This window comes from Onychostruthus taczanowskii, unplaced genomic scaffold, assembly GCF_017590055.1.
Source record: "Onychostruthus taczanowskii isolate IOZ18803 unplaced genomic scaffold, ASM1759005v1 scaffold95, whole genome shotgun sequence".
Taxonomy (NCBI): domain Eukaryota; kingdom Metazoa; phylum Chordata; class Aves; order Passeriformes; family Passeridae; genus Onychostruthus; species Onychostruthus taczanowskii.
In genome coordinates, this window is record NW_024507546.1 from 1103871 (window position 1) to 1238372 (window position 134502).

The following is a 134502-nucleotide window of genomic DNA, read 5'->3' on the forward strand; positions in this document are numbered from 1 at the left end:
GATGAAGGCCTCTCCCAGCACTCCCCTTTTCCACAGCTCTCCAAGGTATGGTACTTGTCCTGCAGCCCTGGGCCACATGGACATCTTGGTCTGTGGCTCATGAAATCACTTTTGTCTTCTTAGGAGGGTGAAGAAATGTTACCATTACAGTTTAAAGAGTAGTTAAAGTGCTGGGAATCCTGATCCTTGCCCTCCTGTCCCCTTGCCTCCCTCCCCACCCTTTCCCTTGTTATTCCTTGTGTTCCCAATTTTAGAATGGATGGTATCTGTAAATAATTAATCTTTGCACTCTTTAACAAATGATTGTAGTTGTCAGGTGATGTTTTCATTTGTGTTGGGCCAGGTACTGAAGATTGTTATTTTCTTGCTCAGCAGTAGCACAGAACCACAGAAATGCTGAGTGTAGAGGAAATCTCTGGTGATTTCTAGTCCAACCTCTGTGCCCAAAGCAGGGTTTCCTGGAGCCAGCAGCAAAGGACCATGTGTTTTGAGTAACTCCAAGGATGGAGATTTCACAACCTCTCTGAGGTGCTCAATCATCTTCACAGCCAAAACCAGTGTTTTTCTGATATTTCTGTGGAATTTCTTGTCGTTCAGTTCGTGCCTTGGCCTGTCAGCGGGTACCACTGATAAGAGTCTGGCTCTGTCTTTACACCCTGCCTCATCAGGGATTTGCCCACATTGGTGGGGCCCTACTGAGTCTTCCCTTCTCCAGGAACAGTCCCAGCTCTCCCAGCCTCTCCTGGAGCATATGGCAGACTTTCTTAGTCCTTTGGTCATCTCTGTGGGATGTGTGATCACAAGTGGGGCAGTGTGATCATGCGGAACTGTGGATCCTGACAGAGGCATTCACAGACCCATCCCTGCACATCCATGCCAGATGAGGAGCTTGGAGTTTGTCCCATGCTGGTGTGACTGGCAGCCCTGTTGTCTGTCCTCTAGCACTGGATGCTACAGAAGGCACAGAAACCCTGGAGAATTTATATGTATGGTCATCTAAATCACCTTACAGATATATCCTCATGTGTAGCCTGGTTTCTGGTACATAGAGTTTGCTTTAAAACTTAAAAGGTGATGGTCAGCATCTCTTTCAAAAGTTAAAAAGTAGCTATAGAAATAAGAAATACCCTTGATATCTATATATAAATACACAAGATTCTTTCTTTTTCTCTCTTTCTCTCTCTCTTTCTTTCTCTCTCTCTTTCTCTCTCTCTCTGGTTAAAAGGCCTTGGTCAAGGCAGGTACCAAAATGCAGTACCTGGAAGCAAAATCTTTCATATTTCTTGTCCTTTAAGGAATTATTCACATTAAGGACACCTGTTTGAGCTGCTGCTGATTCAATTCACTTGAATGGAATCAGTTCTGTGCAGATTTACACACATAAAGATTAAAGCAGAGATTTAAATAAGATTCTGGGAAGAGAGGTTCTCAGGTCTGGACTTTTGGTAGACTACTGGTCAAATGAAACCTGCTTGGTTTATAATAGGGAATGATTAAGAGATCTTGGGCCATGGGAACTGCTGTAGGTCCACTGATATCCTGTAATCTCTGCCACTTTACAGCAGCTCCAAATGGGAATGGGTGATTTCAGCAGCAAAAATAAGCTGGAGAGAAGAGAGGGGAGCTGGGTGTGTAGGCTTTTCAGCAGGCATTCCCTCCCATTCAGCATGCTCTCAGATCCACTGATTATTCCTGGGAATTTGAGATAAGTACACTTGAATATGTAAGCGTGCTTATTTAGTACCCCTCTAATTGTAGCAAGAGGAAATATTACAAATTAGCAAAAATAAATCCCCCATGTCAAAGTCAAAGGAGCCCCTGGCTGCAGTGCATTACAGAAATGGAAGCTGGCTGAGGAGCCCAGACCTGAGCTCAGCCCAGGCTGAGAATCAATACAAGGGAGACTGAAATCTCTTGGGTTTGGACTGTATTTGGGAGAAATTGGGAGTGAGGGGATGAAGGACGCTGGTTGATCAGCCATAGCACCTATAATGATGTCAGACACTAAAGGTACCTGGTGCTGTTACATCCCCTGTTTGGGCTTCCCCATGTTTACAAGGATGATTACAGAACAGAGGGTGTCACTTTTAAGGCCCTTCTTCCTCTGAAAACAGAAAATCACTTGGATGCCTCATCCACACTGTTTTGCTTGAGTTGGGGTCAAGACCTGGAGATGAATCTGCCCTTCCCCTCAGGGTTTCTCCTGGGTGGTACAGATAACATTTTTGGCCATGACAGTGTGAGGCACACATCCCAGAGAAGACTATGCCTGCATGCTGTGGAAATATCTTAATTATTTGTGTTTGCTGCTTTTGATAATTGCTGATTAGTGCTGTGTGGGATTCAGGCAAACATTGGAAAATTACATTCATCATAGCCTGAGGAGAGAGTGGAAACATCACTGTGATTTGATGGCAGCGTGAAACAGATGCTGCCACTGTAACAATCCAGGCACAAAGGACAAACTCTGTGCTGGAATGCGCTGTTAAAAATCACTCATATACACATTCCAGTCAATCATTGTCTATGAAAAAGAACATGGACAAAGTTACAGGCTGGGGGGTCCTCATCTAGCACTAGCAGTTTCTGCAGAATCAAGGGACAAAAGAGGATGCTTAGATTCTTCTGGTTTAGGGAACCTTATGACCTGAAGTCTGATTTCCTGAGGAGTGAGAGGAGGGGTGATGGGTTTTGTCCAGTTACAGAAGTTTTGGGGTGAGTAAAGAGTCAGGGAAAATAAAGAGGTCTGGAGCCACACAAAGCAGTTGTGTCACAGAACAGAGCTCACTTCCCTGCTTGTCAGATGGAAGAGATGTGAAACTTTGTCCTGAAGGATATTCCATCAATATTCTGGAAATAGTGATGTTTTCACAAAACACCAGCTGAAGCAGAAGAGAGAGGAACTCTCCTCATTTTAGTTACTTTCAACAATATGAAGAGTCTCAGCTAGGAAAAAACTAGCTGAAAAGATTTTTCAAACACGCAAAAACATGATTTGAAGTAGAAGCTTTCTCTTTTCTCCATAATTTTTCAGCAACACATCCAAGAGTTCTCTTGTTGGCAGAAGAAAACATTTGGCTGGCCAAAGAGAAGGAAAAAACATCCCCTAACAAAAAGCTATTTTGTCTTCTAGTCTATGGATAAATACCTTTTTGGTTTTGGAGGGAAAAAGGGAACTGAAAAAACTGTTCACACACTTGGTAGGCTTCATTCTAGTGAGCTCCCTGATTTATTAAACCATTACCTGTGAAACTGACTGTTTTCCTGCCAGAAAGGGAATTGTGTAGAGCTGCTGCAGCACAGACTCAATTTTTCCAGAGGGTACCACCTCCCACAGCTCCAGTTGAGCTATATCTTTCTCTGCTTGGTGTGGGGGAGAGAGCAGAACTTGTGAAGTAGAGAGAACAGAACTCACTGGGGGGTCAACAGAAATTCCAGTCTTTACAGACTCTCTGAACATCAATGTTTTATAGACAAGATAACTCAATTTTTATCCCATTTTTTCTGGCTGAACAAGGCTTTGATGGATAATTTTCAGCCAGACAAAATGATTAATACTTTGATCCTTTTCAGGGTTTACATGGATTGTAACCATAAGTTTCGAGTAATGGGAATCCCATCAGCATAGTGATTAGGCCTAAAGAAATTCCCTGCTCAATGAACTCATTCTTGCTCATTCTAGAGAGCATTTTAATTTTATCTCAGAGTAACTCTTGATTAATACATCTGAAAGATACAAATCCAGTCCTTTGAGCATGGGACCTTTGAGTTGAGAGCTTTATGTAAGAGGCAAAAATCCTCAGCAATCCTTGTTGCCATTCAGACATCTTCAGAAAGGGTTTAATCACTGGAAAATGTGACATACTACATTTTCTTTTTCCTGTGACTTTTCCCTGTAGTGACCGTTAAATCCCCACTCTTCTTGGTTCTTCCCAAGTGCATGGCAGATGTCTGTCACTCCCCTTTGCTTTTTTACCTGAACTCAAAGTAACATTTTGTCTGGGAGAGACAGGGCAGATCTTTGAAAGCAAAAGGGGGAGTAAAATTAGGGCAGAAATAATTTCTTCATAAACAGAGCCCTTGAAGTCCTTTTTGTCACACTTGAATGGAGTTGTTCCAGGTTCCTTCTATGCTTGCAATAGAGATGATCCCAGAAATCAGTGCAATAATTTGAGGCATGGTCTCTCTCTCTCTCTCTCTCTGCGCAGTTTCTCTACATGGGGCCAGCTGGAGAATCCATAATGTGTGCTATTTAAGGCACTGTGTAGACATGGACCTTATGTCTGCAGAGGAGCTGTAGCTTAAATTAGTTCATTGACTTCTGGGCACTTCATTTGTGATGTGGCTGTAAAGCTGTTTCTGTAGCTCCCTGGCAAAGTGAGGCTCTCTACCCACTCTCTCATTTCCCCAAGTAGGGAAACCCTGAAGAGGATTTAGACAGCTTGGCCATGTCAGGTAACAGGGTTCATCCATGTTTTCATTGTCTGATTTTGCCAGATTGTTCTGGCAAAGCATGGCTCTCCTTTAGCGTTGATGTCCTGGTCAGTGATTAACACGATTTTGTCATTACTCTCTGGGTTTTCCAGGCTGCTCCTTTCCATTCTGATTTCTCTTGCTTCCCTCCATTGAAATCCAGGTGTTTACATGGATGTGATTAAAGAGCTCTTATCACCTCCAAGGCGTTGGTGCTCTCTAATACAATTCCATTTATTATGTCCAAATTATATTTCAAGCGTAATTTTCAAAGTGCTGTTAAATGCTGTGCTGAGCATCACCTACACTGCATCTCCTGCCTCCTTATGCCCATTCATCTTGTTCTTCTGTCAGAATGCACAGTCCAACATGGATTTTAGGGTTTGGGGCATTTTTTTCCCTCCAAAGCAAAGCAATGCTCCAAGAATCACTGCAACATCTCCGAAGTGTTTTCCCCTGTGGTCCTGCTGGCTTCAAAGGGAGCTGCACAGTGTGACCAAGGACAGTTAGAACATCACAGTTTTCAGACTGCCTTTGATTTTTTTGTCTTCTATTGAGAATGCAGAGGCAGGATTTGCCAGCTTGCTTCTTTCATACTTGGAAGGGCTGGCATTGCACTTGGTGCTCCTGGGACTCAGATCTCTTGACCTTTTTCATGATCTCTCTGTGATGCTTTTGAAATAATGCTGGAGGTGTCTGACAGCTCCATGGGGATTCTTGATGCAGGCAGGTCTGAAACAGAATCATTTGGCTGTGTGAAACAGCCAAATGGTGCTTGGTAACTTTTGGGACCATAGAAACCCTGGAAAACCGTGATCCCCTGTAAATACCCTCCTCTGGAATGCCTTTCTGAAAATGTTGCACTTGAATGCCATTTCATAAAATCACATGGCTGCACTGCCAAAAAGCCCGTGAAATTCCCATCCTTGAAAAATGTCCTGGTAATGCTAAACTTGGAACTAAATTAGGTCATATTTAACAGGAGCTTTACAGCTGTATGTCCTATATAAACCTTTGAAAATGTAAGGGCAAAGCAGCATGTGTTAGTGTGGGAGTTCAGTGGATAAGGCTGGGAGTTATCTGAAAGGGGAAACATTAAATTGGAGAGAAACCCCTGTGTGAAGTCTCCAGTGAGATTACTGAGGTTCAGAATGGACATGAGAAAAAAAAATAAGTCACCATGTGGGCAGTTTAGCAGTGGAATGAGTAATCTGAAGAGCTGTTGGGCAACTCCAGTCTTTGAAATGCCCACAATTTGGCTGGATGAAGCTGCAGGTGACCTGCTGGTCTAGCATTGATGGTGATGCTACTCTGAGCAAGAGGTCTAGATGACCTTTTGTCATGGTTTAGCCTCCGCTGGCATCTGAGCCCTACACAGCCACTCACTGCCCTGCAGTGAGAGATGGGGGAGAGAACTGGAAGGTGAAAGTGAGAAAACTCATGGGCTCCAAGCAAAGCAAAACATGGAATTCATTCACCACAGCCCATGGCTCAGCTGTCTGCAGGAAAGCAGGGCTCCATCACTTGTAACACGGACTTGGGAAAACAAACACCATCACTGCCAACATCCCACTTCCTCCTCCTCACATGTACTGTGGTATGACAAGTCCCTTTGGTCAATGGGGATCAGCTGTCCCAGCTGCGTCCTCTCCCAACTCCTGGTGCACCCCCCAGCTCCCTGAATGGAGAGAAGTAGAGAAGACCTTTGCTCTGTTCAAGCCCTTTTCAGCAAGAACTAAAGCATCCCAGGGTTATCCACACTGTTTCCAGCAAAAATCCAAGACATAGCCCCATACTAGCTCCTGTGAAGAAAATTATCCCAACGCAAACTCCCTCAAATCCAGCCAGCACTCCTGTGTTGAGAAAAGGTGCTACATGAGTAAAAAGGGGCAGGGGAGATAGCAAGGTATCACCGTTTGTTCTGAGAGCTGCAGGCTGGAGCTCAAAAATAATCACCTTTCCTGTCCTTCCCATGCCAGGAATGAAGCAGGAGAAAGGTCACACTGTGGGATCTGCCAGGGACAGTGGAATGCTGAGGACTTCAAGGCTGTGCATCATCCAGTCATGCTGGGGAGAGAGGCTGTGCCTTGACTTGTGCCAACTGCTTCAGCCCAGGGTTTGTAGTCCATGGCTCTCAGCCCTCTGGAGGTTGGGGTGTGCGAACACAAGGCAGGAATTTTGCCCACCTGTAGCAATTCTCTGTGTCTTCATTTACAATTTGCAGCTCTGCTCCCTTCTGCTCTTGGTGTCATCATCCTGAGAGCAGTAAGGGGACTAATTAACCTAATAACCTGATTACTACAACACACCTCATACGGACTGACAGCTCTCTGTCAGCTCCGGCTGGAGGCACCAGGCTCAGTCTGACTTGTGTTGCAGGTATGCTTGTGCCTTATCTTGTGTTTTGCTCTCCTGGGTGGATTTTGGATGTATGCTGTTAGTAGCTTTGGCTGTTTTGAGCACAGGAGTACTCCTAGAAATGGGGTATGGACAATTTTGTGCTTGTTAACTTATATCAAAATGCAGAAGGGGTACCTGTCATAAAATAAGAGCTAAACCTCAATGTCCTCCCTGCTTCATTCAGCCAAGTTGTTCTTTATGTTTTAGGAACTGGTAGGTGAGGAAGGATTTCCTGGTTGATGGTGCACAGCATTTAGGTTTCTAGCCAGCTCTCTGTTGTTGGAGAGAGGTGTTCAACACTTTGGGCTCTGCTCTAGAGCTCACTGAAGTCACCCAAAGCTCAGTTGCTGCCTTCATTGGAAATAAAATGCAAAGTCAGACAGGTTTGATTGCAGTTAGCAGGACTTCACAAACAGTGTGAGAAGTTTAGGCTGAACTTTAATTCACAAAACAATTTGTATTGTCACATAAACAGCACGTGAACAGGAGATTCCTAAGTGAAACTTGAAGTTGTAGTATTTGTAGCTCTGGTTCATCAGATGCACTATGACTGCATCTGGGCACTGCAGTGGTGCAGCAGTGTGATATTTGTGTTATCAATGAGGTTTTGAGACAAAAAAAACCCCAGAAGGTTTTGGCTCCTTGTGGTCAACAGACCTCTCAATACAGAGTAGCTGTTCATTGTGGGCACCTGTGTTTCCTTATTTAAATGTGCCTCTCCCTCCTCTCTGATGCTGCTTGCTCAGTGGTGTGTTCATCTTCCACATTTAATGTGGTTTTCCCCCCAATAGCCTGCCTCAGCAGATGTAAGCTTACCCTGTGAGGACCTGAGTTTCTGGGGTGGGTGATATGGCAGCAACTTGGAGTACATGAAGTGCAGTGAGCTACTTCAAGGTGAAAAGCTCTCCAGAAACAGCAGTTCCTGTGCTGCTGAGTGTTCTTCAGCCTGCAAAGGGTCCCTCTTCCTTGATTTCACCATCCCTTAAGACCCTTAAGACCTGGGAGCTTTGGGCTTTGGTGGGGGTGAAGAAGACAGCTTTTCGACCCATGTTGATCCTTGGAAAAGAGGGCAGTTCTCCTCTGCTGAGCAAGATGAGGTGCAGAAAATGTGTCCGTCCCCTCCCAGGCTGGGCTGGGGTTGCCTGCAGGATGCTGCCCACCACCAGGGAGCTTCCATGGCATTTTGGATTTGTAGCCATGGTGGCAAACACAGGTGAGCTGTGCTGCTCCAGAGCAGGGTACCGTCATGTGGGAGAAGGGTTTGCTACAGCTTTGGCAATGATCCTTTAAATCTCCAAAATATCACCCTCAGGAGATGTTGTCCCCTCCCTTCCCTGCTAAGCTTTGGAGGACTTGTGCTGAGGTGTCATCAGTCTTGGGAATACTTCAACATAAAAGATGTTTTTAGTTTACCTTGCTATATTTAGGATTCACTTACAATAGGAGCACTAAACTTGGAATGTTTGGAGCATACGGGGGTGTTGATATTTTATATTTAGCTTGATCTGTCAGTTATACAAGCATCTGTCACAGACATAGCAGATGGCAGAAAGCCCTGATAGGGTTCAGAGGGAAAAGAACCAAGATCTTGGTTATTAGGGGCAGGGTATGCTTAGGAGTGAAAAAAGCTCATAAAACATATGTCTGTTTTCTGCAGGGAAGCAAGAGCTGGACTCTGATGCGGCACGATCAGCGTGAATCTAGGAGAAGTGATTGCAATAAAGTTTGAAAGCTGAGCTAGCTCAAGAATGTCACTTGAGTTGGGGTGCCTTTTGGTTCTGGGGGCTATACAAAGACAAATGAAAATTCGGTCCTTAGGCCAGGGAGATTTGCAACCTGTTGGCTCTGTGGATTTTGCTCTGTGGCTGCAGCTGTTGGAGCTGAGGTAAAAGAAGTGTCTGACTGGGAATTTGGCTTCACAGCCAGCTCCCCCTGACTGAATTGCGTGTGATGTGCTGCCAAAAGGAGCAGCTCCCCTGCCTGCGCTCAGCTAACCCTCCCAACAGGCCCAAATCTACTTGGGTGTTCTGGAACCTGTGCTGTGACTCACATCAGTTCCCCGAGCTTGGCTCTTTGAGCACGTCCAGAGGAGGGTTGATGAGGGGCTTGGAACACAAGCCCTGTGAGAAACAACTGAGGGAGCTGGGGGTGTTTAGCCTGTAGAAAAGGAGACTCAGGGTGACCTTATCACTCTCTACAACTTCCTGAAAGGCGGGTGTAGTCAGGTGGGGGTCGGTCTCTTTCTCCAGGCAGCAACTGACAGAACCAGAGGCCATAGTCTCAAGCTGCATCAAGGGAAATATAGGTTGGATATTAGGAAAAAAAGTTTTTTAAAAGAGTGATAAAGTACTGGAATTTTCTGCCCAGAGAGGTGGTGGAGTCACCATCCCTGGATGAGTTTAAAAAACTGGATGTGGCACTCAGTGTCATGGTTTACTTGAGGTGTTAGGGCATGGATTGGACTTGATGGTCTTGAAGGTGTCTTTTAGCCTAGTGATTCTGTGAATTCTGTGAATTCAAAACTCAGCTTTCAGCTTCATCAGCCTGTGGATGCAGTCACTATGGAACTGGAAGATTGGTGGTGCTGGTGGAAAATGGGGGAGTGGGAGAAGAATGGGGTATCTGAAATTATGGGCTGGACAGAAAGTGAGGCCCAGTCCTTTAAGTGGTAACAGGGTTTCAGATGGGTCTCGCACAGCATTCTCCTGTGGCTGCTGGGGACAGCGGCTGAACACAAGCCCGCTGTGCCCAGGTGGCCCAGAGACCAATGGCACCTGGCTTGGATCAGCAATGGTGAGGCCAGCAGGACCAGGACAGTGATTGTCCCCTGGGCTGGCACTGCTGAGGCCCCATCTCAAATCCTGCCCAGTTCTGGGCCCTCACAGCAAGATGGACATTGAGGGGCTGGAGCGTGTCCAGAGAAGGGAATGGAGCTATGGAAGGGTCTGGAGCACCAGGAGGGGCTGAGGGAGCTGGGGGGGGCTCAGCCTGGAGAAAAGGAGGCTCAGGGGGGACCTTCTGGCTCTGCACAACTCCTTGACAGGAGGGGACAGCCAGGGAGGGGTCGGGCTCTGCTCCCAGGGAACAAGGGACAGGATGAGAGGAAACGACCTCAAGCTGTGCCAGGGGAGGGTCAGGTTGGACGTCAGGAAGGATTTCTTCACAGAAAGGGTGTTCAGGCATTGGAAGGGGCTACCCAAGGAAGTGGTGGAATCTCCATCCCTGGGGTGTCCAAGAAACAACTGGATGTGGCATTTAATGCTTTAGTTGACAAGGTGGGGATTATTCCAAAGGTTGTACTCAGTGATTGTGATCCTGTGGTTCCATTCAGTGATTCTAAAAGTGACTGAGATCTTGGCAGGGCGTGTTATGTGCTAGGATGAGGCTTGGGCTCACATTGCTTTAGCAAAAGATGAATAACTGTCCTAGGAATGCTTTCCCCACATCACACGAAGATGTGTTAAGTGGTTCATTGTGGTCATTTTACTTTTTCACTAACATGCACTTGCTTAGACAGATTCCTTGTACCATCAATTAGGATGAATTATGAATTAAGTTGAATTGGCTTAAAACTACCCATTTTTGTAGACCGTACCAAGTGGATTTTCTTCCTCACAAAAATGCTTTCATTCTTTTTGCTCAAAAAGCAGGCAAACAAAATCCCCATGATAAACTAATTGATGTAGCAGATGTGGTATGGAGTCACCAGGCAGGAAAATCAACCCCATCTGAAATGCTGATGCCAGGCAGTTCATGTCACCACTTCATTCTGATTTCAGTGCTGAACCAGAGCAGGGGCACCAAGATGATCAGAGGGATGGAGCAGCTCTGCTGTGAGGGAAGGCTGAGGGAATTTGGATTGTTCAGCCTGGAGAAGAGAAGGCTTTGGGTGACCTCAGTGGTAGGAGGAGGTACCATTTGCAAGCTGCTGAGAGAAGTTTAAGGACTGGGGGAGGTGGGAAGGAAATAGGGAGAGAGGGGAAAGGATGAAGTCCTAAAGCTTTCTGTGTACCTGTTTACTTCAAATGTGTGGTGGGAATGAAACGTTTTTATACAAACCACTTGGCAGCCAATAGAAAGGAATCAGTGACTACAATTTTCATGGAAGTGCTTAATTTTCTATCTGGCTTGTCTCCAGGACTTAAGGCTTTCTTGGAAATGTTGGGTTTGCAGTCAGTGTGAATGCATTCCAGAGGCAATTTTTGGTTTGCTGCTTGCTTTCTGTGCATCTGCAGGGATGTGTTTGAGTAGGATGCTGCTCTCTGTTCTGTTGATGGCACATAGCTTTTCCATATATAAGTTAGTGGGAACCTGCTGAATCTCAGGAGTAGTATTAGCCCCTCAGAGGTAATTGAGCTTTTGTGCAAGTCCCAACTGTTGGTTTTGAGAGCAACTTCTCTTCTGAAGAGGTGAATGAAGTTTTAGGTTCTTTAGCAGTAAAGACAAAAGTTGTTCTGGTATGCAAGATAGATTTGCAGTGAGTTATGCGACAGATGACACTTGATATTGATGAAGGTTCTGCCATGAAGAAGTAAGGTTTTCCACTGGAAGGACTTAATGCAGTGCCCTTTTCCATTTTAATGGTCTTTGGAATAAAAATGATTAATCAGCCTTTCTTGCTGCCAGTCTGGTGATAATACCAGTTAGATAATGCTGAGTGCCATTGTTCTGATGCAGACAAAAAAACAGAGCAACACTTCACTCTCCATACCCTGGTGCATGAAGCTGTCATTTCTGCTGGTGATAAATAATGCTGCAGAAGTAGCTGTGCCATTGCTTATAGCTGCACCTTGCAGATAATAAATATTTGCCCAGCAGCAACTGATTGTGTGCACATTTCCAGGTAGATTTGAAGAAATGCATCATTTAAGTTGATACCATCTGCTAATTCAGGTGCCTAAGAGAAGTATTTAAAATGTCATTTGATTTGAATTTGGTGTGGACTTATGACAAAAAGAAATCCCCCCATGAAACCCCCCACAAAAAACCAACCAAATGCCAAACCTGCCACATTCTGTAATTCTGGCTTGTTTACAGCAGCAATTAAAACACCAACTGATGATAATTAATTTTTCTTTGTTTTCTCTGGGTTTGCCTCCTCAACTGATAGAACACAGCTCCTTCTTCCAGAATATCTTCTTACCAAAGAAAACATTTTTGGCTGACCCCAAACAGTTCAGCCAAAGGAATGTTAATAAAAGGAGTTATTAAAATCCTTGCACTGAATAGACTTTAACTTCAACAGGAATACTATTTCAAGATGCAGCAGCTCAGCCTAAGGACAACAAGCCATGTTTATTTTGTAGCTGATTCAATGGTTGGAGTTCAGTTACCTCCAAATGCTTTGAGGAAAATTAATCAAGTAACGGGGGATGGAGGCAGTCAGGGGGAAGTCTGATTTTATTTCAGACTCCAGACCATCTGCTTTCAAAAACGGCATTGCTCTTAGATGGAAGATACCTTTTCTTAATTAATTAACTTTCTAGGTACTTTTTTTGTTTGTATGTTATCAGCATGTGCAGTTCCTTGTTTTCCTGAGGGCTGCTGGATGCCCGTGGCAGACATTTTTGGTCTCATGGAGGGAAAAAATAGTCACTTCTGGGGCAGTTCAAACTGAAGTAGGTTATTTAGATGGCACTGAAGTCCCCAAGTTACCAGAGGAATGCTGCTGAGGATATGGCTGGACCTAACAGTCTCTCCTTTGGAACACAGGGTGGATGCCACACACTTGTCAGCTTTCTTTTCTTGAAAAAAAAATATCCTCATACTCTTCCCACTCCATTCCATGAGCAGGCAAGAAGGAGGAGCCCAGGAAACTTCAGGGTGGTCATGCTCACCTTGATCTCTGGAGAAAGTGATGGAACAACTTGCCCTATTTCCAAGGCATTTCCAAGCACAGGAAGGTGACCAAGAGGAGGCAGCATGGGCTTACCAAAGAGATGTCATGCTTTACCAAGCTGGACAACCTTTTGTGATGAAATGAATAGGTTGGTAGATGAGGGGACAGCAGTGGACATTGCCCACCTGGGCTTTAGTACGGCTTTTGATACTGTGTCACTCACAGCAGAGCAAATGGAGGGTGGGGTAAATAAGACAGAGAACAGGCTGAAGGGGATGGTCAGTGGCACAAAATTTAAATGGAGTCCAATCCTGTCCAATGTCCTTATTAATGATGTGGATGATCGGCAGAGTATTCCCACAGCAGACAGAGAGAGAACTGGGAGTAGTGGCTGGTGTCCTTGGGGGGTGTGCTATCATCCAGGGACGCCTGGGCAGGCTGGAGAAATAGGTGGCAGGAACCTCCTGGGGCTCAGGAAGAAGGAGTGCAAAGTCCTATGGACCTGGGGAGGAAGAGGCTCCAGTATTTGCTGGGGACTGAGTGACTGGGAAGCAGCTTGGCAGGAAAGCACCTGGCAGGCACCAGGATGGATGTGAGCCAAGCGTACTCCAGTAGCAAATAAAGTTAAAAGTATCCTGAGCTGTGTTAGAAGGATCATTGTCAGTGAGTCAAGGAGGTGATTTTTCCCCTCTGTTTACAGCTGGTGAGGCCACACCTGGAGAATTGTCTGAAGTGCTCTTACTGAGAGCCCAGTAAGAGAAAGACATGGATGTGCTGGAGAGAATCTGATTAAGGGACTGGAGCATTTCTGCTGTGAGGAAAAGCTGGGAGCTCTGTAAAACTTGAGAGCTCTCAAGGGGATCTTACCAAGGTGTAGAAATATCTGATGGGACTAGGTAAATAAGGTGAAGCCAGGCTTTCTTTCCAAGATGCCCAGCCACAGAACCAAAGGAAATGAGCACAAACTAGAACACAAACTGGTTTTTTGGTTGTTGTTTGGTTGGGTTTTTGTTTGTTTGGGGTTTTTTTTCAAGTGACTTGAAACAGAGTAGAAATTTAACAGAGTAGAAATCTATTTCAGATTTAGGTTCCATTTTGAATTATTTCGTTTGTAGCTTGCTTGCATAGATGAAATATGCTGTTTTAACTTGTTTAGTCTGTTAACTCTGCTGTGCTCGAGACTACCCGTTCTCGCAAAAAGCCTGTGTTCGCAAAACTGCCTCAGCCAAGGAAAAAGAATGCAAACTTCTGAGCTAAAAGGAAGATAAAGGAGGCCCCTTGAACGTTAAAACAAAGACAAGAGACAAAGCTAAAACTGCAAGAGACGGACAGAGTAACCAGAAAGTTCTCTCTGTACAAAGACTGATAAGAACTAGTTGCAAATCGCAATATGAAAATGCATGTAAAATGAATATGCATGAACCTATTGTGAAACTCAATGCATACGTACAAGTAAGGGGGATAAAAAAGGTTCGAGAATTCTCAGGGGTGCACATGTCCTTTGAAGGGAACGATCCCCACCTGCACCCAGTGCTGGAATAAACATACCACCTTTACAACATTTACAAGTTGTGGAGTTAGGTTTTTTCCCACAAATCATTTTGGTAAGATCAGCCAGGAGACAGTCTCTGTCCTCGCAGGGGCAGGGAGGGGGGCGGATGTCCTAGGTGCGCCCCCGCCCCGGGATTTTCCCTAGAGGAGCTCCGCTTCGTCTCAGCTTGCCTCCTGCGGAGACAGACAAGGACCTGCTGGTGTGCAAATAAACAGTAAGTATCAAAGGGCCCTGGGGGCAGAGAGATAGGGCTGCTGGTACGCCGCTCAGACGTCTGATGCACAGCCTCGTCCCTGTGCCTGCAGGCGGCCATCGGCCGAGCACAGTCCGCCGCAAAGGTTCCCTAGCTGATAGCACAACTAGGGACAAGTTCCTTGTTCAGCAGAGCAACTGCTAGTGGCTCTGGGGGTGAGTCGAGTGAACCCGAACTTTGTGTGCTTGTGGTGTCCAGACATTGTAGTTAATGTGTTTATAATCGTGTGAGTGCGTGGTGTATGAAAGAGGGAGCGAGTGAGTGTGCCCACGCCACTGGGGGGTTCTAGCCGCGTCTGAAATGGCCAGGTGAAGCCCGGGATGCCAGCCTGGGCAGGCTGTGGGGACAGGGAGCGCCCCGCACAGAAGTAGAACAAGTGGAGAAATATGAGTGAAGACATTTATTGTGTTTAAAAGTAGGAATTTGTGTAGTTTGTACACATTTTAACTGTAGCTAGACAAACTCAAGAGGTTCCTCTGCCCCAGTAGTTTAGACTTGTTCCCTGAGGGTTTATGAATCCTGTGAGTTATTAGATAGATAGAGGAGAGGGCCGAGTTAATTTAGAGGAGCTTTATCAGACTTCAGCTAGTAATATAGTAAGTCTAAACTAAGAACAACCCACCATAGAGGATTTAGAAATCCCTGAAGTGATAAACAGAATAGCCTACCTCTGCGAGCAATTCCCGGGAACCTTTAGTGCATCAAGAGGCTGGCACCCTACATGGGTACTATTGCATTGCAGAGTTTGTAAGAGGCACTAGTATTGCTCTTCTAGTAAGTGTCAAAGCATATGCCCCAAGGGTAAATTGAAGTTTCCTAATCAAGCTGATTCAGAACCTAAGATCTTAAAGCTTGTTTGTAAAGGATCACATCTGATACCTATCACCTGGGGTGTATGTAAGAAGAAAACTGAAAAAATACTATGAGACTCTGTAAAGAGAGGTTTGGGTGAAAACGAGATAGAACAAGGAAAAGGAGATAATGAGAACTAACCAAAGCAAAGAAGTTCCCTGAGCTAGTTCCTTAGGGTGTATCTTACCCCACTAGAAAGAAGTCACCAGTAGGGTTGGCATCAACCTATTGTAAAACTCCATACATAGGTACAAGAGATAAAAAAAGTTCAAGAATTCTCAGAAGTACGCATATCCTTTAAAAGGAACAATTCCCACATGCTCCCAGCGCTGGAATAAACATACCAGCTTTACAACTTTTACAAGGTTTAGAGTTAGTTTTTTCCCACAAATCATCTGAACACTGGCACAGGTTGCCCAGGGAGGTTTTGGAGTTTTCATCCTTGGAGATATTCCAAAGCTGACTGATCATGGTTCTGGGCAGGCAGCTGTGGCTGGCCCTACCTGAGTAGGGAGTTGGACCAGGTGACCTCCAGAGGTCCCCTGACTGATAACTTCAGTCTTTCTGTGATCAATAGTGAAAATAACACCCTAAGTTTCTTCTCAGTGTATTGACAGAAGGTCTGATTTGGGAAAAGCTTCTGCGGACAGTGACTGCATTTAACTCTTGAACTTCTTCCTAATTTCTCTGTGCAGTTCTGCAGAACAGGAGCCTGAAGGGACTCTTGTACCATTCACTCTGCTGTTGTCACTGATGAAAGATAAAGTTCAGGAATACACTGGAAAAATGACAGGAATCACCATTTTATAAATAACAACATGACCTATATTCCTGCATTAGATATCTCTTTAAACATCTTTTCTTCCTTTTAAGAAAAGACTGCTTTGTAGAATGCTTTTTATATTACTTCATATGTCTCAAGAGGCTGTTTTCCACATCTTACTATTGGGACATTTTTATTGACATATGTGCCACTTTTTGCACTTAAATTCATCACTTTTAGCTGTAGATTCCCATTTAAATTCTCCATCCTGTGTCTGTCCTGTGAGAATCCCAAATGCCTGGAGATGGTCATTATTCTTCCTCACTTGAGAGTCTGCCTGTGTAATGCTGCATGATGTAGATAGTGGTGGGTATGGTTTAGGATCTTTGTGGTATTTCCAGTTTTCAGAGCTGATAAGGTACTTATACCCTCCTACACAACCTGGCTGAAGACTCATTTGGTGGCTGCATAATCAAACTGGTTGCTCTGTGTATTTCCCTTTTTGGCTTTCAGTACTGTTCTTCAGCAGCACCATGATCCACTTCTTCCTGCTGCCTATCTACCTTTTTAAGAATCCAGCTTGTTAAAACAATTTGTGAAAGCATTTGGTGACATTCACTGCCTTCTTGAAGTCTGAAAAAAAAAAAAAAAAAAAAGAAAAGGAAAATTCATAGTTACAGAAGCAGTCGAGCAGTCGGAGCTACAGTGCGGGTAGGAAGTTATTTGTGTATATATTTGTATTTATCTGGCTAATGGCTAATATACAATATCTGAAGATCTGAGTTGACCAGGGCAGCACAGTCATGTTAACTCTTTCGTTGGGAGAATAAATGACAGAGAAAGAATTAATCTTGCTTATATTTCTCTCAAAGACTCTCTGAAGTAATTTTTGTATCCCTCTCTGTAATACTTGGGTTTTGGGGGTCCCATTTTTGGGACTTGGGTGCCCTGTGAATGGTAATGGGGAGTCAGATACAAATTAGCACTCAACTATTACAGCAATTAACATTACTTAATAATAGAATCATGGAATGGCCTGGTTTGGAAGGGATCTTAAAGAGCATGTTGTTCCAGTGCCCCTGCCATGAGCAGGGACACCTCCCATTGGACCATCTTGCTCAGACCAAAGGATGATCTTCCTAGACCATGAGCACTGCATTTAACTCACTCTGGTTTTTCACAGTCAGTTGAGAAGAAAAGGAATTGCTGGGTGTGATTCATGGACAGCCTTAAATGTTGCCCAGACAGTAAGTAGGTTGTGCTGCAGAAATATCAGTTTGCCCTCAGTGACTGTAATGGGAGTTTAGACCACTGGTTGAGTAGTTCAGGGAGTCCAAAAATCACTGGAGATAACCAGGGTAAATCCAACCCCTAGTTTTGAAAATCTGTGAGAGATTAGGTACAGGTTTAATGCAGAGTTTCAGCCTTGTGAGGAATGCCAGTGCCTTTGAGCAGGCCCAGATGATCCATGAAGTACCTGGGAAGCTCTAGAGCAGAATATTTGAAATATCTGCAGAAGAGCCTGTGATTCAGTTGATGTAGTGGTATTTCAGAATCACCTTTTAGGTTTCAAGTATATTTTTCTTTTTTTTTTGGTCTCTGTATAAATATCAGCGTTCTGTTTGGCTTGTGCTTGATGGTTCATTGCTAACTTAAATAGATAAATTAATTCATTGCTTGCTGTATGGGGTTTTTTAGGGATAGATCCACCAAATGATGGGCACTGAAGTGCTCAGTTACTGCTTCAGCTGGGGCCACAGAAAGACCTGGGATGGAGTGGGTGGTGAGATGGAGAGGATGACATCGTTTTCTCTGTTCTCTAATTCCCTTCTCATGAATCGTGTTAATATTGGATCTCACATTTCGCATGAGTCAGGAGTGCTGTAGTGGTAAACATGAATTTCTAGTCAAGCACAACTGCAACAAGAGAGAGGATGAAAAGAAAATGTGGAAAAAAACACTGAAGACTCAAGTGAGGATGGCAGAAGGGGATAGTGTGATGGTTCTGTTCTCTGGCCTTCCAGAGAACTCCATGGAAATGAGTCTATCAAGTTAAAAAATAAGGCTGAGCTTTATTAAATGCTTTATTAAAAAATACACCAGTTTGAGGTGGAAGAGAACACTTCCCTAAAAAAAAAAAAAAATAAAATAATATTTTTGTCAAAGAGAGGGAGGTGGGAGGAAAGTCCACTGATGCTTTGCAACTTGGTAGTAACAAGCAACCACAGGAGCAAAATATATCTGAGTGCCACTGTGCCTGAGGAGGAATGAATATGTGAGCGTAGGTGTGGGCTAGCTTGTGTATGGAATGGACTGGTTATATCTTTGAGCAGTTGGATGGAAGGGGTTGTTCTGCTGCCTATGAATGAGCAAATTGGCTTTCTAACCTTCTGTAGGGTTATTTTTTCCTATTGCCCTTTGGAGCACCAAGCCTGATAATCACCAGTTTCTGCTGGTGGCTTCTGTGTGTAAGGTGGCCTTACATAGATGAAAGAATTAGAATAATTGCTGGCACTAATCTCCTAAAAAAGGATTGGGAGGGCATTAAGAAAATGTGTCTGGGGAGGTGTAGTCCATGTGCACCATCACAGCCATGAAGGTTAATCTGAAGTTCTTGTTGTGTAAGAGCTGGATGTGATTGGGCAACCAGAAGGACACCCCTGTATGTGACAAACAAAAACCTGCTGGGTTTTCTGGTGATGTAATATGATTTCACAGCAAGTAGATTTATGTGCAGTCAGTCCCTGTCTCCTAAAGCATGCAAAACAGATGGATGCGGACACCCACTTCCCCAGTATTTTCAATGCTCCTACAGAAAATCAGTATTTCTTCAACAGTCACAGAATCACAAAATGGCCTGGGTTGGAAGGGTCTGTAATGACCATCCAGTTCCAGCCCCCTGCCATGGGATGGGGCAGCCACAGCTGCTCTGGCCAACCTGTGCCAGGGCCTCACCACCCTCACAGGGAACAATTTCTTCCCAATATCCAATCTAAACCTGTTCTCTGTCACTGTGAAGCCATTCCCCCTTGTCCTGTGACTCCAGCCCTTGTCAAGAGTCTCTCTCCATCTTTTTTGGAGGTTCCCTTCAGGCACTGGAAGGCCACAATGAGGTCACCCCAAAGCCTTCTCTTCTCCAGGCTGAACAATTCCAATTCCCTCAGCCTTTCCTCCCAGCAGAGCTGCTCCATCCCTCTGATCCCCTTGGTGGCCCTGCTCTGGCCTGGCTCCAGCAACTCCCTGTCCTTCCTGTGCTGGGATCCCAGGGCTGGAGGCAATGCTGCAGGAGGGGCTGAGCAGATTCCCAGGCTCTGTCGCTCACGTACGTCCCACATATTTGCATCACTGGGTTTCCACTGTTCAGGGTTTTCCTTCTTATCTCATCAGTGAAAATAAACTTGATATTTATCCTCTAAGCTCACAGTGCTCAAGGTGTATCAATAACAGCTGTGAAGCTGCTTGAGTAGTTTCTGTTTGTTGGGTTTTTCTTTGTTGTGTTTTTTTTTTGGTTGGTTGGTTGTTTTTTGGGGTGTTTTTTTGTTCTTTCTGCCTTAAAGAAAAGGAGGGTGCTGTGTTATGGAATAACTAAAAGGGGCTTTTTTACCTAGCAAGGAATGCTGCTGTCCTCCACTGATGCAGAGAGGTAGGAAACAAGTGTGGAAGGAGAGGTACTGATGGTTGGTTAGAATGTTTTACCTGAGAAAGAGCCCGACTCTCTGTTCAGCTGTCCCTACTTCTGCATCACTCTGAAGTCTTAAGGATCTTAATGCCTACATTTTAAGGAGTGTTTTTCACTGACGTTTGCACTTGCTTTTGCCTAATGATGTAAACAGCATGGTATTGAAGTCCTCTGTGCTAACAGAGAGCCCAGCCCAGCAAATATTGATCCCAAGAGAAGCCTTTGTATGCTGCTGCACAGCAATACAGGAATATCAGCTCCTCTCATGTCTCTTCAATGGTTGGAGAAATGCATGTGGTATATTCCTTCTTGCTGTCTTTCCAACAGATGGAAAGCTCACAAAGAGAAAAGCATGAATTTTAGATCTGAATGGGGAGGGGGGGGAAGTAATAACTCGGAGGACAAGCCACAGTCATTGTCACTCCAGGACTTTACATTATTAATTGTCAGCTTCTGTCCCCTTTTTTTTTTTTTTTTTTTTCCATAATAAAGACTCCAGAAGGCTTTTCCACTTAGTGAACAACCTGTTCTACACAACAGGGAGTAAGGAAGATGAATTCATCTCTATCTCAAATTTGGATGAGGAAAGAGTGGAACATTTGGTCTGTAGTGAGGGGACACAAGCTGCCTTTTCAAAAATGATCTTCCACAAACTCCAATTAAGTGGAATGCTGGGTTTTGTGAAGTTGTCCCAAGGCTGGAAGTGTGTGTGTGCATTTTTTTTATTTTAAAGCTGTGAGGTTCATGCCCAAAAGCACAGAGTCTTAAAAGCAACACTTAAAAGGTTTGAAGCACTGTTTGAGACAAGGTCTTTGTTCAAGCTTCTCTTGTTCTTGCTGTCTAGGTTGTATATTTTGACCCTGCTTGAGCACAGAGGTGGGACCAGATGACTCACTGTGGTCTCTTCCAAATTTACCTATTCTGTGATATTTATCTATGCTGGTGACATGACTTCTATTTTTTCATAATTTTTTGATGGGTGACCTTAAGAAAATGTGCTGCTAATGTTTTTATCACTCATTTATCTTAGTCTTTAAACAGCAATTTCCTTCTCTACTACTTTTTCTGTCTGTCCATTCACATCCCTTGTGATGCCTGTTTGACTTGTGCACCTTTCAAGGAAGATGTGGTCCTGGGGCAAATTCAGCTGCTCCAATAATCCATTAATATTGTTGGTCCTTATAGTCTTTCTGTGGGCTATAGTGCCATGTCTTCATGAACAGAGGGGTGTTTTTTTTCCCTTCAAAAGGATCAGCTGTGTTTTCTGGTATATCAAATTAGCAATAATTTACTTAGGGAAAATATTGTGAGTTACAAAGAAGGATTGTGTCTAATTGCACTGGCCTTCTTCCATCTGGGATTTCACCAGCCTTTTGCCTGTGATCCTTGTTGGAGCAAAGCTTCCCTCTGAAGTGGGAAGGACTGAAAAATGGCAAGAGGGAGGACGATGCCATACAATTCCAGTACCCTGAACTAAAAGCACCCTGGTGGCACCACTCTGGTATCCTGAACCTGACAATCACAGGAGTCCTGTCAACTTAAAGGGCAGCATCAAATTCCAGATCTCTGGAAGGCCAGGCCAGGCACCCAAGTATTGTACCAGGGTTTAGAATAGGCATCCTCATACGTTAAATTTGTCTATAGAGTGATGAATGTCCTTCCACTGGTCTGTTTTGCACCATAAATATAACTGATTCTAGCAGTACCCAGAAAACAGCTGTTGGCTGCTCTTTAGACCCTATTTACGCTCTAAATACCATGGACAAGTGCTAGCCATTAACAGGAAAAATGTACTGTGGTTTCTCTGAGCCTTTAGAAGTGTGCCAGTGCTCCACCTGCACCCCCTTCCTCCCTATTTTTGAGTCTCTCAGCATTTGAACTTTTGTGTGCCCTGCTATAATTCATGTATCCTTTCTTAAAGGCTATGGACTCCTACATTTCCAGTCCAAAACAGTGGAGTCCTTCTTAAGAAAATCCAAAAGCATTGCTAAAAGTAGAGGTAGAAATGCACAGGAGTCCAATTCTAGTCCAGCCAATAATATTGCTGTAAATAAAATTTATCCAGTAACTATCAGGATATCCTTATCATAAGCTTTAGAGATCTCCTGAATTAGCTGTTTAAAAACCATCCAAACCAACCACTGTGGTTCCTTCTAACCTACCTATCCTGTGATTCTGTGAGCTGGTTTTATTTCCAATTCATCACAAAGCTCAGGATTTTGGGAGGAGGGTAGGTGAGTTAAGGTGAGTTGGGCTTGCCCGCCTGCCCCCTGTGGCACCTGCAAGCCCTGAGCCAGCTGACATTGTTTCAGTGCAGAATGCTGAGACAAAATCAGAGGATGAGCAAACCCTGGCCTGCAGCCTTTGTATATAATCCACCTGTCCAACAGCACTGACATCATCTCCTGGAGAAGGAACTGGGAGGAACTTCAGTGTAGAAACCTCAGAGTTTGATATAGATCTGTTGGATTGGGTCTCCTGTCCCTTGATGGGGGCTAAGATCAAGTTCTTTCACATATTTAATACCTTTTACATACACAGCAGAAATTATGCTTCTAGAGAGTCCGTTTTTGAAATGTGACATTGGCTTTTTCAGCGCTCAGTTCTATTTTAGTTCCTACACTGGTCCTGCCCTCTTCCCCACATTCTCTGGCAAGATGAAGGAGCTCAGTGCCTGGCAGTGAGTGTTTTATTGGCTCCAAAAAAGGTGGGCTGAGGGAATGCTGGGGAGTGACTGGGAGATGCTGGGAAGTACAATGGGAATGCTCAAGGAATGTGCAAGCACTGCAGAGCTATGTGTGTGGTGGTGGTGGTGATGCCTTGTGAAGGCTGACCTAGAACAGAGGCTAGATGGAGTTAAAGAATACAGTAGGTAATTTATTAGGAGGCCTCAACAGATCCACCTTGGGCAGCACAAGAGCCCAGCCAGGGCTACACCCCAGGTAAACCCAAAATGGTCACAAAAACGGACAACCAGTCACGGGGTCTCACACTTTTATAAGTTTTGGTCCATTAGCATATTGGAGTTAATTGTATAATTACAACTCTAGCCCATTAAGTCCCATCCTTCTTGTTTTCTTCAGTCCACCATTGTTTATGCTCTTGGGCCTGAGATCTGGATTGCCTGTCCTTGGGTCCCCAGCTAGAGAAGGAATTGTTTTGTCTACCTAGTCTGTGAAGAGAAGTTACTATCCTCTTATATGAAGCCCAGACCCACACACTAAAGCAGCACAGAATCTGAAAAATATAAAAGCTAATACCTGAGGCATCAGTGGGGCAGGAATTTCTGAGAGATCCCACCAAAAATGCTGCAGAATGAGAATGTTGGAAGTGGAAGTGAAGTGAAAGTGAAGTGATTTGTCCTGCAGACTGCAGACCGTGGAGATGGGTCCTACAAGGTCTTGTGGGACAGAAAATCTTGTTTTTAAAATAAACTTAGCATAGCTTGTTCTAAAAACGATCAAGATTCATGCTACAGAATCCAGCAGAAGGAAGAATTTAAAAGCAAATTAGTTAAGCTGGGAAGAAGAAAAGTGGGATGAGAAGGTGTAACAAACATAGAGAAGGGCTGCATGACAAATGTCTGCATCATCTGTCTTTTTGCTTTAAATTCTGTCATTTCTGTGTTTTCTCCTGAATACCAGCATTAGGAAAAAGAGAGTTATGGTGTAAGTTCTTGGGGTGGGTGAGTAATACTATATTGCAGAGCTCCACAGGGAAATTTTGCCTTTATTATTTGCATTACCATATTACCAAAAGGCCTTTGGGAATCAAAACATATTATTTTTTTAGGCCCTATGTGGCAGAAGTTTCTCCACTATAAGCAATAACTCTATAAAGAAAAAGTGCAGTGGTAGGGAAGATAAGAACTGGAAGCAATACTAGAAAAATCTGTTATGCATATTAATATTGCATAGAAATCTTGGTGGGAGATGAAATTGGATTTTAGATTTGGATTTTACTTCTGAAATAAAAAATGCTGTGCTGAATCTGTGGAGATAGCTTTAGATAATTAGGCTTTCTGAGCTCTCTTTTTCTTTAATGCAAGAAATATGCTATTAGTGCAGTTCCTGGGCTCTGTAGACTAGGGAATGCTGATGGCATCCTAGAGAAACTTCCTCATGTCACTGGAGAAAACCGGAATTGTGGAATATGCTGGTAAACAGATTTTTAAAAAAGCCAAACAGACTGGGAAAACATTATTGACTTACCATAGAGCCACCAGCATTTATATAAGTCAGATTCCAATAGGATACCTGGGCCATTGGTAAAGATTCCTGAAGGGAATGGATGGCAGGTTTTATAATCTTAATTTCAGCACAGCTGCTATCTCTGTGGAAAAGCTGCCTTCATAATAAAAGAGATTTGGATTTAAGCAGCCAAAATTACATACTGTTCCATCATGAAGTTCAACCTTCTCCCTCCCCAGGATTCAGGGGATGCTGGACTTCTGAAGGACAGAGCAAGAGAGACTCCTGAAGGGAATGTGTAGCTCCAGAAGTTGTGGTGGCCTGGCTCATGCCATGCACTACAGTACTTGCAGGGAGCACTGGGTGTGCAGCTCCTAGAATATGTTTTTTCACTTAAAAGTAGCTTTTTTTTTCCGTTCAAAAAAGTCAATTTCAGCCATGTCTGAAATGAATCTGAGAGATCTTGGTCACAGCAAAGCATAGACATTGTTCCACCATAACTGAGCCTGCCAGCTGCTGTATTTGGGTTAAAATTCAAGCAACCCAGAAATGACATTTATCCATTTTGTTGATGATATGGCTGTGCATTTGTCCCTGGGAAGAGAGGGAATTGTCTTTCCTGCTTATTTAGTTGAATACACACAGTTCTTTGACTATTTTCTTTAGAAACAGGGCAGGGCAGTTCCTGTAAATTTAAGTATGTCATTTAAAAATCATGAGGAAGTACAGGCAAGGCTTCATGGCCTGCACTGAGTGGAATTTGATCACTGTTTATTGTACTGGCATATTGGAAGAGGTTTTGTTATCTAATGTGGTTGCTGATTGATGCTGGCATTAGTATATGATTGCCTCTGAAGGTTTCATGTCTCCACAAGATCTCAGAACAGAAAATTATGGCAACAAATTTTAGAGAAGCTAAAGGGTTGGCTTAATGAAAAAAGTACAAAATAAGGCTGGGGTGGAGTTAGATGGTGATGAGAAAATCTTATGGACTCCAGTTTTCAGGAGCTCCTGCACCTATTTCTCTGGCCAGAAATGCACAAAATAACAGGGAATTGGGGAATCTATTCAAGACTCTCTGTTTAAACCCTTTCTGGGCATTGCTTCCATATCTGCTTCCCTTGTGAAATCAAGGCTTTTACTTTATTAGGGATTATACCTCGATAAGGCCATATCTGTGGAAGGACTTTTTTTTTCTCTTTCTTCACTGAGAGGTGTTCAAATCAGGAATCTCTCAACAGAGACGCAGGAATAGAGTCTGCTGGTAAACCATTCCTGCTGTAATGGGCTCATAGGCGAAACTTGTTGCCTTTCCCACTGTTGCTCAAGAAAGATTATTTGCCTTGTAACAAGGACTCTGAAAAAATTTAGAATGTAAAATTACCTTTATTATAATTTTCTGTTTTGTTTAGGTTTGCTTTTTTTTTTTTTTTATGCTACCTTAGTGTGTCTTCTCTTATAACCATAGAATATAGACAGACTATCTTATGGAAAATAACATCTGCTGCCTAGGGTTCACCCAAAAGATCATCTGTTTTCTCCTTAAATACAGTCTTCACAACTTGAAACATTTTGTATTTAAGTACCTAAATTTGTTGAGAGTTGCTTCAGCAATTGTCACATGAGAGCATTTGAAAAAAAAAATTGAGGGGAAATTTGACTTGCAAAAAAGTAGATTTGAGGTTAGAAAACAAAGAGACATTTCACCCTTTTTAACCTTTCCAAAATGCTTTCTATTTGGTTTGTGTCAGTTCCTGTCTCCAGTAGCTAGCACCTTGTCCTTAGAGCATTCTCACACATGGGACAGACTGTGAAATTGTACAGAAAGACAGCAAAAGGCTTTAAAACACTTTAAAATACCATTTTAAGTGGCTTTAGTAAAAATGTAGGATGCACTGTAGTGACTGGGTGCAGGCTTGTTCAGCCAAATACACTGATCAGTGAGGGGTTACATTTGACTGACCCTTCTTTGTACCCTTTCATGTCCTATTTTTAACTTCCCTCTTGTTTTGCCCTGACCCACTAAATGTTCCTTAAGTTCAGTCTCTCAGGCCCACCTCAAATATCCTCAGTTGTCCTGTTCCTCTTGTTTTCTCCTTCTCAGCAGTTACAAATTCTTCTCAAAAGCTGTGCCTGACGATCCTTGGTGGTTCCATCAATGAGTGCCTTTTGTTTTTTCCCAGTGCCCCTCTCTCTCCTCTGCACCTGGCTTGGGTCTCTGCATGTTCTTGTTTACAAATTCCTCCTTCATTAAATATTCTCTTGGAAGTGAAAGGGTTCTTGAGTTGATAAAGAAGCAGAGGCCCTCACCTTCCATATGCCCTTAGAGTGGTGGCTTCTGTCTTGTACTGAAACTCTTGATGTAGCTCTTGAGTGCTTCAGGGGCTGAACAGGGAGGCAGAATGTGTGCTTCTACTATTTCCCCTTCATCACAACTGATTAAATGGTTGTTTAATATGGCACTCACAGTACTGCGTACTTCAGCGTGTTGTTTGCTTGGCTATCTCAAAACCTATCATCATCCCTGAGACAGAATTAATTTCTGAAGCAATGCTCTGGGCAATGATTCTGGTGCTGTTGCCCTGAGAAACAACAGCCAAAGTCTAATTGTGGTGGGAGCAGACTTTCAAAAGAGAGCACCAGGAACTAGCCTGTTTTATAGTTATAATATTTTTATTTCACCTGGATAGAGAGAATCAAGTCCTTATTTTGTTCCCTATTTACACATTATTGTTTTCAGCAGAAAATGGCTGGAGATGGCCCTGTTGAGAACAGTGGTGCAAAGATATTTTCTCATCAGCACAAACAGAGCCTTACACTGGCTCTGAATGGGAGAGCACTCCTGAGATTGTTGTCTTTCTCTTCCACACAGATAATAAATCTGAGCTAGAACCGCCAGTGCAAATCAGAGATTAAAATCTGCCCTTTGCCCCCATGTGCCTGTTAGGGGCAGAAGGCAGTGTGTTCTCCCTGTGGAAAGAGAGGCAGAACTGTACTGCCAAGCTGTAACAGAAGAAGAGCTGTAATGAGCATAAAAGAAGTTGGAAGAGTATTAACTTACACAAGTGACCAGAATCTGTAACTGATATGGAACAAAACAGCATCTGTGTCCTCTCCCTGCTTCAGGGCCAGCAAATCTCTTCACACTCATAGCAACAGCCACACTGAATAGACCTGCAGGAGCTTTCATCACCTCTACCAATATGTGACCCTTGTCCTGCTGCTCTTGTTAGCAAGGACTCTATTTTTCATAACCTCTCTTCAGGCAGGTTGGACTGCCCTTCATTCTTTTGATGAACTAATCACACCCTTGGATGACAGGCCAATGAGAGGGGAAGAAATATGGGGAGCTCAATATCATCCTGTGAGCAGGATAAGCACATACAAGAGTTGGGAAACTGAAACTGACTTCTGAAAATGTCTCTGTTGGCAGGAAGGGGAAGGATTTGACATCCAGCTTTCAAAGTCACGTTTCAGAAGGGGGTCAGAAGGGGTCAGTCTTCTTTTCCTTCCAGGGAAGGCTTCTGGAGGCTGGGAAAGAAAACAAGATATGCTCTGCCTCTGGCTCCTCTTGTTGGTTTGGTAGGCTGTGACTGCCAGTACTTCTCCTGCACCAGAACTTCTCTGCCTTGCAGAAGCCGGGCTGGGAGTGTAATTTGTTATAAATAGTCTCTCCATTTTTCCTGCAGCCTCCCTTCAGGCCCTGAAAGGCCACAATCAGGTTCTTTAGTCTTGCCCATTCCCTTTCAGGATTGGGTCAGAGATCTTTATCTTGGACTAAAAGCATCTGGAAGAATCAGGGTTTATCATAGTCAAATCCACTGTTCCTGTATAATCTCTGTGTCTAATAATCATTCCTGTTCTTATCCCAGTCTGTGGGAACAGGACTTTACTGCTGCTGCCCTTGGTCTTTAGCTAGGCAACTCTTGCAAGAGTAAAGAAAATACGCATTTCTGAAAGTCCAGTGGCTCTGTTGCCCTTTGAGTCTTTAAAGGCATCAATTCCATCAGTAGGATTGGTCTTCAAAAGTGTTTCAAGCATCAAAGAACATAAAATCCACTGCAAGACAAATTGGTTTAAATTTCAAACAGTCCAAGTGTTATATGAAGACTCCAAAGTCTCTCAGATTGCTTAAAGATTGCTTGGAGCTAATTGGTTGAGAGTTAGGTGCCTTTGAGAATCTGAAAGTACTTTGACCTTATTTAAGACTGTATTCTGAACTGACACTTACATGTAAAGCCATTTTGGTCTTCACTAGATGGAATTCAAACAGAAAATAACAAAGCAAGCTGCCAAGGATGCTTTCAACATAAAAGACATGTTATTTCTTGTTCATTTTCTGAACTGATAAAAAATTGTAATGTTTTACCAGCTCAGCTACTATATTTTTTTCTTGGTGTATTACTGTCCAATCAGAAGTTTTTTGAAGAAGCAACAGTTCACCTGAGAAAAATCTGTTTCATTTTCAGGAAGAGTGGGACAAAGAATTGCTCTGCTTTTGAAGCCTTCCCCTTTTGTTAGTGAAGGGTGTATTTATATGCTATAATCTTTCTTAAATTATTAGATGCCTATGTATAGGGTTTTTTATATGGACATACCTAGGTCTTGCAGCACATTTGGGTGTAGTAATTAAAAAAAAAAAAAAAAGTTTTTTTTCAAGGGAGAGTATTAAATCTGCATTGTCTGACTTTTATTAGCATAGTACTCTATATCTGGCATCACCTTTTCAGTGATAAGACTTCATGCCTTTGTCTCATTGTGTGCAGCAGCGTGTCATGTGACTTTTGTCTTGCTTTAGAGAATCAGAGCTTGCTGGTGCTTCATTTGTACCCTGAGAGCTCTGGAAATCTTTTCCTCCCTTCTAGCTCAAGGTTGCTCCAAGTGCATTGCTGATTTTATTTTGCTCTGTTCAAAGAAATCAAAGGGAAAATTTTGCAAAGATTTCCTGGTGACTCTCATCCAAAGTTTATGCCCTGTTGTGCTCTGAGTGGGTAGATTCAAGTTTTTTCCTCTATAAATTGAACTGAATCACACCTGGCTGAGGTTATTCCACAAAGCTGAATCAGTGTTGCTTGTGTGGAATATTGATTCCAACAAGTGAAATGCTCTTATGGAGCTCTCGAAGGTGATCATCCCCAAACCTGAAGGGTTCAAACTTAATTTGAAATTGCTGAATAAGATTTGTGTGATATCACACAAATCCTGGGGACTAGCAGGAGACAAAGCAGCTGTACTTGCACAATAGTTCTGCAAGGAGGTTAATCTTTCCGGTTGATACATTCCAAGACTATAGAAAGACTGGATAGGATTGACTTCTAGAGTACCAGTAAACAAGACTGTCTCTTCTGATTTCCACGCTTATTTTCAACATTTTTTTCCTTATCAAAATTAGGTACCATCAAATAGAGTCTCTGGAGTGGAGAAGGGAAACAGATTTGTGAGGCATCATCATTATCTACTGTATTTTGCCATGCTAGGAGGGAAGAGTGATAAGAAATTTATGTCTTGTATTTTATTACTCATCCAAAGTCTTCAATTATTAGTGCTATGCTAATGAAGTCTTTTTGGATTGTCTGACAGATCTTATGATAATCTCCTTAACAAGACAATAAAACTGGGAGGATGGCAATTGGGTAATTAGCTGATAATCAATATCCAGCAGCTGTGATGAGATGGCAGGCAGATATCAGGCCCTGCTCCAGGCTCTGGGTACTTTGTCAGTTCAAGTTTCAGGGAAGATGTTGCCAAAACAATAATAATTGCATTGTGCAACAAGACTTGGGATAAAGGAACAGCAGCCTAATAGTGACAATAATTTAAACTGAATATGTAGAAATCCTTTCTCCTACACAAATCATTATGAAGTGATTTATCCTGGCAATTTGAGTTTTTTCTTGACATGGGCATTAGACAGGGAAGATCTGAAATGCCCTGAGTAAAACCTTAAACTCCTAAATCTCCAAAGAGCCAGGCATATCAGCCCGTGTTGCATTAAACATTTAATTATAACTTCATGGATGCAAAGCTGATTGGACCACTCCTTTACAGTCTCAGAGGCAACTTGAACAGGATTTACTTCATTTATGTGTAGACATCAACAGCAAAGACATAGACATAATTCTGAGCAAGGTAACTCCCATGATATCCAGAAAGAAGGAGCAGGGGTTACCTGGTGTAGGGAGCTGTCCCCATTCTGATGGAGATGTGGTGCATCCTGGAAGTCTCTGGTTCTGTTCATTACCTCTGGAGGTTAGGATGGCCACATCATATGCCTGAAGTTCAGAGAATTGAACCTCACTGTGATTAAACACATCACAGACACCAATGAGAATAAGAACTCTTTTGGAGAGAGTCTGTTTGTATGGCAGATCCAATGGCACAATGATGTTTTGTTTAATAATACAAAGCTGGGACATTGCTTTGTAAAATTCAGCTAATTCCAAGTATAACTTGGAGGTAGAAAAGGGAGAGCACAATTTGCCCATAGAATGGACATTTAAGATCATCCGTTCCAGCCCCCCTGCCATGGGCAGGGACACCTTCCACTAACCCAGCTTGCTCAAAGTCCCATCCAACCTGGCCTTGGACACTTCCAGGGATGGGGCAGCCACAGTTTCTCTGGGCAACCTGTGCCAGGGCCTCAGCACCCTCACAGGGAAGATTTTCTTCCTCATATCCAATCTAAACCTGTTCTCTGACAGTGTGAAGCCATTCCCTTGTGTCCTGTCACTCCTGGCCTGTGTAAAAAGTCCCTCTCCATCCTGCTTGTAGGCCATCTGTTACCTTTCATTGCCAATCCATGCAGATCCCAACATGGTTTCTCTGTATGATTTTCCATTGTGCTCCATTGACCTGGGTTGGTGAGATACATATGGTATTGTGGACAGGATATTTCCTGTGAAAATTAGGACTGAGCCCTATTCTTGATAAACCACCTAAAAATGCACGGGTTTTTGGTTTTTGGGTGGGGTTTTTTTGGCAAAATTCCTGAATGTCACAGAATTCCCTCCCTTCCTAGCTCAGGGAAGTTTGGGGGTTTCTGGACTTGTGTGAGGAAAAATCTGGCTGGAGGAGACAGGGTGGGCAGGCTGTGCTGGAAGCATTGCCCTCTCGTGTAATAGAGGGGGACTTTAAAAATGCCTCCTTCAAGTTTCTGCTCTTGCTAAAACCTCTTCTGAGGACTGTGCTATGCTGCAAAGCACCTCAGTAACTCCTTCCCTACAGCTTGTGTCAAGCCTAGCTTGCACTGGTCAGCTCAAAGCAGAAAAGGATGATCACTGCTTTCACAGAACGTCCCAGAGGCTGGGAGACCCTGGCTTGAGAATCAGCTCAAAAATAGGAAATAAGGATTGGGGGAAATAAAGAAAAACAGAAACAAAACAGAAAAACCCCCAAACAAACAACAACAACAACAACAAAAAAAAGACAACCTATCAGAAATAGTTGTCACAGCTTCTTGCATAATAAAGCAGGTTAGTGTTCCAGGGTTGTATTGCTGGAAGAGTTTGACAGGTTTACACTGAAAGACACTACTTAGAAGTGTTAACTTCTTTTAGCTTAGCCTTATGGAGCCTTTTCACTGGAGACTATAATGCTGGCTACAGCCTTCATCATTCATTCTTAAAATGTGAGGTTAATGTGTAGCTACATTGGATATTAAGGGAAACAGATGGAGCAAGGAACACAGTGAATCATAGGGAATCTGTTCAAGAATTTTTCTCACTAACAGATTTTTTCCTTACTGAGCCTGCCTTAAGCATCAGAGCAAGCTCAAATCATCACCTAAATGCCAGTTCCACTGCTCCCTGATTGGGATTCAAAGCTTCCACCTTAATGTTGGGGTTGTCTGTTTGGGTTGGGACCCACTAAGAAGAAGAAGAAGCAAATTCTTTCTCATTAACTTTAAGCTGGATCTTTGTTCCTAGTCTCTCCTGAAAGTCCCAGACTTGATTTCCCTGATGATCTGCAGTATTGTGCTTTGTAAACCTCATATTCAAGCCTGCTTATGTCAGCCATAAGAAGGCACTCCTGAGTCCTAACAGAAGCCATACCTCATATCTAAATTTACTGTAATTTCAGACTACCCATCAGCCTTCTGGCCAACTGCCCCAGGGCAGGGGATGGCTCTCTGGTTATATAAACAGGGTTGGAAGCACCAAGGGAGGTCAAACTGGCCTGATTCCCACAGTCAGAAAGCCCAGACAGGATTTCCATTGCTCTTTCATCAGATAGGATGGAGGAAGAATGTCTCTGATGCTCTCAGCTGGGAGCTGATAACCTTCCAGAGCTGGATAAATAATAAATGGCTCCAGTGATGGTTGTCTCTGAAATGTGCTAATAATTTTGGTACAATGTGCGGATGGCATAGGTGTATATCTGTGCCCTCCAGGTGATCTAGAGTTTGTCACTGGTGTGTAAGAGAACAGAAAATGAGGACCTGTTCTGAATCCAGTGGTTATTCCCTGGAGGACATGATCAAGGGAAGCATCACCACATCTTCATTTTCTTAAAACTGGATGGCTTTCAGAAAGTAGAAGCTTTATCTCAATATCTCTCATTGTGTTCAATGAAGAAGCGAATGGATGAAATTGGAGTCTGTGGAACACAAAGGGATGGCACCAAGAGATCAAATGGCTCCTTTGTGCTCACATCTTACAGAAAATCTTTTGCCTGTATTTTCTGTTAAGAGTTTGGAGCAAAACATTTCTAATCAGCTTCTGAACTGGTGAAAAAAAGAAAAGTGATATTTTTTTTTTCTTTCTATCATTACCCATTCTGAGAAAAAATGTTTTGGCTTGATTTGTTGTCAGCTGGTTTTCAAGTCTTTTTTTTTTTTTTTCTTTTTCTTTTTTTTTTTTTTTTTTTTTTTTTTTTTTTTAAATTTTCCCCATGGCTCATATTGCAGTAATCTGTACCCTTGGAACAAGATGATCAGAGCTTAGTATCTGCCCTTACTGCACTAATCCTCTTGGCTATGATGTGTGGCAAAGTGGTATCTCTGAAAGGCTTTGATATCTTCTGCCCTCACCCGCTGGGTGGGATGTGGTGAGGAGCTGTGCTGTTTTGCATGGAGTGAGAGCAGAATATTCCCTGCTGTTCCCTCTGCAGGAGTGAAGGACTTTGCACCACCCCTTCAGCTGGAACACCCTGCTTCTCTTGGCTTACCTCCACACAGGCTGGGGATGAGGGAGAGAGAATACGTCAGTTTTCCCATCCATCTTCAATTCCACCTACATTGTCTTTGGAGTGCAAGGTACACTCAACCAATTTTAGGACAGGAGATAAAAATCTAAGGCCTTTTTTCTTTCTCTGTAGCAAGGAAAGGAAACCCAGCTTCTATTAAGAGGGTACAGAAATCTGTGTTGGTGTCAAGGCTCCCACTTAGCTGACACAGGTAGTTTATTCTTCCAAAAGGCTCCATCTGGGCTGACACTTGGTGTCTCCTGAGGCAGGAAAAGGCAGAGTTAACAGATTGGCAAAGTCAGAGCGGGAATCCTGTTCCTGTTCTGCATAAGACCACAGGTCTGCAGTGTCAAGCGTCAGAAACAGACTGGGGGAGATGCAGGAAACCTCCTTCCCATTCTTTGCAAGGGGTTGGAATACTGTCCATTTACTGTGCTCAGGTGGTGGCACAGTGGAAAACTGCAGCTCCTGGGCTGGGCAGACAATCCCCTGTGTGATCCTGCATCAGGCTGTGTGTCTGTCTCTGCTTCTGTGGGGTCTTGGCTCTTGCAGTCATAGAATCATAGAATCCACTGAGTTGGAAGGGATCCACAAGCATCATCCAGCCCAATTCCTGGCCCTGCACAGACTCCCCCCCCCAACAATCCCCCCCTGTGCATCCCTGAGAGTGCTGTGCAAATGCTCTAGGAGCTCTGGCAGCCTTGGAGCCATGACCATCCCTGGGGAGCCTGTTCAGTGCCCCAGCACCCTCTGGGGGAAGAACCTTTTCCTGATATCCACCCTAACCCTCCCCTGACCCAGCTCCAGCCGTTCCCTGGGTCCTGTCCTTGGTCATACAGAGCAGAGATCAGGGCCTGCCCCTCCTCCTCATGAGGAAGCTGCAGAACTGCTGTGAGCTCTGGCCTCAGTCTCCTCTTCCCCAGCTGAACAGACCAAGTGACATCAGCCACTTCTTTTGTGTCTTCACCTCCAGGCCCTCACCATTTCCCGTAGCCTGACTGGATCCCTCAAAAGGAGTTGGTACTTACACAGGCCTGTGTTGTATGGCACTATTGTGTGGCACTGTTTGAGATCCGAAGTGTGCCAAGTAAACAGCAAAAATGAAAAAAAATGCCTTGTCCTCTCCCTGTTCTTGCTGCTTGTAGAATTGGCAGTGGCGTTATCCAGTGAGACAAAGAATCAGGTTTTTCTTCCCTTTTCTGTGTGGTGGGTTTTGATGATGGTGTTTCTGGGTCACTTGATATATCTCTGCCACCTTTGAGACCTTCCCTTAGGATTCATGTCACTCCCCAGTAAGACCCTCTGGGTGCTGGCAGGAAGCAGTGCAATGCCAGACCTGTTGGTGACCTGGACAGGTGGCCAAAGTCCTTTCTAGACCTGAGGTGGCAGGAACCCTGCTCCTGATATACACTGCTGGAATTTCTGTGGCTCGAGTAGAGGCTTTCCTCACCTGTGAAGTGATGGGAGAGCCAGGGTGAGCATTTCTCCCCTTCCCTGGCAGATGGGTGTTATGTGGCATGTGGCTTTGGTCCCCTGTGTCACCGTAGTAACAGCAAGGCATCGTTTCCTGGCAACTGTCAGGGTTGCTAAGAGAAGAGTCGGCAGCTTTGGTAGATGTGACATCTCTGACATCCTCCACTCCCATTACATTGGGAAGGGTTTGATGGAGAGAAGACAACCTGGTGACCAATTCTCATCTCCTTTGACCTGGCTGAATGCTGGATTTCAGAAATAATGGCAGTGTCCCTAAGGCAATGGAACAGCCTGTCTGGGAGATGGGGAGCATGGATCCTGTTGTTTGCCATGCTTGCCCCATTCAATAACTACAAGTGACACTTCCTGCCCTCTGCTAGGAGATCAAATGAGTTCTGGGAATAAAAATCGTTCTCAAGGTAATGAGTGTTATCACTGGTCTTTGATGCTCTGGTTCCCCAGTCCATTTCAGAAGTGGCTTCACTGAGAAAGAAACTTTCCTCAAGCTGTCTGCTCTGACAATGATTCATTCTTAAAAGAGTTTGCTTCCCAAACCAATCTGTCCATGGGGTGAAAGCTGTGGTTGGAGTGGGGCATGTGTGAGTGTGGGTGGGAGAAGGAGCAGCAGGTTCCCTGAGGTATTACTCCAGCTCAGCTTGGTGGAATTCAGTGCAGTTGTACTGAGGCAAAACTAAAAAGCAACACAGTGATGAATTGATAAATCCTATTTGCTCACATCTGCCCACTCGGAGCCAGAGCTGGGGACATTACTCGCTGCTGCTGCGTGCCAGAGCATGTGCAGAGGGAGTTGTTGTGCTCTCTGCAGTGCTCAGGAGACAGATGGTGGAGCCCACCCATTCTCTACAGAGAGGAGGATTTCTACAGTGCCATGGTGCTGGCAGAAGATGCAATAGCAATGTTCTTACATTTCACAGAACTGACGGGTCTCAGAAGTGATATTTTACCAGTGTTCTCTTCTGGAGCCTTTTTTTTTTTTTTTTGTTCCACAGCTGCCTGGACAGCTTTTGGCGCAGTACTGATGAAGAATAGGTACTGCTCTGGCTGGACCAGCTCTTCCATTTAGGGTGAGAGTTGGACTGCAGGGAAGAAATAATCTCAGCTGCTGGGGTGCTTTTAGGAGGGGAAAACAAATGTTCTTATCCCTTCTAAAATTCCAGCAAAGCCTCTGTCTTAGCACAGTATGGGAGAGCTTCTGTTGGTTGGGAGTTGGGGCAGATCAGATTAATGGAGATGTCTTCTCTTCCCTAAATGGAAAAAAAAAAATATTTAGCTGCATAAGTGGGACTTGTGACAAGAGAATGAAGCCCAGTGCAATTTTGCAGAGGCCATCAGAAATCCTGGGGACATTCAGAAATGCTCAGTTTCCCACCAATTTCCTGCAGCTGACAGCACATTTGCATTGACCTTGGTGACAGTGCCAGCCTGGCAAATGAAAAGGACATGTATCACTAAGAGGAGAATTAAATTTGCAAGGAATGCCTTGTATTTCATTTTCTGTTACTGACATTTTTATCTGTTCCGGCTAATCCTTGTGTCCCTAGAAAGCCTGCCCTAGCGTTCCACTTTCTACAGCAGGAATGGTGTCTGTGCTCACAGTAGGGGTAGCTTTCTCCAGCTCTTTTGTCAAATGCTGTCATGGACCCCCTGAGCTTCTCGTTCCTTTGCCAGCTGTGGGGAGTGTGCAGCTCACTGATGTGGAGCTTTCTGTCTCCTTCTTAGACCAAGGAATCAGCCCTGACCTGACTGCTGCCTGCAGGAGCAGCTTAAGTGGAAGATGTTCCCAGTTTAGCAGATTCCAACACAGGTTCCTCTGTGGTGGAATAAGGGGGAAAAGTAATCTCTTCTCTTGCAGTCACTTCAGAAATTTTCATCTGTCTTATGTAAGCATGAGAGCATCATAGGCACAAGAGGTGTGGGTTACAGGTGTGTGAAATGGCTTCACACAGTGATTGTGAGAAATGTGATATTAAAGATATGTGATATTAAAATGTGATATCAAAGAACCTATCATCTTCTTGATATTTAAAAAAAAATGTACAAGTTTGGCGTAATTACCAGTACAATAGTGACACTGTGGGTGCATCCAGATGTCATTAGTGTTTTCTTCTTCTCCTCCCTTCCTTTTTGGTTGTATAAAGCATCACCACAGCTCGTTTTTCAGGATTGTGTACTCATTATTTTAAAGTGAGTGACTCTGCTCAGAAGTTTCTACCTGAAATATCCTAGAAGGTTAAGTTTCTTAAAAAGAAAGAACAAGATGACCAAGAACAGTCATCTCTAAAGAAATGGTCCAGTAGTCTGAGCAACCTAGAGCTGTTTGGAGTTGCAGAGACTTAGTGCTCCTGAGTTGTAGGGGAAGTAAATGATTGGATAGCAGACCTGAGTCCTTGGCTTTTGGAGCTGGGCCAAGACAACTTTCTATAATTAAACCGCAGTCGTCATGGGCATGACGACAGCTGGACACGACCAGGTGATCCAGCAACCTCTCCTGTCCTCCCCCAGAGACGAGCAGGGAAAGGGGGCAGAGCGAGAGGGGAATTTAGAATGAACGATGTGACAGGTTGTGCCAGGGAGAGCCTGGGGTCCTCTGCCCCTCTCCTCTCCGGCGGACTTTGCAAGGTCACGGCGAGGCTGCCCGTGCTCCCGGAGCCTGTTCCTGCCGGCAGGAATGCGCAGTGCCCGCGGAGCTGGGCTCCGGCTCGGCACAGCACTCTGCAGCCAAGGCTCGATGACTTTGCAGATGCTTGTGCTGCGCACGGAATGACCTGACCTGAGCCGAGCCACGACGCAGTCCCAGCCCTGGAGAGCTCTGCCTGCAGGAACGAGCCAGCGGAGCTCAGAGCGGAGTTCCTCAAAAAGGATTTGCTTTACAAAAGGCTCGAGACTGATGCAGCTGGCTGAGGTGAGGATGTGTTTGTGTTGCAAAGGCAATGGGAACGTTCTTTTGTTCTCTGTGGAGACAGAGGAGCTTGGGAACCATGAGGAAAATGTTACCAAGAGCTCTGTGGGTAGGAGACATTTTGTAGCTGCAGCTCCATCTCTGTATCCCCAAACAGACCTAAGCCAGGGAAACCTGAGTACAGCAAAGTCCTTGTTTTGGCAGTATCCAGCAGCATTTTCTCTCTGGAGAAGTCCAGGTCTCTAGTTCTGTGCAGACAAAATGCCAGGGCTTCATCTGTCTCTCTCTCTCCCTCCTACCATCTGAGAAGGCAGAAAGTACCTCTGTAATGAGGGATTAACTGTCCAGTCAGATCTGTATGCCATCCCCACATCCAAGCACAGTCACACCCTGAGCATAGGAAACATGCTCACAGAATAAATCCAGATCAGGTTTCAGGCTGCTGGCTTAGCTGTGGCCCTGACTTCTTGAAGCTAGAGTTTTGACTTGCTTAGCAACAGTAAAGCTGTGCTGCAAGTCCAAAAAGCAGGACTGGAAAGTGCCTGGAAAGGCATCTGAAGGACATAGCTCCTGCCACCATCTGAAGGACATAGCTCCTGCCACCCTTTGTTTCTCAGTTATGATCCACAGAGAATCGTCATGGAATCCTAGAATGGCCTGGGTTGGAAGGGACCTTGAAGATTATCTCATTCTAACCCCTGCCATGGGCAGGGACACCTTCCACTAGCCCAGGTTGCTCAGAGCCCCATCCAGCCTGGTCTTGGACACTTCCAGGGATGGAGCAGCCACAGCTTCTCTGGGCAACCTGTGCCAGGGCTTCCCCACCCTCACAGGGAAGAATTCCTTCCTGATACCCAATCTAAACCTACACTCTTCCAATTTGAAGCCACATGCAGCCTCCAGCAAAAGCCCTCTGGCATTTCACCCCCTTAGTAAGACTGGGAATGTGATAATTGCTGTGGGGTGGAAGAAGAACCAGGGAGGCAGGACAATAGAAGCCTGTTTTGAATCTGTATTCTTGGATGCCAGGCCTAGGCCAAACCTAAGGAAGGGGACATGGTGGCTGGGCAACGTGGGAGCAGAAATGGAAATGAACTCTAGGCCTTTTTTTTTTTTACAACATATCACCCTAGCAGTAATCCTGTAAGGACTTGTGAGTTCCCTCATCCCAAAAACCAGCATTTCCAAGCCAGGCAGTGCTGAATATGTCCTTACTTTGATTGCCACAGGCACGGAGAAAAGAGCCTGAGAAAAACAGTAGCTCCTGCTGCCAGCTCTGGAAGGCAGCAGACATCTCAGATGTCAGGCAGATCTGAAACATCAAAGGGGCTTCTCCTGAACTAGCTGACCTTTTATTACCCATACCCATCCACTAATACCCAGCAGATTATCTTTGCCTTGTTTTTGCTGCTGTGTCCTTGACGTGTGGAAACCCCCATGCTTTGAACATGCTCTGTGATGGCAGAGAGGTGGCATTTGCAGTGATTGCTCTGTTTCAGGTGGCTCTTCTGTGAATTTTCTTTTGGATTTGTGTGACTGGAATTACCTCCAAGCATGTGTCACCACCCCCACACCTCCATCTGATCCTAAGCTACAGGTGAGCACAAGCTCAGCAGACAGACAGGGGGTTTAGCCCCAGGGGAATCGTGAATTGCTCTGAGTACAAAGTGGCTGTGCTTACACACAGGGTAAGCTGCACTCCCAGACTAGGAAGGATAATAATTTCCAGTGGTTTTCTTTATCTTTTCAGCAGTCTCTCTGAAATCCAGGGGAGTGCTGGTAGAAACAGGTACAAAAATGGTGGTTTTGGGGAAGATGTTGCTGGTAGCTTCTGGATGTAACCATGTTCATGAGATGAGGCAGTGAAGGAAAGCCAGCACCAAGGAGAGAGACCCTGTGCTTCCAAGCACTGCTCTGCTGTGTCTCAGATGTCAGTCACTGACCCTGTCGCACAACGCTGCCACACAGACTGCGTCTGGCTCTGCGCTCTGCGCTGTCTGCAGCTTTCTCCTTCCTGGGTCTGCTGCTCTGGTCCTAGGCTTTCTCCAAGCACTGCCTTCCACCAGCTTTGTGCTGCTCTCAGTGGTTCCTCTCTTGTGTTAGAATCTGCTGGAATAACTTGTACTGCATGAGCAATTCTTGAAATGTGCATTAAATTTATCCTTAAGGCAAAGGACAGGCACTAGCAGAGAATCACCAGATTAACACCAGTCCCTGTAGGGAACAAAGGGTAGAAACTGCAATGTGTGGCTCAGGCCATTAGGAAACCCTGATTTCTAGGGGAAGGGAGGAGTGAAAAATGTGGCTGTGTGAGCCTTGGCAGGCTGGACCAAACAGTGAGGATCAGCTCCAGTTTTCCAGATCCTGGAGGACTGTTGCATCCACTAGCTACCATGTCATGGTGTGGAAACCAGTGGCTTGAGGCTGTGCCTGCAAAATTACATGTCTGGTTGTCTCCTGCTGTCCTTTTGCAGCCCTCAACATCCACAGAACTTGCAGCCTTCCAGCACCCAAAGGGAGCCTACAGGAAAGATGAAAAGACTATTGACAAGGGCCTGGAATGACAGGACAAGGGGGAATGGTTTCACACTGACACAGAGGAGGTTTAGATTGAATATTAAGAGTGAATTTTCCCAGCTAGAGGTTAGTTTTTAATGCTGGACTAAATCCTTGAAGAATGAGGTGGAACACTTCTACAGCATCTTTGTTCCAGGGAGGATGGTCAGGTGCTCTATAGACAGCAAATCCATGATGATTTTTATTGTTAGCAGAAACACAGATAACAATGGGTTATAGTTACCTCAATTTTGCCATCTCGTAAAGAATCCGGGAGCTGCTGGATGAGACATAGAAATATCAGGCAAAGCTGTACTTGTAGACATGAACTGCATGAAAATTAGCCTGTTAATTTGGCCTAGTCCCTTAAATATTATTGAAACAAAACTGGAACAATCCAGTTGGGCCATGCAGTGAGATGTGTGATTTATGAGGGTGAAACTAACTCAACATCATCTTAATGACATACTATTAAATACACATTACTAAATTTGATATGTCCAGGAGCACACTGCCTGAGGGCCAGCATTCCCAGCTAATTCACTGGTTTCCACTCTTTTTCAAACATATCTCATCACCACAGAAAAAGAGAAGAAGCACTGTTTTGGAAGGTTTGTTTGCTGGCTACAGATAAAGGTAAAACTGAACAGTCATAGCTAATATAATGTCATCTCACAGAATCTCAGAATATCCTGAGTTAGAAGGGACCACCCACAAGTACCATCAAGTCCAACTCCTGGCCCTGCACAGGACCAGAGTCAGATACAAGCATAGAAATGTTTAGACTTCCCCTTCTGGAGCAAGAAAGGAAAGGAAATGGTGTATGACTTCCTGTCCTTCACTTACCTAAGTTTGTGTGAGATGACCTTTCCAATGCTAATTAAGTTGAGTCAGAGTCTGAGCTGTGATAGGAATAATTCTTGAATGAAAAAAAAAAAAAAAAAGGCAATAAATATGTAAATATGTAGACACATTTCTGAAAACTTAAATTGCTCTCCCTGATGCAGAGAAATATCTGTCCCTGAAGGTAAATGCCACCAAACAATGCTGGATTCCTGTCAAAATGGCAGCTGATGGCTATTCTGGGAGTGCAACTACCAATGGTTCAGCAGATGCCAGCTTGGCCAGTTTGTTTCTGCAGCATTCAGGCAGCAGTTCAAGTTGGCCTCTCTCAGCAGAGCTCAGACTGAGGGGTGGAAAATCCCTTGCCCATTACATATCTCCAGCTCCACAAACTGCCATTTCCTCCTGAAAAGGGAAAGATGTCTTGCATCTTAATTTCTGCATAGGAGGAGACAGCACTTTCCTGTGCCCATATGGTTTTGCCCCAAAGATCAAAAAGCTCATGGAATGGTTTGGGCTGGAAGGAACCTTAAAGATCATTTTGTCAATGCTGCTGCCATGAGCAGGGACACCTCTCACTCCAATTTCTCCCATGCTCTTTTCATGGGAATCATATAAGGACAGGAGCTTATAATTGCTTATAACTGTGGCATGCAGTTTTCATGCTTCTTAGGAACAACAGCCAGCAAGGGGAATGAGCAAGAGGTTTATTGGTATGGGAACTTGGAAAACCCATGGTGTGCACAGCACTCTGCATCCAAGCCAAGTGATATCGGGTAATGAATCAGATGACACCTGAAGTACAGGGGAATTTGTGAGGATCACCACAGCATCCTAGAAAGTGCCCTTGGGCCTGCACAGAGGACCTGCTCCATAACAAAGCCAATTGCAGTTTCTAGGTATGATCTAATCATGCAGAGGGAGACCAGGCTTAAACTACCAGGTCAGAAGCCATCATCTGGAGGAGGCAGCTGAGGTGTAAGTAGATAGCAGCAGCAGGGTGAGCCAGAGTTCACCTGGGTTACAGGGCTCTGTGCTTGGCATTAACTGGGTTTGATGCAGAGCAGGAGGGATGGGCAGCCAGCAATCCCCTGCAGAAGTGGGATGGCCAGGATGTTGTGTCTGAAGCATGGCAGGAGGTGGTCAGTCTCTAGGGACAAACTGTCAGAATTGCTGGGTTGGGTCCTAGAGAGATGCACAGCAAGGAGGATCCCTGCTTGCTACAGCAGAACTGGTTGTGATTCTGCTCTGGCAGAGAAACTACAGTAGGGTCCCAAAGTACTGCATTTGGAGGAAGGGGTGCCTTGGTAGGGGTGGGATTAGTGGGATGCTGCAGGGGATATCTGGAGATCATGGAAATACTGTCAGCATCAGCAGATCTCCGTCCCCTTCCTGTTCATTCTTGACAAACACACTCCATCCATATTCTCTCCTCATTCCCTGCCCCTAATGGTACAGAGAGAATTAAACAGCTCTTATTTTATATACCACCCTGCCCTATGACCCCTGAGGGGGAGGCAGTTTGTCTCTCACTAGAATTCTGGAAACATGGGGAAAATGACCCCAAATGTTTTGGGGTCATGTTCTCTGATGGTGCAAATCAGCACTGCCTCAATTAATTCAATTAGCAGTGCTGACTCTAGAGTCATAAATATTGGTGAGTCTCACTCTGAGCTTTGTGGCAGCAGTAGAAGATTTTTATAAGAGCAATTTTTGAGGCCCCCTGCCCTGAGTTTTCATAGAATTCAAAAAAATGCTAAAAAAAAAAAAAGTTGTCAGTCTTTGGGTCAAAGTTCTGGAACCAAATATCAGCTGTACTGACTGCCAGTCTACACCTTAGAGCAACCCTCACTGGATGCACTAGACTGTCTCATTCAAAGGACTTTTTTCACATTAAAAATCCCCTTGAGTTTGATTAACAAATGACAAATAAACTGCTCCAAGTCCTTACAGGAATCCTGAAGGATAGATCAGTGTAGGGGCATGCAAGGACTTTAATTTCTTCTTAGAGGAAATTCTGCCACCTCCTCTGTGTGGAGAACTGCAACAGAAGGATTCATATCCACGTATCCTATGCATTTGAGATGGCAACAACTAACAGGATTCCCTCTCAGTATGCACACATCCTCTACAAATGCATGGGAGTCCCAGAAGGTCTTGGTGTCCAGTATTTTGGGAGGTTTATTATTTTGGGGGAGGGACAGACTTAATTTTAGTTTGTAAGTGCAGCAGGTCTCCTCCCAGATGCTGATAGTCAAAATCCATGAGAACTGGATGTCATTTACCATCATTTTTCACAAGAATTTGAGGGCCAGCACAATCAGGGTCAGATACTGAAGCAATAGCAGCTTTCACAGTAACAACCAGCCTTTCATTTCTAAATCCTCATGCCTAGCTTACTCGAGCAGCTCCAGTTAAATCCTAATTATTATAGAAAAGAATTCCAAGTCAACGTAGCCAAGTGGCAGAAATCCCAGACTGGTAAAAGGGTTGAAAGGAAAGAAAACAGTCATTTCTATGCCATCTTCCCCTCAAATATGCACATAGGAAAAAAAAAAGAAAGGAAAGATAAGAAATTACTGGTCTTCATTCAGCCTTTACTTGGGAGTTTCCTTACTTAAATTTAATAGTTGATCACAACAACAAATGTCAGCATGAACGATGGCACAGTGGCAACTGTAGCTTAAATATCCAAGTCTGTTTTTCAGAGAAAGGTTTCTCAGGACATTTATCCTTCCTTTTCCCAGTTCTCTGTCTCTGCAGAAAATGCAGCAATATTACCCTGCCCTGTGTGATTTTTAGATTGGATGTTGGGAAGCATTTCTTTACCAAGAGAGTGATGAGACACTGGACCAGGCTTCCTGAAGGGGTGGTCAATACCCCAGGTCCATCTTGGTTTGAGAGGCATTTGGACAATGTCCTTAACCTTTGGTCAGCCCTGACGTGCTCCAGCTTTTGGACTGGATGATTATTGTGAGTCCTTTCCAACTGAAATATTTTGTTCTATTCTGTTCTATTCCATTCTCTTCTTGCAGTCATTGTATTCTCTGTGAATAGGGGAAAATGAGGGAATGAAGGTCCCAGGCTGTTCCCTGAAGCTGTGGGCAGCAGATTTCAAGTGAGGTGGATGGCAGAGCAGTCCCCACATACCAAGATGTTAAGGAACTGAAGATCAGCAGTGAAAGGCATTGACAGCACTGCAGAGGCTGCTGGCCCAGCACCTGCCTGCCTTGAACCTGGCTCAAAACAAACGCATAAGCTGCTCATGAGCTCCAAATCTGAAAGCCAGAAGGAACTTTCCTTTCTCCCTTCCTTCCCCTTCTCCTGCATCCAAGCCTTTTGCCTCAGTGACTTTGCTGTGTGGGCTGGGAGCAGGATGCTGGGAGTGGGAGGTCAGTCTCTGCTTCCCACCCTGCTCCAGGATGGGAACAGGAAGGGTGCCGCTGTGATGGGAGTGCCATCACTTCCCTGTGCAGGCTTCCACTTCCAGAAAAGACAGAAGCTGTGTTTGTGTGCAGGGCATCTCTGTTTTATATGTTCAGTAGCTGTACCCCATCTGAGTGTGTGTGCTGAACAGAATGCTGGTAAGTAGCAGAACTCCCATCAGCTTCAGGAGGGTTGTCCCTTATTATATCCGTAAGCTAAGAAATTGAAATGAGGGGGGGAAAAGAAGCTTGGCATTTTTTCCAGTGTCCATATGTTTTATTGCATGGACTCCAGCAGATCAAAGGATGGGATTCTGCCCCTCTGCCCTGCCCTGCTCAGCCTCCCCTGCAGCATTGCCTCCAGCCCTGGGATCCAGCACAGGAAGGACAGGGAACTTCTGGAGCCAGGCCAGAGCAGGGACACCAAGGGGATCAGAGGGATGGAGCAGCTCTGCTGGGAGGAACGGCTGAGGCAATTGGGATTGTTCAGCCTGGAGAAGCTTTGGGGTGACCTCATTGTGGCCTTCCAGTGCCTGAAGGGAGCCTCCAAAAAAGATGGAGAGAGACTCTTGACAAGGGTCTGGAGTGACAGGACAAGGGGGAATGGCTTAACAGTGTCAGGAGCAGGTTTAAACTGGATATTGGGAAGAAATTCTCCCCTGTGAAGGTGCTGAGGCCCTGGCACAGGCTGCCCAGAGCAGCTGTGGCTGCCCCATCCCTGGCAGTGCCCAAGGCCAGGCTGGATGGGGCTCCGAGCAACCTGGACTAGTGGAAGGTGTCCCTGCCCATGGCAGGGGCATGGAACCGGATGATCTTTAAGGCCCTTTCCAACCCACACCTCAGCCCTGGGTGTCCCTGTGTGCAGGGAGGGCTCCGAGCAGGACCCAGGCTCTGCTCCGGGGGCCCAGCAATGGCACCAGAGGAATGGGCAGGGACTGATCCCAGGAGGTTGCACCTGGACAGGAGGCAGAACTTCTTCCTTGGGCACTGACTGAGCCCTGAACAGATTGTCCAGAGTGGGTGTGGAGTCTCCTCATTGGGGATATTCCAGAACCAGCTGGGCACAATCCTGTGCCATGTGCTCTGGGATGGTCCTACTGGAGCAGGGAGGTGGGACCGGTGACCCACTGTGGTCCCTTCCAGCCTGACCCATCCTGGGATTTTGTGATCCTTTGAGTGCAGGTGTTCTCATCATCTGTGTTAAAATCCTAATTTAGAAGCCACTTATAAGCTCAATGTTAAATTCCTGGTGTGTTGTACAGAGACTGAGGAATGAGGGGAACTCTCCAGAGCACAAAAGCTTATATTTGCAGTCTCCAGTGAGACAGGAGGAACACCTCCCCTCTCAAAGAAGGTGTAACAGGATCAGAGAAGGCGATACTATATATATTTCGGTAGTGGTCTGAACTTGTCTAAAGGACATTGGTGTGAATAACCATCTTGCATGAGAAGGTAAGGACTTTCCAGAAGGGCTAAAGCAAGCTGCTCATTGGAGAGTTGGTGCTGAAAATGGAATTTGGGTGGTGTTTCTCATCCCTGGCCCTGGTTGCTGGATTGTTATCAGCTCCCTTTTTTCTGATGGTTCCCCATACTTTTTGAGGAGCAGAACAATTTGCAATGGAGTCACGCTGAGGTGTTCCATGTCCATTGCCAGAAGGCTCATTTTTGCTTTTTATTAAATACAGGAGTTGAGTGACTGCTTCAAGTGCAACAGTATAGCCCTGGTGTCCTGTGAAACATATGGGCCCAGGAGAAAGGCCTGACCTGAGCCTCAGCTGGTGTCTCCTGACATCAGACCAACCACACCTGCTCAGGGCAGCTGAGGGAGCCTGTCTCTGTGTGCAAAGCTAAGCTGTTTGCCTCAAGGGCAGCTTCAGCCAGGCTGAAGGACTTGTTTTAGGATGAGATGGATGCTTCTGTGCTTCCCATGTAGTTTTTTGAAATGTTTGCATCAGCCTACTGATGTAGCCTTGAGAAAGAGGAGGGAAGCCTTCCCTGATGACTCCAGGGGTGTGTGTATCCTTTAACAGCCCCAGGAAGGGAATGCTGGCTTCCCATGCTGAGAGTTTCCTGGAGGGAGAAGCTGATCAGCTTCCCAGGGTCACCGAGTCCTCTGGCACTTTTGCTTTGTTAGGATGAGTGTGCCAGGGACACCGAGGCTCGGATGATCTCTGTTCCAGAGAGTTACAGCCCCAATTCTACAGCAGGGGAGAGGCAGCATAATTCTGCTTTACTGCCTTCCCCTGTTTGAAGGCTCAGCCCCGAGAATTTGTTTATCAGCTCTTCCACATGCCACATTTCAGCACGAAAATTCAGCATATTACAATGCCAGCGAGAATGACGTTTAATTTTAGCAGACACCTCCTTGCTGTGTGTGGGAAGATGGACTTTGCTGGGCACTGAAGCGCACAATAAGGCTGTTATCGAACATTCCCATGCTGGTGGGAATTAGAAGCAGCACAGTTTTAAAAATCAGCAAAGCTGTGCCCAGTTTAAACCAGTCTGCTTTCCAAGTCTTCACCAGGGACATTTTGCATTTGCTGTTCCAAGAGACAAGGGAGGACTGAGGGTCATATTTTCTCTGGAGTCACATCAGTTTATATCTGCTGAGACCGTGACTTGGAATGCTTATTCCACCAAGTGTGTCAGATTTGCTGCCCTGTTCTGCAGTAACTCGTCCAGTGCCTGAAGCAATGCATAAAACCAGGGCTGCATACACCAGTGACCAAGCAAAAAAAGGCTCAGTTTCTGGGGAAAGAAGGACTTTTTGGATTGCCTCTACAGGGAGGGAGAGGAAGGGGAAGGAAGGGAAGAACAGCGCGTGAAGGAGCTGTGCCGAGAGCGGGTGCAGAGGAGGATGAGTCACGTCCAGGCTTCAGCTTGGGTGGCAAGGGAAGCACTTCCACCTCCAAAATGCCTCCTACCCTCGCTTTTTCACTGCCTTACTGCGCTTAGGCTCTGCAGTGACCCCAGATGTGGGCTCAGGAAAGGACAGTGGCATTGCCCCAGCATGCGAAGGTCAGGGCAGGAAAGCACAGCACCTCCTGTGGGGATGTCACAGCCCTGTGCCATCAGTGGCTGGCACAGGACTGGCCACTGGGCTCTGGGTAAGTCTGACTCCCTCATGTTTTATGTAGTCACTTAGCACTCAGCACTGGGGGAGGCAGCACCAGCAAATCAAAGCATTGCCAGGTCTTTACACTCCATTTTGCTTGCTTGATGTCCTACACAGAGAAATTACCTCACAGAGCCCTCAGCCAAGAGCTTCTCAGCTGCATACTGCCAGTACTGCCATCGATACCCAGCACTGAGGGCAGCAAAAGGCATATTTCCCCTTATTTGAACAATGACACTCAGGCATAAAGTCTCAGTTAATTGTCTGGGCTCTTCTGGGTGCTTTATTTTGTTACAAAACCACAGCACTGCTAACTGGTGATTCCTGGCAGAGCTGACAGGCACGGTGACTCACCTCCCAATACTACTGGTTTGTCTCCAGAGTCTGTAGGGTTGCTGAAGACATCCAACTTTCAGGTGGGTAAACTTAGGTGAGATGAATCTTATCCCAGGAAGCAATTTTTGCTGTCATCTCTTGCCTTCCTCTGCAAACATCTCCAGTGAGAGTTGTGCGGTGACTTGTGAAGAGATGTTCTCTTCAGGATGAAACAGCAGCTCTGAAATGAATATTGTGAAATGTCAGTGCCTCTGCCCTTGGAGCGATGGCCAGCTAGTAAGAGAGTAATTATTAGAGCTGGACTGGGGGATGTCAGGAGTAGAAGACCACCAGTCTGAATGCTCAGCTTGTTTTTACCCACAGAAATTCACTTACAGACAGATCTCAGGGGTTCCTCTGAAATCCACAGAAAAGTTGTCTCTATATGAACAGAAAATTTGCCTATCAGAGCAAAGCAGAGTGATCAGGTGGCCAAATCAACATGAAAAATAACCAAACCAAAACAACCCCCCCAACACAATATAAACAGCACTATTGTTTTGGAAATACCCATCTTTTATGACTACTTTAGAATGAAAAAGTATTTATCTGATAGCATTAATCCTTCATGCATAGGTGAGGTACTTTTTCCAGATCACCAACACCAGTTAAGATGTCAGATATGCTATACTATCAAAACAAATGCACAAACACAATAGATGTAAATCTTTATTCCTAAATTTCTATTTATTCCTAACTTGAAACCAGCTGGCTGGGTGTCTGTTCAGTAAATCCCAATCTAAGCAATATTACACAAGAGATCAGGCCATGGGTTTTAAAGAGAGCTGAAGAAAATTGCTCATACTCATAAATATTAAATGTTTTGCTTATTGTTTTCTGTTATTAAACTGCTGAAAAGTTGCTTATTTGAACTTATTCTGCCATTGGCAGAAAGTTGTCTTCAGAAGCTGAAACTGAATACTAGAAACTTCTTTACAATCGTGGTGCAGATTTGTACTTATGTTACTCTTGTGCCACTGACATAATGTGGAGTTTTCTAAATGTGCAGCACATTACAGGCCTCTAGTGGTGGAAATAAAAAAGAACAAAAAAAAACAAAAAAAACCTAGCTTAGGATCCATCCTAACTGTAACATTCCTGATGATACTTAATTCCACTCTTAATAAATTACATAATGCTTTCTGTTTATAGATTTGGCCTTGTAGTTTGCTCACCTGAGGGAAATGGAAATTCAGCAGAGGTCAGAGATGTCAGTGACAATTCTCTGCTAATCTGAAAAAAAAAAAACCAAACCAAACAAACAAAAAACAATGAGAAAGTAAACCACGTTTAAAAAAAAAAAAAGAGAGAAAAGCATATGGTGCATAGTCCTAGTCTTGCTCAACTAATTAATTAATTGCCGTAGTCAAAAGAGGCAGGATGCTGCGAGTCTGACAGGTTACAGTCATGCCACCACACCTGCCTAGGCTCCAGCCTTACCACCCTTTTTTCTGCAGGTCTGTGTGGGCACAGGACTCTGCCAGTCCATCTCAAAGCCTGGTTGCTATCACCTCCCTATCAGATTCAGGTGACAGTTGTCCAGGAGCATCCTCCTTTCAGCCCTTGCAAAAGGAGCATATCCTCCTGCCAGGGCTGATCTCGCAGCATTTAACATTTGATTTACTCAATTTTTTTTATTTTACACAAAGTACAAGGCAGTGACTAAGTAAATCCCACAGGGTTGTTTGGTGATTTGGTTTTGGTTTTCTGGTTTTTTTTTTGGTTTGGTTTGGTTTTTTAATTACAATTTTTCACTAAGTTTACTAATAATATTCTCAAACTCTTAATTTCTGAGATAAATATAATCAAACTTACACTACTCAAAACTCTCAGCATTTTACTACATTTTTAAGGAAGTTAGCACTGTGGAGAGGAGAACTATATGTAAAAAACCAAAAAGGTGAGAAGTGTCAGAAGTGATTGAAGGTTTTTTTCCCCCTTGGGTGTTCTTTATTGGAAAATGGGATTTGGTGACTGGTCACTGCATTTTGATGGAGGAGCAGGCAAATTTGAAAGGCTTCAGAAGAAGTCAATTGAAATGCTGTATATCTGGGGACTAAAGAGCTGTGGAGGAAAAGCTTAAGGTCATAAAAATCTCTGTATGAACAAAGACCATGGAAGAAGTGATGGCAGAAGAGGGTGAAATTCTGTTGAGGGTGGCATTCAAATCAGAACATCATATTTGGCAGTGAATGCATTCCTTTAAGATGCATCGTCTCGGGCTTAAGCATCTTTAGGCCCTCTCTTGGACCTGTGGAAAAGACCTGGTCTAGTGGAAGGTGTCCCTGCCAATGGCAGGAATGTTGGAACAGGGTGATCTTTAAGCTGCCCTCCAGCCCAGGCTATTCTATGATTTTCACTTGCCAGTCCTGTCCAGGGGATGTGTGAGTTGAACCATTTTGGTACAAATAGTGCCAACATATCTCAAACATTCCCTCTCATGACCCACGGTGAAAAAAATATCTTTAATTTAGCACAATAGTCCAGCTGCAGGGCATCCTGAGTGACATCTCACAGCAGTTCTGCAGCTTCCTCAGGAGAGGAAGAGGAGGAGCAGGCCCTGATCTCTGCTCTGTGTGACCAGGGACAGGACCCAGGGAATGGCTGGAGCTGTGTCAGGGGTGGGTTAGGTTGGGTATCAGGCAAAGGTTCTTCCCTCACAGGGTCATGGGGCACTGAACAGGCTCCCCAGGGAATGGTCATGGCTCCAAGGCTCCCAGAGCTCCAGAAGCATTTGAACAATGCTCTCAGGCACAGGGTGGGATTGTTGCAGTGTTTGTACAGGGCCAGGAGTTGGACCCAATGATCCTGGAATCCAAGAGAGTCTATGATTCTATTGCTAAATCTACTTTTAGAACAGATTTTTTGCAGCTATTAAATGTTCCCAAGTATAGAAGAAGAGACTGTGATGCCTGACTAAAGACTAAATGGCTACATGGCAAAAAAAAAACCAAAATCAGGTAATAAAATAACTGGCATATGTCCCTAGTCCACAGCTGAGCCCTGGCATCTATAGCTGATTTCCAGGTAGCTCAGAGAGAATGAACACTTGCCTGGGATCTACATGATATTCTGATAATCCATTTAATTGAGGTCTAAGGGCCCCAACAGAAGTGACTTCCTCATAGTGCTGAAGGATGTGTTATTCTATTAATTTAGGGACTCAGCTGGTCTGTCCTCTCTATGAGAAATTGCTGCCATTCATGGGGTGGAAACCTTGCTGCAGTGCTGAAGGAGTGTCACCAGCTCCCCAGGATAGCCCTGCAAGCTCTCAGATGTGACATGAGGCCCTTCCCTCATTGTCTCTTACTGCTAGCAGCTGTTTTTTGGCTAAGACATTGTTCCTGGGGAGGGGGCTGGGCAGGTGAGGTCATGAAATGCTGAAGTGAATACTTTTGTAAGCAGATGGGAGGGATCTGTTGGTGACTTGTGTGGAGGGCAATTCTGGCACTGCACAAACCAGCCGGGTGACTGCCTGTGCTGGGACTTAGCAGAGTCCTAATTGCATGCCTTTGGAGATGCTTTTCCAAGGGGCAGCAGGAAACCTCCAAATCTCTCTTTAAATCTTCTTCCTTAGCACAGAGATGGAACTATCATCCTGGAGCTCAGCAAATTATCCTAATTTCAGTGCACAATCCTGTAGTCTTAAGGAAGCCCATGAGCCATGTAGACATTCTTTTGCAAAAGGAGGCCCGTTTTTCTTATGCCTGCTTTCTTTATATCATTAGTGTAGGCCTTGCTAGCTACAGAGTCATTATGTTATATTCTAATTGTCTAGATCTCCTCCTGACAGAAAATCATTAAAAGGATTCCTTCATCTGCTGTAAAACAGATGAAGACAAATTGTACACGCTCCATTTTTCTAACAGATAAGACAGGAGTGTGTGACCTGCATAGTCAGAACCAGGCTTTCTTTCCAAGGTCAGTGCCTGCTCTGTACTTCATCACGTCTCCCGTGGCAGATATCAGTGTTTTCCTCTCAGAGGGGTGGTTTGTTGCCTTCAAGCTAGGAGAATCCTCTACCATTGTGTTTTTCCCACACTGGTGTGTAGAAGATTGTGTCTTAAAGCACTGTAGGGCAAGAAGGACTAACCCACAAACCAAAGCAGCATGTGCAATCCCAAATGGATCAGTTCCAAACTTCTCACAGTGGTCAAGATAAAAAGGAAGGATGAAGTCTACTGATGTACCTTGAGCTAGCCCACATCATCCCTCAGAATTTGGCCTGTAGCCTGGAATTATGACAAGACCAGTGCCTGTAGGCCAGGTTAACTTTCCCTATGACTTCATGCAGTTACAGGGAAATGGAAAAAAGGAGGAGAGGAAATTCCTGAGTGTTACTCTGGCTCATTTGTTGCCACCTTTACCAGGACTGTACTTGCCAGCAGCAGCGATGATATTTACAGTTCTTGTCATGAACAGATTGCCTTTCTGTAAGGATCCCTAAGAATAAAACAGTAATTAAACCTCATAATGCCTCGGGGAGCTGCAAGGGAGTCATGTCACTTTTATGGTGCAGCTCTGCAGCTGTTTGACTGTGTATGGCCCTTCTATTATTTACTGATTAACCACAGGCTCAAGGAATCTGAACTGGAGGAGTCCCAACCACGTCCTTTTTCTGCAATAAATGGAAGGGGAATGGCAGTTTTTCTCCAGTTAATCACCAATGCTGTTTTCAGAGAATCACAAAATTGTTTGGGTTGGAAGGAACCTTAAAGATCATTCAGTTCCAACCCCCTGGTTGGGCAGGACACATTCCACTAGCCCAGGTTGCTCAGAGCCCCATCCAACCTGGCCTTGAACAGTGTTCATCAGTTTGAGTGCAATACATAAAATCCAGCCAAGATCCTGCCCAGTAGATATGTTGCCATTTTTTTCTGTGTGGAGGAGTTTGTTGCCTCAGTAAGGATTTCATGGCACTGTCTTTTGTCACGAGTTACTTTAACTCAAGGTGAAATTTTCTGTTTTACACATAGATAGAGATTCAGGATAGACCATGACAAAATTGAATCTTTTTTGATATTGTAAATATAAGGCAATTTCAGGAAGGTGTCTGCTGTTCTCCACACAATAATTGCTTTAGAGGACAGAGATCAGAACACTCTGTGCTGCCTATTGGCTCCAAAATCCACCATTGAAAGTTGGAAAGTTGAACTGCTCATTTTCTGGCTCCTATAAATATCTGCTCTATTTGGCTTCCAGATCACTGGGAGCAGATGTACCAGATCATTAGAGGAGGAAAGAGGATTTTGCATCCTCAGTTTTTATTGCTGCCATAAATTGGTAGTCACTGCACAGGGAATCAGACTCTGCAGAGCTTGCAATCTGCATGTTAGACACGATCCAGTGCTTTGCAGTCATGGGCAGGAGAAAGACAGGAGCAGACAAAATGGCAATAAAAAGTGAAGTGGAAAGAGTTGGGGATACATGGTCTAGTTGACCACCAGCGATTTGCAGGCATAATTCGGGATAAAGGTTTGATGATAAAAAGGAGCCATACTAATTTCTCCGGGGAGGTTTCTCCAGGTGTAGGGCAGGAACAGAAGGGGATGAAAGCACAGTACCATCTCAGAGGGATCCAGATAAGTTTAATTTGGTGGACACATCTTTGCAGAGGGAGGATGATGTGGGTATCTGCCAGGCAAACAAAATATAAAAGGAGAAGTTGTCCTAGACTTCCAGAATCCCCATGAGGCTAACAGATGTTGATGTGGTAATTCAGAACATCTGATGTTAAAAACAGAATACACATTATTTTCTTTCAGCAGCAGCATTACAATTACAAGAGCATCTTCTTTCCTACAGTGTGAACCTCAGACATTTGCAGGTGGCCTGCACAACATTTGTGCACCATTTAATGTCTCTCTTCAGCTTCTCAAGCAGCATCTGTTATGACTGGCATGTTTGATCAGCTGAGTGCACATACTGGAGGAATATCAGAAACTAGAGGGAAAAAAAGAAAAAAAAAGGAAAAATAATCCCTTCTCCAATGGCAATAGATGTTCAGTGGCAAGTTCTATTATGTGCTTTCCCTGCAATAGGAACAGCTGGTCAGAATTAATTTCTCAGCTCAGTGCTGTTGGTGGGTTTGTGTGGGAGTGAAATGGAAGAGGAAAGCTCTCAGAAGCACTGAAACATTCAAGTATTACCAAGAGACAGGTACATGGAGATTCTGCATTCCCTTGATTAGATGGGAAAACAAGAGACAACAGTCATCAGCACTGTACTCTCATTACATGGGTACTGCACTAACTATAGCAGGAATTCAATCTGTCCTCTACCCGTGGCTCCAGCATATTGGAAATGCCATGAGGTCTGGGTTTGGAGATCCACAGGCTGCTTCTATTGGACAATCAAGTTTGTTCTGTATTCTTTGTAGAGCTCCAGAACTAGAACAATATTCCTGGCATCCCTTGGATGTCTAAATGAAGGCTCATCACCTTCTCTTTCTTTTGGCTTCTCACTCCTTTTATGCCAACATCTTGGCATAAAAACCTTGTTGCTACAATGATGCCTAAGGTTTCATTTTTGGTTTGGTTGGTTTTTTGTTTTTATTTTTGGAAGAAGTTTCTATTAGCCAATTGATCAATACGTAATTTTAAGCTCATTTCTGGGAGGTTTTTGGATGATGCTTGGGATCAGCATTAAGTCCCTTCTCCGTGCCAGTCACAGTGCAATTTTGAAATAACAATGATTCAAGACATGCTGAAAAGACAGCAGATTTTGAGACGAAAGCTGAAAGTTTTTGAGTTCTCTAGGCCTAGGAGCTACTTGGGAAGGCATTTTTGGAGACAGGGATGTTTCAGGCTCCCATAACCAAGACTAATGCTTGGTCATAAAAGCACATCATGAGAGAAGGTTCTTATCTCAAAGAACTGATCAAGTAAGTAGGCAAGGCTGGAAAAAGGTGGGTCTAGAAGCAAAGAGGACTCAATTCAGATGCCTGTACATGGATAGGTGTCCAGTGCCACTGGAGATGCCTTAAGATAGCTCTGATATCCACATGGATCTCACAGATACGACACAGAACTTGCAGGAATCCTTTGCCTACCAGAACAGCGGGAGCTCAGGTGAGATACCTTGGGGCACGCTGAACGTCAGCACATTCCTCTGTGTGGACAGCTGGATCAGCCTTTAAAACTCCCTTAAGCCTTGCAGAAGTTCATTAGGTGTAGACACCTACGTTTAGGGCTTTTATTAGATGGTTCACACTTGAAATTAATGGCCCAAGGTCACACATCAGCCCAAGAGCCAGAAGTACCCTAGTTTGTACCCAGATGGATGGAACATGGCAGATTTGGCTCTCCACTCACTGCAAGTCACCTTCACCACACTCCTGTTGGAGAGACAAGGTTTCCTTCTCCTTCACAGCTCTGGGAACTGAGGCATGGAGAGGCTGAAATGACTCTTCTGAGACCCCCATGGGTTAATTAAACTGAAAAATCTGTGCAGGTAAAATTAAAATACTGGGGTTTGAGACTGTAATTTACACGAGAGTTGATGCAATCTCCCAGTCCTATGCACAGAGACAGTCTGCTCAGTACCTCTGCCAAAAATCCCTTCCTGTAATCTCTTCTAAACCTTTCAAGGTCTGTGCAGTTGATTGCATGGTGCGTAAGTGAGGCAATCAAGAAACAGAATCCCTGTGCCAGAAGCATCTTCAGTTGCTTCACTGGGCCTCTTAAGGGCTTCTTTCTGCTATGAGTTTGGATTTTTTCATGCACAAGAGCTTTGTGGACTAGACCCAGATGAACTGGAAAGTTTGGTGAGGTCTTCCAAGTGTTTTAGTGGTGGCTGATTGTCACCTGAAACCACTGTATTTCCCCAGAAACATATATAATCTGGTAATTGCATATTAGCAAAACTAACTCAGCCATTCAATTATTATTCTGTGGGAAATTCTACTGCTGTGAAAACATATATTATTGTGTTCCTCATTGTTGAGAGAGTACTCATAAAACCAGCTGTCATTTATTTCTGTTGCGAGCAATTGAGAGCTGAGGTGGTTGTTAAAAGGCATGAATTAGGGAAGATGACATGAACCTCCCTTGGCAATATATTCACAAACATACCATTTCAGGAGTTCAGAGCTTGCTCTGGAGCACATTTGCCAAGGACCAAGGTAGTGCTTCATTTGCTGGAAGTGTTAACAATACGATGCTTGAACTTCTCCTGACTTGTAAATGTGTTATCCCATAAGCAGCTTGTTTAGCAAGAGTGCAGATGTAGATATGAGCTGAGTAAGAGATCTGTGGGTTTGTCACCTTCCTTCCTGTTCTGTGGCATCCTCAGCCCTGATATTTACCTCTCAATGAAGCCAGTTCCATACGTAAGTTACCAGTATTTTTTATTATACACTACATCTGAATATCTGCATGCATCAAACACTTGAGCAGTTTGATGATCCACTTGAATTGCATAGGAAGTGAATTTGATGCCATTCAGGAGTTCCAAGGGCCAGGTATGTGCAAGTTTTGAGAAGGTATCTGGCCATATAAAATCTTTAAGTGTGTGCTGGTAGCTAAGGTTGTGGTGCCTTAAATGGTTAGATGTTCTTTGACCCAGCTTGAAATTCCTGCTGCTATTATTTGGTGTTTTGTTGATTTGACCAGGTTGGTGATATCACTTGAAAATGTGTTCTGCTGCAGAAGGGATCAGAGAATCACAGAATGGTTTTGGGATAGAAGGGACTTTAATCATCTTCTACTTGGAGAAGAGAAGGCTTTGGCTCTCCCTTTTTGTCCCTGAAGGGAGCCTACAGGGAAGATGGAGAGAGACTCTAGACAGGGGCCCGAAGTGACAGGACAAGGGGCAATGGCTTCACACTGGCAGAAAGCAGGTTTAGATTGGATATTGGAAAGAAATTCTTCCCTGTGAGGATGGTGAGACCCTGGCACAGGTTGGCCAGAGCAGCTCTGGCTGCCCCATCCCTGGAAGTGTCCAAGGCTAGGCTGGATGAGGCTCTGAGCAAGTTGGGCTAGTGGAAGGTGTCCATGCCCATAGTAGGGGGTGGAACTAGATGATCTTAAAGGTCTCTTCCAACCCAAACCATTCTGTGGTTCTGTAATGTGCCAAGTCTCTGCTGTGGGGTTCAGAGCAGCACCATGACGTAGCCTGTGTATCCAGATGAGAATGGTCCCCTGCTCCTTGCCTTTCTCAAGCATTAGAACAGGTGTCCTTTGGTAATTTGTGATTTTAGTACAGCTCTGGTTGGAAGCAACAGCAATCACAGGACCAAAAAGCTAAAAGCTGCAGAGTCTAGAAGCCCTCAGGATTGTTTTACTGCTGGTACTTGCTATTGATAATGATTTTGTGGCAATCACCTCTAAACTATGCTGGAGATAGCCAGGGTTTTCACTGGTTAATATATTTTTTAATCTCTGATGGAGTTGTCTGAGCTGTCACACATTCTACATAACTGAGTTCCTTATTACTGTGCCTGTCACTCATGTCCCTGCAATCCCCTTTTTTCTTGCCAAATCACTGAATGAAAAACCCAATTCATTCTGGCACTAAGAGCTCCCCCAATACTATTTCAGTGAAGGAGCAAGGTCGGGGGTTATTTTTCTACTGAGTTCTTGCTGGAAGTGAAAGCCCTGAAGCTTTTGTGTGCAGTCCCTGCGGAGCTGCCCTCACAGTTGTGCTGACATTCATCAAAGGACATCCATTCCTGGAGTGTAAAAGTACCACGTTGCTGAGGACATCTCTCCATCTGCCAGCCATGCCAGTGAACATCTGCAACAGTACCACAGGGAATACTTCAGGAAGAGGGAAGGTTTCAAAAAATAAAAAAAAGTTTCATGATATTAAAAAAAAAAAATCCAGTTTATGTGAACAATGAAATAGTTTGCCCCAAATTAAATTTGTGAAAATTCACTGCAGGTGATTATTTTTTCACTAGGGTAAAAAACATTTGATGCAAAAGTTGTGTGTCTGTCATTCTGAGTCTTATACATCAATATAAATAACTCAACAAACATTACTTAAACTACCAGATGGATATAATAAAATCTAGTCCCATCTACATGTGATAGATAGAAAGGACTGGTCTGATTTATCACTTCCATTGATTCACACAGATAAATCACTGAACCCTTTTTAGGACTGGGGCACCAAAAATATAGAAATAAAACATACTGGTTCATGAGCAATTAGAAAACTTCAAGGAAAGGTCTTTATAGAAAGCTCTGCAAGAAAGAAGAAAAAAAAAACCCAACAACAACAAAAAGTGTGTAAAGTTCACTGTGATTGTGAAATTCATTATAATCGTAAAGTCCACAATAATTGTCTCCCTGACCCTGGGTCAGCAAAAACTCAGTATGCTACCAAAGGTCAGTCAAACACTCTTCTAGACTGGATTGCCCTTCTAACCCCCTGACCCCCCAGATTCAAAACCTTCATCCTAAAATATTTTTTCCCAAAAATATTTGTTTAAATTTTTCCATGGTTTCCATAAATCATAGAAATGCAGTAGCTGTCCAGCAGCATCCGCACATGATGTCTTTCAATGAAAAACTTCCAGCACATGATCTGCCTAATTCCTAAAGCTGCTTTGAAAAGCTAATCTTTGGTGCTTTGCCCTTCAAAAAGGTTTGTCATGGATCTGGTGACAGACACAACGCAGTGGTATGAGAAATGGTGCTACCCTCTAGTTTATTTGGAGTTTGCTAATAACCTATGCCCACTGGGAAAAGAAGAGGATGTATCCACACCCCAGCTGGCCCCAGGTGACCAAGCTGAACCCTATCACTTGGCTTTGGGCTGTTTCTTGGAGGGTGGGGGTCCAGGGTCCTGGTTCTGTACTGGTCCCCCCACATGGGACAGAATCACTGCAGCTCTCTGCATTTTCCCTTGATGCAGTTGCTGGAGATCACTCGGTATCTCTGTCACACCCCTCCAGATATTCTCCTGTCATTATAAACAGTGACTCCCCCAGGGACACAGGCTGGATATGAGGCGATGACTCCAGCTGAGTTTTCCCTGTCTTGAGTGAGTGCAAGTGAGTGAGTGTGAGTGTGAATGAGAGTGAATGTGAGTGTGTGTGTGTGAGTGAGTGTGAGTGTGAGTGTGAGTGTGTGAGTGTGAGTGTGTGAGTGTGAGTGACTGTGAGTGTGAGTGAGTGAGTGTGTGTGAGTGTGAGTGTGAGTGAGTGAGTGTTCTCTGCCCCCTCATTTGGTGGTCTGGGCCTATTTTGAGCACACAAAAGGCTTGCTGTCAGCCCCTTGTGCTGGTCTGAAGGAGTGCTCCAAACAGACTGCTTTCCAGCTGTGATCCCTCGTCTTTTACTGTCTGCAAAGCTGTCATGGCATCCTGAAGAAACCTGCAGAAGAAATACTGGCCCGGTTCCCACTTGGCACTGGCCAAGTTCCCACTCCCCGAGCCTGGCACTAAAGGTCAGTGGTTCACTCCTGTGGAATGCCAGGAATCTTCTGTATTCGTTTCCCTCTTCTTTCCAGTCCCCTAATCTGATAAACCGTGTGGGGAGAGGCAAGGGAGGGCGGGGAGGAGTATGTGATGTAACCTCTATTCCGGCAAAGTTGCGTGACAACCCCACGGTGCCTGCGGCTCGCGGTGGGGTTTTGGTGGCTGCCGCTGGGAGACTGAAGAAGAAGGCCTGGAGATCCACCACGGCTGTGGGAGACCTCGCAGGGGATGCACTCACCTCCCTTGTGGAGAGGACGGCTGAGCGCAGCCTGCAGCTCCTTGTCTTGCCGGCTCCACCTGCGCCGCGACCGGCTGGGGACAGCCCTGGAAAAAGGGATGCTCGGAGACGGCTGCGCTGCTGCGGTGAGTCTGATCCTCCTTCCTGCCTTTTCCCGACGGTTTTGGGGGGAAGGAAGGGAAATGGAGCGAGCTGGAGTGCGTGTGGATTTTTTGGGGACTTGTAACCGTGTGGAATCCCTGTGGGATTGACTCTGAGCCCGTGGATAATCGCCGACTAATCTGGGCGCTGGCAGAGTCCATCCGGATTACAAGGGCATGTGGCTCCGGGTCAGGATGGGTGTGACACCTCCCAGGGGTCTCCGGCTTCGTGTCAGAGGAACACCCCAAAAATGAGGTTGGCTGCAAGGATTAACTGCAAAAGAGAAAGCTGGGGGTGTCTGTCACCGACACGATGTTGGGCATGGGTGTCACAGTCTGTGAGGAGGGGGGTCAAAGGAGAAAATGTGCTTTTCTCAGTGCCAGCAGGAGATGTAACTGGGAGGAAGCTGGTCCTGTGTATTTGCTAATGGAGAGAATTGGATCAGGTAGTTCAAGCTGTTGAAACTAACTGCAGAAAAGTGTTTTCTAGGAGAACTTCCAAGTGCCTTTGAAAACATCTCCCTGCTAAAGGAAAGAAGGGAAGAGGAGGATCATCATAATATGTATGAATATTCTATTTTATATACTATATTACAGAATCTATACAAGATGAAACAAAATTAATGTATAAACTGGGGCCTCATAAAACCAAACAATCTGTTAACACCTCTGGAGCTGCAGCAGTGCTGAATGAATCCCTAGCTGCCTTCCAGCACTAGAATATCCAATACTACCTGCGTAAGGATGCAATTAAGACACTTGGTGTATGTCCTCACATGAATATTGTGCCTACACTGCTTTAGGACAGAATGCCATGTGACTGATTTCTCAGTGGTACCGGCAGTTACCTCCTGGATCTGGCAGATCACATGCAGCTGCTCAGAGCATTTTTTAGAAGTGAAAACTCCATGAAATATCAAAATCTGGAAATTAAATAATAAGTCATTTAAATTTATAAATAAATAAAATCTGGAAGTTAAATAGCTAATAATTATGGCCTGGAGGGGGTTCTCTTTCTTCCTTTTTTAAAGGGGACTTTAATCCTAGTCTAAAAGTTAAATTTTTGGAAAACAAACTATTGTCCTTTCATTAGCTGTAGTTCTGAGCCTTTGTCTAAAGAGCCTCCTCATTCCTGACTCAGTCAAGTAAATTTCTTTCCAGAACTTGGGATGACTTCAACTTGGCAGAAAGCTCAGGAATTCTACAACTGGATTCTTGAAAGTGGAGGTAGGTAGGGATGCTGTCTAAAATGGGAATTTCTGCATAAACAGCATGATCATGAAAACCAAACCTAGAAGGAATGCAATCCTTACACTAGTCCACATTTTCTTCACTAAGCAGATTTCCACTTTTCCTTCTCCATGATCACAAACATTCCTGAAGTCTTGAAATATATCTCATTCACCCTTCAGTTGGATCACAGTAAGGAACGAAAGGATGGGGAATTTCCCAGTGGGCTCTGACAAGACGAGAAGCAATAAATGTTTGGGATTGCCTGTTGAGTCTGGAGTACTAAAGGAAGTGATTTTTTTAAATGCATATTCATAGGTCATGGGAAAGCTTACTTGGCCAAAGAGTTAATACTTTGGGGTTTAAACTCTTTGTGATGTCAGGAAAACCTGTTATCAGATGAAATACTGGCAGTAACCACTCCTCAGTGCTTGAGATTTGACAGCTTGTAATGAGGAGGCATCAGATTTTCAGTAGTTAAAGGCTCAGTTTGGTCCCAAACGGCTCTGATGTATCTCTGGATGTAAAAAAAAGCCACAAAATGCCATCAAGGTAGAACAGCAGGCTTGCAGGAGGAGGATGTGAGGCATAATGCTCAGACTTTACATAATGCTCAGTAAATGTTTCAGGACTTGAATTTCACAAGAGAGTGTAAATTGGGATTCAGGACTTCTGATGAACTGCTAAATCTAGAAATGGACTACCAAAGAGCTCCTGACACAGCCCATAATGGCCATCATAAAGAACTGGAAGGTTTAGAAGGGAGGGGGATTAACAGTTGTCCAGACTGGTATGGCATTTATAAAAAAATGAAGGAGTTCAACAGAGCAGTGATCACACAGGAAAGGAAAGCATGAATGGTAGCTGGGATGTTTTTGCTGATACAACATATCCTGGGTGATAGCAGGATTAGGAGGAGGTAGCATGACAGAAAATCTCTTGAGTTTCCCTTTGCTGTAGGACCAAAGAGCTGTTTCAGCAGGGATAAGTGTATTGGCATTTCCTAGCGAATTCATGCTTCTTAAGAGAGCCCACTGTATGAGTAGATATAAAAATGAAGGAGTGGAGAATTTCAGCTATCCTGAGGATTGTAAGGAAGTAACACCAGTGATTGAAACACTTTTATTATTTAGCTGTAAAGATTTACACTCCTGAGGAGCCACTGTTGCTTTGGCTGCTCCTGTGCCTCCCCACACAGTGTCTGGGATCTCTCCTTTCACCCAGGGAGGGCTCCAGCTCATCCCAGGAAAGATCTGCCTTCCAGCACTGCAGTCCATACCCAAAAATTGGGCTAAAGCCTTTACGCTAAAGCCTTTTGGCAGAGTCAGAGAAGAAGAACTGAGGTGCAGCTTTGCAAAGACACAAAGACATCAATTTTCTTTCTGCAACGAGTGCGCTGAAGGGAAGTAATGAACTACAATTAAATATATCCAACCTGCACTGTGTGGAGGTGCCAGCTGTGGCTGTTTTGCTTCTCAGATCCAAGGACAGACCCGTGGCCACTGGTCTACTCCCCTCTTCCAGTGACCCTGGTCTTCATCTCCTATCTCTTCATGGTGGCACTGGGACCATCCTGCATGCGGCAGCGGTGGCAGCTGGAGCTGAGGGCTCCGCTACTCATCTACAACCTGGCCATGGTGGCATTATCTAGCTACATGTTCTACGAGGTAAGGAGGCAGGACTGGCTCCTAGGTAAGCACCTGAGAAGGGATTGAATTCCAGAGCCTCCAGATTCCAGGGTTTGAACAGTTTTGCTGATGGACTCCGCTGAAGGGAGTAGGAGCTGGCTTGGACATGTCCATGTTTTACCACAAGAGGAGCAGTATTGTCCTGCTCTGCTTGATTTCCTCCCATTTCTCAATCCTCCTTCCATTCACTAAATTAACGCAGGATTTCATTAATCCTGAATGAATGAATTGCAAGTTGAAAATTCCCTATTCGGCACAGAGTGTGTGGAGGATGTAGAACTGCCTCATTTCACCTCAAGTCTGGCTGGTGATGGATCCATCTCTGAAGATGAGAACCACTGAACTAGTGGAAGGTGTCCCTGCCCAAGGCAGGGGATTGGGACTGGGTGATCTTTGAGGTCCTTTCCAACCCCTTAACATTCTATGATTTTCCAAAGTTGGCAGTTTTCTCCTGGAGTGCCAAATACTCTCTGTCTTCCTGCTGCTGAGAGTGCTAAGAACTTTTTTTCCTGCTTGTTCTTAATGCATAAGCCTTTCCACAAGCCTGTTCCCCCTAGTTTATGTAGGCCACTGAAAACTCTTTGTGGGAACATGGCCAAATAGGTTTCAAAAACATTTTGATGCCTACAAATATGCCCTTTTAATTTGTATCACAAGTGTCACATTAACACAAATTGCTTTTGGTTTTTTTTTGAACAAGTGCTGCTCTGTCTGAGGACAGATGTGCAAATTGCTTTTCTGTGCTTGATTGTTCAGTTGTATTGGTTACTTGGTCTCGTTTTTGGCTTTACAATGAACAGGGAAATGCAACCTACCAAAACAGAACAGGCTGGGATCTTTGCAAAGGAGAACAGAGTCTCTCAGAAAGACTCAGCAGCCTAGAATTCAGTATTCTGATGAAGTAGTTTTGAGCCCTCCAGTGATTACACAAAGAGTTACAAGTCTTCCCAGGACAGATTTGCTTTTTTTTTTTTTATTTCAACCAGGATGTGAAGCACTTTGTTTTAGGTTTTTACTATTTATCCATGGATTTTCTGACAGCAACTATAAGACTGAGACCCTACCTTAGCATTAATATGCCCATCTTTTTTGGAACACATGGCATTGAACAAAAAATTGATTTCTATTTGCTTTTTGTCTGTTTCAGTTTCTGGTCACTTCAGTCTTGGCCAACTACAGCTACCTGTGCCAGCCAGTGGATTACAGCCGGAGTGAGCTGGGAATGAGGGTACAGTTCTGGAGAAAGCTTGCCTTAGGCCCTGCCCTCCTGTGGCTGTGCAGATTCTTTTGCAAATAGCAATTTGCATGGCTAGGAAGGCTTTGACTCCAGTTGGTTGTTACCTGTAAATCTGTTCCACTAAATTGTCTCCTTCAACAGTTGTTGCACTTTGTTTTAGTTCTCTAAAATTAATCATCTCAGTCAACCCAGCCATCTAAGCTTTTTCTTTGACCACTGCAGAGAGGGTGATCTATCAATTTTGCATATTGATTATTGAAATAGCTGTGATTCTTTGCATGGATTATAACGATTCTGGGTGAAAACTGATCTTTATATCCTCTGCTTTGTATGACAGAAATCTAACTCAGCCCTTCTTTTAGCAGAGGGGTTTAGCTAAAACTATTCCTTGGTCATCACAGGGGTTTAGGTCCCACCAGCGTCAGCTTTCCAAAAAAGCTGCATGAGTTTTTTCTCTTTGGAATTTGGAATTACGATGCCTTGCTTTGAAGAGATGCAGGCATCATATTATCTTTTTGCTTTCTCAGAGTCTTGCCATCTGGACAAAAAAAAAAAAAAAAAGGAAACCCTTAATTTTACCCCCTTGCTGCAGACCCCGGGTGGGCAGGGATACAGCGTGGTTGAAAATGTGTTGATTTTGGGTAAAGCTCTAACCGCTGTGCCTTGTGCTGCCCAGCAGATGGCAAGAGTGTGTTGGTGGTTCTTCTTCTCCAAAGTCATCGAGCTGCTGGATACGGTAAGGAGGGCTCAGCTCCTCAGCGGGACCGGGGCTGGACACAGATACTTCTTTGGCAGAAAGGGGAAGCATGCCAGAACTAATGTCCTGGGCTGATCCTGTATTGATTTGCTGCTTGTCTCCATCTCTTGGCTGTACACATTCCCTCCCCAGCACACTTCCTGAGGCTGGGCACAATGCTAGGGGAGAGGCTTTACCCCCCTGGCTGCGCCAGGTGGGTCCCCAAAATTTTAGCTGCTGGTGCCACACAGGTTCTGCTATTGCCTGGCTGGCTGATTAACAGTGGGGCAGAAAAGGAGCTGGACAAGTCCTGGCATCTCTGCTGCCATGGATTTTCCCAGAGCTCTGCACTAAAGGTTTGTGTCCTGGGGGAATTGCAAGTCCACCTCTTTACAGCTTGTCTTCAGGTATCCTTCTGCACTGTAAATGAATGAAGTGACTGAACAAGGCCTCTGCTTGGCCAGCAGAAGACAGCTGTGTCCTAGCCTGAAATTTCACAGCTCTCTGCGGTATAAGTTGACAACCCACTGAAATGTGAATAAACATGTAGATCCTTCCTAGGCCTATTGCCAGGGTTTTGGTCAATCCCCTCTCTGTTTGCATCAGCAACAAGAGCAGGTTTTTGCCAGTCCTGAGTGCCTGAAAAGCAGATTCACTGTTTGTTGTGTGTGTGTATCAATGTGCATGGTGAAATGCAGTGACCTGACACGTATTCATCTGGCAAAACCATTCTCTTTACTAATACAAATTCCAGGAGGATTTGGCCATTCAACAGAGTGGATTTTTTGTGGGTTATTTTCTGGTAGTAAATATAGAACCTATGTCCTGAACAGGAGCAGATCCAAGCAGCTGTGAATTGTATGGAAGCTCAGTCAGAGTCTCAGAAGATGTGTCCTCTTTGGACCTTGGGCCCTGAATCCAGACGTAAAAATATTTGGGGCTTCGTGGAAGAAATTCTGTCTTCTAGCTCCCCCTATAACTTCACCAGTTTTTGTCAACAGCAGAGGAAATGGGTTTAGGAGATTCAGACTCATCATTAGCTATTTTTATAACTTTTTACTGTGAAATTTTTGTCTAAACACATTGACTCAAGATTTTCCTTTTCCTGGCTTCTTTCAGGTTTTCTTAATTCTGCGCAAGAAACAAGAGCAGGTGACTTTTCTGCACGTGTACCATCATGGGTCTATGCTCTTCAACTGGTGGTCAGGGGTCAAATACGTGCCTGGAGGACAAGGTATGCTTGTAAGAAATGCTGCTGCAAGAAAACCTTGTGTTTCTCATGGCTGTTTTGGGCTGTGGAGGTAGCATTAACAGTGCAGATGGGCTGACTGGCAGATAGGAAGCTCACCTACTTCCAAAGGTGAGAAAAATGTGCATTTCAGATGAACTCATCTGCTCAGCTCTTGGGGCTATTTAGGTTGCCATGTTCACTGCCTCACCCAGAATAAGAGTGTGCCATTAGAGTGGGTCCAAACAGAAAAAAACAACATCCCACAGAAGGTGTATGTATATCTCCTCCCAGAGCAGTGCTCCCTCACTCCCCGCTCAGCCCATGTTCTGGCTCTATTTCCTGCTCTGGCTGTGCCCATTTCTGGGCTGTATCCAGAAAGCTGCCCCTTTTTGCTCAACTGGAAGAGAAGCATCTGGGTACTAAGCCACTCTAGGTAGGCCCTAAACAAGATGCTGGGGCATCCTTCTTTTGGGAAATCATTCTGGCTACACGGCCTTGACACCAGAATGGTGTGAAATGCTTAGGTCAGACGATCAAAGTCTCTCCTCTGTCTTTGAAGCCCTAACTGTCTCTGAACACTTGATATGGGATAGGTATATCATGGATGCCCCAACCCTGGGAGTGTTCAAGGCCAGGTGAGACAGAGCTTTGGGACAACTCTAGTGGGAGATGTGCCCCGGGGGTTGGAGCTGACGACCTTTAAGGTCCCTTCCGACCCAGTCCATCCAACGATTCTGGATGCTGAAGGAAGGGAGAAGCTGATGTGCTTCCATGGTGTCCTGGTTTTGCATGGGAGGTATGAGATCCCAGGTGGAATGTTCATGCACAGAGGTGGGTGTAGTGTATTTTGGAAGCATCATCATAGTGGCTGTGAGCCCTTCACAGGGTTAGCCTGGAATGGGTTGTGTGCCTTGTTCACCCTCATTTCTTCACTCCTCAGCCTTCTTTGTTGGGATGCTCAACTCCTTTGTCCATATCTTCATGTACGGCTACTATGCCCTGGCCAGCCTGGGACCACGGATGCGCCGGCACCTGTGGTGGAAGCGTTACCTGACCATCCTGCAGCTGGTAATTAGCTCCAGGTGTTCACCCCTACCCTCCCATAGCTCAGGTGTGATGGCCCCTGCTGTCTGTCACCTCACTGGCTCCATCTGACTGCTGCCCATGGAGGGCAGCACGTCCCCAGGTGCCTTCATGTGCCACTCTGAGAGGTGAAGCCATGGGTGTCCTGCTCCAAATGCTCCTTTCACAAGACTATTAGAGGCCTTCAGTGACCATCTCAAACTGATTATCCACAGCTTTGTAATGGGAAGGGAAGAGAAAAATTAACAATTGGAGTCATCCTTTTTATGTTGTATATGGAGCACTGAAAACAGAGCTTGATGTGGAGAGGTGGGGGAATTGATTCAGGGAAGCTTTGGATTCTCAGTAGGGCAGCAGATGGGGGAGCCTTGATTCAATTCCTTCAGAAAGGAAGGGGGTCTCTAACTGCAGGCAAACAGGCAAGTTAAAGAGAAATATGTGAATCTTACTCTTTCTCTAGAAAATCCCTTTGGGTTTTCTTTCTCTCATCTCTGATGAAGTTACAAATCTGGAAAACCCTGTGTTTTTTCAAAGATACAGCATAAATGCAATGGTCCAGAGAGGGACAATGATTGTAGGAGAGATTTTTCCCTAAAAGAAAGGCTTTGCAAACCAAAAGTATGCAGTTACGAGGGAAGAGGAAGAGGATATGTGTAAAACCATGGTGCAGTGAAGGCTGCTCCAGAATTCTCACTTAGCCTGCATGGCAAAGCAGAAAAAGAAAATATTGCATGAAATAAAAAGGTATTTGTAATGCAAATTATAGCACAGGAAAAAAAATATTTAATAGCTCTTTGTTAGGTAGAACTCATTGCTTCAGGGTATTGAGACAGGTGACTTAGTAAAATTTAAAAAAAATATTAATGTTGAATGTTTAAATTAATAAAGGTAATATCTGTAGTTCCTCTCTGCAAGTTAAAATACAAATCAAAATAATTATGGGTATAATAACCTGATTACCACTGGAGAAGAGGAATCTCCCACCTTCAGTTTCCATATTCCAGCATCTCAGTTACTGCACTGTGGCAGAGAAATGGGCCAAGGGCAGGACAGGCTGGGTTGGTTAAACCTCCAGGTTTGATGGACATCTTTCCTGGTGGGAAAACACTGCTAAACTTGACAGGAAGGTTTCCAGGGATGTCAGGAGAGACAAGCAGGTGATCCTGTGTGTTGAGGACACTGCTGGGATGTTGCGATAGCTGTGATGGTCTCAATGGCCAGCTGAGGTGTATCTCATGTAGGTTCCTTAATCTGGATGCTTCTTTTTTCCATCTCTTCCAGTGCCAGTTTGTGGCCATTGCTGCTCATTCTTCCTACAACCTCTTCACAGAGTGCCCCTTCCCTGATGGCTTCAACACTGCAGTCTTCCTCTACATCCTCAGCCTCCTGGCTCTCTTCCTACGCTTCTACTATCAGACCTACATCAGGGGAAAGCGGGAAAAGCTGACTTGAAGGAAATCAAAAAGGACAGAGAGCACAGCCTGATGAACATGAGCATTCTCTGCTGCTTGTGACCTGGTTTCAGGAAGAAAATGTATCTGGGAAGTGTGTGTGAGGCTCATGTCTTGCCTTCAAATCTCCCAGGTCAGGGAGAAGAAAGCAATGATGTAAACTCAGGGATTAAGGAACTGAGGGGCACACTTAATTAAGCTGAGGCCAAGCTAAGCCAAGTAGCCACCACCATTGCAGGCTTTGGGGACATTTGCAAGATAAAATCTTTTTCCCTTCCACCTTTAACTCGGTGTCCAAGGTCTAGCAGCCAGCTACAACTCCCTGCCTCATTTCTCTTAGGCTGTAGAGGGTTTCTTTGCATCTACAAAACTATCTAAGCTTGGTGTTGTAGGTCAGGCAGGCTCATGTGCCTCCAGCCTGGAAATCAATGTCCAGGTAGCCGCAGAGGCCAGGAATCCATAGGGACTGCAGGATGTACGCTGAATTCCACCCTGTTCTGCTAAGAAAGCTCCTACTAGGCCTGGGGTGGTCCTGATGGTTTAAATTCTTATCAGTATAAGCAGCAAGGAAATTGGACATTAGATTGTCTGGCTGGACAGGTGTCTTCACTGTCCTGAAGCTAAAGAAGGCATTATTAGCACTTTCATCCTAATAAGAAACCAGTGTGCTAAGAGTCACCATGTCCCATTTTCTGGAATGCTTATTTCCCTCTGTTTGCTCTCATAGCAATAGAGCATTTTAATGCATGATGATACTTGGTATTTCTCCTTGTAGGTGCCATATTTGAACTAGAAAGAATAGATTGATGTTCCCTATTCATAACTTTTTTTCTCCAATATATTATTTTTAATACTGTTATTTTTAAATTTTGCTTATTGTCAAACATAAAGAGTTTAACAACACCATAAGCAACCAACCACCTCCACTACCTACTTGTATAAGAATTAATATAAAATGTATAAAATCAATTCATTGGGTAGTGCAAAGCTGCATAGCTCCATTGATTTTAAGACATCACTAACTGGTTTCTTTTTTTTTGCTCCTAAATCAATTACAACTAGAATTTGGCTTATATTTGAACTTACATTCATCTGCAGACTGTTAAATATTGTTAAAGTTTTGATGTGGTAGTACTTTGAAGATCCTAATTAAACTACAAAGTGGTAATTATTGATTGAATCCTGCTCAGTTGATTATAACTGGTACTACAGAGTAGTGGTATTTTGTGAAACACAAAGGGGTTGAAGGAGAGGGTTGGAATTAGTGACATGATGTGTTGCCATTGCCAAGCCAAATCCAGCTCAAATGTAAGAAAGTCCAACTCCACTGGGAATGTCCAGAGGACTAGAGCTGGCCTGAACCTAGCAAATGGATGTACCCAAAAGACCTGTGTGCTCTACAACAATCTGGAGTCGAGTGGCTGCAAAAAATAAATTCAATTTGTTTGTCGCTGCTCTGTGCTTGTACCCAAATCCTTTCCTTCAGCCCCTCCAGACACATGTGGAAGATAAAACAATATTCTGCCATTCCTCACTCTCCTCCCTTCACACACAGACACAAAGGATTTGTTCACACTGTCACAAGGTCACATCATCAATGTCCTTCCTTTGATTTAAGCAGTCTCTCTTCTGGTTGTCACTGGTGAGTATGAGAATCACTGCATCTGTGCTAGTTGGTTTTCTTCCTGTCAGCTATTTTTCCATGCTAATAAATTAATACATAGTGACACTTTCAAATACTGGAGTTCCTCTTCTGTCAGAATTTTAACTAGCAAATCCCTTTGGTGGGTCCTTCATTCCTCCCTTTGTTTGGAAAGACAGGAAAATGGGTCTGCTATGTATCTAACATATTCATGTGGAGGGTTTCGCTTGGGGGCTGTCCAGAGCTGAAGACTCAGTGCAAGTAAAGCTGTTTCATTACTCCAGTCCACCTAATGATTCATTTATGACCCTCTCCTGCTTAAACATCAGTACCTTTGGCCCCCTAGTTTCGTGGTAGAGCGTTTCCTGCAGCTGGCTAAATTATCTGTGCTCACAAAGCAATCTAATGCTCTTTCTCCTATACATGAGTAGATTTCAACCTCAGTTTCCCCTCACTTTAATGTTTTCAGAATGTAGTAACTAAGTTCACTCATAATTTTATACCAGAATAAACATCATGTATTTTGATTTTCCTTGATTCATGACTGCTTAAAAATTGGAAATGAGTGCAAAATCTGAATGAGATTACTCCTTGGTTTTCCACTCTTAAAATACATTAATTTGTAAATGCGCCATTTACCTTTTTTTTACGGCAGCCTTTGCAGCTTAATTTGTGTCCATGTATGACAAAGCAATGGATTCTGGAGTGTCACTGGCCACACAGGTGGTAACAAAACATGAAAGTACAAATCTGTCACTTGACAGCTTGAAGTGACTGATCACCTAAATCAGACACCACTGTCACCACTTGTTCTAGACATGAAACTTTTGATTTATTCCTGTCCCTCTTCCTCACAGCCTGAGTGAGTGGCCTGATCTTGAAAGAGTAAGAGCTTTTTGCTGGTGTGACTTTGATGGCACAAGATGAAAATGAAGTATTTTCAGTTGACTAATAAGGAGGATTGAATTTGCCCAGAAACACCATGCTTTCCATACAGGAACAAACACTGGCATGGAACACAGCTGTTACAGAAGCATTGATGCAAGCAAAATTCACTTGTGAGAATATTTGCACTGGCAGTGAAGAAAAAACTGCAGTGGTATAGCTGAGTGGCTCTGCAGGTTACTCCTTCAGATTGTCCTTGCTTGTCTTCATTCTCCTGTTTTAAAATTGGGTTGTCCAGTTGGAACTGTCCAACTGGGCAACCCTGTTGTGACAAAAAACCTGAGAGCACAGCTATGTGCTTCTGGAATTTAACAGAGAATAAAGGCATTGAATGGGAATTTGCCTCTAAAATCAAGTCCCTGGAATTAAAGATTACACCACAGCAAAGAACTGGAAGTCAAAAGGGGATGGGCATTATAAATTGTAAGCTTGGATGGCTCATGCTATCTGATAGAGTCCACAGCTTTGAGGATGGGTTGAAAATACCCACAGCTGGATTTGTGAAAAACCTCTGGGCCAAATGCTACTTCTACATATGAGTGACAAAGGCTGCAGTTCCTCTGGAATGAGGCTGGCACAGCTGTGTGGAAAGCAACACGCTTAGCTCCACAGCCGTGTTTGCTGGGAGCAGGAGTGTTATTCAATCTTAACAGATGACTTTTGGGGGTATGGAGGTGTGTAAGTCTTCCCCTTACAAACTATGGGTAATTTGATGTTCGTAGAGCAGATTACGTGAACAAGATTTAAAGCACAGTGCAAGTAGGCTGCTGAAATGAATAAGCTTGATATCTGGTAGTGCTCAGCATCTTTCCTGCTGTTCCAGTCAATGTAAATTATGGATGTTCAGATCAAATTACTTTTGAATTAACCAGACCATTTACTCAGTGCTTACTTTCTCTCTGAAGATAAATGAGAGGGATTCTCATTTTAATCAAAACAAAATACAGAAAAGAAAATCAATTACTATTTAATGTTTTTTCCATCCCTGTGTGGTGGAAAGTTTCCAGAGGAACTTGGGCTTAAAATTGCAAAGCAATATAAAATGCAGGGATATGGTTGGGTTTTAGCTATTGGATATTTTTATTTACTATCAGAAAACATGGCTGTGTTGTTTTTTTTAAAAAGGCAAAAGAATTACTCTAAACAATTAAACAAGTAAAAGCAGAATACAGTAGATTGCTTCAACCAAAAAATAAAAATCTGTTGATACAGATGTAAACCACCTAGAAGCCAAACATTTAGAAATATCAGCCAGCCCTATATATAGAACAGTGTGAATGTGCTGAATTCATTAATGAATAGTTTCATGGATTAGGGCTTGATAAATGGAGTGCTCCATCCAGATGTTTACTGTGATTTGTCAATGGTCTGGTACTTAACCCTCCTGGAAATACGAGTCTTTTCTCTAGGATCTCTCCTGGGGACTGTGGCAGTGCCTCTCTCTGGCCTGAATCATCTCAGGACAGGATCAGGCTGCCGAGGAATTAACTAAGTGGCAGAGGCATGAATTTTCCTTTAACCCTTTTGGTTTCCTCGCACCTTCATATGATTTCCTCACCATCTGCCACAACCTTGCCATTATTTAGTCAACACATGGAAAAGGAAAAAAAGGAGTCATCCATGTCATCCCAGGGTCCCTGTAACCACAAAATGTGCCGAGGGACACACACGGAGTCGCATCAGCACTGAGGAGGAAAAGGGCTGTGGGCAACCTCAAGAGCTTGGTGTGCCCCTCTTCACCACTCAGCGTGTTTTTATTTTTGTGATGCTACCACTCCCTGTCAGTGACAAGGATGACCCAAGAGGTAGTATTTGTGAGAAGACTGATGTCCTCAAGGTGTCCTTGGTCAGGGTACCAGAGAGTGTGGTGTGTGCAGGAGTGACTTTGGGTGTGGGTAGGTGAATGCAGCCCCTGCAGACCATCCCCATGGCTCATTTCTCACTATGTGGGACCTCTCCATGGGATGGGTCCTTCATCTCGCTGTGGGACACTGAAGGACAGCTCCCAGCAGCCACACCTGCTGTGGAATGGCACAGTGGGAGCTGCAGTGAATGCTAGGTTTTGTTGTGGATGTGCAGGACTGTAAAGGACCAATTTTCTGTGTTCAACTTCTGGCTAAATCGCAAGTATGTAGACAAATAAATTATTTTCAGGGACTGCCTGGTTAAAACATTAGTAGCACATCTCAACACTATTCTTCCCTAGTCTGCATGTCATCCTTTCTCTCCAGTACCTTGTCTTTCTGCTGCTCTTCAAGAGCATGTCTTTACACTGAGCTGAAAAAATGAAGGCTATTAAATAAAAATTGTCCTTTAAAATTCCCTGCTTGGAGTAGATATTCCTTCCCCTTTAACATCATCCTCCCACTTTCTCTTGTCCCTTTTTTCTGCTCTTCTTTTGTACCCACACATACAGACACCGTAATAGATTCTCGGACCTTTTAAAGCTGCAAAGAAAGTAGCTACAAGTTACTCAAATACTGTACAAGCAGCTGCATTCTTCTGATCTATCAATTAATAAGGTACTTTTCTTCATAAGGTTTTCTGCAAGGCTTTAATCCAAGTGAATTTGGGCAAGTTTTATTTTTCTTTGCACTTCAGCATAATCCCATCTGCCTTCAAATTCAGGATGTGAACACTGCAACTTGATACTTAGAAAAGCTAGAAGCTTGAACTAAAACTTAAATTTGGCATACTCCCTGCCAGGCATTCCCTTCTATTGATGAAGGAATGAGAGGCAGCAAGTTACTGCTCTTCTGTGCACTTTATTCTGCTCTGAGTGGTGCCCACTGTCACAGATATCTGAGGATGTTTTCTCCTGAAATAATGAATTGTTATTTCCAAGGCAATGTTTGGAGGAAGAATACCTTTCTGACAGAGCTGGAAAACCAGAATAGTTTTCGAGTATGCAAGGCCTGCTCTGCTTGTAATCCCTGATATGCACTGGTAGCAGATCCCTTATTGTGGTGCACAGCTGTATCTGTGGTGTGTCTGTATTTATCATGGGTTTTGCTAGTCTCAGAGGGTGTTATCCTAAATTTTGCAGGTTTGATATGTTGCCCCATTAAATAGCTGTAAATTAAAGGGCCATTATTTTGAAAGAAGAACTTATCTTCTACATAATTTTGCTTCTTGAAATCACTGGTGTGAGTAAAGCTGTCCTTTATTCACTGGAACAGTGGCAAAACAGGTTGGCAATTCTGTCTTTAGTTCTTGGAGATAAAATGCAAGCCACCACGTACAGAAACCATTTAATACAATTATGGTTTTCTATTTTGGCACTGCTTTTAATATCTTTGGGCAGATTTCATACACAGAGGTAATGTTTTAAATTAGGGGAAAGCCACTAGTCACAGTGAATCTAGGTGAAGTGTTTGATGGAGCTATGAGTAGTAACATAAGGATTTAGGAAAAAATGTCACTGTGATGCCAACTGGAAGGCAAAATCGTCACAATCAATTTTGTTAGAAAACCAGAAACTCCACAAGATTGGAGTGGTGTGTATATACCTATAGGTTCTAATTCTACAGTATTTATATACATATTTAGTGTATTTCCCTGCAGACCTTGAGTAGAATAGATGAGTTCATGGCTTGAATACAGCAAGTAAGATCTTAGCATTGACTGTATTACTGAACTGAAGTAATTGAAGTCATTGTGTCAAGCTACTCATTTCTCTCTAATAAAATGTGCATCTACTGAAATGTTTTAGCCTTGGATGTGGGTTTAAGAACGCATCAATGGGAAAGTGTTTGCAAATGTTAACATGAAAATAGCACGGCAGAAATGTCGTTTGCTGGCTTGGGAAGCATCTTTTGGAGCCACAGTAATTCAGCGAGAAACTCGAGGGAGCAGAAGTGGGGAGAGCAAACGCAAAGTGGAAAACAAACAAACAAAAAAAATAATATATATATACCCAATCCCTTCCTTTGTTCTTATTCCGCTGGGGAATGGAGGGGGGGACGACACACGCCAAGAGGAGCCCGGAATCCCCGAGGCTTTCAGTTCTGATTTTCATTAGAGGTGAGCGGGGGTTTGCAGCCAGAAGCGCTCGCTGCCAGCAAATCCACGTGCGGGGGTCGCTCCGTAATCGCCCGGCGCGGCGGGGGCGCGGGCTGCGGAGCGGAGAGCGCTGTGCCCCGCGCCACCGGCCCGGAGGGCAGCCCCAGCCCCCTGCCCGGGCGCACGTACTGCCGGGCCGGCCTCCCGCACCTCCGGAACGCTGTCCCCGCCGCGCATCTCCCGCCCGGGCACCTGTGGGTATCCCCACAGCCGGGCCCCGCTGCCCCAGCGCGTCCGCGCTCCGACGCGCAGCCCCTCGGCGGGGCGGAGCGCGGGGGGATGCGGGATCCCAGCTCCCCGGGGGATGCTGCCGCTGCCTGCGTGGGGGCGCGGAGCAGGAGGGATCCTCTTTGACGTCAAGCGACCATAATATAATGATCGCTCGTTCATATCCGGGTCCCCGGGCGACTCCCCCGGGCCGCGCTCGGCCGCGCTCGGCGGCGCAGCGAGGGTAGGCGGGTCGGCAAGGACAGGGCAGGGCAGGGCAGCGCAGCGCGGCCGCCCGCAGGTGGCCGGCGGCGGCAGCGGGGCGGCGAGCGCAGCATGCCCGCCGCCTCAGACGCGCCTGCCTCCCCCCGCCGCCGCCGCCGCCGCCGCTGCTGCCCATGGAGATCGCGCTGGTGACTTTGGAGAACGGCGGCACCACGGCCATCGCGGGAAGCGACGATCCCGCCGCCGCCGGCGGCCGGGCGCGCTGGCGGGGCCACTTGCTGCACGTCGCCGGCTCGCCCCAGCTGAGCGACGGCAAGGAGAGCGCCCCGCCGGCCCCGCCGCCGCAGCCGCCGGCCGCGGAGGACGAGCAGCGAGAACGGCCCCCGCCGCCTCCCCGCGCAGGAGGCAGCGGCGGGCCGCCGCGTCCGCCGCCTCGCGCAGCGCGCCCCGCCGCGGACATGGGGCCGTCCGAGGAAGGGGGACACCGCCGGGGCATGGCCATGGCGGCGGCGGGCGACGAGGAGGAGGAGGCGGCGGCCAACCCGGGCGCCATGCACCACCAGCGGGTGCTGATCAACATCTCGGGGCTGCGCTTCGAGACGCAGCTGGGCACCCTCAACCAGTTCCCCGACACGCTGCTGGGAGACCCCGACAAGCGCATTCGCTACTTCGACCCGCTCCGCAACGAGTACTTCTTCGACCGCAACCGGCCCAGCTTCGATGGCATCCTCTACTTCTATCAGTCCGGGGGCAAGCTCCGCCGGCCCGTCAATGTCTCCATCGACGTCTTCGCCGACGAAATCCGCTTCTACCAGCTGGGTGAGGAGGCCATGGAGCGCTTCCGGGAGGACGAGGGCTTCATCAAAGAGGAGGAGAAGCCCCTGCCCCGCAATGAGTTCCAGCGCCAGGTCTGGCTCATCTTTGAGTACCCCGAGAGCTCCAGCTCAGCCCGGGCCATCGCCATCGTCTCCGTGCTGGTTATCCTCATCTCCATCATCACCTTCTGCCTGGAGACCCTGCCCGAGTTCAGGGACGAGAGGGAGATGCCCGTACCCCTGCCCCCACAAGGTGGAGGTCTGAATGGCACGCCTGGGGACTCCCCACCCATGCAGCCACCCAGTAGCCTGGCTGACCCCTTCTTCATCATCGAGACCACCTGTGTGATTTGGTTCACTTTCGAGCTCCTCGTGCGCTTCTTCGCCTGCCCCAGCAAGCCCGAGTTCTCTCGCAACATCATGAACATCATCGACATCGTGGCCATCATCCCCTATTTCATCACCCTGGGCACCGAGCTGGCCCATGAGCAGCAGCAGCCCGGGGCTGGCAGTAGCAATGGGGGTGGGGGCCAGCAGCAAGCCATGTCCCTGGCTATCCTCAGAGTCATCCGCCTGGTCAGAGTCTTCAGGATCTTCAAGCTCTCCAGGCACTCCAAGGGGCTGCAGATCTTGGGGCAGACTTTGAAAGCCAGCATGAGGGAGCTGGGCCTCCTCATCTTCTTCCTCTTCATTGGGGTGATCCTCTTCTCCAGCGCCGTGTACTTTGCTGAGGCTGATGATCCCGAGTCTCATTTCTCCAGCATCCCTGATGCTTTCTGGTGGGCAGTGGTAACCATGACTACTGTGGGCTATGGGGACATGAGACCTGTCACTGTGGGGGGCAAGATTGTGGGCTCCTTGTGTGCCATCGCGGGTGTGCTCACCATTGCCCTCCCTGTCCCTGTCATTGTGTCCAACTTCAACTACTTCTACCACCGAGAGACTGACCATGAAGAGCAGGCTATCCTCAAAGATGAACACAGTAGTGCTCAGGGCAGCACTGCGGGGGGAGAAGTGAAGAGAAGACCCAGCAAAAACTCTCTGAATAAATCTGTTGTGCACTTGGAAAACAGTGAGGAGTTCAACAATGGCACCAGCTCCTTAGAGAAAGCCAATATCAAAGCAAAAAGTAATGTAGATCTGAGAAAATCCCTCTATGCTCTCTGTCTGGACACCAATAGGGAAACAGACCTGTGAGGAGAGGAGATGGTTAGAGTTCAGAGGGGCAAAAGGATTTTCTGGTGTCAGAAACTTGCTACTATAATTATTCTTTTAGTACCAATTAGTTTTTTAAGTCAGGCTGTATTTTATAAATTGATCACTGTCCTGAGCAATCCTCCAGGAATACATATTTTTATGTTCTTTTTCCATGACACAAAGGGTCACTTATTTTTAAAATAGACTAAGAATAAGCTACACTCCATGATGCAGGAGCTGGTAAATTATGACAGTGAAAAATCTAATTTGTAGAAACTTATTTTAGCAAGTGGTCATTGTTTTTTAAATGGGTAATTTGTAACCAATTCAGTTGCTCCGCGTTTAGTGTAAAGAACTGGGGGGATGTGTGTGTGGAGAATGAATGGATTGGGGATGGGAGGGGGGAGGTTGAGGGGTTTTGTACTGTAGTTTCAAATTGAAATTATTCAAATATATTTTGTATCTGTATGACTGTATTTATGGTTGAAAGGAGATTTCTAATTCCTGTGAAGTATGATATCATTAAAGCACTAGGAACATTAGCAAATCAGCACTTTCTGAGTTTTCCACTTGTAATCAGTACAGATCTGGTTGTCTTGTATGTGAAGTGAATTTGGTGCTTTGAACCCTAGAGCAGAAAACTTCTGTTGTCATTGATATGTTAGTTTCTTGTGAGCCTTAAATTATTAAATATTGTAGATATACTTCTTTATAAATAATTTTATTAGTTACCTTCCTGTTTCAGAATTTCCAAGTAATTCAGTCATGTGCTTACTGGCCTCACTCAAAATCAAAAAAGTATGTGCAGCTTTTGTTTTGTTGGGGGTTTTTTTTGGGTTTTTTTTTGGGTTTTTTTGTGGTTTTACAGTTTTATATCTTTGTTATATTTTGAGACCTAAAGGAAAAAATACACTGTCTGCTGTTACTGGTTTCAATCCAGTGCACAACAGATCGAAAGTGATCTGAACAGATTTTCAAGTGCACAACAGATCAAAACCATGAGGGAGTGGATAGGCACAATGAGAAAGTAGAGTATTGAGTGCAATACCTGCAGAACTGCTTTCATTGTACACTCCAGATTCCTTGAGCGTGTGTATCAGTCACCTTTATGTATGCACACACCATTTGTGTACACAGTTCTCTGGTTTTAGTTCTCTCAGACCAGGAGTGGATGGCACTTCAGGAGTCGAACGTGGTGTGCTGTGCTGCTTCAACAACCATCTCATGGCTTTTCTCTTGGACACAGATGGAAAGCACCATCTTTTCATCAAAACACACCCCTGGTTTCTTGTATTTCCAAACAAAACCTTCTCAGCGCTGTGGATTTTGCAGTTGAAGTGTTGTTGAAAGACGAGTGACACACTGCCTTCATCAGGATCACAGCTAACTCTGAAGACTGATACAAAGTTGCTCCTTTAGCTCAAAGAGCTTTCTTACAATTTCTCTTGCAAAGGACATCTCTGTTTCCCCCTCCAACTTCTGTTGTATTGCTGAAAGATGTTCCATTCCTTTCCCACATCCTGTGGCACAGCAAGAGTAGCAGAGAAGGCTTGATTGTCAACATCACTCAAGGTTTGTTTCTAGCAAATTTTCTAATATGAATAAGTGCTAATATAAATAAGTTGGGATTATAATTTACTCAAGTACCTCATCTATATCCTGAGATAAATTGAGATCAGAGCAGCGCTGTGACTTTCTCTCCCCCAGATACAAATGCTGTTTTCGCGTCCCTGACTGTGCTCTTTAATGATAATGCCCAAATGTGTGATGATTTTTTTCTCTCCTAGTCAGTAAAATAACTGCAAAGCAAGTCATACTTTTCATGAACAGGGTGCTCAGCCCAAAATCCAGGGCTGAGGAGGAGTTTGAATGTCATAATAGAGAACAGCATATTTCTCATTAATTTTAGAATTTTAGATGTTGGTTTCTTGGTTGGTTTGCTTGTTTATTTAGATGTGGAATGAGGCTGTAATTTGCTGAGGAGCTGTCTGAAACAGGACTGATGGGAAAAGCACCCAGTGCAGCTGCACTCCAGACTCGGGGAGGTCTCCAGTTTGCCTTGGTGGGAGTTGTTGCACCACAGGGAAGTGCAGAATCTGCTCTTTGGTGAGGCTGAATCTCAGATGAAACAAAGAAGTGGTGTAACTCTGCTGCACATGCTGAGACCTAGGTCACTGATGGACTTAGAGTAAGGCTTTTTGCTCAGACAAGTGCTTTGCTTTGCTCTCGGTGATCACATCCATCTGGCTCGCCTGAATAAGCATCAAACAACTGCAGTGAGTCTTTCAGGATAAAGTTTTGGAGTGGTCTTTCTGGAACTACTACCCTCACCTGCCTGACCACCAAACTGTGTGTTCCAACTGTGTGTTGTGTTGGATTGGGCTGTCAGCTCCTCGGAGCAGGGGCACTGTGTCCACACAGCCACTTGTTTGGAATCCTGTGTAAGGATTTTAGGGATCTGGATTACATCTCTGTAGTAAGTGCAGCAAGCTGATAAAGGTGAAAGTAGATCCAGGGCTATGGGGCATGCGTCAAGCTGATCTTGGTGACACAAAGGGAAGACCTTCCTCCCTTCTTTTTTACTTTTCTTCTTCCCACCGTGTGTCTTTTTATTGCTTTCACTGAACTGGTTCTCTCCTCATGGAAGTACAAGTTCAAGTGCTGCCTTCTCTTCCTGAGCTCACTCATCTGACAGGAAATTAAATTCAGTCTTCTGTTTGAATATGCTGTATTTTTCCTTAACAAAACAAGAGAACTTTCCAATAGAAAGAAAACAAATCATTTTCAAAGTGTGATTAAAAATATTTTCTTGGCTTGGGTTTCTAAGCACTTGCTAAGCACAGTTCAGGCAAATTCAGTATTGACACCTTAAATACATAATTTCTATTGGCTTATAGGGCAGTAAAGGATTTGCTTTCTAATGACAGGTACTGCTGCCAATCACTAATGTGACCAGGAACATGGTCAGAGCCCAGTTCAACAGAGCGTTTAGCACAGACACATGCTTAAACCAACACAATTTTCAGCAGGTGTTTTAGATGCACTGATTTTTATGATTTTGAGGTTTGAGATCGTGAGTTGAATCTGGATGTTCCTTGTGGGTCCCTTCCAGCTCCAGGTATTCTTTGATTTTCTGATGGTTATTTAAAGATAAGTTATAAACAGGGCTGAAACCTTGGAGCCATAGGTTCCCAATGGATTTTGCGGTAAATATGTGGGTACATGGTACAGTCACATAATGTGCTGATGCAGATTTGTGCTGCAGAAGAGTGTGAGAGTAAGAGAACTGAATCCCTCCAAGAAGGCTCCTGGAAATGTGAGACAGGAAGAGAGTTTTCTCTTCCTGGCCCATCACAAGACAGAAATATACCCTAACCACTATTGATGTTATGTTAGCTGACCTGCAATGAACAGCAGGCTGAATCAGGCGTTTTTGCCATATCAAAAGCATCTATACCAGAACTTAATAGCAAATCATTGCAGACATCAAAACCCCAAACAAACCCAGCCAAACAACAAACCAACAGTTTCTGGTAAACTCTTTTGGCTAGGAGCTGCAACCGAGAAGCTCCCTCACCCCACACATGCTGTAATTATTAATGGCTTGTCCTCTCACTTGGGACACTGCACTAAAATGCATTCTTGGGGGTGCTGAAGTGAATGTTCATTTGGGTCACCAATAATGTAAGTTTAATTTGCTTAGCCTGGCCCCAAGGGGAGTCCCCATTTCCCTTTTACTTTTCCATCATCCTAAAAAACCATAAAACAGTACCAAGCAGTTATATAACACCATTCATCTCCCGGAGCTCTATGAACAATTGCACCACGCTCTATGTACAGGCAGGGTAAAGAAAAGGCTGTGGAAGGGAAGACCAAGCCTTTCAAAGGGGGGCAGGGCTCAGAGAGGCACAAATAGGAGTGGGTTTGGCTGGACTGAGAGGTCTAAAATGTGTATCTCAGGGAAGAGAAATTCCCCCTGTGGTCTCTTGCATGACTCTGGGTGGCTCTGCAGGCAAGGACTGGATGCCAGCAGCTGTGCATGGTCCATCTGGTGGGGTCACTGAACACAGAGGGGACTTAATGGTCCTCTGAGCAGCAAAAACAAATCCCTCTTTTGTGTGCTCTTTTCATTTGGGCTCTGTAAGGAGAACATGGCAGTCCTGCTGGCTGTTCCCTGGCCTCTCCAGCTGCAGACACTGCTGATTTGTGGAGGTGGTGCTGAGACATTCTCCAGGCACTGCCCTTCACCTCCCATTAGGAAGCAAAGGACATTCAGAACACTCTCAGGGGGAGACGTGTGTGTGCACAAAAGGTCTGGCACTTCTGAAGCCTACCCCAGAATCACTGAGGTTGGAAAAGACCTCAAAGGTCAGTAAGTCTGACCTGTGACAGATCACCACGTTGTCAACTGAACCAGAGCACTGAGTGCCACGTCCAGTTGGTTCTTGAACACCTTTGAGGATGGTGACTCCACCACCTCCCTGGGCAGCTCATTCCAATGCCTGACAACCTTTTCTGTGAAGAAATTCGTCTTCCTGATCAGTGTTAGTGAAGCTGGTGCTGAGGTCAAATCGGGAGAGCGTTTAGTGGCATGTGACAGTGCCACTGAGCTGTGGTGAGGGACGAGCTGCCTAGCTGACATCTGATCCAGCCATTTAGCAAGATGCCATGAACAGGAGTGGAATTTGGCAGGGGCCTCAGGGTGGTTGCTGCCATATTTAGGGAATAACGGAAGGAGGGCTTTAAGCACCTCATCAAGGCTTTGGCCTTCCCACTTGGCCAGCAGGATTGGACTGTTGTGTGGCAGGCAGGGTGTGGGGGAAGCCTCAGGAATAATGAAGCTGATCCCCTGCAAGACAGAGGGGCAGCAGGGAAATGGGGAGATGAAGCTCTAACAGCATCTGCCTGCCTTTGGTTCAGCTTTAGCTGTGTCACTCTGTGACCACCAGCCTCACTCCACAGCTACAAATGTCCAAAAAATGAAATAGAAAAGGTGTTTATAATAATCTAGCCTGTGACCAATTAAAATCATTGTTCCAAAATCATTCTGCCATGACATTTGCTATATACAGCACCACTAAATATTTTTTTAGATTGTGCCATTTAGTCTTTTCACAGGTTCAGTAATGTTTGGTTTTTGGTTGCTTTGTTTGTAGTTTGTGGGGGGTTTTTTTCTTTTTTTTTTTTTTTTTTTTTGTTGTTGTTGTTTTTTGGTTTTGGGTTTTTTTTTTTTTTTTACTTTCTTTCTGTATACATTAACTGGTCCCCAGTTCTTCTGATCAGCTTGCTAAAGTTCTGTTTCTCTGGCCTAAATTTGGGACCTCAGTGTGCTGACGCTCTACAGTGGAACTCGGTCATGCCACCTGATGTCAGTGTGTCAGCTTATTAAATGGAATTTCTCCAGTAACTCTGTGGGTCCATTGACCAGAACACACCTAATATTTATATGATTAAATAGTGTGAAAAATGTGGTTATAGCAGCCATTGAAATAATATGAAATAAAAATTTTTCTGTTAATTGGAATAGGAAAAAAATAAAGCTGATAATGATATGACTAAGGAATTAATTGGAATTAGAAGTTTTGAAGAGAAATACCAACTTGTTTAAAGAAAAAGAAGGCTTCAAACTGACAGGAAGTAGGTTTAGACTGGATATTAGGCAGAATTTTTTCCCTGTGAGGATGGTGAGGCTCTGGCACAGGTTGCCCAGAGAAGTTGTGCATGCCCCAGAAATTACCTGATGGAATAGTAAAATGACTATCCTTCCTAGATGGCAACAAAGTGTTTTCATTAGAGCTTCTGCTTCCTAGCACACAGTCTTTATGGTTACTGCAGAATTAATAATTTTCCACATAGAATTTAGAATTTACCAAAAGTCATCTGCAAGTTGTCTTCTGTATAAATAATTCACAGTCATCAGGGGGATGTTTCCAAATAAATCAGTTTTAACACTTGATTGACAAGAAGAAGAGAAAAAAGATAGATATATCTTATTTCTGTGCTTTAACTGTGGTGTGTCATGGAGATTGTCATTTGCAGTATTCTGGAAAACAGCTGTGGTTGTCTTAAAATTGACATTGGAAAGAATGTTGCTGGAGAATCACCTTGGATGAAATCATACAGGTAACAATTTCCCTCTCAAGAGAGTGATTACTCTGACCTTCTCCAGTTTTCTGACATAAATGTTGAAATATAAGGTCTCTTCTCTCAAATCCCATGTCCAACCCTGGCCAAGAATGGTGGTTTCCTCACTCCTGTGGGCAATGAAACCTTGCAGCTCTTCTCATGACAGTACAGCTGCATAATAAATACTCATGTCAGGGTTGATGTTTCCATGAAGATGCTGGAGGAAAATACGGGATTTAAATGGACTACATTGGTCTAAGGGTCTGGTGTGTAGAAGGAGCAGGTAGAATTTCTTCCTTTGCATGAGTTTTGACTGGAGTGAGAACTCCAGTGGTGGTGTCCTGGCACGCAGTAATTCCCCTACAAAATATCACAAAATCCATACCAGGGCTTGATCTCCCTCTCCCTCCTCCCTGCTTAAGTATAGGTAGAAATGCCTGTGATTGGAAAGGTGAAAAATTATTTGAATTATTTAAGCAACGCTAACTTATAATTATTTTTTATGTCTTGTTTAAAACTACTTGAAAATCTAATGGGGTGTGATTGAATGTGATTCATTTAACAGGAATTTGCAGAGCAAATTGTATGAGTTTCTCAGTTCAGAAAACACAGTAATTTTCAAGGCAGTGCTGCACAAGGGGGCTGTTAAAAGGAAGGCTATTGTGAAAATACATGCTGTTTTATTATGGAAGAGAATGGTGCAAAGAAGCAGGGAGTCTGGAGGGTGACAAAGCTTGTTCTTGGAAGGAATGCCCTCTAGCTTAAGCTTGGCCTCTGTGCTTTGAAGGAGAGAGCATTCCTTGAGCCACAGAGGAAGCAAAGGGAAGAGCAGGAATCTGCAGCTGAGCTATCTGAACATTTGACTGAGAAAGGGATGGTGGCTCCCACAGTTGTCTCTGGGGGAGAGATTTCAGCCACTGGGCAAAATACCTGCACAGTATCTCTCAGGATCATGTTTTAAAAGTCTGTCCAGTGCATTGAAAGGATACAGGTACCTGCCTTTAGGACAATGTGCTGAAGTGTGGATCTAAGGCCAGCACTGGCATCTTCCTACAGGCCTGGCGGAGTAAATTCCAGTAACCAACAAAATTTGGGTCAGATTCCCCTTTCCCACTTGTCTCCTAGAGTATCTCCATCTCAGTGATACATACTTAAAATGGAGCAGAATCTGAGAAGTGCAGAATTCTGGAGCCCGAGAGAGAAATCTCTCTGGAAGGCTTGGAAACCCTGGGCATTTCAAAATAGCATTTGCACTGCTTCTTGCTAGTGGAAAACGGGGTAGCTCTGTTCTTAAAAAGGAAGCTGGATAGTCCACTGAGGGGGAGATAAAAATTCTCATAGACATCCTGACTGCATCTATATTAGAAAATGAAATGTGCCCAGGACCATTCCCTGGCATTGAGGCCAGCTGGCAGGAGACAGGCTGAGCTCCTGCTGCCAGAGGCTTGCTCTGAAACAAGGTGTTGAGCACTCAGCCTGCTGGGCTCCCTTCCTGGCCTCTGCTCATGCCCACATCGTGCCTGAGAAGTATTTTGGGAGAGAGTGCTTGCGTACAGACTTACAAGTGTGACCAGGAGCCTTGAAGTGTAGTTGATTGTGATTAATTGCTTGGGAACATTCTCTCAAACTCTTGAGGTGGCAAGTGTAGATAGAACCCTGCTTTGATGCCTCTTGCCCTCAGGTATTTTGGGGTATCTTAAAAGCTTTACACATTTCCCCCTATTGGCACATTCTTAAATAATCAGTCTCTATTCACTGAGAACAGTTATTCCTGCCAAAATCAGTTCTCATCTAATTCTGCTTCCACCTGCACTCATCTATATGCAACTCTTGACTAAAAATCATCACGCTCTTCCAGCTGCACACAGAGGAGCACACAAGAGGATCTGACAGTGGGAGTGGGATACTGTTGCTTTGGTTTTTGGCTGATTTTCCTGTTTGCCTGGCCCTAGTGTAGGTATCTTGTGTTTCAGTCACTGCATCTTCTAACTGCTTAGAATTACAGTTGAGGCCCTGGTGGCCATGCATATGCCCTGGTCTTGCTGTCCAGCAGGATGCACCACAAAATGACTGGAAATTAAAAAAACCAACCAACCAACCAAACAAACAAACAAAAAAACAAAAACAAGGAAGGGATGGGGACACACTGCATTCTAGTGCTGGAGAAACCAAGGACCACCCAGCACAGGCAGAAAGTGGGCCAGCACTAGTATTCTTCTGTGGCTTCAAGGTGAGCCTACATGCCAGTGGTCCCCAGGGAATGGAACATGAGTTAAATTCAGTCAGAGGGAGAAAAAAAAGTGAAGTTCCTACTTCTTTCTGTTAAAGTAGAAGTAAACTTCCATTTAAAATCTTTCCTATATCCATGGGTCTTGACAGCTCTAACTACAATAGTTTAAGATGTCAGTGCTGTCAACCACCCTAAGAAGACAGTGAGAAGTAAATCACTCTGACAGGACCACTAAGGACAAGTGAACCTATTGATGGGATTTTTTCTTCAGCAGATGAGTGGGCACGTGGTTTAGTGTGGTGTCATATAGAAAAGACCAGCAGAATGTGGAGGCTGAAATGCTGAGGTACACCACCTGGGAAAAAGTGATGGAACTTTTTGTGCCAGGTTATCACTCCATGAGGTCCATCAAGCTCCATCAAGTAAGGCTGTAAACTCTATTTATTGTATGTATGTGTTAATATTTAGAGACAGGACACATAGTGCAAATGCACATGTAGAAAACACGAAGATTTGCAAGAAAGCAAAAGTGTAATTCAGGTGCCAAACACATCCTGGAGGTGAGCAGATGCGATCATCATCAGAGCCAGTAAAGAAAGGAGGGCTTTGTTATTATTTCCCAGAGGGACAGCAGTTGTAAAGTCATTTTTGTGGCATTCATGGAAATTTATATTTAAAATATCTCAGAAGCATGCCCTGCACTCTGTTCACTCTGTAGCTGCAGATTAGTCCTACTGAAGGCAACTGGATTCCATTCCAGGAATCCTGCTCAGATAGACTTGAGCTCTGCAGTCACATCCTTTGTTTTCCTTGACTCCTGACAGCCCAAATTAAACAGAGATCTCTCTTAGCCGTGGGGAATGCTGACGGCATGTGCTGTGGGCACAGTGTGGGAAAAATATCGCTTCTTGCCTAGCCTCAGTGTGGCCAAATGGCAGCATGGCATGTCCTGGCTGCACTTGTCCCTCAGGCGAGGCAGGTGATGCTGGGGAGGGGTGTGAAGGGTCCGAATTTGGAAGAGAAAATAATCAGAGAGTGATGACTGGAACAAAATGCTCAAGCCAAAATGCTTTCTCCCTAGGGAAGCTCTCCCACAGCCAGATGCAGTGTTGTTTAACTGTCTGGATTTCATTCCAGGACTGCACGTGGCTCTTAAGGTCCTGCCTGAGACTTTTTTTGTTGGGTAGCAAACCCAAATAAACAGGAAGTCAGGCCTGAACAGAAGTGTCACATATCATCCACTTCTCATCCCTGTAAAAACCATCCCCATTCCCTTGTCTGATTTTCTAATTGAATCATCATGGCTGTAAAATCACACTGTAAAATTTCCTCCTCTCATTTGCAGAGAGCCCAGAGGCAGGAGCTAGTGTGACATATTTGGAATCTGTTTTCCTTTTTAGAAGGGGCTTGCATTTTGGGTAATTTTTTTTCCCGGGCTAATGTACATCTGATGTCAGGCTCCCCAGATGAGAATGGTTAGAACTGGAGTTGACATTTTTAGAAATGTGTGCGAATGGAAAAATATCCTGGGAGTGCTGCCAATGGCTGATTTTGTAAAGTCTTAGTCTCTGTTGGATAGGAACCATGAGCCAGGTACCTGTACTGAAAAGAAGCCTTACTCATAAAGTGCCTTCTCAATTTAAAGAGAGGGCAGGAGTGAATTTCAGCAGGCTGTGACTCAGCCAGGCACTATTCAATTCCCCTTTCTGATCAGATGACAAACAGCCAGTTAACATCTTTCCCAAAGGGAGGTACAGAGACAGCAGAAGTTCCTGGCGAAAAATGGATTTTCCAAGGTTGAACTGTGAAGTTGTACAGAAATATCTGCCTGACCTGTGGCTGTTGCTTCCAGTTTGGTACTGACATGACTGGGACAAGACAGCTTAGAGCTGAGCTGGTTTGCAGCAAGCCAAACCTGCAGCTTTCTAATTCCCAGCAAGCTGGTGGAATTTGGAGGATGAATGCAGCCGATTCATGGTGCTGCGAATGTCAGCAATTTTTATAGGCTTTGTGGGGGGCTGGCATTTGCTGCCTCATCAGAGCAAATGCCTTGTTGGCAGGTGGCAGGCTCACACTGAGCAAGCAGGGGCTGGCACAGGGGCTAAGGCAGCGCTGGGCGGGCACTGAAGGGCACAGCATCAGCTCGCTGCAGACAGACAGCTCCATCTCCAGCCAGGGCTGCAGGCAGCCCCCGCTGAGCTGCTGGCTCAGGATCTTGGTGGGAGCCTGGAGCTGCTGGCTCTGGGTATCGGTGGGAGCCTGGAGCTGCTGCTCTCTGCTGAGGCCAGTGCTCAGGGAGCAGCTCCATGCTGAGCCTGCCCTGCTGCCCGGCAGGATCAGGATGTGCTGAGCCAGCCCTGACTGGGTGCTCCAGACAGCCAGCACGGCTCTCCTCCAGCTTTGGTGGGCACATCAGCCATCCCAGGACAGTGGCAGGGTGCTTTTGTGCACACCATCCTTCTCCCATCCTGTCCTGGTTTAGGGCAAATTTGGGAGGAAACATCCAAAGGGGTTCCTCTAGAAAGCAAATTCAAGCAGCCCCTCGCCCAACCAGGTCGGGAAAAGATTTCCTTGCAGAAAAGTGGAAAAACCCTGTTTATTTAACAGGCAAAGCATTCACCAGCACAAAAAATTTTAACAATATTAAACCATAAAACATCTTGCCAATCTGAAGAGATGACAAACTCAGACAGTCCCCTTGGTGGGCTGCAGCTCGGCTCACTCAGTCTCTGATCAGTCTCTCTGGTGCTGGAAATGCCGCGGCCCAGGCCCGGCCTGGTGGCCACAGGTGGAGCCGCCGGTGCTCTGCTGGGTGTTCAGTCCAGAGCAGGCTTGAACAGGTCCAAGAAAAAGAAAACCCACAGTCCAGAGAACTTCTCTGCCTCAGCTAGCTAAACACTAACTAAAAGCAAAGGAGAGCTCTGTCCTGCTGTCTGTCTGTGCTGCACACAACACAGTCCAGGAGAAGGATGCAGGGGAGCAAGTGCAGTTCCTGAAAACAAACTGTGCACTTCTTCTCTCCCTGATTTGCTCTAAGAACCAGTCTAAAAGACGCAAAACTAATTTCTGGGCTAAACAGACAAATGGGGATACAAGCATCATAAAGTCACCTCAGGACACATCCCTCTCTCTCTTCTGCAAGCTCAGCAGGCTCTGCCTCATCATCATCTCCCTGCAGATTCCCATACTCCGGGCTGAGTGGATGGGGCTGTGCCTGGTGCTCCTTATTCAACAGTTGTCTTCAACGTATTTATCAACCACCTTTCAGCAGGGTTGCTGGTGATGCCAATATGTGCCATGGAGTCCATGTTCTGGCCCCAGCAGCGCTCCCAGGCTTGGCTCTTTTTGGGGATGGTTTCCCACACAGGGGCACCATGGCTTAGTGGTGGCCTTAGCAGGAAGTTTAGGTACAGCTATTTTCACACACGGTTGGCTCTGTGGAGCGCTGCAGAAATAAGTTTATATCAGCTCTGTAGACAGCAGTGGACTGAGCTGGGTTCGGTCTGGAGAAGGTTTTGGTGTTTTTTTAGTCACTCTTTTGTTCATCAGTAGCTTTTGAACTTGTTAGCCATTTGCAACCAGCTTTGGCAAAAGAACACTGGCCTCAAAGAAGATAAGGTTTCTTCTTTTTACAGCTTTTGGAAAGGTAGCTGGCTGCTTGGGGGAAAGAAAGACTGAAATTCAAACTGCTTCTCTTAGGCAAAAGCTGTGGCATGACCTGTCCTACACTGTTGCTCTATCAATAAAGGAGAGACCGTGATATGTTCACAGACTTTTCTGAAGTGCTGCAAATGCTAATTAGATGGGATTTACAGGGTAACAGCAAGAACAGAGTTGTGCTTGGAAAAAAGGCAAATGGTGCCTTGTATCTTGAGGCAGAGTTCCTTCCTTCCTTCCTTCCTTCCTTCCTTCCTTCCATCCTTCCTTCCTTCCCTCCTTCCCTCCTTCCCTCCCTCCCTCCCTCCCTTAAATGTTGAGGAAAGAAAACCTTGTGCTTAAAGCTTGTATCTTTTCCTGCTGCACTGCAGGAAAGTGGTGAGCTTGGAGGGGCAGGAGGAAGAGAAGGAAGGCTTTACCAGGGAAGAGTTTACAAGAATGGATCTTTGTTTACATTCTTAGGCTGTGCTCCTCATGGATTCTCTGGATGAGACCCTTCTAGTGATGTCATATAAAATGTGGCTCGTAGCCCTCATGTATTGTCTCTCTGTGAGCAGTGAAGCAGCTGGGTGTTTTAAAAAGAAAATACAGGTGCATATATATTAGCAATGTGTGACTTCTGAAAGGAAAGCGCATCTCAGAGCTGCCCTTTGTCCTCAAAACTTTGGTCCCTGAAGGAAGTGTCACTTCCTGGTCCCTTATGGTGGGAGGGTTTGCTGTGCTTGAGGAAGAAATACCAATTGCTGTAAGTATTTGCTTGGGGCTCTGAGCTGATGGCTTTTTATGCCTTGCGCCTTGTTTCTTCAGGGCTCAAGTCTAGGGCCAGTCCTGTTCAATTGTTCATCAGTGACCTGGATGCAGCAGTTGAACACACCGTGCGATATTTGCTGGTGGCACCAAACTGGGAGGCGCTGTTGACTTTCTAGAGGGCCAGAAGGCCTTGAGAGGTTGGAGATTTGGTCTGTGAGCCATGAGGTGAAATTTAACAACAACAAATGCTGGATTCTGCACCTGGAACAGGAGAATGCTGGGCAATATACACTGGGCAAGGGGTGCTCAGACAGTTGGGCCTTTCCAACCGAAAATACTCTTATTTTTTTGTTCTATTTTCTAAAACTATCACCCTGGAGAGAGGGGCAGTCATGCTTGATGGTTACACACAGGCAAATCTGGGAGAGGATCAGAAGGCATTTGATATGCTGCTATTTGTTAAGAAAGGCTGCAGAATTTTGTCAGTGGTGGATTTCAGGTGAAATCTGTTCAAAACCAGTGATGAAATGCTCACCAGACCAGACAAAGGCAACACTTCTGACTTTATGTCATGCAAAGCACATGGTATCTGTACCACATCAGTGGGGAAGAGGAAGAGCATCCTGTTTGAAGTCTGATTTTTACATTATTCTTACAATGCTGTGCAGTCTGACTCATGACTGTTGAACACAGCCTGTGTTGAACACTCAGCCTCTCTCAAAAAGCAACCTTATTTTGAAAGGTAGGAACTTCTGCAGAAGAGAGGCAGAGGCCCAAACATCCTCACCTTGAAGTCTGTCATGGCTTCCAGGTCTAGAAAAATCTTCAGTGAAAGCCATGTATGTGTTTTATTTTCCCTTTATGTTCTTTTACCATGGTAAAATAAGTGTAGCAGCCTGCTGCAAAACAAATGGAATGTAATCTGCCATTTTTTCTCTTGACCATTTTGAATTAGTCTGTTCAAATAGCTAAAGAATGGCATGCAGGCAGTTTGTGAAATCATTTTGCATGAAGGGATTTCAAAAAGCTTCCCCAAAAGCTACCTACAAGTTATTAATTCACATTTGGGGACCATCTGCCCAGTGGCTTTTCAAAATAATGCTATAAGCACACAGGCTAAAAGCAAGAAATGTCTTACAAAAGCATATCTTCCAGAAAAAAAAAGAAAAAAAATAGAAAGTTAAAAGAAGAAAAAAGGCAAAATCCACCATAACTGAGCCTTACCTTTTGTTATATGCTAGGTGATAAATCAAATTTGGGAACAGAAGTGTATCTGGGACCTATTTTGCTCCTGCTACATTTGTTTGGGGAAAATGCAGTGCATGTAAAAGGGACATTACTGTGGCTCTTCAGATTTTACAGGCAAGAATTCACAGCAGTTTTTCTTCTCTAGTGAATGACCAGAGATTGGAGAGGTTTTTGTCTAAATCAGTAAGGCTTCATCTACATGGGAACAGTGGGGAAGCATAATCTGAATGGGAATCAGAACAATATACTTCTTAATTACAATGACTCAAATTGTTGCACACACCTTTGTGGATAATCACATCTGGAATAAGGGTAGGCCTGATTTATGTGTAACTGAGTCCACTTTGGAATACTAAAACAAATTTAATCTCTGTTATTTTAAAGAAGAATGGCTGTGCAGGGACTAACCAGGACAAACATGGCTTTTTCCTCGGTAGACAGTCCCCATTTTTGAAAGTCATCTCAGAAGTCAGGGAGGACACTGAAGTCATTGCAAACAGACATGCCATCTCCGTAATTTGTTGTCCACAAAGCGAACACTTCAACAAGGTGCTGAGCAACATTTTTTTGATGTGCTGCATTCCTTTTATCATCTGTGGGTGTTGAGGGCCATCAGTATCACCCATGGTGAAGTACAGGTGACATTGAGGATGACTCGTGCTGCTCAAACACCACTTGTGTCATAGCTGTTATAAAATTTCATAGGCATTGAATAAAGAATAACTTAATTAAGAATAACTTCATTAAATTAAGAATAACTTAATAATTCCTAGAAGGAATGAAAAAACCTTTACCATTCTTAGCTGCAGAGCACTAATCCCTGGGATCAATCCAGGATGGGAATAATAAATATCCATACAAAAAGGCTGAGAGAATTGGGGTTGTTCAGCCTGGAGAAGAGAAGGATTGGGGTGACCTCATTGTGGTCTTCCAGGTCCTGGAGGGAGCCCACAGGAAAGATGGAGAGAGACTCTTGACAGGGGCCTGGAGTGACAGGACAAGGGGCAATGGCTTCACACCAACAGAGAGCAGGTTTAGATTGGATATTGGGAAGAAATTGCTCCCTGTGGGGGTGGTGAGGCCCTGGCACAGGTTTCCCTGAAGCTGTGAGAAGCTGTGGCTGCCCCATCCCTGGAATTGTTCAAGGCCAGGCTGGATGGGGTTCAGAGCAACCTGGGGTAGTGGAAGGTGTCCCTACCCATGGCAGGAGGTTGGAACTGGATAATCTTACCAACCCAAACCATTCTGTGATTCTGTGACTGGAATTTGGGCCAGAGAGATGCCCAATCCATCCTTACTTGATTGAAATTGTGTTTCAACTCTGAAGACCTATTTTGCTGTAGAATTGAATGGATGTTTTGCATCTGGCTTCAGCAGACAGAGAGAGGATGAAATAGCACTGGTGCTGATTTTGGTAAACTTTCCAACTGCTGGTTGGATGGGGCAGGGGTTTGTCTGAGCCCTGTTTTGAACTGGTGGCAAAAATCACTTTTGAAAAGGATCAGGATGAGGCAGTTATTCCCCACTGTCAGCTTGGAGCCTAAACTATGAATCAGTCTGTTTCTGTGGTCTTTTCTGTAAGGCTGGGTATCACTGTCAGTCCATAATGCTTAAACTGGGAAAAATTGAGCTGGAGAAGGTGGGAACAATTCTAGGCAAATGGGACTTTTGGACTTTCCTTAAGAATACTTTCCTGGGGAGTTGCAAGTGCTGAACTGAGTGTAAAGACCTTGTGTAGATTCACAGCATGCCAGATTAGTGCTTACTATTCGAAAAGATAGCTGGAATAGCAATCTATTCCATGTTTTTATTTTCTGTGATTTATAATCTGGATATTTCCTTCAGTGTCCTGGCCCTTTGGAAACCAGTTCAGTTTTTGGCTTCTCTGATTACCTGTCACTAAGTTCTGTAGCCTAATTACATATTTTCTTAGAAAGTAATTCCTTTTCCTGTTTTTACATTTTCTGCTGTGGATAATTCACACATCTCCTGTAAGGCTTCTTAGTCAGTTTTAAGCTCTAGCACCTAAAGCTGGATCCTAAAATGGGCTGATCCATAGATTATTGTAAAAATTATATTTTCACTTACACTTTCTTTTCCTCATGCTCCCTGTCACTGTTACAGCTGTGACTGCACCCTGTGTAGTGAACTCAAGCCTTCACTTTGCAGGCAGTGAAACTCTTCACTGGTGGTCTCTCACAGGTGGAATTTAGAGCACGGACTCTAAATTCTAAGTGGTAGCAGCCAGGTCTCTTGAATATTAACTGTTGGTTAAGTTTTAGTCTGATTCAGATTTAAATTTGGGCTGGCTTCTTTTTAATCAGTATCACTATAAATACCCAAAATGTGTTTTTTCAGAACTCAGACAAAAGTTTAGATCTCTGTGATACATGTGAGGATTTTTTCTTACATGTTATGCAGCTGCAAGCTTTACTGGCCATTTTGCTGTATGTTCAGCCAGCTTTCTCCTCTTTCTCTGAAGAATCTCAACATTCCTTTTGTCCTAACTACTGTAAATGAATTATCATTTGTAGACAATTCTGTCTCATTTCTGTCTTTCCAAAGAAAATTAAAATATTCAGTGGAACACAAGCATCATGGAGCCTTGCCTGGTCTTCTCCCATGATTTTACCAGGTGTGTCACTCTCTGAGGGGGGGCATTCAGCCTTTCTTGAAGCAGGTGCAGGCTTCACAGGAACAAATCCCTTTCAGTACCTGAAGGGACAAAGATGGAGAGAAATTTTTTACAAATGTAGTGTCAGAACAAGGGGAAATGACTTCACACTGACAGAGAACAGGTTTAGACTGGCTGTTAGGAAGAAATTGTTCTCTGTGAGGGTGGTGAGGCCCTGGCACAGTTGCCCAGAGAAGCTGTGGCTGCTCCCATGCCCTTTCCTGAAAGATCTTTTGTCCCTTTTCAGTTTGTGAATGGCCTGGTTCTTCCCACAGCCACCAGAGTCATTAACAGTATTGTCTCACCATGCTGCCCTGTTAATTCTGCCAGCCTCCACGAGTCACAGCAACACCTCCTACAAGCTCCAGCAGCACCTGTGGGAGTCACACACTGTCAGACTCAACACTGCCTTGTGCTAGCCTAAATTTGCCTTTGTCATAGGCAAGCCTGACCTGATGCTGCATTTCATGAGGTTGCTGTTGTTTGAATAAAGCCTGTGTTTTTCTGATGGGAAGGTGCTCCTGGTCTACATTCCAAGTTCACAGAGCAAAAGTCTGTGCTCACAGAGCCTGTGTGGGAGCAGGAACAGAGGAAAGGCAATGCCACAAAAAGATTGCTCTAATACTGCTGAACATAGCAAGGTTGGTCTAATCAAGCCAGAGGTGAAAGTGTTAATCTAGACCTTGCCATGGCAGCCAAAGGGTGCACTTTAGGCATTTGCCAATATCTGACTCAAAACCAGTAAGTCGCAGTCCTGACACAGTGGAAGACACTTGATGTGATGCAACTGACTTCATGGAAGTCACAACTGAGCTCAGGACTCAGTTTAGACATTTTGGACAGCACGGTTCAAGTGTAGGATACTGATCTCTGCCAAGAACTTAAAACTGAATGCAGCCACCACAGAATCAGGAAGTTCCTTAGGAAAGTTTGTTAGACTTGTCAGTATTGACACTGGATTTCAGATGTATATTTGCTTAATTACTCTTTTGATAAAACCCCTTAATAAGCAAGTCTGCTCTCCATCTGGTGCTGATCTGACTTAAAATACAGTGAGATTGGCAACTCCTTAATTTATGGACAGGATAAGTATAAAATTTGTATAAATCAGTTAATACTAGAAAGTACAAAACTTGTAGGTTCTTGAAAAAGCAAACTGTGAACCTTTCCTCTTAGGACAGAGACTCTTTGTGTCTGACCTTATGGAGAAATATCTCACCCATTTCTCAAGACAAAATATCGATTAGTGATATTTCGGTTTTTCAGATTCCTTTCCCCTTAATTCTTGTTCAAGATATAGAACTATACTTGTCTTGAAACTGGTGACACTTTGTATTCAAGGCAGAATTCCCTCTGTTTAATGATGTGGTTTTATGTTTAAGGCTTTAATCTTATATCAATAATTTTAAGTGCTTTTCAGTGATGCTGTGAGCGAGGAACTACCATCCTTCTTTGTTGTTTTCAGTGCCAGATGACATTTTTATCCAATGGTAGGCATCCATTTGCCATGAAGATTGAGTTCCAGGAATGCAATGTACAGATGTGAGGCAATTTTGATCATTGTTCTCTGGAAATTATCATTTTACTAGTTAGTTTACCCTTTGGATTGCAATCCCTGCTTCTGAATTACTAGAAGGAAATCATACTAGCTTTATTTTTTTTTCTGGAATATTAAAAATCTTGTTTAAAACTAACCACCCTGCTCTAGCCTGTAGGAACTGCAAGTTACCGTCTGTGAGAGGTGGCAAAGAGCTCATCTCCCATATGACTGAGGAAACCTTTGCCAGAGAACTCTGGATTGAATCAGGAATGTTTCCATGAAAAATGTACCTTCCAAGCACCTAACAGCCTCCAGAAAAAGCAGTTAATGGAGAAAGTCCCTTGCTTTGCTCTATTCCATTTGACAAAAGTGTCCCTGCACCTTCCTTTCCTTGTGTTTGGAGAAGAGTGGGAGGAAGTGCAGCTCCATGTGAATGGAAAGCTGCTCTTTGCAAGTCATTTCCTGACTGTTCTGAGTGATGGCTTTCAGAGAATCCCAAGGGCTGGAAGGGACCTCTGGAGCTCATCCAGTCCAGCCCCCCTGCCCAGGCAGGGTCACCCAGAGCAGGTGACACAGGAACACACCCAGGCAGGTTGGGAATATCTCCAGAGGGGGAACTCCAGGCCCTCCCTGGGCAGCTGTTCCAGTCCTCTGCCACCCTCAATGGAAAGAAATTCTTCCTCGTGCTGAGGTGGAACTTCTTGTGTTTAGTTTGTGGCCATTGCTCCCTGTCCTGTCATTGAGCACCACTGAAGAGAGCCTGGCACTGTTCTCTTGACACCCTCTTTGAGATATTTTTATGTCCTTTCCTGACCTTCTGTGCACCTCAGGTGATAAGACAGAGCTGAGAAGTAAGATATGGAAAGGGTTCCTCTGGATTCATAGAGTCCGCTTAGAACAGCTGCAGACAAAGGTTCAGGACAGGAGATTGCAGCAGGACAAACCTTACTCTAAAGGACTGCTGACAGGTGTTTGATAACAAAAACTGTTTAACTCAGTACTACCAAGGAGCCTCTCTGTTAAACAGAAAGCTTACAGCAGGACACTGCTGCATTAACAAGATTAACAAGCATTTGTTGTCCTGAGGTGTTGATTCCAGTGGAAGAGATTTTAGTGGAAGCTTCTCCTGCAGTGTGCACAGGCTTCATTTCAGGTCAGTAATCACATCCTCCTCAGCCTCTCCTGGGGCTCTCGCATTGATCGACCTCCAGCTGGAGGAATTGTCTGAAAGGAAGGGCATGACTGTTGTGTTGAGGTCACATTTCTAGACTGAGAGTGGACTGAGGGAAGCTTCTGCCCTTTGGATTCAGGGGAGACCTGGCATTTGAATGTGGTGTGGGTGTGCAAGCTGTCAGCCTTCCTGCTCCATCATGCACATCTGCCCCCCTCCAGACAGCCAGTTATGCTGTGGAGGGACAAGAGGAGAGGACGACAGGTAGCTTGAGCTGGTGTTTGAGTTCTGAGTAACAAAGTCTCTGCTGGATGAGGCTGTGTCACCAACAAAAGGCTCATTGACTGTTCTGAGTCATCAGCAGCAGTACATGTGAAGGACTTGAGTTGATGTGAGGGGGTAGGAAGTTTGCCCCAGGACAAATCTTGAGAACAAAACATCCATAGAACTAAAACACGCTTTATGTTTTCCGATGTCTCTCCTGGAGAGTCAAATGGGATTAAAAAAAAAAAAACAAACCCAAAAAAAACAAAATAAACCACAAAAAACCAAAAAAAAAAAAAAAACAAAAAACACCAAAAAAAAACCAGGAGGCCATGGGATCTAAAAGCTTGTGAGAAAGGGCTATTTGACATCCTTTGCTATGTTTTCCTGGGTAAGCCGGAATAACACTATGGATCACAAGTGATCATTCTGCTAAACTGACTCTATAACCAAGCAGACACCTCCCTACCTTCTCAGCAAAAAAGGGCATTACTTTGGCTAGATACAGTCAAAGGTACTGGAGAGCCCATTGCTTCAATACCTGTGTGAGGGGAATCTTCCTACTGAGTAGAATTCTCGCAGCTGAGTTAGGATTTTATTCCCCTTTCCCCAGTTAAATGCCTTTTTTGGTAAATATTCTGGGGACAAGGCTTCTTTGGCACCTTTCAATAAAGTTCATTTTTGAAAGTGGCAGGGCAAAAAAGGAGGAAACATCTAGAGTGAGATTTATCTGTTATTTTCTGGTGTGAATATTTTTTTTGAAGGGTGCTATGGTGTCCAGTTGCTGCATGAAATACTCCCTCTAGCCTAGAGAATATTTGCTTGTTTACATAAAAAGCGAACATTATGTGCTCTTGGCTTCTGACTGGTTTGGAAATGCCCTCAGGAAGATGGAGATGGAAGTTAAGATAGAGGGAAAGGAGGGAATTGGGATTTTTGAGCAGGGGCTGTTACCACTCCATAAGGAGGTAAGAAAAAATAATTATGCTTCCTCTGATCAGCCTCTTTTCTGGGAGGAGGTAGAATTTAGGTTCCTAATTGGCAAACTACGTGTTACTTCTGGATTTAAAGAGAAGCCAGAGTCCGGGCACTTGGGGAACTGAATCCACTGGGAAGTGTGAGTGCAGGATTCTACAGCAGGAGACTATACTGGGGTTTTGATATTCTGCATTTGGGATCACCACAGCTATATGTGCAATTAGTAAGGATTTCAGCATCTGATTCTTCCGGTGACCTGGCCTTCCCATCCCACATCAGGAGCTGTTTGGCCTCAGGAAGCATCAACCCTGCTAGTGTGGCATTGAGGACCATATCCCTGAAGTGATAACCAAGAAATGTGTAAGGAGCAGCTCTTTTGCTTATCTTGAATTACATTCACCTGTCTCTCAAGAGCCCTTTCCCCCCTCACAGGTTGAGCCCTGTACTTTTACTAAAGGCTGGTGCAGTGCCAGCTTTCCATGAGATTGTCTGGCACGGAGACTTGCATCCAGACATGTCACTAAGGCTGTAAAAACAAGGGAGAACTGCAACCCTTACAAGTGCTGAAGACAGTTTGGAACAGCCAGAGCAGGTGTGTGATAAACCAGTAAATTCTGCTGCCTCTCTGTGTTTTCCAGAGTGACCTGGAGCTCAAGCAGGAGCGGTGTTCTCCAGACAGCTCTCCACGGCTTCCCTAGTGAGCCACGAGACCGAGGCAGAAATTCCAGTGTGGGGAGGGGGTGAGTCATGAGATGGTGAGTGAAGGAAACAGCAGGATAAAAATAACAGAGCCCAGTGTGATGCAGAATATTAATCCCCTGCCTTGTGTTATCCTTGCTTGTATTACAGGCAGTACTCTGCTGTAGTGTAGATGCTCTGCTGCTCAAAACAGATCCCTCCATGCTACTCAGAAAGATTATGGCTCAGGATGCCAGATTGCAGGGACTCCTAATACTCATGCCCTCAAGTTAGCTGAAAATTCTTAATCACGACATTCCTGCTGCAGAAAATACGTAATCAAAGAGCGTCAAAATGCTACATTTGTATGTTTAATGTTTACATGAAAATGTAAATTTTAGTTCATTAAATGTCAATTTCAGTTAGTTTGACATCAGCTGAAAAAAATTTATCTATTCGAAATTTAAATGAGTGAAGTCCCTTTCATTTTCCAACCTTTTTTTAGCTCTCCTTCTTCCTTGAAAAGGAGAAAAGAAAGGAGAAGAGTATGAAAATACCATGAAAAACCCACACAATACTCAAGTTTGATTCTAGCTAACATAAATCAGTAGGGGGAAAAAGGTAGGAAAAGTAGAATTGGTAAAATAAAATACATAAAAAAGAGCACCAAATATTTTATTTTGAGATGTGAATCTTTCTTTTCTACTCAAATCTGCCATCAGATTTGATAGGCCTTGTTCCGAGATCACTCAGAACAAAATCAGGATCCCTTCTAGGGAGCATTTCCAGCTCAGCCACTGTGAGGTTTCTAACCCAGTCCCCTAGACATCTCCTGTAATCACTGGGCAGTGATCTTCAGAGAGCTGGTGGGAGCTTAGGGAGCTCTTACTCTGGTATTTTTCAATCCAGCCAGGAATCTGGGCACCATAAAGACAGGAGGAGCTTTTGCTTGACTTCAGAGGGTGCCAGCTCTGGCACTGAGGCTTCACTGCAGATTAACACATGGGGAGCTCTTCTGACAGAAACTGCTTTTGGCATTTCAGAGTAGGGAGAACTGTTTATTTTATTTCACACAGATTCACTTCAAAACCTTTCCAAAGGATTTCACTTTGCTGCTTTTTTTTTGTTGTTTCTTTTTTTTTTTTCTGTACGTCACCTTTGGGTTTAAGTTTACCTTCAAGACTGTGTAAAACTTTATCAAAACTGGGGAACAGCCTTCTGAGACAGGCAGGAAGGTGGCTGTGTGGTCCCCACGCTGCAGGATTCACAGGGTGAATGACCAGTATTTGTTTGGCTCTCTCTCCTCTTTGCCCTTTCAGGTCTGCTTTATGAAGTGAAGTGTTTGCACACACGCTGAAAGAAGGCACTGTTCAATTGTGGTGGATTTAAGGAAGGGGGGTGTGTGTGTAAAATCATGTGGTTCAGGTGTGCAGTTATGGTCACAGTACTCCTTGCTCCCTTTCAGACCCCATTGAAACCAGCTTCTTTCATCCCAGTGAGCTGAAAAATCCCTTTTTTTGTGCTTCTTTCTTTCCTATTTTGTCTTACAGAAGCTGCCTGGGAAGCTACTTGGGAATAACTTCTCTGGTTTTAAATATTCTTCTTAAGCAATCTCCTGTTATTTTTTACTTTTATATTTCCATGTATTTAGCTTATTCTTGTATACCAAGTCTTTTTTATTTTCCAATGCATAAAGAAAGAAAGACTTATTTTGGAAGTTCTGCAAAAATGGAAGTCATTGTAATCATGATTTGATGTCCTTGGAATGCACTTTATTTACTATTTGTTTTTATTAGGACATTGTTTGAACGTAACTTTAAGCCCAATAAGGTTCCAGGACTAATCTCCTGGGAGAGGATATTTATGGTCCATATTTTCGGAGAGGGAGATTGGAAGTAGAAAAAGGCTTAAGTATTTAGGCCTTGCTTCAGCTCTGAAGGCAGGGGAAATCTGCAAATGGTCACTTGACCAGTTGAAGGAGAGGGTGGCATGTGCAGATGCACAGCTCCAAGGGGCAGTTGCATTCCATGTGTGCTCATTCCAAGCAGAAACATGGGCCTCAGATTGTGTGCATTACTGCAGGGGAACTGACCTATTTTTCTGGAGAGGAAAAATCTACCATAAAAATCTAATTTGCAAGGATTGTGGGAGTGGAAACAGGGCTGTTTGTTTTTGTGGTTTTTTTCTCTAGGATATTTGGTTATGCAAACAAATTGATGAGGGAGAAACTTCCAGCAAAAAAACCATTGATGGTGCTCAGTGTCACTCAATTAATTGTAACACTCTTGAAAGGGAAGTGAAATAATGGTGAGTCTTTCAGAGAATCAGAGAGTCATAGAATGGTCTGGGTTGGAAAGGACCTTAAAGACCCTCTAGTTCCAACTCCCTGCCATGGGAAAGGACACCTTCCACTTTGTTCTAAGCCATAATTTTGTGTCCAGTGTGGAGCCTAATGGTTTTTCCTCCTTAATTAATGCAGCTTTTTGCATGACACTGTCCTGATTGCCTTCCTCCTGCAGACACTGACCATTAGGAAGACACTGCTGCAGAGTCTGAAACCAAACCAGCCTATTCCTTGTTCTCAAGTCATCTTGGGTTAGAAGCTGCTGAAAAACTTCCTTCTGGATAAATAACTGTGAGGTCCCCATCATCCCCAGAATTGGATTCCTTCACTGGGATTGCTGAAACAGTGGTCTGCTCCAAGGTTTCCCTCATAGAAGAATTGTTCAGCTTCACAACAGGAGTGAGAAAAGTTTAAATGCTTTGGGGCTTACTCCCAGGCACAAGACTTCATTACTTGAGCTTTTGAGCTTTTGCTTGGAAATAAGTTGAGTTCTTTTCATCGATTGGGCATCTTATCCCTTGCTTCTTACATATCAAACTTTCTCATAATTCTGGAAGAAGATTCAAGTGTTTGTTCTTTTTCTTTTATTGGCACTTGTCTTTGTTTATTTATTTTGTATTCTTGAGATGTGTCGCATCTCTGGAGTTTGTATTTCTACTCTTACCGTAAAAATGTTGCACATACAGGTCTAGAATGCATCTGAAGATTAGTATAATTTTTCATGTGACTTTGACTTGAACATTTTTCTGTTTATGTTTATATTGCTATTTCAAATATGTGCATTACCTGTATTCTTTATGCCTGTTCCCCATCCGTAACTTAATAAAATAATGTCCCCATTCTTCAGAACCATATCCTGTGTGCGCGACAGTGATAACAGTTTCTGAATAATAGTGACTGATAATTTTAAATGTGCTAATCTATATTTATGTCTGTTTCTATATCTATATCTCTATCTATATCTGTCTGTCACAGCCTGAAATTCTTCTGATATGGGATTTGAGATGGTGAAAAAATTACCAGGAAGTGGTAAGCTCAGCTCAGGAATAATTCTTCATAAGTCTGTTTGGACTTGAAAGTTAAATTTTCCTGCACCATAAAGGTTTATGTTCTTTATTTCAGTTCTCATCCATGGCTAAATTTAGAACTGATATTACATGAATCAGTGGAGTGTCACCCATTTCACCAGGAATTTGTGTGAGGACAGTACTTCGCTGTGCAGCTCTTGGAACTGGATGCTGTAGGACCTGGCCCAGCCTTGTGAGAGTCCTTTAGGCAGATTCTCAGCTCGCATGAACCAGCCTCATTTCCTTGACATTAGTGAAGCTCTTCTGGTTTTGCTCACTGAACACCTCAGAGTTTACCTGCATTTAAATACAACTTGTTTCTGTGAATCACAAACTTTTTAAAGGAATTTGGTTGGGTTTTTTGTAACCCTCTCTACTAAGGAAAAGGATACCAAGGCCTGGGTGATCTGTGGGCTGATGGAATCCTTAGGCCTTTAACTAGAGAACTTCATACTTGTCATGTGGATCTTCCCATTCCTTCCAACTCCCCTGATTTTCTTTTGCTGGATAGATCCAGTGAGGTGCTCAGTTCTGTGCTGAGGCATAGCCTGACTGACGTGAACAGATGCACAAATGGATGCAGGACTCAGGCTTTAATGAGGAGATTTCTGAGTCTGGAAACAGGCTTTGATCTTGGAGTGAACTAATCAAAATTCTGAGTCCTCTGAGCATTCATGGACATTAAAGTCCCTCAGAGCAAGGGCATGAAACCATTCAGTGCCTCTCCCGCTTTGGGGAGATTCAGCTTTTTTTGGCTTTTTCTTTGGAAAAGACATTCAGTGCCAGTAGAAACTTGAGGCCATTGTACAATGCTGTCTTTTTATTACTGTTATATTCCTTTGGGTCTCAAAGGTTTAGTGAAGTCAGTGGGAAATTTTCTATCACTTCCAGTGTGTTGGGAACATGTCCTTGCTGCAAGTAAGACTCCACCAAATACAACTGTTTACAAAGCAAAAAGAAAAGGACATTTCCAGTCCTTGTCTGTTTAATGCTGTATGCCAAGCCTCTGTTCAGGATTATAAATTGTACAAATTGCAAAATGTCCCATTTAAATAGAACAAAAGCTGAACCAACTCAAGCTGTGGGCTATTTACCACAGGGAACGGGCAATAGGACCCCCAGGGAGAAGCCTGAGCATTGTGAGTGGTGACAGTGGGGACAGGTGGCTTGTCTGACTTACCTACACCTCCATCACTGAACTGAGTGGAGCTCTATTTTCTCATGTCCCCCAGAATGACAGCTCCTGATTGTTCTTACATCCTGGAGGCACAGTATACACATCTAGACATGTCCAATCAGAAACAAGATATGTTCCCGTAAACAAACAGCTGGGGCTGGCTTATAATTAAGGTTTCTATTAATAAGGTATCTTCTTTCATTTAGGTGAGCTGCTGCTGCTGTTTTGCCAAAAGCATGTTCATTAATTTCTTTCCAGCTTCTCTTTGTCATTATTAGAGCATAGGAAGCAAGTCAATGGTTTAATAAGCTTGAGTTTCAGGCTAGACTAATCAAATAATTTTTATTCTATTTAGCAGCCTTTATTTTGCAATAAAAGATTAAATTTAGATGAAAATATCTTCAACCTGAAAAGGGGATTTTGCTTAGAAGTTGACTGTCCTTAACCAGCACGTAGCTCTGTGTTTGAACTTTGTGCCTGTAGTTACAGGAAAAAAGGTCCAAGGTAAACACAACAGAAGCCTCCTAATGATAAGAAAAGTGATGGACTGAAATCCACTGAGGTGAAGGTGGTGCAAAGACCTGTCTAGGACAGGATTCTTAATCCCAGGATCCAGTTCCATCCCCTTGTGAGCATGTTTGCAGCAAAGGAACCTTGCAGACCATGTGCCTGCCATCAGCCTGATTCGGCTGCCAACACTGCTGAACGCTGAGTTCATTCATTATTATTGCTGGTTTTTCAGGAGGCAAGATGAGCAAAATCAACATCAATCTCCAACAGATGGGACTAGGGGAGGGCAGCTGCAGGCATTCGGTGCACTACATACGGCAGGCGAGCGCACGTGGAATCCTCTGCCCCCGGAGCTCCGGCGTTTCCGTTCCACGGGCAGCAGGAAAATACAATTATCTGAATTAACTGCCCACAAATCCCTGTGCTTTGTGCTGCCCGGGAACACTGAGCACAGAGGTGCCATTCCTCACGTGGCAGCGGTGGAAAAGAACATTCCTGCCTACGTGAGATGAGCAGGGGCATTCCTGCGAGCCTCCTGCTTTTTTGTTGTTGTTGTTGTTGTTGTTGGTAGCTCTTTCTGTTTTGTTTTTACCTTTCAGGCTGGCAAATGAGATTACAGAAAATAAAATGCAGAGGAAACGTGTAAACAAGATTACTAGGACAAAACAGTGCCTCTCAGCACATTAACTGCCCTGGGGGATGTGAGGCTGGGGTAGGGCTGGGAGCAGTTTTTGCCTGGGTACAGCAGATGCAGGCAGAAAATATTAATTATGTGCTCTGAGAGAACGGCTCTCACCCTGCTCAGAGTGCTGACAAACAGGGTGGGAAAGAAGCATGAAGAGTTCAACTTGTTAGGGGTATTTTTATTATTCTTTCACCCCAAAACATCGTTTGGAAATCATGTTGGATTTTGACAACTTTCAAAGGATCTCAGCTGTCATTTTGCTGTCTCTCATGCCTGGACCCACACACATTTGGCTCTGTGGATAGGACACGAGAGCTGTCGTAAGATGAGAAATCTGATAATCTGACCAAAAATGTTTTGTGGGTGATAGAGAGGGGATACTTTTAGTTGGATTCTTTGCTGCTGGTTTAAAATGCTGGAGGTTGTTGATACAAGCCCTGTCTGCCCAGTCTGTCTCAAGAGCTGTGAACTCTTACCTGTGAGAGTTCTGGATGAGGAAGGGGCCACAAGAGAAATAAAACTAGCTCATGTTAAAAACAAAAACAAAAACAAAAACAAAAAAACACAAAAAAAAAAAAAGTCAAAAAAACCCCAAAAAAACAAAAAAACCCAAAAAACCAACATAACCACATCACGACAAATCCTCCACCTTTCTGCTTGCTGGCAGAATCTCTGCTCCCTCCCACGCAGCCCCAGCTGGAGAGCCTTTACTTGCAGCAAAGCCACTCTGGTTGTGACAGTCCTTTCCACTCACTGCTCCCTTTTCTTGCCCTCCTAGGGAGCAGCAGCTGGCCACCACAGCCCCTCCTTTCTGCCTCCAAGGGGCTCCCCACTTATGTAATGTGCAGAAAGCAAAGGAAGAAAATATTGAATTGATGCTAGACAGTGTCAGGGTGATCTTCCTAGTGGCAGAGATTAGCAGGTCCAGTGCTGCAGTGAGCATCCTGCTTCAGCTTCAGGTGGAGTCAAATCTTTCACCCAGGCCCTGAACCTGCCTCACATACAAAGCCAGGGCAGAGGAGCTCTGTGCTCATGTGCTTCTGGGTTTAAAAGTGCCTTTCAGGCCAGAGTGGAACCTGGTATTTGGAGCGAGGCTAAGTTAATGTATTAGGGAGATTGTGGCTGGGTGGGAGCTTTTTCGCACGTGACTGGCCAAAATCTGTCTCTTTGGCAGTGCCAGGATCAGTGCTGCTGCTGAGGGGTCACCTAGGGAGAGTGTCCCCTTATCCCCTCTCTGCCAACCAAGGCAAGGAAGGAACAAGTTTCTTGAGCAACCTGGTCTGGTGGAAGGTGTCCCTGCTCAGGCCAGGGGGTTGGAATGAGGGGGTCTTTAAGGTCCCTTCCAACCCAAATCATTCTGTGACCTTATTAAACCATGCTTAGTCCTGGCTGAGTCAAGGGCCAGTAGTTTCTGTCCTTAAAAAGCAAAGTTCAAAGCAGCTTTTGGGAAGAAGATGGGGTAGAAGGCACAAATTAATTTGCCTCTGCTCACTCTGGGGTCTACCCCATTCCTGCCCATCAGTGAGATGGATGCCAGTGTGGAAGCTGGGAACAGATGTGTGGTCCAGTAGCTAATGAGGTGTGAGTGACTGCTTCCCTTCGTGTTCAGGAAGCACAGCGGAGTACTCCTTTCTCAGTCACAGGCCATCCTGCAGGACATCTGAACAGGGATTCTAATGCTCAGGGAAGCAGAAGTGTCAGAGAGTGAGGAATGAGCGGAGCAGCCTTTGGGGACTGAAGGGGCAGCAGCAGCCTTAGTGCAATTTGCGTGTTGGCTAAGGACTGTTTTATAAATGGAGCACAGCTATCATCCCTCAGCTGCTTGGAGGTTACAAACCTCTCTGGAGGATAACCAATCATTTGGATTGGCTTAAACAGGACAACTCACTGCAACAATGTGGAGCCAAGATACGCATGTGAGCGCCTCAGCAGAGAGTCACAAACAAGACTGAGGGGAAAAGAAATCCCATCTGTCAGGGAAGAATTTGCACAAAACCTCCTGATTGCTAGAATTCCATACCCTGGTATTCCATGAGTTTCACAGAATCATGGGATGGCTTTGGTTGGAAGCTTTAAAGCCCATCTAGTTCTAACACCCTGCCATGGGGGATGCTTTCCATTATGTTGCTCAGAGCCCCATCTAACCTGGCCTTGGACATTTCCTGGGATGGAGCAGCCACAGAAACTTCTCTGGGCAAGTTTCTTTCAGCTCTTTCTCTCATTGACCCTGCACAGCTCAGGCTGACAGGTAAATAGTGTGTAAGAGCAAACCCTTTCCTATCTGGTTACAGATATTGCTACCTTTGCTCAGGTACACTTTGCTCTTAAGCTATGAGAATGATGCACTAGAGAACAAAATTCTCCTTTCAGAGCCTTCCCCATGCCATTCTCCATCCTCTATCATGCATCCCTGGGCCCCACTGGCACTGTCTGGCTATGCAGTGGAGAGGTGGAGAACTCCCAGGCTCAGCACCACACCCATGGGAATTTCTGGGTTACTTTGGCTTTCCTTGATTTTTCCATTATTTTTGTGCTTTTTTAGAGTGACAAAAAAACAGGCTGCTCCCAGCACATAATTGTTACACACATTGGCACACATAGAGGGAAGAGTACAGATCTTTAAATGTGAGGGACATGTTTTCCTCAGTAGCTTTTTTACTCTGTTTTGCCAAACTGGCACTCCCTGCTTAACGTAATTTGGAAACTGCCACAAATAAAGCCCGTACTGAAAACCTTCAAAGTACAAATAACTATGAAGAGAATGAGTCCAAGAGTCCATAGCTGTCCCAACTTTTCTTCACTTAAATTGGGGTTTTGCTAGGCAAGGTTTGAGATTCCGGAAGAAAAAACTCTAATACAAAATAATTTCTTTTTTCTTTTTTTTTTTTTTTTTAATAAGATGTATTTAGAGCACTTTGATACACCAGAATGCAGTGCAGAAAGGCAGCTTTTATCACTTACCTTTGATCATCTAACAGGTTTTCTGTGAGGAATATGAGCAAGAGCTGATGGGAAGAAGAAAGGGACAGGCAACAGTTAATGACAGTTTTTAAAACTGGCCATCCAGACTAGTGCAGCTGAGTAAATGTGAACAGCTAAAGCTCTGACTTCCCTGGCTCTGTCCATATGAATTGCTTTGCTGGTAAAACTTCCCTTCCCTGAGATGAGCACCTAAGAACTCCATGGTGAGTTTTGCCATTCTCTGTGTTTGCATTGGTATGAATCAGAATAAAAATTTCTCCTCGCAACTTACTTTATTCACGATATAAGATGGTTCTAAGAATAAAATCTAGCTAAGTATCTCCTAACCCACCCTAAAAAAAAAAAAAAAAAAAAAAATTAAAAAAATTCAGGCCTAGAAGGGTCTTTACAAGTGGCTGTGTGGTGAAAGAATGTTCATCTTTTTTATGGTACCCATAGTTTGAGGATAGGCACGAGGGGAAATCATCCTCTGGAGAGATATAGTCCAAGGAAAAGCAGAAACACTGTAAGAGAATGGATGGGACATGGAGTAATAATAAATTCTTTTGCCATGGCTCCAGACCAAGAAGATGGGATTGCTGATAAGCAGGTGAATCATGTGAAAAAGAGGTAAGAATATTCTTTTGTTCTCCCCTTAGGCTCAGGAAGTCCATTCTGAGGAAGGTGGTTTGATTAAATGGAAGTTGTTTCCAGGCTACACAACCTCCCTTTCTCTTTGTACAAGTGAGCCACAAAGATGCATCTTAGCCAATTAATGTACCAAATTCCCAAATGAATAGGCTGCTAACAGCCTTATAAGGAAGGTATGAAAGGCTTGGGGAAAGAAGGTTGTACAGCAGGGAAGAAAGTAATAGGGAATGACTTTGGAAAAATAACAAACCCCGAAGCTCCAAAAATCCAGTGAAATGAATCTCCCAAAGAGAGTACTCAAGTCCAGCAAGCGAGAACACTCCTTGGTGACCAGCTTGAGCCTCCCAAGATATGAGGATGGGGTGAAGTGAAAATCACCCCCGACTTCTGCTCCTTCACCGTTATCCTGTCTGCTTTGTGCTGGAAATGTGTCTCTGTTAGCCACAGAACAACAGCACACAGGGGAAGGGGAAAGAAGGAAAATCTGCACCAACTAGGATTCTGTGGCAAATTGATTCCATGCCACTGATCCCAGTGGATTTTAACAGGCTAATGCCAGCACAGTGTTATCTTTTTTCACGGGATGTAGTGATTTCATCAGCCATTTCCTTTCAGTAGAAGGCCTGACCAGAATGATGGCGATATCTCTAAACGGGATTCTGATGGTAATATCTCCAGTGAAAAAGCTGCAGGATGTACAGGAAATTTCCATCTGTCTTTTGTCTCAGGTAGCCATGACAGCAGTTTTTGTGACATTTCTGAAAGAAATGTCAATAAATCAGTTTCACTTAAGGGCCACATTAGCTGTGTAACCACTTTTTTAAAGAGTCTAGAAATAATATAAAGACCTCAGCTCTGTTCCAACATAAATTTATGATTGTGAGGCACACCAAAGTGTGTGGGACTTAAAACACAAACTGTTTTAAGAAATACTTCTGGCTTTCTCCTGATGTAGCTTGATGCATAAGAGTAGTTTGTAGATTGTCACTTGTTCCAACACTTTAAAAAATTGAAAAGGAAGAATTTATATTTTTTTTCTATTTCTGTTTTTTCCCCCCCCTTATAGTTTGTCCAAAACTTAGAAGTAAAAGTACTTAATGAAAATAACTGAAAATTTCGAAAGCTCAAACTGAAATGTTTTTATAAGCCAGCAATTTTTGTCCTAGCTGAAATGACAGAGTGCCATGAATAGAATATATAGGAAATGATGGTTACCTCTGAATAATATTATTTGTAGTAAGTGTCATAGAAAACAGACAACAAAGTGAAACAAAGCTTTATTGCTCTGGATGAGATGTTTCCAGTCACCTAAACCATCTTATCCAGCAGAACATTCTTATAATTTTATCCACTAGCTCCATTTTTACTCAAAATCCATTAGACACCTTCCATTTTCCAGAGAGTTAAAGGCTGAGAAAACCACGTTGGTGATCAAGACAGAAACTGAGAGTAAATAAAGTGTGAATTTATCTGAGTGTGGAGGATGATCTGGTCTGATGTGTGTGGTCAGCTTTATGTGGCTCCTATCCACGATCCCCATCAGCTTGTTTGTGAGTTTGTCTCTGTCCCTGTACTCCCAAAATACCTCTAGCAATCCATTGGAAGCTGTGGAAAAACAGGTCCTGCACTAAACACAATCCTGTCCTGAAAGAGTGATGTGGAAATATGAAGAATAATCGGTGAGGGGATAGTTTTATATTTCTGATCCCCATTCTTGAAATGACATCATTCTTTTCCAGATATACCTGAAATCAGAGCCCATATCTCAAAGTGTGTTTGTCAATTCAATCATACAAGGAAGAAAAGTATGGAAGTATGGAGCAGCTGATACTTGTGAGAGAGTTAAGAAGAGTTAATGAATAGGATTTAAAAAATACCAGCCCTACTGAGGTAATAGCTCTGTTGTGCTTCAGCCTGGTGGTACAGGCCTTGTGTTTGTTTCTCTGTTGCCAGAAAAGCTTAACAGAGATTAAGGTTTTTATCAGTACTTGAAATTTTATTTTGATATCTCAGATTCCACAAAACATAATTCAGGGAAATAATACAATTTTCTTCCAGTAGCATTGATCCAGTTTGGATCTCATGTTATTTGGAGTTGTAACAAGTTAGAGGGGTTATTTTAGTCACAAAATGAGGCACAGAAATGCCTTTGCTATAGATAAATTAAGATTAAATGGTATGATTGCCTCTCATTCCCTTAGGTAGTTTAAGGTTAAAACAGCCTGGCACCAGGGCAGAGCTCTGATAGTGGACATTTTTTCTACAGGCTCTCCCATCTTCCAAACCTCCAGCTTTCCCAGAAACCTAGTTTCTGAGCTTTGGTAAATTTCATAAGATGTTCTGGCCTCACCCTTCTTAATGGCCTTCAAAATATGGGTTTTTTTCTCTTGGTTGTAACTACTTATCCTTGCTTCTTAAAATATAAGAAAAAGCTTTTATTTTTTTAATCTGAGTACTTTGCCAAATTATTGTATACCCTGACTTGTCTCTCTCTCTGTGGATTGTTCTTTATTTGCTCAGAAGTTTAGGAAATTAATCTTTCCATCTCTGGCTGTGAAACTTAGATTGAATGATCATGGTTCCCTACTAATGTCTGGTGCTTAAGGTGTCCCAACAATTCTTTTTTCCTTTTTTTTTTTCCCCCACAGGATTTAAATTTAGACTGTCCTCCACCCTAACACTTATCTGATGATATGCAAATGCAAGATGAGTGTGAAAGACCACAAACTTGCACTCAATCAAAGTGCAAAAGTAAGGACTTTTTTCTTCATTTGTCACACTTAGAGAAGTTTAAGTGCTGGTCTACAGATAAGTCCACTCAGTTCACATCAGGTGAGTGGGAGAAGATTCCAGGCCAAAGAGATTGAACCACTCACCACATGATGAAAACCTGACCTGACAACCCCAAAATCTGCCCTCACATCATTGACCTGAGTGGCTCTTTCCCCTTTCTCTCCAATGATTCTCTTCATGCTCCATGAAATGTGCATTGCTTTGACAGCCAGCAGATTACTGAAAGATGGAAAACGAATATTGTAAATGTAAAGTTCTTGGCTCACTGAGTTGATCTCTCAAAGGAGATGTGTTTTGTCCTGTATGGGGTCTTCAAACTCAAAAACCATGAAATAACTTCTAGAAGAATTTGTGACCAAGAAAAAAAAGGTTATTATTAGATGTCTAATTAGCCCTCTAATTTCTGATTCCTTTCTGTCTGGTCCACTGTCCTTTGCTCCCACAACACTCTTTAGCAGAAATCAGGTGAGAAAGCTCATACCAGTTGTGTTTACAATAGAAATTTTGCTTCTAGTTACATGCAGTCCATACTGTTTGCTCCTCATCTTGCTTGAAGATAAAAGATTTTCCTAAAAACAGCTGCCTGGCTAAGAACAGAACAGGGAAAGCTGAAATTCCAGGGATTAAATTGGATTTTCCCATGCAAGAGCATGTACACAGTGATATTTGCCAGCCTGTTTATTCCTCTGTAGAGTCCAGTGAAGACAGCTTCAGAAGATCACAGATAGCTCACATACCAGGCAAAGTTACTTCTCAGTGATGAATCCATACTAAATTTATCCCAATTCCAGAGCAGCAGTTTATAGTGCTATAGTTTATAGCAGTTTATGTTTTAAAAAAGAACCTCCTTTCCTTGCCTTCCAAGACTTGAGTTTCACTTGGGAAACTTCTCTCAACAGCTCTGGGTTGGTTTTTTTCTTCTTCTCTTTCAAGTAAAATCATGAGCTGCTGAAAGGTCCCAATTTAAGTTCTGTGGGACAGCAGGATCCTTCAGATGGTCTCTGCAGAAGTGGCTCTTGGCAAAGGCAACATGCCTGCTTTGTTATTGGGTTTCCTCTGTGAGGCTGAAATTCCCACCATGAGGGAAGCCATGGGCTGGAGAAGGAAGATTTTAAAACCTCCTGGGAAAGAATAGCTAAATAAATATTAAATAAATAGTTAAATAAATAGTTAAAATATTATTAATCTGAAAGTGGAAGGAGGGATACAGACCCTAATGGGTACCAGAGATAAATAGGCAAGGGTGCAAACTGTGGGGATACAATGAGAAAGGCAGACAAAAAGATGATGATGGACATAGTCCTCTGCTCTCTGAGACTCTAGGGATGCCACTGAAAGGAAGATCTGCAGGGGCATAAGATAAAAAAAAAAAAAATTATTAGGAAGAGTGATGATAGTCAGACATGATAGTCAGATAACATTATGATAGGAAATCTGGAATGACTCACCTGTAATGTTTTTATTCCTCAATGAAATAGGTGGAAAACACATGGGAGGGTTGTAATCACATCACTCTCAGAGTGTCCAGCTGAGTGTAGAGAAAGGAACCTGCAATCAGGCTAAGCACACAGCTGGGCTGATATCTCTCTGATATTCTGTTTTTGGGGTATTTTTGAGGCTTTTGTATCATAAATAGTTGCCAAATTCACTTTGCAAAATGGGTACTCAGTAGCAATAGCTGGAATGTAAGATGGTTCTGCTTATTTTCCTCTGAGACTTTAGCCTGGAATTAGGTCACTGTAAGTGGACCTTTTTGGCCTGTTTGGAGTCATATTGTTCCCTCCTCCTCTAAGTCCCCTGATTTGGATGGATTTTGAAGACAAAATTATATCACATGCAGGCCTCAGGTGTAGCTTTTCAAATTTGCAATGTTTCAATGTGTAAAACAGTTTTGGTGTTCTAGGATAGCTATGGATAAGAAGGCAAATATTATTTTCTGGGCTCAGGCACTGAATTCCAGATAGTGACATCATAAATTTCAATGGACCTTGGATACATGGGTTCAATCATAAACTTTAGGCATTGAGCACCTTCAAATCCTCAGCTGCAGAAATCAATCTATGAGAGGGACAGCTCCAGCTTCTGCTTGCCCATATTTAAAAGCCTTTCCTGTCTCTAGAAAACATGTTGGACATAAAAATGGATCCAAGGAAGCAATCCAAGGAAGCAAAACCCCATTATTTCCCCTAGATGGAATTAAGTGGTGTGAGAGTTGAGAATATCAAGTCTCAAGAAGGAGATTTGCTCCTGAAGTTTGTGTTAGTTATCTATTCTAACAATGCTAATCCCATGAAAAGGAAAGAGCTTGTCATCTGCAACCATATCAAATAGTGTTAATAGTATGTACCAGACACACATTTGCTTCCAATAGGATTTTTTCAGTGGTTCCCATGTGTGTCTGTTAAAAATGTGTCTCAATACCTGGAGTCACCCAGGTATTCCAGGAGGAAAGCAAAAGAAAATCCTGGTTGAAACTGAATACTGCTGACCATGTGCCTGAGGTTGCCTGTTAAAGCCAGAAAAGAGATAAGATTGAAATAATGTGAGATGAGATAATGATTGATGATGCAACTTCCCCCCCTAATTTTAAAAGGAAATAATGACGTGTTACATTCCTGCCTTGCCTTGCATTTAAATAACAAACGATTTCAGTCTCAAGATCTTAAGGACTGCAATCTTCTGCACAGAGGAAACCATCTTTAGTTTAGTGATCAAAGGAAACAGATGGTCTCTCTTTTATGCACTAATCTTCCTGTATGTTTCAGAAAATTAACGTCTGGGGAGTGGAGTTGAGGCGGGGTGAATTCTTCTCCTGGGACAGAATATTCAACAAAAATCACTTCAAGTAGATTCACTGAAAATTGTATCTCTTTTTATGGACAAGTAGTTTGCAGGCAGATTGCCTTTTGCTTTTCCAGAACATTAACAGCTTGTTTTAACAGTTCTCTAGCAACTTCTTTGTAGCAATCTTCTCTCTTCCCAACTTCACCTGGGTTACACTGTGACAAAGCAATGTTGTCTCTACTGCAAGTTCTACTGTGGTTCACTGCCAAAGTGTTCTTCACTTTAGGGTGAGGAAGGCAGATTTTCATCTTGATTTAGTCTCATTCTGCTTCTTTTGTGCACTTGAGAGGAAAGACTTTCAGAATTAAATGTGTATCTAAAGAAATTTTGGAGAAAAATTCAGAGAAAATGTGTATCTGAAGAAATCAGTCAATTATGTATTACTTTGTGTCTAATATACTTATTATCACTTAATGTTTAATCTAATAATTGGCAAGTATAGTATCAGACTGCCAGTGACCCTACAGGGAGACTTTCCTGAGTGAGACTTTCCTCTTTTTCCTGATTTTTGGCTTAGTGGTGGGGGGTTTGGTTAGTAATTTGATTGTGGTTGGTTTGGTTTGGCATTTTGATACGTGACTTTAAAGAACTGCCCTTAAGGTCCCTCCACAGAACCACAGAATCATGGAATCGTTAAGGTTGGAAAAGACCTCCAAGATATCAAAGCCAATTTCTGACCTTTTCAACTAAACCACAGCACTGAGTGCCACATCCAGTTGTTTCCTGAACACCTCCTGCCCACCTTCTGGGCAGCTCATTCCAGGCTTGGCAATAATTTAAAATTGGAGAGCAAATTCAACTTTGCATCAAGAAATAGAAAACTGGCCAGAAATTCGGGAACCTCAGGGTTGTATTTGCCTTGTGAACAGCAAACAGTCTGTACTTGCTAAGGAAGCACCGAAGGAGGAATTCCACCACCCATATTTTTCAATTCTCTGTTCAGAATTAGTGAGCAGTGTCGGTAGGAGGCACCGAGCCTATGGCAGTGGATCTGAGAGGACACATGAGCCATTCTCAGTTATGTATTGGTACTCACAATTTTTTAGGGTGAGGCAGCATAAAGGATCACAGATCATTTCATGTTATTGTGCCTTAGGAGATCGAGTGACAGTCTGGAGGCCAAAAGGTAACTCAGAGATATTTCAAATATGGGACAGGTTAGTAGTGATGTTTCTGCTTCTCAAAGGCTCAGCATGTTGGGCTTTTGGTCACTACCAGCAATGTCATCATCAGGTGTAAATTTGTTTTGAGGTTTACAGGCTGGACCCATGGGCCCAGGCTAGTGGTCTGAGATTCCACAAGGCCAAGGGCCCGGTCCTGCCTTGGGTCACACCAGCCCCCTGCAGCTCCAGGCTGGGGCAGAGGGGCTGGAAAGCTGGGAAAGGCCCTGGGGGTGCTGGGGACAGCACTGGACAGGAGCCCAGGGGTGCCCAGGGGGGCAGGAGGCCAATGGCACCTGGGCTGTGGCAGCCCTGGTGTGGCAGCAGGGCCAGGGCAGTGACTGTCCCCTGGGCTGGCACTGCTGGGGCCACACCTCAGATCCTGGGGCACTTCTGGGAACCTCAGGACAGGAAACACATTGAGGGGCTGGAGCATATCCAGAGAAGGGAACGGAGCTGGGGAAGGGTCTGGAGCACCAGGAGGGGCTGAGGGAGCTGGGGGGGGCTCAACCTGGAAAGGAGGCTCAGGGGGGACCTTCTGGCTCTGCACAACTCCCTGACAGGAGGGGACAGCTGGGGGGGGGTGGCTGTCAGGCTCTGCTCCCGGAGAACAAGGGACAGGATGAGAGCTGCGCCTGGAGAGGTTCAGATTGGACATCAGCAAGAAGAACAGTGTGCAAGTAACTTTGCTGATAAATATGCCATATCTAATAACATAGAAATGATCCTAATCTCTTTCATGAGTAGTAACTGTCCACCACCCAAGGAGAAGCATGAAAGCCCTTACAGATGTGGAACTCCCTTGAATGAAGGGGAAAAAAACCCTGATTCTATATCTGAAGATTGCCAAAGCTGGAGGTAAAAATCTATAAAGGGGGAAAGTGACAAATTTCCCTCAGCAAATGTAGAAACAGAAGGGGAAGTTACAAATACTTGCAGTGTCAATACATGCTTGTCTACCCACGTAATGAAAATATGAAAGCTACACTGAGGAAAGTCAGAGCAAATTTTCTGCTGTATTTTGACAGCCTTTTTTTCTGAGGACATTTCTGACTTTTTACTATGTGTGCAGGATAATAATGAGAGCATGCAGGTCTCTCTGGTCGCAGAAGCCTGTTTATATTTCCTTACACGTTGACTGAACATGATCATGTGAACTTCAGGAAAGTTGTGGTTATTATTTTAGAGAAATGCTTCCACATTTCCAGCCTCCTGATTTTAATACATACAGGTGACAGAAGGAATTGGTTAGTTCAGTGGTAGGATCATGCTGCAGGGCAAGCTGATCATGTTTCTCCAATATTTGATATGATGAGGCATTGCAGTGCCTTCCAAGCAGGCTTCTAACACGAGATGTACTCACCATTAGGAGTGCATTAGGACTCAGGAATTAGTGTTGAGATGGCAAAGCCCAGTTTCAAGGGCCTTTGCAATTAAGTTGACCAAGACTTACTTTTCTTAAATCCAGCTGTTGTGCTTCACTTTAGTCACCTTTGTTGCTGGCTCTAATGAAAAACACTTGCAATGATATGTGATACAGCCTGCTAATGTTCTGCAGAAGTGAAAGGTAAAGGCAGGTGTGGGGTTACACTTAAGTGATTTCATAAATTAACTTTAACGTGATCTGTGGTTCCTTTGCCAAATAATAGGTTAGCAAAGGAATTTGAATATGTATTATTTGTAAGATGAAAGCTAATGTTAGCATCTGAATGGGACCTGGAAACCTGGCAGGTTTTTATTGAGTGACAGTCTTCTTATTATTTCTAATGAATAATTCACGTCCTGAAGATGGCTGTGGCAGAAAGACTGCATCACCAGACATGAGACAAAACCAGACATTTTTCCCACACTTTAAGGTGTGCATTCAGATAAGAACAAGACTAAAAGCCTAATTCTCCTCAGGGTTCAGTAATTCACAGCATCTGGAAGCAGCTTGGTGTGGAGCAGGCCCTAGGGAAGACAGCAGGTCTATGAGGCCAAAATGTTTGAAGGTCAGGAGGGTGTAGTTTCCTACAGGGATAGCATTCCCCTGCTCAGGGACCTTCTCATGAGCCCAGTAATAAGGGTGAGGAGATTTCCTTCATGCACCTGACACGGCCTTTCAGTGTAATGTGCTCTATTGCAAATAACCTCCTGCCTCCTGGATATCATTTAGTGTAGAATTATTGAATCATTTTCTAAATTATATCAAGGAAATAAAATGCTGTTAAAGCACAGAAATGATGGATTCTGTTGCTTGAAAGCACCCACTGAAACTAATGCTGTGACTGAGACCAATTTTTTATTCAGCAAGTAAAATGTCAAATTAAACACAGCTCTATTGATACACCAAGAAAAGGGTTCTTGGTATAATGCCAACATCAATAATTATAAAGGGGAGACAGCAGGCTAAAAGGGATGGCTGGCAGCACTTTTAAAATATTTGTCCTTGGTGGGATCAGAGACTGATTTAGATTAAATTTAGATTCCAAAAAAAACAACATCTCAAAGGGCATATCATAAAACTTAACTGGTTTATTTGTTGCAAACCAGATCAAACAAAATACAGTAGAATAAACATTTATTGGCTTTTAAAGTGGTGTAACAGCGCTGCAGTCAGATGAGTGAGTTGGTTCAGTACACAGTAGGTGAGGAGTTAGGGGATCAAGGGAGGGGATTGTGCCCCTCTATCCTGCTCTGCTTAGCCCCTCCTGCAAGGCTGCCTCCAGCCCTGGGATTCCAGCACAGGAAGGACAGGGAGTTGCTGGAGCCAGGCCAGAGCAGGGACACCAAGGGGATCAGAGGGATGGAGCAGCTCTGCTGGGAGGAAAGGCTGAGGGAATTGGGATTGTTCAGCCTGGAGAGGAGAAGGCTTTGGGGTGACCTCATTGTGGCCTTCCAGTGCCTGAAGGGAGCCCACAGGAAAGATGAAGAGAGACTTGTGGCAGGGCCCTGGGGTGACAGGATAAGGGGGAATGGCTTCACAGTGTCAGAGAGCAGGTTTAGATTGGATATTGGGTTGAAATTGTTCCCTGTGAGGGTGGAGAGACCTTGGCACAGGTTGGCCAGAGCAGCTGTGGCTGCCCCATCCCTACAATTGTCCAAGGCCAGGTTGTGAAACCTTGCCCACGGCAGGATGTTGGGACAAGATGATCTTTAAGGTCCTTCCAAGCCAGGCAACAGTCTCTCTTCATCTTTCTGCGTTTCAAGTCTCTGTCAGTGTCTGTGTGTTCTAGACAGTTCCACATGTTGAAGAGAAGAAATTTAAATGGACAGATTCTGTCTCAGTTATGGCTCATCTCTTTATGACTTATCTCCAAAAGGAAGCAGGTCCTGCGAGTGGAGGGCAGACAAAAGGTCTCCAAGCAAATATTAGCTATTAAAGTCTATTGAGTGGAAATCTGCTTTTAGTTTATGGAGTGGTCATGCGCTTAGACAGTTAAGGCAGAGCTTATTGCCAGTGGGTGATCTAAACATTTTCTGGCAGATCCTGAGAGAAATGACTGTGACAGGTTTGTGAAAGAAGAAAAGGCTCGTTAGTTCATTCACCATTCTCCAACCAGTCGTGCATGAGCCCGTGGTGGTGCAGAGCATATATATGGGTTGAGCTACATTGAATATTCATAAGTGACACTGGTGACAAGTACCTGGACAAGGCAACTTGTCCAGATAAAAAAAATAAAGTTTATTGTGACTTCCTGCTGCTCTGGCTCTGCAGCCTGTTGCTTGCAATGAAGAGAACACATTGCACAGGCAGGGAGCTCATCTCAGGGGCAGAGAGAATAATGTCTCTGGACATGATGGAGATAACTCAGGCCTTTGGGACCAAGTCCAACAGGACTGCAGTGGATGATCTTTCCTAACCATTATTTGATAGACCCACACACTCAAAGTCATACCCCTCCAATAAATAAATCATCATTATGCTTTCCGAGTCAGTGCAAGATTCTTCCATGCAGAATGCTCTTCTAAAGGTATTTTGTCAAACTTTTGCTAAGAAAGAAATTTCTAAAACTCCCCTTAGAAAGACAGTTTTCAAGGGGAATTTCTCTGAGCTTTCTTATAAAACAGTCCTCTTAAAATTGATGTACCTCTATTCTGGGGGAGAAAACTGTTCTGAGAGTGCTGCAGCAATGTTTTTAGTTTGCACCATTATTTTGTTAATATGTACACTGGTTTCAAATGATCTCACATTCCTTGATACTTCTCAGGCCATTTAAAATTTACTAAGTTAAAAGAAAGTGTTTTGCACCAAGCCAATGCCTCCTCTGATGAGACGACAAATGCTATTTTGGGAATACTACATCTCTGGCAGAGATGTCTTACTGCAATGCATGGGTGTAATAACCCATGGAATCCTCTCCTTCTCCTACTGGAGTCAGATCAGTCCTGAACTTTATCCACTTTTTCAACTGGCAATTACCTGATCTTACATATTGTGCCTGGTCTGAACATTAAAAGAACATGATCCACTGTCTGAAGCTCTAATGATGGCAGAAAGGATATTTGTTTTCATGATCATATGCTCAAAAAATTATTTTCAAGTCTTAATTTTCATTCAAAATAGGAAAAAAATATGTCAAAGCACGAAGATCTTATGCTGTCATTTTAAATGAGTGCTCTAAAGTTCCAAATGTGACTGTCTAAATAAAGTAAAGTATAATCTCTTTCTGTCTAAATAGTAAAGTATAATATCTTTCCAGTGGTTACATTTGAATTTGTAATACGTTTTTATAGTAATGGTGTCTTTATGTTTACCAAAAATAAGACACTGCCTACTTACTGCAGGACCTGTGTAGTCCCGGTGGAGATACCACGTGTTGGATAAGAAGTTTTTCCTGTGCAGCCACAATGTTCTGTTATCCTTCACTTTCCATGTTGTGAAATTACTCTGCAAGTGCACAAATTTTAAGGAATTATTTACAATTGTCATTTGTTTGTGTCCTTTTCCAACCCCCGGTGAAAATTTGTTTCCTTCTACCTACCACTAGAACTGGAATTTCCCCTGAAAAATTTCAAATATCCATAGCATCATGCCAGGTCACATCAAGTCATTCAGGCTTTCAAGACATAACATCAGCCCACACAATGTGACATGGTTGCTGCATCGTGTCACAACTCTTCAGAGATATTATAGTTTTTTAATAAATGATTGTGGAAGTTACCATGGCTACAAACCCTCTGTATTGTGTTCAGATTTGAAACATTTTTTTAAATATTGGCTAAACTACTCTTTCCTTCCCAGCAACAACACGAGTGTTTCAAATGTGCTTATTGTCAATATTCAAGGATAAGGAAACTCCTAGCATATTTCCATCTGTTTTTTGTTGTTTTGTTGTTGTTTTTTTTTTTTTAATCAGCTGTGATTTCTTTCCTTGGGATAAATGCAAAATGTGAAAAAATGGATTTTGTTGCTATTTAAATAGCACCTAAGAGGACTTAGCTGCTGTAGTCCAGGAAACTCCAGTAGACTTGTGAAGGTCAACATGGGCAGTGTCTGGAGTAGCAGGCAGTGCCCTGTGAATGACGCTTGTCTTTCATGCTCAGTAATCCTCATATTTTCCTTGGAGTTACCAGTGGTATTAAGCTGGAACAGTTTGGCAGGACACCCTGTGGAACAGCATGACAAAGAGGCTTCATTTCCCACCCTAACACTGGGGAGGATTTGGAGGTTTTATCAATGGGTTTTATTTTGGGGGCTCCAGTGTCCACCCTTAGCAAGTCCTAAAGTCTGGTGGTCTTTCCAAGAAAGTTTGTGTAATTCTGTTCTGAATTTGCAGTCAGATTTTGTGTGTTTCAGAGTCTGTGGAGGAATACAGCCTGGGAAAATCACCTCTGCAGACAGTAAGTAACTTTCTCTTGAGTTTTGCTTAAAAAAAAGCAAAGACACATCTGGGTTCATCTTCCCCTTGTGTAGTTCTGGAACAGCCCATGGCTGGTCTTACTGGACTGAAAGGGAGAGAAACACATTTCTCTTTTGCCTTTTTGTCAAAACCAAGGAAAATAATTATATCCATTCCCTCTGGGGATTTTGCATATAATATTTTTATACACATTATCTTATTGGCATATATTTATTATATGCAATAATTACAACAATATATTGCTTATGAATATTATATGTACATATGCTTTTGTATGTACACATTTTGAAGTGATTTCCTTTACTGTTAGGAAAATCATTAGGACTAATTGCCAGAAAAGTAGCAGTTGGTAGGATGGAAGATCTTGCGGGACAGGTTTTAATAGAAAAACATCTATATTAGGAACCTTTTCTCTGTTCTTCCTCATTTTTATCATAAAAATGGAACAAATGCCAGTGATTAAAACTGTTTAAAAATAAATCTTCCTTTCTCAAATGTGCATGCAAAAGTTAATGGTCTCAGGGGTGTCAAGGCTCTCATGTGGCCAACAGCTACTGCATTAGATTTGCATCATTTTGTACACCCAGAGTCAGTGTGCAATGTCATTTTCCTTGGCTTTTATTGGATTGTTCCTTCCTGTGGTTATTTCCTGCAAATTCTCATGACTAATCTGTTTCTTAGGTGGCTCTTTTTGTAGCCAAACCTCATTCCCTGAATGAATGAGACTTTGTGAATCAGTGGGGGTGATGGCACCCAAAAAGAAAGTCAATGAAAGTGATGCCAATTTAGAATGTCACAAAAGGGTGACCAATGGTCTGACTTTTATCCCTTGGCAGTCACCTCATGGTTTGAAGGGACCATTTTTAGTTGGTTTATGATCTGTGCCAATGCCTCTCTTCATAATCTTTCACCTGGGCTGTTTTAGCTTCTGTAATTTTTGCTATCCATTTCAGAGGGAAACTGAGATGGGCCAAATTTAATGAAGGCTTTACTGGAATCTGAGTCATTTCATTTCTAATACTCACTCTATCTGGGTATGTAGTGATTTAAGATTGTGTAATTTAAAAAAAAAAGAAAAATGTTATTATCCTCCATTAAGTATTTATTTGGTTTGTGAGCAAAACGCAATTCTGAAAAGAAAGAACAGAGAGAATGAATTTTATCTTTAGACTGTGATTCTCCTTGTGAAGCAGCAGGAGAACCTCTCCCACGCAGGAGTTCAGGTATTCCTCCAGGATTCCTGGTTTCCATAAAACAGGATCCCGACTCCTACCCTCACACTCACCTGTTTGACATTATTGTGTGCAGAGTTGTGGAAATGTGTTGATGATGTGTGCAACTCTGTGAGCGTCAATGTGAACAGATGGATGTCAAGATCAGAGACAGGGCAACAAAACCCCAGCAAAATTACCTTTGCTTGGTATTTCCAGAATTCCAGAAATCTTTTTTCTTTTCCTCCCCTGTGTCAGGGAACAGGAAGGGCAAGAGAGATGGGAGTAGCACTCTCATTGAGTGCACAGTCCCACAGATCCAAACATCAGAGAGGACCTGGGATGATAACCAAGGTTCTTGGCTCAGGCAAGAATCCAGTGATTGGCACTGGATTCTGGGCACTGGTTGACAACCAGGTGAACATAAGCCAGCCATGCCCAGACAGCCAAGAGGCCAATGGCACTTGGGCTGTGCCAGCCCTGGTGTGGGAGCAGGGCCAGGGCAGTGACTGTCCCCTGGGCTGGCACTGCTGGGGCCACGCCTCAGATCCTGGGGCACTTCTGGGAACCTCAAGAATAGAACCACATTGAGGGGCTGGAGCATGTCCAGAGAAGGGAGTGGAGGTGGGGAAGGGTCTGGAGCACCAGGAGGGGCTGAGGGAGCTGGGAGTGCTCAGCCTGGAGAAAGGGAGGCTCAGGGGGGACCTTCTGGCTCTGCACAACTTCCTGAGAGGAGGGGACAGCTGGGGGGGGGATAGGGCTCTGCTCCCAGGAAACAAGGGACAGGACAAGAGGAAACGGCCTCAAGCTGTGCCAGGAGAGTTTCAGGTTGGACATGAGAAAGAATTTTTTCACTGAAAGGGCTGTTAGACACTGGAATGCGCTGTCCAGGGAGGACATGGAGTCCCTATCCCTGGAGATGTTCAAGAAATGACTGGACATGGCACTCAGTGCTCTGGGCTGGGGGACATGGTGGTGTTTGGTGACAGGTTGGACTCATTGATCCTTGAGCTCTTTTCCAGTCTTAGTGATCCTGTGACCCACCCAGAGGTTTGCAGCAGCGAGGCAGGGCTGAGATCAAAGCAGCAGGTGCAGGCAGTGACTGGGGACACGGGGGACACGAGACAGAGCAGAGGCACAGCCACCACGCAGCCACACCCAGATGAACTCCGGCTGCAGGGCGATGCTCCTAGGCTCTGGCACTTGTGTGCTTCCAGCACAAGTGCCATCCACCCAGGAAGCTCTGGTGCAGGACACAGGATAGCAAATGAGGCTGGCTGATACTCACAGGACCTACCTCTGGACCCCTGACAGTGCTGTTTGGTTACTGTGACCCTGAGCACCACGTAGGCTTTCACTGCCCTGAGCTGCAGTTTCCCCACATGCACCTTCTGCTCATTGCCCCAGGACCTCTCTGAGCCCAAGCCTGAGCACCCACCTGTGGCTTTGGCTGAGTTAGAGGTGTTCCAGCACCCAGCCCCATCATGCTGAGTGAATTTTCAGGGCTGATCTTGGTCTTGATTTGTTTGCACCATCAAATGAGCATGTTGCCATCACCCATCCTTCTTGCTCTGCTCAGGCCCTGGGGGATGGTGCTCTGGCCAGGTGGGTGCTGTATCTGCCCATCTTTTAGTCACTCTTGGTTTCTTGCTGTCCTTCACAGAGCAGCTCTTTTCCTGTTGCTCCCTGGTGAAGGTCTGGGGCCTTTAGACCCCTCTTCAGTCACTGCTGGGAGAGACAGGTACATGCAGTGGCAGTTCTGTTCTCAGGGGGTTTGAATTATGTTTCTGGGGTGCCTTCATTCCCCCTGTCTCTGCAGAGGACACCTGGGAAGGTTGGGCCCCCAAACTAGGTTGTGTGAACAGCAGCAACAGAGAGGGAGCAGAGTACACTGGCAGAAAAAATCACATGAGTGTCGTGATAAATGTGCTGCTTTTGAGAAGGTGAAAAGGAAATCTAAGAGGAAGAGACAAGGAGAACAAAATGGTAAAATAATCTATAAAGAGAAGGTGTTGAATTGAGCTGAAAAACACTGCTAAGAGAATCTAAGCTGGAAATTGTCAACCAGCACAGGATTGAGCAAGCCCAACCACAGACATGATAAATGAGAACGTTTTCTCTTTCTAACATTGTGTGTGAACACAGTGTCCTCTTTCTGGAAATTTCATCTCAAACCAAATGTCACTTCTTACTCTCAGGCCAGAGGAGTTACCACTCGTGTCCTCTTTGCTCTCAGAAAGCCTTCCTTGCTTAATTCTGGGTTTTGAATAAAAAATAATCCTACTGGAAACTTCTATCCAGTGATACTGTGGGTGCTTCTGCGTCTTCTACTGCCACATCAACCCTGTGTTCTAAATCCCTAGGTGTGAGAAAGATATTCCCACCCTCTGTGCTTGTTTGGCTTTTTGCTGGGAGACAAAGTCATCCTCCTCACAGAGTCAGTGTAAGATTCAGTTTGTCCATAGTAAGGTTACACATGTTGTTTAATATAAAAAAAAAAAAAGTAGCCCTGGCAGTGTTTTTAAAAGCCTTGGCAATAGCACATGGGAGGGATTTCATTACTCTGCAGAGTGGTTCTTCTTATGAGCAAAATGCAAACAGAACCAAAACTTTCCATTTCTCAACAGGCACCTAATGGTTAAAGGGCCTGTTTTTTTAACACTGCACTGAATGATGACTGTACATTTCTAAATGACAGCTGTTTTGAAGGCCCTGCACTCACTAAAAGGTGCTCCACCTATAATATCAGTGTCATGGATTGGATACTGACAGCCCTTTTCCTCTAACCCCTTAGTTAGCCAAAGATACAGAGAGGGGATAATTTCTGAGAGTCACAGTTTGAATTTTGACTAGAGACTAATTGTGGGTCATTCTGAAAAATGAGGTCTGACTTCACTATGCTCTGAAGTGTGCTGTGAATCTCCTCTAAGTGTGACCAGACAGCTTTGTATTTTCCTGGAGAGAGGCTGAGTCACATCTATAAAGTTTTTTTGGTGGATGGTGCCTTCAGTTCCCAGTAAGGCGAGTGGGAGCATCTGCTGCTCCCTCAGAACACGTCCAGAACAGCTGGGGAGCTGCTCCTTTGCTCAGCAGTGAATTGGCCACTGATGCCAGCAGGCAAAACGACAACTGGCTGATGAGAGCCTCTGAGCCTCAGTCTCCTTTGAAGCACTACTCTGTGTGAAACTTGGAGAGAGCTCTTGAGAAATGTTAAGGCAAAGGGATGCTCCTATCTCTGAGCAAACTGTTCTAGCCAGAACATCAGCTGATTGCAGCCACTGCTCAGGAGCTGATGAGTGGCTCATAATGAACAAGAGTGGCTGCAGGGCAAATGCTCCCTTGGCAAACACGACTCTGAGCCAAGGAAGGGAAAAGGTCAGGCTGAAGCTGCATGCCACAAAATCAGGATGTTGCAAAGGTGGCTTTAAGAGAAACGTTTTAAACCAAGACTTGCAAACATTTTACTTTCCACCAGGATTTGATTTCCTGGTCCTAGCTCAAAGTCTGGTCTTCATAACACCAGCTGCCTCTTTTTCTTCTGCTGTGTGCATGTATTTTCAAGCTTCCATTCCCAGCCTACAAACAAGTGAATAAAACTCAAATTTGCCAATACCAGCTCTTGGATTGGTGGGGGCTGACTCCACCAAAAGCAGCAGCACATCATCTGTGCCTCCAATGTAGCGATGCAGAGCACTTTGTGCAAACAAAAACAGAAGATGACAACGGCAGAACTGTGCTGCTGACCTCTTCAAAACCAAATCCCTTCAGATGATTTAATGGCAGTGACAAAAGCTCTGTCAAATGATTCCCTTGTTTATCTGACAGCATCTAGATATGTCAGACATCCAAGTTCCATCACCGAGGCTGGGTGCTCCGATATGATAATAAATACTGTTTGCCCCAGAGTTCTCTGCGTGTCCAGGCAGAGAAGAGCTGTCAGGAGGGCTGCATGGGAGCTGTGAACTGATTGAGATTAGTATAACAAGCAGCAGCCATGGAACACCAGCTGTCTATCCTTCATCTAGAAAGGAGAGAGCAGGGAGTAAGCTTTAAAAAGATATACCAAGAAAGATGTGGAATGCTATTTACACATTATGACTGGGAGCTTTCCCTATGCATAGAAGGTAGAATAAAAAAAAATTAGAAAGCTGAGCAGGGAGGAAATCTAACAGAGAAGTCAGCAAAGGCAGGAATTGATATCTGCTGTGAAATCTATAACTGAATGCTTGTTGTCTGAATTTCTTCCTTTTTGACTACAGAAAATTTTTCTGGGTCTCATTTTCTTCCAGTGTAACATGTACACCCAGCAAATACTCCAGCTAAATAATTTCCAGCCTCTAGATTGTTTGTGGACTGTTAAGTTTCTTTGCTTTGCTCTTATTCCTAAATTGCATGCCATTTTCTTGTCTTAATTACCTGAGTGAAGAAGGTTAAATACAGCAGCAGAAAGTCACTCCTGAACATTCCAGAGAGGTTTTTTTTTTTATCCTGAATATCTGAAGTGCATGGGAGTTCCATTAATAATGACCAAAGTGTCTCTATAACCAATTTAAAAAAAAAAAAAAAAAAAAAAAAAAAAACAAAAAACCAAAAAAACCAACAACAAAAGAAAAAAACCAAAACTGTGCACTTTTTATCTCTCCAACCTCCTCAACCTCCTCTTTCATTTACTCAAAAAATATATATATGTTTTATTATCCAACTAGCAGGGCCTGTAGCAACTATCTGTGTCCTAAAATATGCAGCTACAAACGGCAGAAAAGTTAATCTAGGATGATAACCAGGATGAGGGAATAGAGTCTTGGGCTGTACAAGTCAGGGGTCAGCTGTGACATAACATGGAAAAATCCCCCAGTCCCTGTTCCTGTAGCAATGGAACTGGTGTGATGCCAGAGTTCAGGTCTGGAGATCCTTTGTTGCTTTGGTAACTAAAACTTATCTTCATGCCAAATGATGTTGCCTTTGGCCAGCAGGACAGTGTGTGTTCTGCCACTGGCAAGTTTTTTGCTGTGAAAATAAACTCTGCTGCTAGTTCATCAAATGAATTAGCTTTTGCCTCGATTTCCAGTTTTTTTTCAGGCCTCTGGCATGACTAGTTTTAATCTTCTGATAGTGCTTGTGTGTCCTCCAGCATTAGTCTTCTATGATAGTTTAGATGAGATCAATTTGCTTGTTTCCTTTGTATCGAATAAATTGGCAGCTTGCACTTCCCCCCTTTTTAATGACAAAAAACTTGTTCTCTGTGTTCTTTCCCCCCAGACTTCAGGGAGGTGAAAGGCCCATTGCAAGTTACCCACAGCAGGAGCCCACATGGTGCTAAGAACCTCTGAGTAACACTGGCAGTGCTCTATGTGCACCTGTGGCCAGTATTTCATAGGGTTTTATAGAGTTATGGGGAAAAGAAACAAATCTGGTGTCTGCTCTTGGGGAGGAATATGTTGTGGAGTTGTGGGAGTGTGGATGGTACAGGGAAGTTTTTTGCTTTTCCAGCTGTGGAGAAAGTGTGATTCTGTGTTTTATGGCAAAGAATTTAGTGGGAAAAGGTTATCTTCGCTCTTCCCTCCCCCTCTTTGCCCTATAAGCTCAGGGAGAACAAGAAGGTAGGAAGTAAGGTAGGGGATATTTATGCTTGTGGAAGTAAAACCTGAGCTTAACTCTGTGCTTTTCTTCATGAACTACAGGAACAGCCAAATACTGATGCATGAAAAATTACTACAATTTCTTTCTTTTTATTATTACCACCATCACAGCTTCTCTCAAAGCCATACTAAGCACAAGTATTTAAACATTAGGCTTTTCTAAAAGACTGAATCAAAATATCTGGAAGCAAATTGTTTTCATTCTACTCAGAGTTGTAAATTTAACAAGACAAGGTCTCTTTTTGCCCCCTTTACTGATCTTGACAAGTGTTTGCCTGAATGCAGAATCACGTTGCTGGCAAACATCATTGTGCCACTCTGGCCTCTTCCCCGTGTTTGCTGTCCCCATCCATCCTGGAACAGCTGCTTCTGCAATGGACTGGGAGGACTTTTTCTAGTGGTGGGGAATTTTTATGCACTTTACTGGCCTGTATACACCTTTCACATGAACACGGGGGCTTTTTAGGCCTATAAGATGAGCTGAGATTTAGAATCACAGAATAGCCTGGGTTGGAAAGGGACCTTACAGATCAACTCATTCCAGTGCCCCCCCACTGCCATGGGCAAGGACACCTTCCACTAGCCCAGCTTGCTCCGAGTCCCATCCAAACTGGCCTGGAACACTGCCAGAGATGGGGCAGCCTCAGCTTCTCTGGGCAACCTGTGCCAGTACCTCAGCACCCTCACAGGGAAGAATTTCTTCCCAACATCCAATCTAAACCTGCTCTCTGACACTGTGAAGCCATTCCCCCTTGTCCTCTCACTCAGGCCCTTGTCAAGAGTCTCTCTCCATCTTTTTTGGAGGCTTCCTTCAGGCACTGGAAGGCCACAATGAGGTCACCCCAAAACCTTCTCTTCTCCAGGCTGAACGATCCCAATTCCCTCAGCCTTTCCTCCCAGCAGAGCTGCTCCATCCCTCTGACCATCTTGGTGTCCCTGATCTGGACTGGCTCCAGCAGCTGCACATCCTTCCTGTGAGGCTATTCCAGAACTTTTCAGCCCTTCAATGAGGTACCCTGGATAACTTGTACCTTAATCATGGTTTAGTGCTGCTGGCAGGTTTTGAACCTGTCATTTAAGAACTGTTTAGATGAAAACTTTTTAAAGGTGTGCAAGGGAGGGGGGTTTAATTGTGTATAGCAGAGGCTGTCATGGTCTTTGGAAAGCATGTTACTGACCATTTATAATTCCTGTAAATGCTTTTTGGACTATGAAAGCATTTGGGTAACAGCCAACACTTTGATTGTGAGAGTCCATGAAAGGTGGACTCTCACAATCAAAGTGAGAGTTTCCTTGGCATTATCCAAGGAATATCTGTGTGCCTCAGTGGAGTCAGGTAGGAGAGGGCTGTGAGCCCCCTGTGCTCAGATGGTCCTTCCCATCTCTGTAAGTGCAGGCACAACCTTGTGCTTCTCTCTGCTACCATTCTTCACCTAGCTCACCCAAAATCTGGGCTTGCTGGAAGGTGCCCTTCAAAATGTGCTGCACAACTTTCCTTTCCTTAAGAAGGGTCAGTGCTAGTCCTAAGCAGCTTGGCTGTGGTGCTGTTAATTAAGTAGCTGTCACTGATTTAAAGGATGAATCAGCAGGGACTTCATTTGTTGCTGCCTGAGAGCATCCAGTCAGTAAAGCTGCCAGGATGTGTTTATTCCTACATATTCCTACACTGTCCCCTCCACGTGACACAGCCCTGTGTGGGGCTGAAACAAGTCTGGATTCATAAAGCTGACATGAAATGTCAATACTGCAAACCATTTCTGACATGCATGGGCTTATCCTAATCCAACTTAAGGTTTATGCAGACCCAGTCATTCATAAGTCCATCAGTCACCCAGCCCCTCATGTGTGCCCTGAGCCCCTGGAACAACACAGGGCCATCTGTTGCTTTAATGGAGGATTAATTTCTAGGAAAATCCAGTATCAAAGCTGATATGCTTACATCCATGTTTGGCCAATTTTTTAGTATTTTTTTTTTTCTGGGCAGGAGTTGAATCTCAACTGAGATAAATAATGTACATGCATATTTTGAGATTGAGCCAGCATATGCAGTTTTCAGAGCAATGAAGTCAGATTTGCTCAATCTTGTGACATCAGGTGAAGGCTTTGTCATTTTTTGTCCTAAAACTGTACATGTGTATGGAGATCGTCAGGAACTGTGTCCTTCTGAGGAAGGAAAGCCATGCAAAAGAAATTTAATGACTCATAGGCCTGGGTTGGAAGGAACCTTAAAAATCACTCACTTCTACCTCTCTGCCATGGGCACAGACACCTTCCTCTAGCCCAGGCTGCTCAGAGCCCCATCCAACCTGGCCTGGAACACTGCCAGGGATGGGGCAGCCACAGCTGCTCTGGCCAACCTGTGGCAGGGCCTCATCACCCTCACAGGGGAGAATTTCTTCCTGATATCCAATCTAAACCCACTCTCTGTCAGTCTGATCATGATATCAGTGAAACTAAAGTGACAGGTAAATCTATTTATTTACTTAATCACTATTATTTTTAGCAGCAAATCAGAATGTCAGTACAGCTAAACATAAAATGGTTGTAGGAGGACAAAACAGCAAGCCAATGTCAGTGTAAGGTAGGGGCCTGCACCTTCATTGAATGTCATGATAAACTTTACGGGAAGTATCTGTTTTCTTCAAGCTTTTTATTTTTCCTCAGGGAAAGTGGTATGTTTAGGGGCAGGCCCACATTTCTGGAGGTTCCTTTTTTTTTTTCACCAGCCTTAACTGTGGTAACTTCTGCACTGGTGTCTGTGTATCTAATATACAGTTCTCTTTGAGTAAGTTCTACAGCTCTTACTCAAAAACTGTCCAGGTGAGGGTGGCTTTGAGTGCTGAGTCCCTGCGAGCCTGGAGCTCTGGCTGGTCCCAGGGATTCAAACTGTACTGGAGCACTCCACCTTCAGGCAAGTTTTAGCAGGATCCAGCATTAGCACACAAACCCAGACAATACTGGAATAGTGCTCACATAGGCCCTTTTTCCTTTTTTTCATTCATAATACTCAAAATTAAACACCTTCTCCAGTTTTGGTGTGATGTGTCTATTTTAACTGAGAGATTGAATGGTGTGCCATGATTTTTCTTGGTACCAAATCCAACAGAAACTGCTCTCTTTCTCTTCCAGAAACAATCCCCATCTTTTCCTTTGGATGTCCTCATTTACAGCTTGGCTATACCAGTAGATGGAAAAGCTTTTAACTAAGAGCTTGAGTACTGACTAGGAATAAACTTCTCTGATTCTGTGAAAGGCTAAAAATGCCTGTCTTCCTCCATGTGGTTCTCTGCCTTTTGTTCTTGCTTTTCAGTCTTTCAGAGAATCACTGAGGTCGGAAAAGACCCAAAACATCGAGTCCAACCATTGAGCAAACATCTGCAGTTCAGCCAAATTATTTCCCTTTTTTTTTTCCATCATTTTATCTGCAATAATCTTCTTCCCTCTCCAGTTTCAGCCATGCTCCTATTCCTGTCTCCTCCAGCTCTCAGTTGTTGAAAAGTCTGTGAGCCATCTTTCCTCACTGGAAATGAATGCAGGGGAAAACGCAGGAATGGTTCTCAGAACAGAAACTGCACAATCCTATTTGCAAGAAACTCCAACTTGGAGAACAAAACAAGGCACAAAACTAGGAGAAGGCCAATGGTGTTGGAAAGAAATAGCCAGAAGAGAAAACATTTTGTTTTGTTTTGTTTTGTTTTAGTAAGATATAGGGAATTGTTGCAAGAGTTTAATATGGCAGTAATATTAATAACCCAAGTTTTTATTTAAAATTGCAGTTAATGATAAGGAATGTTATAGAAAGGATATTGCGTCCTACTTCTTGGGCCAAGTTATCTTAGGGATCAGGATAAATTCATTTTTAAAAATCCCCTAAACTGAGCTTATATTTGATTAAAGGGGCAGTTGGTCAGACTAGTCTGACCTATCTCCTTTGTTTTAACCTATCATAAGCAGATTTCTTTCTGTGCAAACAAAAATCCTATTGCACCAGTCTGCATTAAGCCCAGAGCCTCTGTTAAAATACCTGAAAAGTAGGTTAAATTGATACAAATATAACTTCATTTTTTTAAATGGAGTGTTTTAAAATAGGGTGATACATGCTGCTTGAATTAAATTAAAAAAACAGAAAGAGGAATCATGAGAGCCCAAGTATCTGTGAATTGGGAATGAGAATGCTGAGAAAAGCTTTGCTTTGCCTTGATATCTTTAAACACTTCTTTTTAAAATATTCTTCCTGAAGCTATCAAAACAATCTCTTTTACTACAAGTGAATGGTTTGTTGTGCTGAGGCCCAAACAGAAAACTAATCTGGGGTTATTTTATTTATCCCTGTCAGACAATAATGATTGCCTGACAGTGCCTGTATGAAGGAAGGAAACCCTTAGGGAACACGATGCATATCTTGCCATGAAATCCTAGACTTCCGTATAAGAATGAAGAGCTATTTTAACTTCATTACATTCTTTAGAGAGTCAGCCCTCAACCCCTACTGCTCGACCCACTCTTGTGGGTTTTACTCCATACCAAAGTGTGAATGGAATGATTTGAAAAAATCAGGTACATTAATATTTAATGTTATATAAAAAGTGAGGGATGTCTTAAGAACCTGTTATTAAGATATTATTGTATCTTATTATATACTAAGACATGTTCTGTCCCCCTGCTCCCCTCTGCTCAGGCCCCCCTGCAGGGCTGCCTCCACCTCTGGGATCTCAGCAGAGGAAAGACAGGGAGCTGCTGGAGCCAGGCCAGAGCAGGGCCACCAAGGGGATCAGAGGGATGGAGCAGCTCTGCTGGGAGGAAAGGCTGAGGGAATTGGGATTGTTCAGCCTGGAGAAGAGAAGGCTTTGGGGTGACCTCATTGTGGCCTTGCAGGCTTTGGGGTGACCTCATTGTGGCCTTCCAATGCCTGAAGGGAGCCCACAGGAAAGATGGAAACTTTTGACAAGGGCCTGAGTGAGAGGACAAGGGGGAATAGCTCCACAGTGTCAGAGAGCAGGTTTAGATTGGATGGTGGGAAGAAATTCTTCACTGCGAGGGTGCTGAGGCACTGGAACAGGTTGGCCAGAGCAGCTGTGGCTGCCCCATCCCTGGCAGTGTTCCAGGCCAGGTTGGATGGGGCTGTGAGCTGGGCTAGTGGAAGGTGTCCCTGCCCATGGCAGGGGCATGGAATGAGTTGATCTGTAAGGTCCCTTTCCAACCCAAACCATTCCATTATTCTAGGGTGTTAAACACACAATTTTTCCTCCTTTCCTCAACTCAGCACAGATGTCACCCATGGAAAAGGAGGTAAGTAGGATCTTTCCCTTGAACTGCTTGGAGTTTGTCCTGTGAACCAGAGATGGCTGAACTCCACATTGACCTTGATCAGGGAGCTGATGCTGCCTCTTTGTCGAGACATGGCAGAGTCTCTGGGGGACTCATGATTTTTTAGATGGACAACAGGAAATGGAGGCTGATTAACACCTGCCACTGTCCTCTCTTGGTCACAGGAGTGGTCCCCATCAAACGGATTTGAAGGGGATTACAACCTGATCTAGAGGAAGGTCTCCCTGTCCGTGCCTGGTAGATTGGAATGAAATGATCCTTAAGATCCCTTCCCACCCAAAGCAGTCCATAATTCTATGACTGAAAGTGATCCCCTGAGTTCAGCAATAGTGAAGTCCAAGCCTTTAATTTTCCTCACAGCTTGAAACAAACCTGCTGGGTTATGTGGTTTGCAGGACCCTCTTTTACACACCATGGAGAGCAAAGAGAAGGTTAAAAGAGGGGGTCAGATCATGGGAGAAAGGTGGGGAGTTACTTCAGGCTGCAGCCTGGGGAGCTGCAGGGCAGCTCAGCTGTGTTGACCTCGGTCTGGGGCCCTCTGCTGTGCCGTGATCCACACACCGCCATGCCCAGAGGATTGGGGCTGATGTGCACGGTGTGCTCCCCTAAAAGGGCTGAGAGTCCACGGATGTTTTTGGCCCCATCCCCGTGCTGGCGCGGGGCATCCCTGTGCCGAGAGGCAGATGCTGGAGCTGTGCCTGCCTGGAGCCAGGCTGGGCGGCTTGGGCAGGATTAGGAGCGGGTGACAGATGCACAGGCTGGCCTGAGGGCTCGGAATGTGGCTGGCCAGGCATAAATACCACAGTTCATACCGCAGGCTCGGGGTTCGCTCACGGCTGGATGTGCGGGGAGGAGGATCAGTTTCAGACCCTCTGCAGGAAAAGGGAGGAAGGTGGCAGATGGGTTTTAAGCGGGGAAATACGCATATCCCCGATTTATGGCTTTGGTTCAAGGAGAAAGAGCCGGTGTTAACAGCAGCGTGGGGAACTTCTGCGCTGGGAAGGCGCAGCAGGCTCCAGGTTGTCCTATGAGGATTTCTGCAGAAACGCGAGGCGTTCCCGTGCGCACATCCCGGAGCTCAGCCCGCGGTGCTCCCGGGGCCTTCGGAATCTGGCGGGTCCCGACAGCCCGGGGGGAGACGCCGCCCGTGTCCCGGGATCCCGCAGGCGGGCCGGGCCGTGCCAGGGCTGTGCCGGGGCTGCGGTGATCCCAGCAGTGCTTCTCCCAGCCCGGCCCTGGGCTCGATGGGACTCGCCGGCATCAGCGACAGCAGCAGGATCCGCCGCTACCGCGGACAGCCGGCGCCATCTCCCGGTGTCGGGAGAGAGGGAAAGAGGGAGGGAAGCGAGAGAGAGGGAGGTGGAGAAGGAGGCAGGGAGGAAGGCAGGAAGAGAAGGGGGCAGAGAGAGGAAGGAGCAGGGAAAGAAGGAAGGGAGGGAAACAACAGGGAGGGAAACAGCAGAGAGATGAAGGAGCAGGGAGGGAGGGGCGGAAAGGGCAGGAGGGGGAGGGAAAGGAGGAAAGGGGAGGG

At 44.3% G+C, this 134502-nt stretch overlaps 2 protein-coding genes and 1 long non-coding RNA gene across 7 annotated transcripts; all 3 read left to right on the top strand.

Annotated features, from left to right (window-relative positions):
* The first annotated feature begins 37182 nt into the window (after positions 1-37182).
* On the top strand, positions 37183-70117 carry LOC121347842 (elongation of very long chain fatty acids protein 4-like). Of its 5 annotated transcripts, XM_041426770.1 has the most exons (10): positions 37183-37580; positions 59429-59678; positions 60184-60256; positions 60855-60920; positions 62403-62590; positions 63759-63839; positions 64525-64584; positions 65704-65818; positions 66756-66883; positions 68180-70117. In XM_041426770.1, the coding sequence occupies exons 4-10, from the start codon at positions 60863-60865 to the stop codon at positions 68348-68350; spliced, it is 801 nt and encodes a 266-aa protein (XP_041282704.1). In that variant the 5' UTR covers positions 37183-37580; positions 59429-59678; positions 60184-60256; positions 60855-60862; the 3' UTR covers positions 68351-70117. The 5 variants fall into 5 exon arrangements, with proteins under 5 accessions (XP_041282704.1, XP_041282703.1, XP_041282706.1 ...); XM_041426769.1 differs by lacking the exon at positions 37183-37580 and having other exon boundaries at positions 59031-59678; XM_041426772.1 differs by lacking the exon at positions 37183-37580 and having other exon boundaries at positions 59031-59678; positions 64528-64584.
* Positions 70118-75477: 5360 nt separating this feature from the next.
* On the top strand, positions 75478-77812 carry KCNA5 (potassium voltage-gated channel subfamily A member 5). The gene has a single exon (XM_041426848.1). The coding sequence runs from the start codon at positions 75604-75606 to the stop codon at positions 77440-77442; it is 1839 nt and encodes a 612-aa protein (XP_041282782.1). The 5' UTR covers positions 75478-75603; the 3' UTR covers positions 77443-77812.
* Positions 77813-77820: 8 nt separating this feature from the next.
* On the top strand, positions 77821-101932 carry LOC121347873. Its single transcript, XR_005954293.1, has 3 exons — positions 77821-79014; positions 98719-98835; positions 101278-101932. It is a non-coding gene; the product is annotated as an uncharacterized LOC121347873 (long non-coding RNA).
* The last annotated feature ends 32570 nt before the right edge of the window (positions 101933-134502 follow it).

Excerpts from the sequence above, each read along its gene's own strand:
- LOC121347842 (XM_041426770.1), top strand. The coding sequence starts at position 60,863 with ATGACTTCAACTTGGCAGAAAGCTCAGGAATTCTACAACTGGATTCTT. Across the intron at positions 62,591-63,758 it reads CTAGCTACATGTTCTACGAG|TTTCTGGTCACTTCAGTCTT; the intron begins GTAAGGAGGCAG and ends TGTCTGTTTCAG. Across the intron at positions 63,840-64,524 it reads GGAGTGAGCTGGGAATGAGG|CAGATGGCAAGAGTGTGTTG; the intron begins GTACAGTTCTGG and ends TGTGCTGCCCAG.
- KCNA5 (XM_041426848.1), top strand. The coding sequence starts at position 75,604 with ATGGAGATCGCGCTGGTGACTTTGGAGAACGGCGGCACCACGGCCATC.